At 37.0% G+C, this 115,446-nt stretch overlaps 9 protein-coding genes and 1 long non-coding RNA gene across 21 annotated transcripts; 5 read left to right on the top strand and 5 right to left on the bottom strand.

Annotated features, from left to right (window-relative positions):
* Window positions 1-2,124: 2,124 nt before the first annotated feature.
* Window positions 2,125-36,287, bottom strand: LOC109503720 (uncharacterized). 5 transcript variants are annotated; one of them, XR_003113522.1, is made up of 6 exons: window positions 36,219-36,287; window positions 29,340-29,449; window positions 29,020-29,247; window positions 8,114-11,828; window positions 4,855-5,010; window positions 2,125-3,626 (listed from the first exon to the last, which is right to left on the bottom strand). XR_003113522.1 is itself a non-coding variant. In XM_025302505.1 (3 exons), the coding sequence occupies exons 1-3, from the start codon at window positions 5,288-5,290 to the stop codon at window positions 3,556-3,558; spliced, it is 402 nt and encodes a 133-aa protein (XP_025158290.1). In that variant the 5' UTR covers window positions 5,291-5,706; the 3' UTR covers window positions 3,066-3,555. The 5 variants fall into 5 exon arrangements, 1 of the variants encoding a protein (XP_025158290.1); XM_025302505.1 differs by lacking the exons at window positions 8,114-11,828; window positions 29,020-29,247; window positions 29,340-29,449; window positions 36,219-36,287 and adding an exon at window positions 5,116-5,706 and having other exon boundaries at window positions 3,066-3,626; XR_003113524.1 differs by lacking the exons at window positions 29,020-29,247; window positions 29,340-29,449; window positions 36,219-36,287 and having other exon boundaries at window positions 3,078-3,626; window positions 8,119-8,168.
* LOC105181795 (uncharacterized) lies at window positions 4,615-40,113 on the top strand. Of its 2 annotated transcripts, none has more exons than XM_011138790.3 (13): window positions 4,615-4,816; window positions 29,926-30,135; window positions 30,499-31,023; window positions 31,649-32,522; window positions 32,920-33,810; window positions 33,960-34,169; window positions 36,253-36,425; window positions 36,509-36,769; window positions 36,874-37,035; window positions 37,628-37,913; window positions 37,991-38,228; window positions 38,331-38,484; window positions 39,237-40,113. In XM_011138790.3, exons 2-13 carry the CDS (start codon window positions 29,974-29,976, stop codon window positions 39,495-39,497), a joined length of 4,197 nt encoding a protein of 1,398 aa, XP_011137092.2. In that variant the 5' UTR covers window positions 4,615-4,816; window positions 29,926-29,973; the 3' UTR covers window positions 39,498-40,113. The 2 variants fall into 2 exon arrangements, with proteins under 2 accessions (XP_011137092.2, XP_025158286.1); XM_025302501.1 differs by having other exon boundaries at window positions 36,271-36,425.
* Window positions 40,114-40,311: 198 nt separating this feature from the next.
* Window positions 40,312-49,800, bottom strand: LOC105181794 (transmembrane channel-like protein 3). The gene is made up of 18 exons (XM_025302502.1): window positions 48,345-49,800; window positions 46,872-47,046; window positions 46,149-46,395; window positions 45,499-45,736; window positions 45,170-45,358; window positions 44,763-44,998; window positions 44,251-44,442; window positions 43,910-44,158; window positions 43,573-43,642; window positions 43,242-43,413; window positions 42,781-43,146; window positions 42,420-42,683; window positions 42,225-42,331; window positions 41,588-41,883; window positions 41,245-41,424; window positions 40,936-41,056; window positions 40,561-40,874; window positions 40,312-40,393 (listed from the first exon to the last, which is right to left on the bottom strand). Exons 1-18 carry the CDS (start codon window positions 48,462-48,464, stop codon window positions 40,369-40,371), a joined length of 3,561 nt encoding a protein of 1,186 aa, XP_025158287.1. The 5' UTR covers window positions 48,465-49,800; the 3' UTR covers window positions 40,312-40,368.
* Window positions 49,801-50,050: 250 nt separating this feature from the next.
* LOC105181797 (carboxyl-terminal PDZ ligand of neuronal nitric oxide synthase protein) lies at window positions 50,051-67,047 on the bottom strand. Of its 3 annotated transcripts, XM_011138795.3 has the most exons (13): window positions 66,824-67,047; window positions 65,905-66,360; window positions 63,317-63,464; window positions 59,881-59,952; window positions 59,691-59,780; window positions 58,873-58,934; window positions 58,571-58,679; window positions 53,364-53,565; window positions 52,987-53,111; window positions 52,667-52,852; window positions 52,048-52,230; window positions 50,886-51,158; window positions 50,051-50,612 (listed from the first exon to the last, which is right to left on the bottom strand). In XM_011138795.3, the coding sequence occupies exons 3-13, from the start codon at window positions 63,422-63,424 to the stop codon at window positions 50,115-50,117; spliced, it is 1,908 nt and encodes a 635-aa protein (XP_011137097.1). In that variant the 5' UTR covers window positions 63,425-63,464; window positions 65,905-66,360; window positions 66,824-67,047; the 3' UTR covers window positions 50,051-50,114. The 3 variants fall into 3 exon arrangements, with proteins under 3 accessions (XP_011137097.1, XP_011137100.1, XP_025158289.1); XM_011138798.3 differs by lacking the exons at window positions 58,571-58,679; window positions 58,873-58,934; window positions 59,691-59,780; ... (2 more) ...; window positions 65,905-66,360; window positions 66,824-67,047 and adding exons at window positions 53,933-54,512; window positions 55,553-55,756; XM_025302504.1 differs by lacking the exons at window positions 58,571-58,679; window positions 58,873-58,934; window positions 59,691-59,780; ... (2 more) ...; window positions 65,905-66,360; window positions 66,824-67,047 and adding exons at window positions 53,933-54,512; window positions 54,818-55,163.
* LOC105181796 (uncharacterized) lies at window positions 55,826-64,916 on the top strand. The gene is made up of 3 exons (XR_849656.3): window positions 55,826-56,074; window positions 63,151-63,475; window positions 63,829-64,916. It is a non-coding gene; the product is annotated as an uncharacterized LOC105181796 (long non-coding RNA).
* A 1,280-nt stretch (window positions 67,048-68,327) lies between the features above and the next one.
* RpL9 (ribosomal protein L9) lies at window positions 68,328-70,162 on the top strand. Its single transcript, XM_011138799.3, has 4 exons — window positions 68,328-68,448; window positions 69,255-69,393; window positions 69,617-69,944; window positions 70,033-70,162. The coding sequence occupies exons 2-4, from the start codon at window positions 69,256-69,258 to the stop codon at window positions 70,137-70,139; spliced, it is 573 nt and encodes a 190-aa protein (XP_011137101.1). The 5' UTR covers window positions 68,328-68,448; window position 69,255; the 3' UTR covers window positions 70,140-70,162.
* Window positions 70,163-70,184: 22 nt separating this feature from the next.
* LOC105181799 (ATP-binding cassette sub-family G member 4) lies at window positions 70,185-84,478 on the top strand. 3 transcript variants are annotated; one of them, XM_011138800.3, is made up of 14 exons: window positions 70,185-71,003; window positions 72,738-72,926; window positions 78,721-79,008; window positions 79,310-79,493; window positions 79,976-80,099; window positions 80,240-80,385; window positions 80,966-81,089; window positions 81,219-81,333; window positions 81,599-81,727; window positions 82,215-82,336; window positions 82,530-82,698; window positions 82,820-83,076; window positions 83,194-83,327; window positions 83,838-84,057. In XM_011138800.3, the coding sequence occupies exons 3-14, from the start codon at window positions 78,801-78,803 to the stop codon at window positions 84,055-84,057; spliced, it is 1,932 nt and encodes a 643-aa protein (XP_011137102.1). In that variant the 5' UTR covers window positions 70,185-71,003; window positions 72,738-72,926; window positions 78,721-78,800. The 3 variants fall into 3 exon arrangements, with proteins under 3 accessions (XP_011137102.1, XP_011137103.1, XP_025158288.1); XM_011138801.3 differs by lacking the exons at window positions 70,185-71,003; window positions 72,738-72,926 and adding an exon at window positions 77,215-77,301; XM_025302503.1 differs by lacking the exons at window positions 70,185-71,003; window positions 72,738-72,926 and having other exon boundaries at window positions 78,801-79,008; window positions 83,838-84,478.
* Window positions 84,479-85,649: 1,171 nt separating this feature from the next.
* On the bottom strand, window positions 85,650-92,147 carry LOC105181800 (ATP-binding cassette sub-family G member 4). Its single transcript, XM_011138802.3, has 12 exons — window positions 91,950-92,147; window positions 91,628-91,819; window positions 90,250-90,557; window positions 89,861-90,034; window positions 89,498-89,708; window positions 89,168-89,275; window positions 88,001-88,146; window positions 86,838-87,006; window positions 86,559-86,659; window positions 86,293-86,448; window positions 86,086-86,204; window positions 85,650-86,004 (listed from the first exon to the last, which is right to left on the bottom strand). Exons 2-12 carry the CDS (start codon window positions 91,764-91,766, stop codon window positions 85,779-85,781), a joined length of 1,857 nt encoding a protein of 618 aa, XP_011137104.1. The 5' UTR covers window positions 91,767-91,819; window positions 91,950-92,147; the 3' UTR covers window positions 85,650-85,778.
* Window positions 92,148-93,021: 874 nt separating this feature from the next.
* Window positions 93,022-103,938, bottom strand: LOC105181801 (ATP-binding cassette sub-family G member 1). 2 transcript variants are annotated; one of them, XM_011138803.3, is made up of 14 exons: window positions 103,876-103,938; window positions 103,623-103,774; window positions 102,433-102,977; window positions 102,107-102,298; window positions 101,706-102,025; window positions 99,418-99,535; window positions 96,163-96,346; window positions 95,724-95,869; window positions 95,384-95,622; window positions 94,890-95,149; window positions 94,504-94,672; window positions 93,983-94,239; window positions 93,591-93,745; window positions 93,022-93,378 (listed from the first exon to the last, which is right to left on the bottom strand). In XM_011138803.3, exons 5-14 carry the CDS (start codon window positions 101,797-101,799, stop codon window positions 93,189-93,191), a joined length of 1,812 nt encoding a protein of 603 aa, XP_011137105.1. In that variant the 5' UTR covers window positions 101,800-102,025; window positions 102,107-102,298; window positions 102,433-102,977; window positions 103,623-103,774; window positions 103,876-103,938; the 3' UTR covers window positions 93,022-93,188. The 2 variants fall into 2 exon arrangements, with proteins under 2 accessions (XP_011137105.1, XP_019696297.1); XM_019840738.2 differs by lacking the exons at window positions 99,418-99,535; window positions 101,706-102,025; window positions 102,107-102,298; ... (1 more) ...; window positions 103,623-103,774; window positions 103,876-103,938 and adding an exon at window positions 97,071-97,499.
* Window positions 103,939-104,166: 228 nt separating this feature from the next.
* Window positions 104,167-112,185, top strand: LOC105181802 (uncharacterized). 2 transcript variants are annotated; one of them, XM_011138806.3, is made up of 12 exons: window positions 104,167-104,317; window positions 104,383-104,525; window positions 105,519-106,312; window positions 106,406-106,611; window positions 106,720-107,075; window positions 107,185-109,619; window positions 109,718-109,900; window positions 109,985-110,284; window positions 110,403-110,594; window positions 110,712-110,825; window positions 110,947-111,039; window positions 111,184-112,185. In XM_011138806.3, the coding sequence occupies exons 3-12, from the start codon at window positions 105,536-105,538 to the stop codon at window positions 111,280-111,282; spliced, it is 4,755 nt and encodes a 1,584-aa protein (XP_011137108.1). In that variant the 5' UTR covers window positions 104,167-104,317; window positions 104,383-104,525; window positions 105,519-105,535; the 3' UTR covers window positions 111,283-112,185. The 2 variants fall into 2 exon arrangements, with proteins under 2 accessions (XP_011137108.1, XP_011137106.1); XM_011138804.3 differs by having other exon boundaries at window positions 104,167-104,525.
* Window positions 112,186-115,446: the final 3,261 nt, after the last annotated feature.

Raw genomic sequence — 115,446 nt, forward strand, 5'->3', positions numbered from 1 at the left:
GCCATTGGCCGCGTTCAGTCGAACAAAGTGATCAGAGAGCGCTTAGTGATTATTGTCTGTGGTTGGAGCATTCTTTTAGATTTTTCATAGACCCAGAAGTATTGACCAATCAGGAGCGAGATTCAATGGAAAATCTAGTAATGTTGTCCAACTGTTGAGTCTGCTGAATGCAGCCAATGTCACGAGCGAATGTCCGGAGCGGACGAGATGCTGAATTGAGAAACAGGACGAAGGGAACGGGACGCGGACAACGATACATCATGCGTCTCCAGACATGTCAAATTGTTTATTACAGAGGAGACTTTGATATGGCAACATGTATTCGAAGATTTAACATTTAATACATACTTTTGTTTTTTCTGCTTCTCCCCTTTTTAGGGGAGCCTCCTCCTCTTTTTAGACCATCGGGCATAGTCTGGCATAGAGATGGCAACTGTGGTTGCAGCACGGACATAAACCGCCTGAAAATAGATGTAGCACGGACTTCCACCACATGCAGATTTTATCATCGAGACATGAAAGTGGTTGTACCATCGTAGTTTCCCTCTGAAAATGGATGCAGATGGCGTCCTTTCCTAGTACGGAAAGTTGGTGTCGCAGAAAATGTCGTGTTGGCCGTTCTCAAGTTTCTCTCTGATTTATTATTTACCAAACATCACTAACAGCGATTCGTTTATCTGCAGTGATTTAAAAAATAGAAAAAAATGTTTCTTCTTATTTCAACATTAAATAACTCAGTTTACACAAATCGCGCTGCAGTTTATAGGAACGCAAATAACAAAAAAAGATCTTCACAGTTTAATTGGCATAAACCTTATTTATACGCGATTTTTATATTGTATAAGCTATCTCAATAAATTTTATAAAACATTTGTGTTCTTTATATATATTAATTTATATTAATGTAACGCTGTAACAAAATAACATATATTATATTTGACAAAAAATTTAGAAACTACAGACGAATTTAGAAAGTACAGACGAGCGTCAAACATACTTTCTTAATTATCTCAATATTATTATTTTTGAGAAAGTTATACTTTTGTAAATTTTAAAGTAAATTTAAATTTAGCGGCATTTAGATTCACTTTTATTTGCTCTCACCAGGGGCGACATTTATTTTAATCACTTCGTTAGTAGCATATCAGTTTGCCTTTCTTAGTTAGTTACCATGTAAAGGAATTACAAGGAACGTTGTAACAGTTTCTAGTATAATATTTCTGTATACAAATAAAAATGTTATGTGTCTGCAATAGTCACACAAGTATCTGGAATAACCAAAAAAGACGAAAATTTTGATATTGTGATATTGTATGAAAAGAAGCTACTTGACAAATTTTTTACTTGACAAACCAGTATGTATGTGATAAATGTGTAATTGTGTATACCTAGTTCTACGTGTTTTTTAACAACTTTTATATATTAGCCTATTAAAATTAATTGAGGGTGTTTAAGTTTTGTAATAATTATAATGTCGCATTCCTGCTTTATATACATTAACGTTTGATTAATATTTAACAATATTCGTTACTTCCAGGACGTCCTACGAAATTGTAATACAGAAACATATGAAAACTGCGTTCGCGAACGAATGCTAATATTATAATTGCCAAATGTGATGGATATATAGAATTAGTTAATTCATCGTAATGTTCATCATAAAACTCAAGCGGCTGTCGAAACAAAAGAATACGTTTCGGTTAGGTCGCGAATGTAAGAAAAAATTACAGAGTTATTTAGAGTTAGATGATTTGCGTTTATTTTGGAATGCGCTAAAAATCAAAGCGGATCCAACGATTGACATTGATTTTACAAAAGGAATGTCAGCGTTGTCGATTTACGGTCACAACTTTCGGAATTCATTATGCGAAAACATTTCCGAAAATTCTGTGCATATCAGACCCGATGTAACATTTAAATTAAGTAATTTAAATATCAATGACGATAATGAAGAAAACTATAATACAAATATATCGCAGCAAGTTGAAATCAATGTTTCACGAAGAATCTCTTGCCTTCAAGTAAGCGACGTTAATCTAAACAGCTTGTACGATAAACTGTGGAATCTTAATATGTTGGAGAATGTAAAAGAAGAGAAGCAACTTTGAGATTACATAAATAAATAAAGAACAGTGTAGATATTATGTGTATGTATGTGCGTGTATGTGAAACAAAAATAGTGGCACAGAAGTGACAAAAAGAAAAAAACAAGAGAACAATCAAAATCCAAAGTTCAAAGTATAACAAGAAAGTATAAGAAGAAAGTATTCTAAACAACACAATCGTTTGAAATACATTTTGAAGACATTTAAAAAATGTCCAGGACACGTAAAATATCTCTTAAAACCCTTTTTATCCCTAAAACACTTTTTAAACATGTATGTTGTCTGGACAGTCAAATATTGAATAACGATATTTAATTTAAGATATTTAAAGTAACATATTTCATAGAAACTAAATAGAAACTAAATGTTACTTTCATATGATTTAAAGTACAAGCGATATAGGATTCTACTTTCTACAAACTATATTAAAGAGTAAAACAAATCATATATATCTTTATATCTATATCTAAAGCGCAATTTTTTGTAATTGATTATTAAATATTTGCATGTCTTATAATAGTTTGTAATATATTGTGTAACTCAATATGTCATTAACAAGATGAATATCAGCATAAAATCCCCTTAAATACTTTATACAGAATCTTATATTTTCTTTTTTCCTACATGAAACATTGAAGATACATGTAGATTGACGTTCAATAAATGACTTCAATAAACTTCTCACCGAGCAAGGTGCGATAATTTTATAAAATAAAATAAACCTCTATTTTGCTGCACGTACAAAACAATATGCAACTTGGCCCACTTAAAAATTTGTAAACTTGTCTCCAGCTCTTTTTTTTGTCAGCCAGCCACACCATACTCTTCATCGCAAAGAAGTATCTCGGGTTGTCTACTTCCTTGGGCTGCGAGTTGATGAGATACACGATCGCAACCTTGGACCATGAATATGTAGAGCGTGTTCTAATTTAACTTAATTACTGAAAATGAAAAAGTGGATGATCAATTGATCATGCAGATGATTATATATCGGCGAGCGGTATCGATAGGCAGAATTTAACGGTTCTTCGGTATTTAGTTTACGATTTCTGTTTGACGTGCTAAATTTCTTTCCAATCAAAGTGTCTCGATATTAGTCACCCACGGTTCAATCAAATTTACGGGCGCGTCTATGAGAATGAAAAAGAGCCAAACACGCGTTACATTGTACGCTCAGGATTAACATAAGCGGATAATCATAGTGCGGAGTTTTATAACGGCTTTACTGGCGACTTACGCTTGGCTGTTTTATCGTTTATTTACCACACTCATGCTTCTCGCAAGGAAATTCTTACATCGTGGGTTTCAGTGTCGCGTATTATCCGCGTTCAGGATGCTTCGTGACAACTCGATGCGCCAGAATCGATTATACACCAAAGCTTGTTATTGAAGCTTCAAGTTACGGCGCTACGTGTGTAACTACAAAATACCAGCCTTTGGATGTTCCATCCTAAATGGCATCATCATCATCATAAATTATCGGTCGCAGCAGCAGATGATATCGGTGCGTGAATTCAACATCTGTAATCAGTGATTCACCGTGAATTGTCAATTCATTCGTCGCGAAGTCCTAGCGATTTTATTAATTTTCAAAGCGACGCGCGAGAAAAACGTGCGGAAAATATCAGTAGGAAGTTTATAAAACGTGTCTGTAAAAATGTGTAATATTTCTCTCTCAGCAATAAATCTGTCATAGAGAATGGAAACTAGCTGTTCATTACTTGAAACCGAATCTACTTCATTTTCTGTTTAAGCTACAAATAATGCAAAAGATGATGCAATTACGCCATAATTTACGACTAATTGCACCGGCAAAAGTCCACGCGATTCAGACAAGCTCGCAGCGACAGTTGAGCTTGACCAAGCATCTCCAGCTAATTCTATCTTTAACAAAAGAGACAAAGAGAGAAAGAGAGAGAGAGAGAGAGAAAGTGAATGAGAAGTTGGCGTGACCGGTCCAAAGGGCCTGTCGGATCTCCGTGGACTTTCAGACAGCCCGACGACTGTTTGACAACAGTAGCAATAACTGCAATATGCGGAGCCGAAGTCCCGAGAGCTGAAGTTGACGAAAAATAACAACGAGCCGCTCCGGCTCGCCGGCGGCGGCACCGCCAAGCTGCCGGACGGGATGTACAAAAGGCATGGGGCCGCGCCGGGTCGGGTCTGGAATGGAACTGGAAACGAAAGGCCTGCAACGGGACGGGGAGTGGTGGATGTCGGGCCGTGTGTACGTGTATGTTGATGCAAGTGCGGTGACTGTGCATGCCGACCGGAGCGGAGCCGATGGAGGAGTCGGTCAGTCAGTCAGTCAGTCGCAGTCGGCGAGTCGCTCTCGGCCGCGCCGCGCGATCGCGTGGGCGTTTCGAGTTTCCTTCGTTTTTCCTTTTTTTTCTTCCGTTTTGTTCTCTCCTTTGGCTCTCTCTCTCTCTCCCTTTTTCTTTTTTCCTCTCCTGCCCTTTCTCTTTCTCTCGCACTCTGTGTTTCTCTCTCTTTCTCTCTCTCTCTCTCTTTCTCTCTCTCTCTCTCTCTCTCTTTCTCCCTTTCTCTCTCTCTCTCTCTCTCGCTCGCTTTCGCCTCCCGTTCTGTGCGGTGTTTTAATGTGTGCACCGAGAAACTCTATCCAGAAGAAGCCGCGCGCCGTTCGCCAACGGGATTAGCCGAAGCTGTCGCCCGACTGGAATGCGGAACGCGATCCCTGAGATCCTGGGACGGTGAGGACTTGTCATTTATTTTTCCAATTAGCGCTCACCGCGCGGGATTCGGTCGAGGTGCAGCACGAGCGGCGCTGCGGAGTTGGAGCGGATCGTTCGTAAGGCCCGCTTCGTGTGTGAAGTCTCAAGCGGATCTTGCGGAGTCTTGCGCTCTTGATCCACTGCGGGATACGCGCGTCGACGGTCGCGTGTACCTGGAAGAGAAAAGACGGGGGATCTGTATTCTTCCGTCGCATAATTTTCCAGCGCGAGAAGCGCGCGACACGCGCGGATCCGGGCGATCTCGACGGAGTATTTACGATTGCTTTGCGTCGCTCCGTTCTTTCCCGTTTTCGTGAGAAGTAGACGTCGCGATCGTTGTATAATCCAGAACAAATAAGAGGAGATAAGCACATTTATGACGTACACACGAATTGTGGACTCACGTCGAGTCACAGTTCCGCTGCAGCACCACTCGCTGATAATAGTTTTCATCACTTGTAATTGTCAGCGCTCCGTGCGCAGCGCGTGTATTTAATGCGATCGTCGCAATGAGAGAGAGAAGACGGAAGGATGCGGGGACCAAGTCTGAAATCACTTCTGTCATATATACGAGAGAGGTAATGCGCATTCAGACAGGAAGTGTGTCTTGCGAATCATATGCCTATAATTAAAAATTCGAGTCATCTCGTCTGTGCGCAAAGGGAATTTTGCAACAAAAATTGCTGAAGAATGTCGTAGCTGATGAATATCTCGACATGTCGCTCTATTTTTATTACCCTTCCTGCTTCATATCCGCCGTTTACGTTGCAGAAATTGAAATCTACTGCCAAAAAGTTTTCCCCCCCCTCTTTTTTTTCTTAACAATTGTTACGTTTTTTAAGATGAATTTTGATGGTCTGTTCTCGCGTTACTAGAAAACAAGATTGGACTGAAGGGAATTTCTTTGGCAAGAAGAAAGCTAAAATATCATCCTCCCCGTGTACTTTCGAAGGCAGCATTTCGTTTTTTGGACTTTTGCGAGAAGGACGTTTGCGTGAGAGAAATGACGAAACGTATATACTTCAGCTGATAGTTCGCCTTCGCGACAATTTCGCGACGGCTTTCACAAGCGCGATTCTTTTCGCGTCGCACCGCTGTCCACTGTTCCGATAAGGGCGGCCGCGGTTGAATTTGTAACAGTGGTGTGATAAAACTGGCAGCTTCTACTTTCAAGCGAACCGCGCACGCGATAGCCGCGCGCACGTGCGTCGGGATTTACGCACGAATAAGCCCTCAAATCGCTCTTGCGTTTAACGACACGTTTCGCTTTGCCGCCACGAATGATTTTCTCCCGCCGTCGTGTACGCCATGGGTCGGCGAGTTCTTTTTCGCGAGGACTGCAATTACGCACGTGCGCGCGCGGACTCCGCTCCTGTATCGCGACTTCGCCGAAATCGCACCGCTTCGTCTTCCGCTCGTTGAGTCACGTGGAATTTTCAATTTCTTCCGGCCGCGGTTCCGCTCGGAATATGACTCGAGAATATGAATAAAACATGCCGGAGCGTTCTGAATCGGTTATGCATCGAAATTTATTCCGTCGTCATTCGCGCCGACTTCTACTCATCCTCCGCTGAGTAACCCTTCGGATTTACACTTCGGTTTTGCGACTCGCGCGAACTTTGGTTTAATTCGATCTGCCTGCGGCGGCGGCAGCGGCGATTGCTACGTGCGCATTCCGCTCTCGCTCGGCTCCTACTCGAGACAATACTTCTCGTTTATCAACTGGCAATTAATCATTTTTGTTTGCGTGCTGTCGTATTAATCGTACTAACATAAGAATCATCCTACAATAGACGCAGGCCACATGGCGTTTCTCACTCGACTTATCTGCCAGTAGATTTCTGCCTGCGCCAAGCCGCCTGCACCGAGACTATTTTACGACGACATTTGCTGCGTTTATTAACATTCTTAATTAATCAATTCTATTTGCACGCTGACCCATCAATCGTGCCGGTACAAACTCGATATCGGCGTCGGGCAGCAGTTGATTCAAATTTTCGTTGACTAAAACGATTGAAAGTAACGTCGAGCAAATCATGATTATACACAATATGGCTGCGTTCAGAAAACACAACGGTTACACAACGGTTGAGTAATTCGTCAACGTTATTGGTCTGAATGTAAGGATCTAACAGTAAGGACCAATAGTTACTAAGCGCTCAGTGAGCGCTTCGTTTTCTGAACGCAACTAATGGGTACGTTCACGAAGCTCAACAGTTGCACAACAGTTCAGAGCATCCGATGAGTGAGCGATGAGTGAGCAGTAGAAATGTACACTGAACGCAACTGGTCAGAGTTCTGCGCGATTTTGTTGCGCGGACAAAATGTCAGATAAACGTACTAAATATTATGGCCCGTCTACACGCTTATGTGTTGTTTTGTAATTATTAAGTATTTTTATAAATATAATTCATGTGTTTGTTATAATGTATTCTACACCTATCCTTGACATTCCCCGCTATATATATTTGGATTTATATGACTCTTTTCTTTGTTATTTTCTTTATTCATGGAGTGCGCCGTGTTGAATCGGAGACTGATCAGTAAAGGTAGCGACGATTATTTATGATGAGAAAAACGGCGACCGCTCACTCAACATGTTGCGAGTGAGCGCATCGCTCAGTTAGCGTTCAGGACGAAATCACTCAACAGTTGCACAACCATTGAGTGTCGTGAACGCACCCCCCATTGATTGATTCAAGCGACTGCTTTCGGTTTGACCGATCGTGATTAATAATTTACTGTGCGTCGTCGATCGTTATTTCATTCGTTAAATAATTATATTATTCGTCATTTTTCGATCGTTCACGTTTTCGATCGAGATTTTTATATCCAATATCAGTGTCCGCAATACGGAACGCATGGTTTTCGGATTTTTTATAATACTTCCCCGAATTTTAACCTGCCCGATTGCTGCAGGATATTCTCTGCCGATTCCACGTCGGGGCTGAATCAAGAACGCGAAACGAGAGAGAGAGAGAGAGAGAGGAGTGTTGCGCGAACATATAGATCGTCCGCGCTTAATCTCGCGCGAGTTAAGGATCTCGGAGGAAACGCGCGAGAGCTGTATCGAAGTATCGACACGCGATTCGGAAACGGCATGCAACAAGCATGCGCAAATGCATACGCGTGAATAATCGCGCATGATGATTATGACTGTGCAATCGTTTCGCGTCACGTTGAAGCCCCGCCGTGAAATTTCTTCGCGCGTCCCGATATGGAATACCGCGCGTTGTGGTATCGCGACGCCGACCAGCGTAGAATGCAAAGTCTCACGTTACTCTTTCGCGCTACGTAAGGCGCATTCCCATGCTTCGACGTAGCGCGTAGATAAATTCTGCGATGCAATCGGCCTGACCGTGCTGAGCTCCGTCGTCGAATTCGCATAAACGTGGACGATGAAGCCCCTCCAGCCCCTAAAAAAGAAAAGAAATCGCGATATATTTGCGTCGTTCACGTCTGTCTCGCGATTTGCTCGAAATCCGAAAGGACAATAAGCAGACGCAAGAAACGTCTGATTTGAGAAAGTTGCGAAAAAAATAATTGCCTCACTCAGCGAGAGAACAGACGCTTTATACGCGCCGGGAGGATGCGCGATCACATTGTATACATACAAAATTAGTTTCCGGATGTGAGGAGAATGAAAAAGAAAGAGAGGGAGAGGGAGAGGGTGGGAGAGAGAAAGAGAGACACAGCCGAACAATATCGCGGCAATTAGTACCGTTAGAGGAATTAATAATGCATTTGCCGCTCATTTTCAGACTTTCTATATAATTAGCGCAAAATATAACGGCAGTGAGAGCGAGTGATTTATTGCTGGAGATAAAAGCGCAATCGGTCGCAGAATCCCGCTTCCAGAGCGGAAGATCCCGTGATCCCGCGGCGCCGCGGAAGGGGCGGAATCCTCTTTTTTTTTTTTCTTTCCCTCTCCGCGCTTTAATGAAGACGAGCGAAGATCCCCATTCACCGATTCCGAGCGGATCTATCGGTGGAGAAATGAAAAGCGCCGTCGCGAGGCGGGGAAAAGTAGTTCCGACTGCTGCTCGACCAGCTTCGGTTACCAGTCTCGGTACTTTTGGCCGAAAGTACAAATAAAATCCGCGTCCTCCGCACGCGGACACGCCTCATCCTCGAGATTTTCTACTCATCGCCCCGGACGAGGCGAGAAGGCGCGTAGAAAGTTCACTTCGCGGTTTATCACATTGTTTTTATCGTGTGCGCAACGAAAGTAAATCTGTGCGCTGGTCTGCGCGAGTCTGGCTGATACCACCCACCCACTCGTAGATTCATACAGAAACTCGAAAGTCCGACGATAAAATTGCCGCATGTTGTAGTGCACTCGTGTGACAAGCGAGAGAGACTTTACTGCGGACGTTACTGTTATTCGGTTCTCGAAAATGTGACTGGTCCTCCCTGTTCTTCTCTAATATATATCGGCTGACTCATATATACTGTATCTATCGTAATCTCTCTTCGGATTGTTCGTTCATTTTTACGTCTGTGAACTTTATGATGGACGTGAGACAACAGCTCGCTTCGCCCTACAATCGTCCGCGTTGCGTTTTCTTCGTAGATAATCTGTATCTTATCGCACACACATCTGTGGGATCAAGAAGCATCGTGAAATTTCGACCGCTTTCTATCAAGATCGTCGCGTCTTCTCCAGATATTATTGGGAAAAAACACCGTCCGGACAGAAATATGGCCGTGTATAATCACGGTATACTTTCGTAGAAAAAAAGTTACATCCCGCCAATTATTGCACAGCTATGCCCGCTTTAATTGCTGCAGATTATGCCGGTTTTCAGCAACGAATTAAATAGAGCGGAAAGACTCTTACGCGAGCCGTACCTCGCGACTCCTCGAAGATGAGAAAACTTGCTCGTGGCGAGGAGGCACGAAACGATCCACGCGCGCCGCGCATGTATTCGTCGATGGATGATGAGTTAACACAACAGAACATTCATCGGCATATTCGAGGAATAAGCTGCACGGGAAAGGAAATGTCCGTGCATTTCTTCCGCACGGCCTCGCGCTATTGGAGAAACGTGTCGCACACATGGCACGAGAAATGACAATGGCAGTTCCAGTACCTTCACCTTGAACCTTCGAACCGCCGCCGGCATTTCGAGACTTTTCCTTCTCGCAATCTTCATCGCTCGCAGTTTCCCACTGCGAGGCACATGTATCGAGTATATCGGTAAAAACCGTTTGGGAAAACGGTCCGTTGCCTGTCGTTTCCTACTGCGAGCGAAATAGAATCGAGCACGCCTCTAAGAAATTATCGAGAGAGGTTCTTCTCCGCGACTTCGTCGCGTTAAAGTTTGCGTAATTCATCGCGTCGACGTTACAGAAACACCGAGTGAGTGATGACTTCGTGCGGATGTTAATTGGGTGATCGATCGGCCAAATGGTTCAGCGATATTAGACGCTATCACCGATCCATTTTGCATATCCCTCACGATTCTGCATCGTAATAAGGCATTCTCGTGGTGGCTTTCTCCCCTTGTGACGCAATGCCCGGCGAATCGCGTTATGCGCTCGTTGCCTACGGCAACGGTACTCCGATTTCGTAGACGCGCAATTATGCGAAACGGATCATCCAAAGCTTGAAATTGATCGCCGCGATCAACGTCCCGGATCAATAAACTCCCGGTTCGAATTCACTCGGACGGACGCGGACGTGTGGCAACAACTCCGTCGGATTAATCGTCTGCTTAATTAATTCGCCGCGTTAATTGTCGAAGAAGGACGCACGCGCGGAGCCGGTGCCGTGAAAGCCGCATAATTTAATAACCGCGAGTAGATGGAATCAGTTTTCGAGGTGGCGAAACTCCCGCTCGATCATCATTCCGCGCTCTCCGCGAGCGATGTTTCGCAAGAGCGTAACGCATCTCCACGCGATGCGTCTAACACCTCAAACTTTCGATCGGGTGTCTCGTAATTTGCTGTGTACCAGCTTTCCAGTCGCGATATCTCCGTGCTTTTGAAGGGGAACCACCTCTCAAAACTCGAAACGCGTTAAATCACTGTCGTGGACGACTTACGTGGGTCAAATTATTTAAGTCCACGAGTCGACGAGCAACTTCTTACGATCTTTTTAACTTGAGATAGCGATTTATCGCTAAATTAGCGGGCGAATTTCACCGGAGACGTTTCTCCGAAAAGTCTCATCAGAAGAATCTCTCCCCGATCGACGTTCGATTTCTTTCACCGTAGAAATAACCAAGTAAAGTTTCTTAACGATGCATAATCTTGCATCCAGAATCCAAAAATGAAAGGTAATTTGTGCATTACTCTATCGATTGAATTCTCCTTTATGTCGAGATACGTAGAAATATTTGGAGAAAAACCGTGTCCTTCAGCAGTCTTCCAGTCGGTTTGTTTCATCGCGTGCATAACGAGGTTCTTTCTTTTAAGCGCATCGGACAGACGGACAAAAATAAACTGCGGCTTGGAACGCGTTACGAAGCGCGAGATGATTCCCGATGTGGTAAGCAGGAATGAAGGCTCTCCGAGATAAATTCTAAGTTTAGAGTTCGCCTCCGTTCTCACTGAATTTTTTAATCGGATGCTCCAAGCTCGCGCGGTGCATTCGAGATACACTCGAGAGCATTCTTTCGCAGCAATGAATCATTCCTCGCAGTGGATGGTTAAATAAGGCACAGATCCCTACTTATTAATTAATACCGCGCATCATCGATCCGTAGATTTCTCTCGGAAATCTCGCATTATCAATTACACAATGACTTGTGTCATCGGCAATCAATGCGATTTACGTCCAATTACTGCATGCACTCATGTAATGGCTTTGAGTGGCTTTGTGCACTCATCAATGCGTGTTGGTATCTACCGACAACCAAACCCAGGTCCATCGTTCCTGGCCCAAATGCATCTCGCACCCGTTCTGCCTCCTCAGCATCCAGTTCATCCAGCATCGCTCTTCATTCGCTTCGCTGCATTGCACTGCACTCGTGATCACTGTCTAACGCTGTTTTACGATTCAACAGAAAGAAAAAGTACGAGTAGTTAGTTAAAAAGTAAGTAAGTATTGTATATTATATAATGTAATATATAATATATATAACACATGTTATATTATACTTTATTTTATTATACACTTATTATATTATTGGGTATTAAACTTAATTTTAAAGGATTTTTTTGCGAAAATGAACGTTTATTTCGAAACAAAGTGATAAGTACATGTTATTCAAAGTATTGTCCATCGTTAGCTACAACTTATTTTCCCATCTTTCTAGTAAAAGGCGGAAGAACGATTGGTCTTTTGTGATTATGAATCGAGCAATCTTTTTGATGTCTTCTAAAGAACTGAAGTGCTGGGCAGAAAGGTGATTCTGCATGGATCGAGACAAGTGGAAATCAGAAGGAGCAATGTCTGGTGAATACGGCGGGTGGGGTAGAACATTCCATCCGAGCAGCTCTAGCGTTTCCTTCACTGGTTTTGCGATATGTGGCCGAGCGTTGTCATGTTGGAAAATCACTTTGTCGTGTCTTTTGGCGTATTCTGGTCGTTTTTCTTTTAATTCTCGATTCAGCTGTACTAGTTGTTGTCGATAACGGTCCCCAGTAATGGTTTCCCCAGCAGGTTTTAGCAGCTCATAATAGACCACATCCTTCTGATCTCACCAAATACAGAGGATTACCTTCGAACGATGGATAAGTGGAAAATCTCCACTTTTGAATCGTCCAAACCAGTACTCACAAGTTGAGATCGATGGAGCATAATCCCGGACAGCAAATGAAGACTTTCAGCTGCCGACTTTTTCAAATGGAAACAAAAAAGTAACGCTTCTCGCAAATTGCGTTTCGTTGGCACAAGATTCGACATACTGAATGCGCTAAAAAAATATGTTATTTACATTTCGACCAAATGAAATATACTTAAGATTCTTAAAGCCTAATGACAGGGCTTTCATATGAAGCTGGCTTCAGTACGGGCCGATGCCAGGATGCCGATCAGGGGCTCATTGCGCTCATCTCTTTGTAAATCCTTTAAAATTAAGTTTAATACCCAATACATATTATATTACTCCAAAGCCCGCTCGACGTCCAACTTATCGGGATGCACAATGTCCGCCGTGGCAGCCGCTCGCGGTAAAATCTATGGCATGAGTCAGCGCCGCGCACTTTTTATTTAGATATGTGTAATCGCCGGCGAAACAATATTATCTTTTTTCATCACATTCACGTCAGTGCGGTAACTCTGCGCTTCAACTTCGCATGCAGCCTCGTCGTTGCAACGAAACTTTTGTTTCGAAACGATCTCCTCGCCGCCGCTTTCATCTGGGGATTAGAATGCCAACGCTCCGTTGGCTCAAAGGTCAGCCCGGCCGACCGACATTCTGCCGCTGCACGACAGCAGAAGGTATTGTCTCGCCATCGTCGCTGATCGCGAAGCGTCGATCGTGTTGATGTTGCAGCACGGGATTTTCCGCATAGACAACAATCGCTAATTAGCACGCTGACTCTGCGCGACAGCGCTGTAAGAAGTGTACGTTAGATTCGCACGTGTCACGCAACATTCATATGAATGAGGAGGAAGGAAGCGCTCTCTTAATAAATGTTAGGAGCAAGGATGTATGAAGGTGCTTGAAAGATACACTGAGTGAAAACAGGAAGCGAGAACATATTATAGATTCCTCGTGAATAAAATCCTTTGTGTTTACCATGAAGGCTCTCTGTGCGCACTTTTGAAAAGCTCCTCTGTAAGCGTATTGACTCTTACGACGACGGTTTGTTAGACCAGTGCAATATATACGATACGCTAGTGAATTCGATGATAAGCAGAAGGAACAATTGATTTAATGGTAGATCATTAATTGATGCTTGGTATATTACTCGTACTCTTCGAGTACGTTTCGCAGCGTAATCAAATACCGCTTACCCTCGCATTTCGTGACGCATTTAATGATGGTGCGCGAGGAAAGGATCATCGGATCGGGGAGATAGCGAGAGAGAGAGAGAGAGAGAGAGAGAGAGAGAGATTGGAACGATAGTTGCTGAATTGAAATAGCACAACTAGCTATTGCTCCCGCAAGCGTGAAATTGATGCTTTCCACGCACAACGATAACCCTGAAGCGGCTGTGGGCCCGATGGCGTTAGCAGTAAAGCATAAACGTTAAACGATAAATGTAATGAGACGTAAAAGACCGAGGGAGAGATAAAGACGGAATGAAGGAAAATCGCGGGGCGCACTGAGAAGTGTGAGAAGCGGAAAGCCGTGAGGGAGAAGAAATGTCTTCGGGATTTTTCCGGCTTCGACGTCTCGACATTGGGATATTGGGACTCGCTGGAGGAGGACTTTACTTATAGGTGTGACTCGAGATCTGGTAGTAAATTACTGCATAATCGTCGGAGAGCTGAAAGGAAAACGATAATGTGCAAATAGAGCTGCGCGAAAACGTCAGATAGACGAAGGCCCGTGGGAAAGCGAGTGAAAGCAGTTTTTCACCGTAGCTTCAACGAACCCTCGGCAATTGCGAGCGATGCTGTTGGCGATAACGAGCACGCCGCGAGTACACGGCGAATAAGCGCGATCGCCTAGCGCAGCGTTTCCCAAATAGAGACGCCGTTACACCCGGAAACGTCGCGCGCCGACTTTCGTAGAACGCGGCTCCGCAAATCAAATCAGACGCGGCTTTTACGCGCGAGAAAATCCTCCGAGCCGCGACACAGCGCGGCTCGCCTTTGAAACCGTTCGAACAACAATGCGATCGCATTCTAACGAGATTCGTTTTCCCCCGCTTCGTAGCGTGCCGACCGCACGGAGATCGGTATCGATCTCGCAGCTCCAGCGTTTGCCCCAGCATCTGTTATCATCCTCGTTTGCTCGCGATCTGCTTTTTCTGCTCCATATAGAAGCAGCTCCGAGGAGCTCCATGGCCGTGGCGAATTACGTAAATTGGGAAACGCTGCTCCGCACGGCGAGCTAATAGCGCGAATGAATGCGCGAAGGCGTGAATGCGTTTCCTCGTTTCCGCGCGCTCTCCTAGTCTCAGTGTCAGTGTCGTGTACACGAAAGTAGAACCTCGTCACGAGGCCCACGAAATGCGACCGCGAAACTTTCACTTTATTACCGAGGCCGAATAGGAACGAATTAGCCCACAACGCGCGCGCCTCTTTTAATTAATCGACGCGCGAGCACCGACCCGTTCAACGCTCGTCGAGCGTGAAACGCGAGATTGCGGAATCGCGACACCTCGACGAGGTCTCCTCTCTCGCAACTCTGCTTCGACCACAGTCGAATTTCTTGTCAATTATTTCGACGCTTTTATTTCGGATGAAGCGCGAGTGCGACGAAGATGCAAAGGGAGACGTAACGAGTCGAATTTTCTAATCGTCTGTGCGTGGTTGCAAAGAAATAGTCGTCGGTACAATCGCAACATATGTATGCTGCGGCAATGTTGCAATATTACGTGTATCTTTCGTGCTCGTGAAAATCTCATCGGAAAGTCCAGAAATGCATGTAAAATTCATCTCACAGAGGTAGGAACGTATACTTTCTCGGTGGACGACATCACGTCAAAGCAGATGTTTCGAATCGCATACGGCATACGTACGGTCCCCTCATTCGCGTCTCTCTCTCTCTCTCTCTCTCTCTCTCTCTCTCTCTCTCTCTCTCTTCAGCGATCGATGTCAAACGCTCTGACACATAGCGGAACTTTGCCCCGTATGCGTTCTCCGGGCTTCGGTCCTCCGGTTGCGGAGGTTTCCTCTCTCAGAATGTCACGTGAACTCGCATGTACGCTCGCGTACTTTAAGAAACGCGAATGCACGTACGCGTAAGCGTTCACGTACTCTCCCTCATCTCGTACTGCTCCTGTATGATTTTACGGTATATGCATTTACCTGCTACATCCTTACTCATATCAAATTGCGATAATGAGAGACTGAGTGCTTTCAAAGATGAGTTTCGCGAGAATCCACCTCGTATGTATGCCCCATACGGTCGTATGTGAGTTTTGTTTTCTTCATGGCTTTATCTAAACTTTAGATAAATATTTATAAAGCCGAAAGTCTCTTCTTTAACCCTTTAACGCCCGACTTTTTTTATAAGTGTTTTAAGAATAAAATTTGAGTTTTTTTGAACTGAGACTATAAGTAGTGATAACAAAAAAAAAATATCAGAATTTTATGTCTACGAAAAATTACTTTTCCAAGCGGAAACTACTCCCAGACGCGAAAAATACGCCTGATCGGTTAAATTTTTTAGTCTTAATAATTTTATATCGTACCTAATGGTTGGAAAAATTCCTCGAAACATAAAACTCATATTCAGAACTTTATTTACCTGGAATGGAATTGCATAAAGCATCGAGAGATGCATAGGGGAATTTTACAGGTTTTGCAAATTATTTTTGTCCTGCTTTGCTTCCCTTTCGAGCTGCACACACAATTGACAACGTCAATTGTTTGTTGTTTTACTTAACAGGCATGTGCTTGTTGTAGCACTTCCTGATGTCACCAGGTTTCACAAAAATAGGTTGATTTCTTGATTTTCGTGTCCATCGTATTGGATTCGCCATTTTGAATTTCTGTATTCTTTTAATTTCACATTTCGCATCTGAGAAAGCTTCCAAATGTATAAAATTATAGCAGATACCAATCTGTTCATTTATAGTGCACTTCTAGATGTCAGTAACAATGCTAACTATGTCTACTTGGAATTTGACAAAACATGTTATCGTTAAAACTGAGCTAAAAACAGTCTAAACCGAATCTACATGCATTCTATACACCATTTTTTAAAAGAAGAATTCACCTTTACAGTGGTGCAAAGAAAACGAAAATATCTCCTTTATTGATTAAGTTATGAATTCTTAAATGCGTTTCTGATAACTGTAGTTACCAGTAGGCGTTAAAGGATTAAGATATTTAAAAAATATCTTCTACCATCGCTTAAAACTGAAAAGTCGATTTTTCTCACGTCGTTCAAGTGTCAAGCCTTAAATTTTCACGTGCGATAAGTAACAATAGTTTATGATTCTCTCGAAAGTTCACTATTAAAGTGAATCATTAATTATATTACTTATTGCGAAGATTAAGAGGCCAATTGTGATAAGTGAAAAGCGATATTCAATCACAAACGAAAAAATTCAATATTGATTTCCAAAGCGATATAAACTTGAGAGATGCGGATGTGTAGAAAAGATGAGGAGAACATGAAACGAGCAAACACGACCATGAGTATAAAACGAACTTTCGTCCGCGGACGAGATACAAGAAAGGAAACAAAATTTCTGACAAACGGAAATATCTCAACTGATCCGTATGAAACCTTCGAACCCAACACTTTTGCATCCTGCGAGCTCCTGATCCCGAACATTTGTTTTGTATTTATAGTCAAGTTTGTTCACGCCATGTTCATTTCTACTTTTTGCGCATCATCCGCGTCTCAGGCTCTTCTTGGACGAAATTTCACGTTTCACTGAGATATATGAGAATGTCAAATTTCTTTGTCTCGCTTATACGCCGGCGAAAAGAGACGTTAATTGCAAAATGTTAAGGAACGCATCCACGCTCTGCTCCCTCGTGCATCTCTTTTGCTTTCACACGGCTAGATCCGAAACTAGTAGAAGCGAGTCCTCGCTGGCATCCTTTTGACGGTTCATTGTCCTCTGTGACCGAAATCAAAGTTCCGATATATCGCTTGCGATTTCGCGCCGCGGACAGAGCGCGTGCGCGCGCGCGCGCGCGCGATCGAAACGTTCGTGTGTAAATGAACGAGAGAAAGAGGCATTGACCTCTTTGGCAGCTCGCGCTCGCGCTCGCGCCACGTCGCGGACACATGTGCGTAAACACGCACGTGCTAAGGACTGACTGCCTGACGCATTGCGAGCGGTTAGATGCCAAATTCCGTGTAAAAAGTCGAAGATCAAAGCGCTCGTTAGAGAACGAGAAACGCTCGAAGGAGGTTCATGATAATTATTACGCGACTTTGCGCCAGTTTCTTTCCTCGCGTTTAAAACTTACGGGATTTTAATTTACGCACTTGATTCGTAATTTTCAATATCGCGGTAACGTGTCGCAACGTTTGTTATCTTCACCATTTATTATCAACGACGCAACCACGACGTTATAATGCGATATTGCACGTGCGCTAATGTTATCGTCTCGTCTCAGAGCGTCTTTTTCACGGTTTAATATTGAAATGAGTTTCATCACACACACACACACACACATATACTCGGCAAGTCCTATCACGATACATCCTCTGCGAAAACGCATAGATGTTTTCAGAGCAGTTGCTCTCGTGGGCGTATTATCGCGATATTAAATACAGTCGTGATGTAACTCGGTTACATTTACTCTTGCTTCCAGCAAGGAGTTATTAATTGGAAATGACTGATGGTGATCTTAACGATATTTACGAAAAGTTAATAGGGATCGGCGAGGAGAGAGAATTTCTGTAGTCGACCTATCAATATATTTCGTCGTGTTTCAACACGACGTTAAAATTCCGTAAGCAAATATTCAACGATCTAACGATCTTAGCTCGCTTAGCTCCATCGCGAGTCGCGAATCGAAAACTGGAAAACTCGAGAAGAGATGCGAGCGCAAGCAGTGCTTATGCAGAAGCAAATGTTAACGATTTCAGGACACAACGAGTGGGCGTTGCGTGAGGATGAGCTCGCGAGTCGACCGTCTCGTTAAGGTGGTGAATAATCTCGCGGCTCGCCAGAGCAAGGGAATCGATCGGACGAAAATGTCATGGCCGTTGCTTGGGCGCTTTGAGCGAAAAGATTCCGATATACCTGAGTAACCTGAGTTAACGACGTTCGGATTTTTTACGGCGCGCGAAACGACGGTAACCCTTTCGGCAGTAACTTTCAAGGCGACCTGAACGAACGCACACATTCTACCGATTGCCTGGCCGTGCACGTTCCCTCAAGGCAATCTCGAATCCGTGAATTTTCACGACCACGAAAGGATCCTGCGACGACGTTCCTGCAGCGCGGCTCGACACGCTGTGAATAATTTTTCTTTGCGCAGAAGGGATTTTATACACACTAAAAGAGAGAGAGAGAGAGAGAGAGAGAGAGAATTATACACACGACTTTAACGTTCACTCGCTGTAAAATAAATTCCACTTTTCCCAGGGAGAAATTCGAGCGTAAATACAGAACGAACAAACTGTTAAACGAGAAAGCAGAGAATCGATTTAAACAGCGGTGGCTCGAGTGACACATTGATCCTCGTTAGGATGTGCCACAACAGGAACAAGGTTTCCATCCGCAAGGAAGGAAAACAAGCTGACGGTCCTTGTGCCACTTGCGGTCATATCGGTAGATTACACCAGTGCAGATAGCGAGGAAACAGCACGTTATATACGCCGTCACGCGCAATTCATTTCCGTTATTAGCTGCTGCCCTGACAATTTCTGAGATAATTGTTCGGTATTTAACATCTCTAATTCCGTATACAAGCACGTGCTGTGTAACGTGTGTTTAATTTATCTGCAACACGCGTGTATATACATGCAAGAGCGATCGTGCAGAAAGTGTAATTGGGAGAAAACACATTTTTCCTTTTTAGTCTTTCTGCGATGTTGGCGTTCTCGCGACAGCAGTGAGCATTCGGGCCGGTTCGTTGCACAGGACAGTGCACAGAAATTGAGCAAGTGGCAGTAGCGCTGAGAGCAACCTCGGTAACGTAACTTCTGTCGCAAAGACAGAACTGGACATGAAAAGTTCATCGCACCCGGAAGCGCTGTTGTGTGGTTCTCGCGCGCGATGCGACAGGAGGAGTGCACGACGCACAGGTGCATAAGAGACACGCGGCGGTCGGAATGATGCGCCAATTAATCGGCGAGCCTGTTCGATCTCGAAAACGTGTTAGACGCTCGCTCTGCTTAGGAGGATAATTAAACGCACGAAGAAGTCACGAAGAAGAAAAGGAGAAAGTCCTTGGAGTTGCGTGCACGCGCCGTCTGCAATAGAGCGGCCCCGCATTAATTATGTCATGGAACGCGTAGTTTCAGAATGAAACGACAAAATGAGAAACGCATCGGTCGGAAATAGGAGAAAGCCGAGCAAAAGGAGGATAGACGGGATTCGTTCTCGTAGACATTCGCGATAAGACGACGAATGTCGCGATATCTCTTATCGTTCTCGTCGGGATCGAAAAAGAGATGGACCAACAAATTAATACTTATTATCATATTACAGACAGACACACGCACACGCACACGCGCGCACTCACTTGTCGCGACGCTTTGCGCACGAGGCGAGAGAAGAAGAAACGGAGCTAGACGGATGTTGACGGGAGAGTAAGCACGGCTACGTCGACCTGAAACATACGTGGACGTTGAGAGACAAATTTACGATCGGATGAAAGCCGGGCGAAGGCGGCTTCGGGAGGAAAGAAGAAAGTCTGCGCCTCTCGATGATCCTAGAAACCATGATACACGTTACACGCGTCCGATTTCTTCCAAGAAACTGAGAAAACGTAGCCTACTTGGCCCGAGAGACCTGCCTGATTAAGAGGCGTCCGATTCGCACCGGGAGGGAAAAGAAAATAATTGCTGCCGTCGATACATATAAGCGTCACGTTGATTAAGGGGACTGGAGAGTCAGATTGCTGAAAAATCGTGTTTGTTTTTCATAATATTTTATGACGAACTGAATAGCACTTATTCAGTATATAGGCATATTTATACAACATATGAAGAGTAGAAAAATTTTGTTTATTAACAAATACTTATATAAATACACGATATATATATATAACTGAAATATACTTTCTTTTTTTTTTCAAGTTGTCGTTTTTGCAGTAATATCTCGGCTCTCGATGGTCCGATCAGAGCGAATTTTAGCTAGAAATCTTGAGGAAGCTTATCATTATCCGGTGAACCGGATACAAAAAAAAATCGAACAAAAGTAACAAAATGGCAGCTATTATTAGGAATAAATCCAAATTTTTCAGTTCTTTTACAATATAAAAATTAATATCTCGAAATGAAATATTTTCACGTAATTGTCCATGGTTCATCTGAGAGCCAGATGAACAAATGTTATTGCTTTAAAATTTCAAATCGATACGAATCTTCATATATTATATTTTTTTTTTTTTTTTTTTTTTTTTATTTATATAAATATATCAAAAATTTTCACTTCTTGCACATTTTCATTCAGTTAGTCACAAAATATTATCAGAAAACAAGCACGATTTTTCAGTAATCTGACCCTCCAGCCCCCTTAAGCGTTACGTAACAAAGGAGGCGAGATGTTGTTCCTAGTGCGTTACACGAAGTACGTTATTCCGACGGCACACTTCTTTCTCATCGAGAGAGGCGACATATGGCATTTTTACGTCATTTGGCGTCATTTGCCGTCCGTGCTGTTTTGCTTTCCGTTCGTAGACACAATGGGAGAGGAATGGTACCACGTTGAGTACTGCTGCTAAAAAAATGGAAGATTTTTCGCGCTAACTAAACATCCGTGGAAAACTCGCCGATGCGTCGTCACTCGCGTGACCCAGTGAGTTCTTCTGCGCGTCACTCGTCATTAGCACAGCTGGCGCGCCTATTACACCGGAATTTTACATTTTATGGCACATTCCGGCACGAAAAGGTTTCGCTATATACGCTAACAGGACATAATAACATACCGCGCGAACGGAGAAAAAGGGAGAGAAAGAGCGCGACTGCCTCTGGGAACGGTATCGCGACGGGCAAGTCTGCTTTTTCCAAGGGACTTGGAACCATGACGCGGCACGCCATGTAGGAGACGTTCCCGACAGACTTATCGCGTGAACTCTCGGTAATACTTCCGGATGACTGTAAAAACGTCGATAGGAACGACGACGACGACGACGGCAGGGAGACTAGGAGAAACGGAAAGACGCGAGACACACATACGTAACGTACATCTGAGATCTTTCTTTCTCCATGTATGTGGAATATCGGGGACACACTATCCATTCTGCTGTTCTCTGCTCGCCTTCTATGAGCAATGGGAAATCTGGCACGAGCGTTAAACCCTGAATGACGTGAGGACGCTTGGAACAGCTCGTTCGAACCTAGGTCGAAATAGGACGTCTCATCCGCGAATCGCACTCACGCGTCCACGTGCAACGTTAGTAATTACGTTAGTAATTACATGCTCAATGAGAAAATCGACAGGGCTGTGGAACAAGAGTAAGCGCGACTACGAATTCTCACCGATTAATGTCTCGAGGAGAAAGTCGTTTCCAAATGATCGATAGTATCTTGCGAGCGATACAAGAACTTCTGCTTTTCTTTTTTTTCTTTGCTCTCGAATAAAACGGAAAGCACTTGGAGATTATGTATTCATCAAAATCCACACGAAGCGAGTAAAAACCATGAATGAATAATTATCGAAAGAGGCACGCAACATATCTTCAGATAAGACAGAGTCGTAGCTACGGAGATATCCTCGGGGTCCAGTGAAAAGAGATGCGGAGAATAAACAGGCATCTCCTCAAATATTTGCGCATCCGAAAAAGGATACGACAAAGACATGACACGCGCGAGGATGATGATAGAGCTTTCGAAAAGAGACATGTGGGTAGCGAGTGGGCTGTGGCGTCGAGAAACGTGCCTTATTCAGATCAGATGTGGCTGAGCCTGCGTACCCCTTCGCAAAAGGATCTGAACGCGTTTCACGACTCCGGTGGAGCCTGGTGGTGGAGTTAGGTCACCGCGACTACTGCTCGTAGAACGAGCTGCCACGATATCGTGCTCTCGAAAAACACAAAAGACTCGATGGATGCTCTCGCTTCGCACGGGCCAGAGCGAATTAAGCGGCATGAGATCGCAACGAAACGCAGTCAGCGGGCGTGGAATGAGGTTCGCGCGCGCGCGATACCAAGCGGTGATGCGGGATCGCAAGGTTACGAGGGAAAGTCCACCACCTCGTACATCACCCACACACAGTTTCGCGCATTCCGATTCTCAAAGTGAAAGACTAAAGCCGACGTTAAAAACGTCATACATATGGATTAGCCGTGCATAAGCGGCGCCGAGTTGGTCGCGCGCGCTCGCACAGCCTCATCCTCTACCTGCCACAATGCATACGGATTTATCGAGTACACGCACATACATGTGCGCGCACGCGCGCATGTACGCCTCGTAACCGCGATGGAAATGCGTGGAAAGCTGGCCGCCACCGCGAGAAATCCGCGCGTTCTCCGGAATAGCAAAGTCCTGAGGAAAGGCGAGAAATTCACGGGCATGTTAGATCTGCTTGAACCATTACCGAAACGGACGAATCGATGTGTAAGGTGAAATTTCAAAGCGGGATGGATGTATCCTGAGGTCGAAGCTCATCGAGGTATGTCGAATGTACGATAGAAACTACGAACTCTCGTAAGGATGAAGACGAAAGCGGAACGGGAGATATAAAGAATGCGATAAATAATTCGTCATTTCTGACGTCGCGACGCTATTGTTTTACGATGATAATATCTGCCTATTAGCGCAACAGAATGGCATCAACGATCAGAAACGTGACCAGAAAACATGTATTACGTACGTGACGAAACACTCCCGACTTTACGAGCCGAAATTTTACCTCTACGTTAACCACGCAAATTCTCTCGAACTTGAAGGATCTATGGAGATTCCCAAAACGTTGTTGTCCTATCTTGATGCTAACAGTTACAGACATGTTGCAACTTAACAAAGGACTTGTTTGAGAATTATTTAATATTAATCCGATTAATTACTTGCCGATATTCTTTACTTGCATTCAATCATTTTCTTAATTTCAATAAACAATGTGTATATTATTTACGACAATACCGCTTATTCAGCTGCAGATAGAACGTACATGACAATGAAATAAATATTAATGGTTAAATGGGCGATTAATTCCGACGAGTTCCAAAAGGTTTTCTCTTCGCTCGAATAGACATGAAGCGTACGAAAGTACACAATGCAATCAGTGAAAAGGATAAAAACATCCGTCAGTCATCCGACAAGTAATGACGCGTATGTACGTACATAATCTCATTGTCCGACAGTTTACAACAAAAAAACGATGCTTTCGAAATATTCTACAAGTCCCAATTTGAATTTACTAATGATGTATTTTCACTTCTATTCATACGACATTATTATTATATAGTACCGATCCTCCCCCCCCCCCAAATTTAAATCTCCATTGGAACACAGTTCCTTCCTTTTCATTCTTTTAGACATCCAACGGCAACGTAATGGTCTTATCGGACCGAATTTACATTGCCACTAAAAGTAATAATAAATGGATTATGGGAAAGAAAAGTTCGTCTTTTCTAGACCATTAATACACACATTGCTTTTTGAAATTGAGAGACATAACAATCGAATATTAAATATAATTCTTTATAATTCTTCTTTTATCTTCTTCTAATCTGCAGAAATCTCTTTTAAACCACGAAACTTGAAATTTACTACTAATGTAGGATCCAAATTCACTATTCGGCTTGACTCTGGATTTCGATTTCGGATTTCGTTTATTCGACGAAGAGTGAATCTACCACTGCATTCGAACCGAATCTGGGAGTAAAAGGATCAAACATATACGGGCAGGGTTTAGTCTAGAGGGAGGAGGAGTGGTTATGCTCGGAGCTGGTTGACCTCGTTTAGGACCGGTAAAAGCATAATACGAATAAACCGCGTCGCGGGGCGCTACCTGGACAAAAAGCAACGAATGTAAATCGATTCCGCGCGTTTCGTCTAATCTCGACCACATTTAAACACGATTTTTTCAGCGTTTTCAGTATCTGCGTACAGTTACGCGTACAGTTACGATTTGCTGTAAACGTATTGAACCACACAGATGGAACACATTTTGACTCCTCATTCAAATTCAAGGATGCTTCGCAAATGTATGCTAAGTCAGAGATTAACGGGTTTCCGTAAAAAGACCTGTCTGTCAAACGTTGAAAAAGAAAAAAAAACTAGGATACTTTGATACGACACGTGATTGCGCCCTTGAAATATGAAAGGCCAACGGGCCAATTTAACAGGCTGTTAACGGCGAATCGCGGTCGATCGTGATTGACGAAGAAACGAAAAGCACCCATTTTACTCGCTGCAGAATGTTCCTTCCCGCGAGCTTTCGTCCATCGCGAATGTTAACCCATTAATGCCGGCTGGGACAGAAATTTCGCGTTGATTTCAATGTTATGAATTTTTATGAAAATACTCGAAAATTTTAATCAAGGTACATGACTAGGGGTTTTGGAGGTCGTTCCTTCCGAATCCGCTGCGAGAATCATAAAAAAATGAGTGTTTGTATTGATTTGTAACGGTTTTTTCCAAAAAATGCGATTTTTTCTCGTCAACTTTTTTTAAATCATGGATTTCATCTTGATAGAAATGTTGAATATTATTGCAAAGTACTCTAATCGTGTCCTCGAGACTTGTACTTAAAATATATGTGGTTCTGAAATTTTTTGTAATTTAGTAATTTCAATATGGCGACTATATATGCGTGTATCACCATAGATATCGTCGGATCCTTGGGAACTCGGTCGAATGACTCGTTATGAGTGCATTTTTATGAAAAATTATCCAAAATAAAAGTTGTTCCGTTGATCGAGTTCTTTCACGTGATAGGCCCCAAATTTGGGTCCGATGTACTTTTTGAGCCTAACGGGGAGCCCAACGTTGATTTGTTGGTGCAAAACTTATATTTTTTATTACAGATCTGAAAAGTACAGAAAATTTTATGTCCAGATATGTATTTTTGAAATTACCAGTCTCGAGGACACGATTGGAGTACTTTTCAGTAATACTCAACATTTTTATCAAGATGAAATCCATGATTTAAAAAAAAATTGACGAAAAAAAATCGCATTTTTTGAAAAAAAAACCCCGTTACAAATCAATACAAACACTCATTGTTTTATGATTCTCGCAGCGGATTCGGAAAGAGCGACCTCGAAAACCCCTAGTAACGTACTTTGGATTAAAATTTTCGAGCATTTTCATAAAAATTCATAACATTGAAATCAACGCGAAATTTCTGTCCCAGCCGGCATTAATAGGTTAACGCGGAATGCGATGTTTCTTCTGAATTCTTCATCATAGATACACCGCACGCGCGCAAGTTACACAACGTTTACGATTCATAGCACGTTACTATAATTTCACGCCGAGTCATTGAGCCTAGAAAATTTCCGAAGAGGCGTTCTCCTCTCTTTCGGTAGGCCCATGCGAGGGAAACATTGTTGTGTCGGGATTTTATATCCCGAGTGTTTTGAAATGCAAAGTGCCCGGGGAGGGTTTATTCGAGAATAGAACGGTTCCGGGTCGCAAGGCGGGAACCGGTTTAAGTTGGAGCAGGTATACGAGCTCCATCACTTTCGGCGCCGTGGACGCGCGTTTATAAACCACGCCACGATGAACTGAAATATAAAATCGAAATAGGGAACAGCGTCTTTGTGTCGTGCGACGTTTACACGTACGAAAGGGGGCGAAAGCGCTCGCCGAAATATGACGCTCATCCGCGTTTGTCTCGCAGACATCCTGTTCCCCATTTAGCCGCATCAGGAAGTACGTACTATGATATGACTCTTCTCATTTTTCGAGTAATTATGTGAAACGCTCGCTCATCCGCTACCGGCTGACCCGACTGAAACGCTCGAGCTGATAAAGAAATTCCGTATTAAAGGCGGTAACTACTTCTGCCGAGAACCGATGAAATCACTTCCTCGTCGTAGAGACACGCGCGAAAGTTGAACATTGGAAAATTATGCTCTTCACGATCTCTCTCGATCGATTAAAAAAGAACACTGTACTTAAGAGGGCATTTAACTATGTCTTAGCTTTTAATTTGTCTCAGCGGTTCCACGGGATCAAAATTAAAACGTCACTCGGACGCGATAATTTGGGGGGGTCTTCGTGTAGCGCGATTATATCTCCCGCGGGACGCTGTAATCTCCGTGAAGTCTCAATGCGTCCCGAATAACTGGCATTAGCTAATTATCATCTCGCACTTGACCCATTAAGAGCCTCTCGTCTTTCGACTGCTCACGAACGACGACTATCCCGCGATCTCGAGCGAACGGGGTTCGTCTCTCTCTCTCTCTCTCTCTCTCTCTCTCTCTCTCTCTCTCTCTCTCTCTCTCTCTCTCTCTCTCTCTCTCTCTCCTCTCTCTCTCTCTCTCTCTCTCTCTCTCTCTCTCTCTCTCTCTCTCTCTCTCTTTCTCTCTCTCTCTCTCTCTCTGTCCCCCAGGTGATCCTTCGCGCTCCGTCGAAATTCCCAGACGTCTTACGGTTAGCGGTAAGTTTAATGGCCGCAATGAAGCGACGGGTTAACAGTAATTATTGCAGTACCACGAAAAGAGAAGCGCGACTCGCGCCATAGCGGGAAGTACGCGTATGTATCTACCGTCCGTAATCATGGGAGACCTTGTTATTTCGCGTCTCCTCTCGTCAGGGTCTAGTGTGCGCGGACTCTGTTTTCGCGTCCGCGTCTACGCGAGCGCGTACGACCGCGAGTGATCATTTCGCTCGCGTTTCTCTTACACACGCTGGCGCTATTCGTTCGTTGCCGTGGGAAGTAACGTGAGAGAAGCGCCGACATTTATTTCACGACACACTAAGCATTTTTCTTTGTGCCTCCTGTGTGATTCACTAGGGGACGAGACTAGTTCATCGCGTGTACGCTCGACATTACGTCTTTTTTGCGCCCGGACGCACCGCCGCGCCGCTCTAAACAAATCCAATTGTTCCGCGACTCGCGGCTTTAAAGCGTTAGAGCGTAAGCTTGGCCTATTCATTGACGGTACGATAATCATCGTTCATAGTGGAAGTGCCACTTGTGACTCGCTTAGCTTCAAGGAAGTAAGGATTTCTCATAGAACAAGACCTCTTGACTCTAGCACGACGAAACGGGCGAAACTCTCGGTGAGCTTCTAAAGAATCTCCCTAAAGAATGTCCCGTTACCGATTAAGAGTCATTAAATTAAGAGACCGGTCTCATAATTATTCAGTTCTGAATTGAGGAAACAATGAAAATGCAAGCAAGATAAGTCGCCAAAGTGGTCGTCAAAGATTATACACAACGGATAGAAAACCGCAGGCACTCTTCACTCTGAGACCCTTTGAGATTAAAGAGCTCGAGTGTCCGTGATACTTAAAACCCATTTGATTCCTTCGGCATTGAGCCTCGCCTTGCTCTCCGCTTGGCATGCCACGGCGCGGCGCGGCGCGCCACGCTGCGCGTCATCTCAATGGAATGAAACGTCTCGACAAGGTCTGCCTGTGCGAGCGTATACGCTTCAAACAAGGAAACTTCTTAGCGTACTAGATGGTTTGTTTTCCGTGTACGAATATCAGCGGATTTACTCTCTTTGATCTCTCGGCGGGATACGCAGCTGCGTAGGCCACATCGTTAATTTACAACTCTAGGTCGCAACCGTTTTATTATGCGGTTACGTATGCATTTACGCGCCAACGGTTAGTTTCTAATGATTGCAATATTATCGTGAGCTCATGATTTATTCAAAGCCGTAGCAAAAAAATTCTCGCGAATCTCGACCGAACAAGACCTGATCTTTGAACGTGATAGTGAATCTTGATAAATGAAATTTCTCTCTCTCTCTCTCTCTCTCTCTCTCTCTCTCTCTCTCTCTCTCTCCAATTGTAGTTCATTTGAGGGGATCAGAGCATCTTAGGCATCGCGCTTGATTAACTATTAAGTAATTTCTAGTCAACAAAGACAGACAAACGAACGAGATGGACGATCGACGAAGTGATAAATTAGTGTCGAGGCTGTTACAGAAACGAAGACTTCGTTCAATTCGACGGACTTTAAATCATATTCAGAGAACGAAGCAACCCCGCGGCACCTCATGCATGGCCCACGGGCGACAAGCTGTTTAGTATATATGTACATCTGCTCTACGCTTGTCGCGCTGCCTCGTCGCGAAGATATGCCCGGATGCTCCAACGTAAGTTGGAGTGTAATTTGCATTTTTTTCGTGAAAACAACATACGTCTTCTCACGGCAGTAAATTCTTCCGCGATTCTCCGCTTAGAAGCGCAGGAGCCAGCCGTGAAGCATGTTTCTCCGGACGTTAGTCCGGATTTTTACTTGACCGTGCAGGACGCAAGACAGGCTTTTCATACGCGAATTTCCAAGGCGCAAAGACAGGAACGCAAGAGATGTAACGGATCAACGAGATTGGCAACGGTACTTTGTACCTGGTTCGCGAGTCCTGCATGCTAATGGGACATCGCCGTGCGTCGCCGTCTTGAGCCTTCGTCCTCGGTGCGCACGTGATATCCTACGTTCCGGTGTTGCCGCGAACTGCGATCGATATCTCGCCGGCGATAAGGTTCATCCACCTCGAGGCATCTGCGATAAGCGGACGAATACTTGTCAATACCGTAAGGATGGATCCAAGAATTGCCGAAGTGACATCACCGCTGCTGCAACAACGCGAAAACATCAGTGAATTACTGTTTTGTACAGAACAATATTATATTAATTATATAAATTGCTACATTGATGTCGTATTTACCTTCAATGGGATCATTGATCTCTTTTCATCTTTCATGGCATGGCGTTCTCCGCTTTTTTCTTATCGGAGGATCGTCACAAGTATCTTGATTCATTTCCGGCCGCAACTCTCTACGCAAAAAAGAATTATCGATAATACTTTTACATATCACTTGCTAATGATGGGTGCGGACCAGAGGCCATCGCTGCCGCTGGAATAAAACCGAGACCGGAAGTGAGGCAATTACTCAGTCGGCCGGGCAGCTCCAGTCAATTGTCCCGATTGTGTTCGCGGTAGCTACCGCCGACGCTGCGGACAGGAAAATGTACTCACTCGTTTCGTTTTGACTTCAACGTTCATCAACTGTAATCGCTCGTTGGCGACAGCTAGATGGCTGTATCGTGAAGTTTTTTTCAAAGAGCGCTTCGAGAAATGTCATTAGCCAAATTTCAAATGCACCTCTCGCGATCAAGTCGAGAGACTGAATCGCGTGGAAATCCGGAAATTAAATCTGCGAATCGGTTCCCAGCAAAGTTACGTGCACGCCGTTGGTCGACGTACCGACCGAAGAATCGAACGATTGACTATTTCACCTCTTTCCTTTCAGGGTGATGATGTAACGGGACTTTCGCTGTCGCTGGGCGGTGAGGCAATAATGTCCACACAATGCAACCGCTTCGTGCAAAACGCCTGGAAGAAGGAGCTCTGTTCGAATTGTTTCAAGCCGAAAGAGGAGCACGCGGCGGCTGACGAAATCTTGAGGCTCAACGTCGAGAAGGCTTCCACAAATCTGAAGATCGATCAACTTCAACTGCAGGTATCGGCTCGCGAGATCTATCTTGTTTAATTACTTGTATAATATTTGTGCAAGTTTTTGGAAAGTCGCTTGAACAGTTCATTCATTTCCGCTTTCGTAATATTTACAACGAATAGATATTTCATATATGTCACTCGTCATTTCATCATTCACAAATTGGCACCTCGTGCGTCACAATTATCGCTGGAGTCTGCACAAGGTCGATGGGTAGAACGAAGGGTATGATACTGCACATTGCGTAACTACTTCCAATTAGTGGGAGACCATTACTAACCAAGCGTATTAGAATATTCCCCTACTATTGTCGCGTCGCCTTGTAACGATACTCGTCGTGCGCTTGTTTCCACAAGATGATTCTTGCAGAGTATCCTACGCGGCAAGGCGGTCTGTCGTAAGGACCAACGGAAGAAGAACGTTGGTTTCCCCGAGTCGCTTACCGAGATCATCGGCTACGGCGGCGATGATTTCTTCTCTGACGGTGGAGAGAACAACGATGGGTTCCAGGTCGACTCGGGAGCGAGTCCGGACGACGAAGCGCCGGACAGCGAGGAGGAACGCGCGTTGGGCAACTTGACCCGCGCGAACACCAATTTCAACACGATCACCGCGAATCTGACGGACCTGGGGAGCAATGGCTCGAACGAGACGATCAAATCGTCCACGACGACGCCTCCGAAGTCCTTCGCTTCCTTGATGCTCGGCAGAATACAGAGAGACGCAGATGGTAGGAAGACGACCCTGCTGGTGTCGGTGACTCCCTTCGGCGGAGACGAGTCTGTGCCTACCGCGAAAAGGCCTATCGATCGAAAGATCAATACGATCAACTTGCAAAGCAGTCCGTTCAAGTGCAAGTCTAGCAATGGAGGATTGTCGGATAACACGGCCGAAGTAAGTATACAATGCGAGAGAATTGTAGGGAACGTGAGTTTTACCTTGACTTCTCTGCTTCTGTCTAGTTGTTCCTTTTGTTGACATTAGAACTATCAATTAGCGCGACCCATTTCTACCGGAGTGGTCGAAATGGGTCAGGTTTTAAAATAATACAATAAATAATAATAGTAAATAAATATAATGTCCTCACACATGCAAGGACAAAAGTATTTATTTCTTTCAATTTCGCTTGACATCTGTTAAAAATATAAAATGCATCGTTATTTAAATTCTGAGTGATTTTCATAAGAAATTACTAACCGGTCATTTTGCGCCGCTTAATAGTTCTGGTGTTAATTAGCACGGTTTTAATTTTCACACTTTCGTGAGATCTAAATATCAGCTGAACAAATCAATTTGTACTCGCATGTCAGCTCAATATATATCATATTGAAGTTTACAAATGATCATTATTGTCCGCTGTAAATAAAAGAAACTACATTTTGCGCAACAAAGAGCCGTCAAGCCTTTATTTCGAGCTTGAGAATTATCGACAAAGTCGACGACGAGGAGCTCACGAAACAAAAAGTAAAGAAATGAATTATCTGGCTTTTGTCTGACATTCTCGCCGATCATGTTGAAGGCCGCGAAGAAACTCAACGGAGCGGAACGCAAGAAGACCGATGAACAGGAACAGAAGCATTCTCCGGAATTGGAGAAGATCATGGACATGCCGTTGATTACATCCGCGAATATGATCTCCGTCGTACGGAAGGAAAGCACGACGGGCACCGCCAATGTGCTGGACGCGGAGAAAGCAGCGGAGATGACGCAGAGATGCGCACAACTCTGCAAACCCGACAAGAGAAACGCCGTCCTCCCCCGCAACAGCGTTCCAACGGTGAAAAAGACTGAAGCCGAGGCGTCAAGGATACTCGCGCAATCCGGGAGTGTGGGAGAAAGCGACTATGTAAAGAGGACGGTAGCGAAGAAGAGCGAGTGTCCGAAACGCGAAGAGGAGGCGGAGGGGGTCGAGGTCGCCTCGACGCCTTCGAAGAACGACGAGGCACCGGAGAGCGATCGTTCGATGAACGTCGCCGGCAAGGACACCACCAACGACACCGACAACATCAAGGTGGACTCGTTGCTGCGAGAGCGCGAGGTCGACGGACACTGCGAGGACATGAACGAGAAGAAATTCTGCTTCGACAGCAGTCGGGAGCTCGCGGGAGAGCCAGACGGCAAGGCGGATGAGGAGGAAGTGACGGAACCGCCGGCGCTGCCAACCAGCCCGCCGCCGATTGTAACCACCGAGCCCAGACCCTCTTTCCTGCATGGCGGCGTTATTAACGATTCGAAAGCAAAGCCCGCGGTGCCGCAGAAGCCCCTGACCTTTTCCGCAAAGCCGAGCTCGGCCGACGCTCTGCTCACTGTGAGGAAAATTTCCAACGGTGATTACGTGCTGCCGCCGCCGTCGGTTCAAAATGTCGCCAGCAGACCCGCCGTTCAGAATTTCAGTGAGTATCGCGCGACTCTCCGCGCTGTGATATTCGTCTAGACATTTAGCGGCTGAAAGAGACGAAGAATATTAATTAAAGCTTGTTATAACCGTGGAATTTGTTCAAACATATCATTTGTTTTATCTGGCTTGTCTGACTTAATACGTACCATCGTAAATCTGTTCCCGGACTTTTGTAAACATTTCGGTTGTTCTTCTCCGTACAAAAAGTGAACTGGAATGTTCACAAAATGTTCGGAAACAATTGCACGGTGAACGTGCAATATCCGGAAGCCAACTCAAGCGTTTCTTCACACCGCGGAAGTTTGAAACATCAAATCATCACTTCCGACAGATTGTTATCTCGATCATTAATCTGTGATGTCGTTACGATGTATGCTCTGATCTTTTTGCAGGCGCGCAAGAGATAGGCTTGCGACGTTCGTTGAAGAAGAATAGCTCGAACGAAGTCGAACAGGTCTCCTCGAATGCGAATCCAAATGCGGCGGAATCCGAGGGCCGGGCAAAAACGCTGTCAAAGTCTACCTTTACGCCGTTATCCACCTCCACGATAACCTCGTCGACGCTGAGTCTGTCGAAGAATTCGACGGAGAACGGGGAAGTGGTGGATGAGAATGTTGCGGTAAACGAAGACTTCGCGGAAGTGACTCCGGTTTCCGTGTCCACCATGGAGCTTGTACGCTCGCCGAACAAGAGGAGGATGGCGCCGCGGCCGCCGGCCGTGGAATCCACGGAGGAATTACCAATCTCTTCCCTGTTCGCCAGGAACCCGGGAGCATCGAACTTGAAGTCCGACTCACCCGTCGTGCGCGAGAAGGAAAAGCGCGAGAGATCGTCCTCGTGCAGCCCGAAGTTCCGCAAGGCGGTTTGCGACCTGCCGGACCCGACGAGCGCCAGCACGAAGCAGACGGTCGAGTCCACTTCCAGAAGAACAATATCCCTGTCGCAGGACAGTTTAACGACCGAGAAGGAAGTGCGAGAGGAGAAGAAAAGGACCAGAAACCGGAAGGGTTTCTCCCTCAAGAGGTTCCTAAGGATGGGTTCGAGGAAGGATATGGACATGATCAGCGGGCAAACGTCGGGCGCGAGGACTGACGAGATTCCGTCGACGCCGCAGCCGAAGCCGCGGCTGGAGATCATTCATCCGCTGGAGTTAGACGGCGCCGCCGTGGAGGTGGTGGGAAATGACCGAGTGACCGGTAGTAAGATCGGCGAGGACCAGACCGACTCCTGCGGTGTCAGGAGCGATGGAACAAGAGCTGCGCGATTCCCGCCGCCATCAGCGGGTAAGTGTAAACGCTTGAAACGCGATATCGGTGTGAAATCTTGAAATCGTCCCGCGACGCGAGAAAAAGAGAAGAAGATAGAGAGAGAGAGAGAGAGAGAGAGAGAGAGAGAGAGAGAGAGATCGGCAATTTTAAACCGCGTGTTACAGCGAGGCCCGGGAAACCTCCTCCGCCACCGAGGAATCAGTCTCTAGAGGACTGGTCCAAATTGGACCCGGCGAACAAGCCGGTTAGGCCGCCGCCGCCTCGCGCGGAAGCCACGAAACTGAACGTCCCTGCCAGAACTGACAAGACATCTTCCAAATCTACCTGGAGGCCAACAGCCACGACGACCTCGGACTCGATTTACGCGAATCTGGGTAAGTTCAGGCCCATACAGTGCAACTAAGTGATCATCGCGACCATTTTCGATGTTAACAGCCATACTCACACGAATCCTCGCACCAGCCGCTTAAAGAGAAAAGGAAAAAAAAATACAAAAGTAAAAAAAATAAAGAATACAAAACGAGAGAGACGTCACCTCGCTTGTGCGGGTACAGCGATCGAGCCACGTGACACCGGATGATAATACTTAACTCGGCGTTCGCGGAGGGAGGACGAACGATTCTCTTCTCTTAATGAGTAGCAATTGATGAAGCGACCGCGCGTCGCGCTTGTCCGCGATTGTGCGTTATACACGCTAGAGGCCGGAGCTTTTAAGATTCTAAAGAAGCGCTAAAAGATCCCGCTCGGAAGGTCACAATATTCTGTGATACGTGTTATATCGATAATAATATCTCTATAATACTTTTATTCTTTGGAAAAGAATTTACTTCCATTATTCTCGAAAATGACTGTCAGGCACGGGTATTGTTCCATGTAGTAGTATTTAGCACCATATAGACCGGAGAGTGCGTTACGGCTTTTTTATTCTTTTCTCTCTTTTTTTTTTTTATATGCTGGTTTTCCGAAGAAAACCGTTCGTTTTTTCGCGACTTCTTGCAAGTTTCGTAAGTAACCTTCGACGGTGAGGCTGCAGCAAATAGTTTGAGAATGGCTGGTCAAGCAAAGTGCGTTATCTATTTGTTGTATACTTGTCGACTTTTCTTGTAAAGATACACGAAGAGTGCAGCAGCGACGAAAATTTTTGTACGAAACATCTGTGTCTGAAATAAACGTATACTGTCTGGAAAAGAAAATAAATCACGGAGTTTTGTTTCCTTTCGATTATATGCCGTATAACGTTGCGGAAAACGTATCCCCTCGATGCTGTGGCTTGTTCGTTGCACCTTCGCATTTATCCCCTCATTAACGCGAGAACAACGGTCGCGTCTATCGCGCTGGCAAAGGCGCGACTACTCAAGCGTAACTGTATGTACACACACACACATATACACACACACAACATACGTACATACACACCGCATCGTGTTCACGTCTCTCTCCGTTTTCTTGTCTCCCTCTGTGATAGTTACGTAACGGTGCGTACCGCGTGCCACCACAGGTAACGTTTGTTGACGTTACCGCGCGTGAATACTCCTAACTGACGCTGGGTGCAACTAACGCCGCATGCATTGCATGCACTTATTGCGTATTGGCATCGTATACCCTTAGAATTTAAGTTTAGATCATGTATGCTTGCAACGCCGAAAATCCTCGATCTCACTCGGGAACCCATTGTTGTGTGTGATTCTTGTTGACCTGTTATTTCCTTTTTTTTATCTGTCGTACAACAGCTTCATAACGATAGAGTTTCGTCGACGATAAGTATCCTTGTGTGGTTTATACGTATCAGTGCTGTCAATGGCTACCTGGATCTCCAATTATTTTAAATCCATGTGTGCAATCGAATATATTATTATATCCAGAGAATCTTTTATCTCATGTTAAATTTTATCGCTCATTAATATCGGTGCAAAAACAATGTGCATGAACAAACATTAATCTGTCACAATGTTACAATGTGAAAATAATCATCAACAGAACTTGTTACTTCAGCACCCTGTTTACCGCGCTCCAGTATTACCTGGAGATTCAGGTAGCACGAGTGACTCTTCGGGTGTTCAGATTAACGATGTCCCATCAATGTCGAAAGCATTAATAATTCTCAAGTATTATCCATCAAATCCGGTAACCGTAAAAATACCTAGTCCACCCCCCGAAAATGCTAATTTCTATATCATTCAAAATCGATTACCGGAAACTATCCGACTATGTCTCGACCACCCATCTACATACAGACACAGACACACATAAATCGTCTCCAACACATGTGGGACACGCGCGATGGGTGAACTAATCGTCATTTTAGTCACTCTCATGAGATGTGACACGAATGTTCCTCCTATAGTATCCTAGAAGCGCTAGGCGAACTAGTGTTTAGATAGCTAGCCTGTTTCGTGACATGCCTTGTGTCTTGTGGTACTAACCCGTGGCGTTTGACGATGGCGGACGTGCCTGCAGCAGCGGAGGATGTTACAGGTGAGGTACGCAGCGCTCTGGCACCCTCGAAACCCCAAAGAACTGCCAGTATGAGAGACCGAGTCATCTCCCAGCTTGTCCCGAAGAGGCATGACAATCAGGAGCATCAGGATTATGACGGGCTCGCGACCGTGCGACCCACTTCCGACTCGCCGGTAACAATCTCTTCGTCGAGTCCGCTTCACAGCGTGGATGCGAGCTTATTAAGTACATCGCATGTATTTGTATTTCCCGGCAGACGTCCAACGATAGCCACGTGTACGAATGTCTCTCCAGCTCACCCGAGTGCGACTCAAATCTCGAGCTACGACACGGGGTCGGCGTCGGAGGCGGATTCCGCGCTGCCTGCAAGAGGAAGTCGGATAGTAGCGCGATGGAGAACGGGGCGGAGATGAAATTCCATCATCAGCCGTTCGTCAGGTCGACCTCATTGCCGTACTGCGGCAGCGAGACCGAGAGCGAGCTTTACGCGCCGTACACCTTTTACACGGGCGATGAGGTACACTGTCGGAGCTTGTGCTTGTATTCTAACGTGTAATCCGCCCGTTATATGTAAGATAAATAAATGTAGAAACAAACCTAATTGGATGCTTGCGAAATCAGGGTGCGGAGGAGGATCAGGACTGGAAAAGCAGGGACGACGAGCCAAGGATGAGTCGCCTGAGGCAACGCAGAGGACGTAGCATCGTTCACCGAAGCCTCGAGGATAATTACGGAGCGGTGGTCGTGGCGAATCACGAAGCGCTCGCCCAATTCCTCGAGCAGGTACGTTACGTCGTTTATTATTTTCTGCGGATCGATGAATGTGAGTTATTTTCAGTAAACATTTACACGTCAAAAGTTGGAATTTTCCCACGTGATGCTGAATAATAGTGGGAAAACAACTCTCTTTACTATATCATATGGTTCTGTCAGTATAGATGTAAGACAATTCTATTTATTTGTAGCGCGATAGGATAAAACATTCAATAGCGGATACTCTGCCAGTTTTCAACATTCTTCTGCAAATTTCATTAAATATTGTGTATGACCTATTTATGGATTATTTATTTATATTTTAATCTCCATATACTTTAATATTTAATAAAATCCGCAGATGAATGCCGAAAATGAATGAACCAGCTATTGTAGATCTATAACTTTTAAGAATGTCATTATCGTCGCATTATCGTTGTGCACAATGACATGTATGGTAAAAAAAAAAAAAAAAAGTACGCGACACATAACGAGAACACTTTCGTTAAAAATTATGGAATAGAAGGTCTATTGGATGTTTTCACCCTAGTAACATAATCTTAAAATATTATGACTATGATCGTACCGAGTTTATAAAATATGAGGCTTCGCTTTGTTACAGGAAAATCAAATGATGCAGTTGCCAGTAGGTTTACGTGCTCTGAAAAACGCAAATCCGCGTTTGAAGCATTTCAACATTGACGCTCTGACACCCGTCTTCGTCGGCAGGAGGATATTCTGTCCGGCGACATGGAACGACCAAACCGTCACCCTCTGCATAACGTTCGATTTAGCCGTGCCTACGCCGCAAAGGGACTTTTACCTGTCGTCTATAATAGAATTCGTAGATACAGTACCGAAAGAGATTATCGAGAAGGTTCGATCATCGGGTAACGAGGATATGGAAGGTACAAGGCGCAGTGCGCTCCATGGTAAGAAAAGATATCGAACCTTCAGTTGCGCACAACAGTGATTCTTGTTCTAGCGACAATTTCGGTGTTCCCTCGTTTGCACGTGGCCACTGTACAATCGTTCGGGACAATGTCAAAGGATGTGAACAATGAAGGTACAAGCCGGGAAGCTTCATTCGTGCTGCTTCAGCTCGTGAACGCTCTGAAGAGTCTTCAGGCACGTGGGATCGAGGACACCAGCAAGTCCCTGAACGACGTTGTACTCTGCAGAGAAGACAAGGATATCTGTTATCGGCTGTATCTGCTGCAAGGGTTAGACCACTTTTCCGCGCACTATGACAACATAATGCGGTACAATAATCTAATCGTATACCCGCATCCCGCTCATACAACGTGCAATTTCCGCTTTTGCAGGAGGTTAAACATAGACCCGTGCGATGAGCCTGGCGAGGAACGGGTCTCGCTATGCGAATGTGCTTTAATAGCGTTGCAGCAGTTGCGTCTCACGGGCGAGCTACCTCTCATACGAGATCTGTTGATATGTGAGAAAGCGGTTACCCTTTCGCAGGTGAGAGAACCGGTATTTCGTCCTGCATCGTCGTGCTGCATCCTGTTTCGTGCCGTTCTGTCCAATTCAATCGCAATGACTCGCGCCGGTCGATCGTTTAAGGTGCCTGAATGCTCGCAACGGCCATATTGAATAATGATGCAATAGGCGGGAAATGACACGCTGAAAATTCTCGCATGCAATTTCCAAACAGAAAGATATTTATACAAGAAATATTTCAGATCACTAAAGCATTCTTGTAAAATGCTTCGATCACTATGTTTTTCCCTTGATAATCAATCAGTAAGCTTAAAATAATTGTTATACAAGACCTAGCCATGCGCATGCGCACGCGTAATCATTTCGTTGGTCGTTCTTACGACCAACTTCAGGTCTGTTCGTTTTTTCAAAGAACTTTTAAATTGGTGAAATAAGTTGTTAGAATTAAGCAAGTATATTTTCTTTCATTCTAATTTATTGTATCGGTGTGCACTACTTCAGAACGTTTTCTTCGAAAACGAACAGATCTTTCATATTATAGTCATTTCACGGCTGTTGACTTTTGTGAAGGAAACATAATAGTTTTATAAGAGAATTTTACAGACGTGCTCTAACGACCTGAAGCATTCTTTCGTACAAATATCTGTTTATTTAGAAATGGTACGCAAGAATTTTAGATACGCGTTTTCTTGCTCTTGACATCATCAATCAAGAGTTCTGCGGCGAGGGACTATAAGCCTTAAAATGACGTTTAATTATCGATTTAATTATAGGTGAAGTCTGTACTGGAGTTTTCACTGTGGGGCCCGGCCGATGTGCCTCTCGGTGGCCCGCGTGAAAGAGAAGTAGCGCTTCAGAGGTGGCTCGATCTTGAGAGAGCGAATGTGCTGCACGCTCTTGTCAAGACGAAGACAGCTCTCACCGTCACCGATGAATATCAGCTGTTATTCCTGGTGCGAACCACTGCCAAGATTATGAGCGAGGCGTCGGTACTGCTAGATGAGCAACGTAATCGTCTGACGCGAAGAGATTGATGTTCCCCGCCGTACATTTGTATCGTGATTCATTATGTGAATGTTTAATACGTTTGCTGAAGGAGATTTACTATTTATTGGTAAACGTCAAAAGAAGAGATATTTGAAGTATATCAAACACAAAGATGATTCACAACAAAAAGCGCGCTATAATAACGTAATAATAGCTTTGCTTTCTACTTGTATAGTCGATAGTCCGATTTTTTTTTATTTTACCACTTTAAGCGTTAAATATATTTTTAAGCTGCAGAGTATTCATGTAATTAACGCATGTTAACGTAAAACTTTAATCGTACGTTTGTCGGTGATGAGTATATATTTTTTATATACAAAAAATATATTGGCATATAAGTAGCTATATTGTTAATTTTTAAGCAACAGCTCGATATTAGAAATGCTTAGAATTATATGCTCGCGCGCGTATGATATTTTTATAATGAAATAAGTGTTTAGAGGAACGTGCCAATGCTCAATCGAAGTGTGATTCCGCGTGTACGATGCGCGATCGTTTTAGAAATAATTCTTTCACATCGTTATCAGCAAATGACAATTGTTTAGAAATGTTTATAAATATTTTACACCATGTTTGTTTATACAAATAAACGTATTAATCACCTGACGCGTCTTTAAATGCTCCTACTTTTATCTTCGTAAAATTAAGACGACATAGAAAGTATTAATTATACGATTATTTAAATTTTACACTGATTTTAGGTCATTACGTTTTTTTGTCGTGATTATTGAACACTATCACTTAATTCAACAGATATGTGCACATCGCTACATACCGCTATTTCCTCGTCGTTCAGTTGGATTTCCGGTACAATGACCTGTTCGTTCGACTGCGAGTCCCAAGAAGGTCCGATAAAGTTTACCGGCCTGCTTGTAAGAATTGTCTATTATAATTAAACATTTTTAATATAAATAAATTTGTGATAAATCATAAATTAAATTAAATATTATTAAAAGAAACATAAATTAAAATAAATTAAAACCATATGACGAGCATATATGTGAGGGAAACATATATGTGTCATAATTTAATTTAATTATAAAAATGCACCTTTTGCTGGAAGCTGGAAGCTCACTCAATCTTGAATCATCTTCATTCTGATTGTCATCATGAAGTAACGAGTCTTGTTCAGTATCGATAGTCATCAGCTTCTTCTCCACCATGTCGTTCAAATTCCCGATAACGATTTGTACTTCGTCCCTCTGAGTTGTTTCTGAATTTCGAAGTATTTCTGTTCTGGCCTGCGGTAATGCTGGGAGAATCTTTTTCCATCTTGTTAATGGAGTTTCGGCAACATTTTGTCTTTTTTCTGCTATTTTAAATAATTTGCGACGCTCCTCCGTACGTTCGTGTCTCAATTGCATCTGGAACATAATCGAAAAAATTTATGAGGATTATAAAATCACCAGAAACTCTGTAAATTACCTTCAGATCGTTATTTGCTTCTCGCAAAGATCCAGCAAGGGATGACATATAATAAATGATTAACGTCATCAGAACGATCAATGGTATTATTATACCAGGCGATGCAATGTAATCGAGACATCTGAAGATTAAATTCCGTAATAAATCATCTTGTATATTTAAAATACAATTCTCTCTTAATGAAATTAAATTTAATTTCTAGATATAATGAACTAAGTTTTTTTTTGTACCAGAAACGAAAGTCGTTTAATGCAAGTGTGATGTGTTGAAATAATTTAACGTAATTATAAGAAAAACAGATACATATACCGTCGAATTGGCTGCGGAAGCGAGTCTGTTAAGCTCTTCGTTGCTAAGTTATAAATTTTTGGATAACCGGAAAATGGACCGCAGTGCCACGAAGGCTCGACCCAAACGATAGCGTAACCGACTGGTAACACACACAAAAACAGCATCATCAGTAAAAGCGCGAAGTAGAAATTATTGGATCTGCAAAATAAAATATAATTTTTGTAAATGCTAATAAGAGAACGCAAACTTATACTTAAATCATGATACTCGTAATAACACACATATATAAACCATTTTATTTAGTTTCTGTGAAAGAAAAAAACAGAGAAAGTACGATAATACTCCAAGTAACGTTATTAACCTGGAGGCTCTAAAAACCACTTCGTGAGGTACGTTGCACGTTAAAACAGCCCAAGAACGTAAATACATCAGAATGCCGAGCTTGAGAAGATTCAGTACAGTCAGACCTGGACTGAAGAACATTCCCATCCAGACCATGCCTTGATTATTCACCAAATGAAGAATATTCTCGGCTATCTTGAAGTCACCGTATTGTGGAAACTGTTTTTCCAGATCCCAGCACCAACAGCCATTCATAAAACGCACGAATACGGCGCGGAAGAAATCCATACTGAGAGTTGCCAGTATGGTAAGTATCTAATGTAAACAGTCGATTATATAAAAGATAAAATTTAGAGAGTAATTTACACGCGTATACTTTTTAATAACATTTGAAATTGTTATTTGCCTACAAAATGCTACATTTAATATTAAGTAATATAGTAATTAAACGTTATTGCAGTGAATTGTGTATTCCTGCTCTATGTTACATATCTTCATGAGTAATTTTTAGAAATTAAGCTTTCATTATACATCTAATTTTAACCATTAACCAGTAATTAAAACCATTTGAAATATTTAGAATATACCTTGATTTAGTTAAAAAATATACTTTTATAAAAAAGAAAATCAATACAAAAATATATTTCATGTCTTACCAAATCCATGACAGTGAGCTTGGCAAGTTCCTGACCAAACATAGTCTCCCAGCATAATCGACGTAACTTCCTCCGAGTCTTCGGATCTAACTGTTCTAGAGACATAGCTGAAATCGAGAGCACATACAAATCACAAAGAAAATAATTTAAAACGGTATTATGAGCATTTAAATTGTATTTCAGCGAAATGTTTACCTAAATTATTCGCCGGCGTGGTAGTGCAAACTTTTTCAAAACATTTTATCATATATTTTTCTTTCGGAAGCGAATTTACACGTTTATTTGATTCTACTGAAGTGCTAGTTTCCGATATAAACGTGGTTATAGGTGTGACATCTGCTGTTGTGAATGCAACGTTAAACTCTTTAACAAATGATTCCTCGCTAGTTATAGTCGATGAAGCAATTGTTGGTTCTTCGGTAGAACTACCGACGTCAATGGTCTCTAATGATTTTGCGACTAGAAATCGTATAACATATTACTTATTGTGCATTAAACATCTGTTACTAATATTACTAATATAACTATATGTAAGAATACGAAAAATGAAATTTACCTTCCATTTTGTCCGATGTAATGGTTGTTGATACCATATTTTCAGTTTGCGATGAAGTAGAACTGCTAGCAGAACTATAGGGATTTTCAGTGGTTGTCGGATCAGATAAGAAATTGGCGGCTACAGTCGGACTTGTGTCATACAATAGCATGTTATCACTCACACGTTGGGTATCATTCTCTTCTTTATAATAAGACGTGGTGTAAGATTCATCGATTTTATCCGTCTCAAAATTTTCATATTGATAATCATCGTAATTCAAATAATCTTCATTATAATCATCATCAGATGTATCATTCAACTCTTTATATAAAGGATTCAGCAAAGGATTGAAAAAGAATGTTTCCTGCCTGATAGCTGGCAATGCTAAATGAAAGGAATCGTTTCGGTTATGTGTGTATATATGTATATGTATATATTGGAAACATTTTAATCAACTTATGCTGATAAATAAATCTTACTTGGCTCTGAAATTTCTCTTTTCACATAAAAGTGGGTGACATTGATTAAAACGAGACTTAGAGAAGCTAATGTTGCAATTCTTGGCGTTGTACCTGTTAATTCGTCACCACATGGCATTTCTATATGTGTGCAACTCGTGCTTGTCGGCTTGAGACCATAAAGATCGTGTTTCTGTAATATAAATATCGAAAGTAATTTAAATATGCAATAAATAAGAAACAGATAAAATCTCCCCTTTCACTCTTTCTTTATCTATTTTTATTTCTCTTGCAAATAATTTCTTATGCCACATTTTATTATACAACTTTATGCTAATGAACCATTACGTACCATAGTATTTATTTTATTAAATAATGCAAATATCAAGGAATAAAGATTTAGTAAATTTAAGACCATAATCCTGAAACAAAAAATCAAGTATATCGTTTGAATTCTACTAAAATATATCATATAATAAGCAATTGTTTATCATCTGTGCGAAAATTCATATAAATTGTACTTTGTAGAATATTTCAAAGAAACTTTATTTGATATTGTCATAATGTACGAATTGAAATAAATTAACACACTAACATTAGCGTGTTCAAACTGGAGTTCTTAACTAAAAACTAATTTCTTGATTTGTCTTATTCTTCTCGTGAAAGCAATCGGTTGAAAGCAACTTTACCGTGCCAGTTGTATTCGAAGTTGCTTTCTGGGATGATAGCTTTCAAGGAAACCAAGGATCTCGAAGAACATTGGATAAGTGTATGTAATCAGAGACATCACGATCGTGATCTCGTTCTGTCGCCACCAATTGTGCGATTCGAGCTCCGTAGTGCTTCGTCCAACTACTTCAATCACAGCGAACACCGATAATGCGAGTAACGATAACACCGCTACGTTCACGAATATCCTCATTGATATGATTTTCCAACTGTAAAACATAATTAAGTAAAAGTGACAGATAATTTTTCTACTATAAAAAGTAATCACCAAATCAATTTATTTAATGTTAGGAACATTTACTTTCTCTCGTCTTTTTCTTTTTCCGCTTCTTCCAATAGAGCCTCCTTGAAACTAAGCACGATGCTGGCTGTACGATTGTGAGCAGTCTCTGGATTACCGATCATGAAATCCCATGCTGTAAAAAGTTTCCACGAAAAGACATACTCGTCTTCTTTCTCGGTCAGTTTGCTTAAACGTGAATTTTCCGCCATTCTGAAACAGGAAATATGTCTTCATGTACATGGTTTATGATTTTTTTTGATAAGAATGCAAATCCGTAATGTTCGCATTTAGACTACACTCGCAGCACACATTCTTTTCTTCGAGAAAAAATGCACAAGTAATTAATTTGCAAATCATTTTAAACAATCATTTGAAAATTATGTTTTTTTCATATTTTTATTGATAAAAAAGAACTTCCCGTCACTTCGAGGTGCTCCAAAAAATTTTTTAAATATATTACTTTTCGTGCCTCGATGAAAAAAATGTGCTGCGTGATCTAACTACACTACAGAGAGAAATCCAGTCGGTACTTGCGCAGAATTGCGACAAAGCTGTACGTATAGACGACCAAATTAGTGACAAAGTATGCCAAAGGCAGTCTATAGGTGCTGTGTGAGTCTTGATTTGTGTACCATCCGTAGAAAAAAGGAGAATACTTTAGCACCCCTTCAAATTCCCACAGAGTTAACAACTGCTTCGATTTAGCGCTTTCTTCTTTTAGCATAATCTTCCTTTCGCCGGCGAGCGTTGCGTTTGCAGTTAGCACCTGCCAGAAAAGATAGCTTATAAATTTTGGATGAGACCTATATCTGCATACAAATAAATTTTACATTGTGACATGATTACTGACATTGTTAAAATCAAACTCACGTTTTTATTTTTGTTACATGTCTTTCTGATAGTCTGATGAATTAACGAAAATAAAGAAATATCTTGCCTCAGGTATCGCTACGAATGCTGTAAGGGTGGCTGCTATGACGAAATTGATCCAAAACAGCCAACGAAGAAAAGTGAAATAGGAAGCAACAGCAGATCCGAAATGAGATTCTATTTCCATAATACGTACTTCCCACGGTATCAACCAAGTTTGAAGATTGATCAGCTCGCGTCGAAAATATTGCCATTTCTGCAAAATAAGATATATCGTGAGTTTTGTAGCTAATCATAAGTAGTATCATTAACATGATTTAAATGTTTGTAAGATATCTATATATAAAAAATGTGATGCTTTATCATGTTAGAATAGACTTTCGTCTATTTGCGAACCTTAGTCATGAAAAATGAAACACGTGCTATAACGTCTTTGGTGCTACGACTTTGAGCGAGTCTTTCTTGCAAAGCACCTTCGTGTCTCCTTACATAGGATTTAGCTTGCCGTACAAGCTTGATCTTACGCCGAAGTGGCCAGGGTTGTTGTTTTACGCCATTCAAAACCTCCTTGTGTAATTTGAGATTCTCGAAAATCTGCTCCTGATTATTGCTCTCCTCCATCGAAATTATCGTGCTATTAAATTTATTGTTATCCGACACTTGTATATTGACAAAGACTAAGACTTAAACATTAGTTCTCCTTAAACTCGCAGTTGTTAATGTTGTAGCAAAAATATTTGTAGCATAAAAATATTTCATGTCTCATAAAAGTAAGAATTTCAAAAAATACTATTTACATGCTCTTAATAATTTCGTTGGTATAGTAATAAGCTACTTGCATTTCTTTTGCTACAACATCGATAGTTTTAAAAATATCTTATTTTCTAAAATTTCTTCCAACTTTCAGTCATTCTTTCAGTAAAGTGTTCAGAGAATTTAAAAAAATGTAAATTCTGTAATTTTTTTCGCAAGGGTTATATTTAACATAAACCTTATAAATTATGAAGACTTGATCCAATTTAACTCTGAACATCGCAAATACTAACTCTCCCGAACTCGTAGTGTAAGCTGAGGACCGACGGCGCGTCACGTTGTCGACGTCAGGACTAAACGGAGATGATGGGCGTCGTTTTCGTCGACTTTGCCGACGCGTTGAGTTCCGTCGTTGAATAATCGCGCAGACTGACGCTGAGTAATCATTTTCATTGCCATTTTTTTCACCGTCCATGGGTGATGTCTCCATTGACATCAAATCTTCCGATTTTTCACTTAAATCCGCTTGCTCGGATATCGCTTTAATAATTTACTAATTTCATGAAACTTGTAATAAATTAACACTACGTCTAAAAAAATTCTAAAATTATCATATCCTATTCTAACATTATCATTTCTAGCAATATAAATATCCTAGATCCGATGCGAATTGTTATCTATAATTATTTTATATTCTCATCAAGTCTTTCATCTTTAAAGATTAATTATTCCAATGTCTAATTTCCAAATTATAAGTTCATTAAAAAAGAAAAAGATTTCATAATCTGTTTGTCTCTAAAAAAAAATAGCTTTTCAAAAGTATTATCTGTAGAGTTCAGTTGTTCAATGATTAAAAACGTCTGCCATTTTCTAATGCTTCTCTAAAGGCAAAATCGACTTTAATTTGATCAAAAAATTTGCGACGAATGAGCGACACTATAATATTCAAAGTATTCTGTTCTAGCCACGAAAACTTAATACGTTGAGCAAAAACTGTCAGTGCCATTGTTACTAACCAGTTACAGAAATACGCCGTGTATCTCTGATAGACCGCACTTCCGCGGCTACGTTAGCTAGCGATTTTGGATCGTTCTCGACGAAATCTTCGTTGCACTGACACTCGACGAAAGCAAACGTAACTGACTGTCGACTGGGCGACGGTTGCGGCTGCGACGGGGATGACGGACCCACCTACAAAGGGTGAAAGATACCAATTACTGTCTTACTGAACCGATCATAGATCTCTCACAGTCACGCGAGTAATACAGAGCTCAGCGACCCAACTGCGGGACCTACTTACATCCAAAGTCATTTCGGCTACAAATGAAATCAGTTCCCTCTTATCAATCTCGAGATCGAATACTTATTAAATAATGCGCTTATTAAACAAATGTCACCACGATCAACTCAGATGCATCAGATTTATTTACTAACATGTTCTATTTCTCGAGAAGATAAAGCAATTAAATCTTCGCCAATATAAATTCCAATTATTTTCTCTTGGGAAAATATTTCTCATAAAGTTCATCGCTGTTATTTTCATCGAGATTTAAATTCATGTTTCTCTAGAGGTTTGGAACTGAATGAAAAAGTCAAGTGTAATTTTCCACATTCATGGCATAAGAAATTGAATTGATTGAGACGTAACTAGAGAAATTTTAGCACCAGATTCTAGTTTCTATTATTTACAGGTCCTCCTTTCCTCGTTTCCTTTTTGACACGACTTCGATGAAGCTTAAACCCTTCGCGCGCGTTCACGTGTTTGCTGATAATCGTTAATCCGAGGTCGCACGCGACCCGGCACACCCTTCGTCGTGTGTATCGCACTGTTCGATAGGATCAACGTGCTCGCGACAATCGTGCGTAGAATCTACTTGATTAATTAAGAAAATTACCCTTTACATTCGATATTTCTTCTATCTACAAAATAATCAGCTTTTGATGCGCGGGACATGCCATTATGAATTTAAAGTCATACAGGAAAAGCAACGTCGCGTGTTGAAACGCAATTCTGCTATTTTACGCGATTGCCCATGTTCGAGGAATTATTCGTTATAACTAAGAGGAGAAAGTCGCTAGAGCCGCCGAAACCGCGAATAGTCACCGTTACACATCTTTTTGCTCTTTGTATAACTCCACCCTTCTGCTTCACAGGTAATCACTTTCCTCAGGGGGCAAAGGGGGAATGATTACTATCGCATGGCATGTGCTACACGCGATCGTACGGTTCCCGCAAAAATCACTCCCGTGCTGCGCACCGCCCGACATAATTTTCGTTAATGCCTGCCAGCCACGACAATCGATTATAAATTCCGGCTGAAATACGCAATTGTTCGTGAACAGTAAATAACGTACACCAAAGAGATAAAACAAAGTTAGAGCACATGATATCGCAATCACATCACGGTATCGCACAATGTTTTATCGTGAGTACAATTTAAATGAACACGAAAGAATTAAACGAATTAATGAACTAATGTATGGAATACCTGCGTGGTCGTTAATGAGGAAAAAGTTTCGGGATGTTCGGAGGGGCGTGACGTTTTGTCTAGTTTTAAAATGCCAGGAATTTTCGCTTGGTCTATCGGTAGAACCGAGTCAACCTGCATATTGCCTGCCACAGACGGCTGTAATCACAATAATGATAAGATTTAAAAAAGGAATATCAGAGATTTCTTCACTTATTGATGAAAATACAAAAATGAACGTGTTTCGAAGCCTGATCGATAATCATCGGCTAATGCAACAGTTTCAGATCACGTACAACGTAAAACTTCACACATAATTAACGTTTTATCAATGAATGCACTGCGATTTACAGCTGCATAATGAAATTATCAACAAAAAAGGTCGAGTACTTAACTTACTGCACAACGAAGGCAAACCGATCCGACTCTTGTAACGATCTGCCGACTTACTGCTGGCCGAAGAAGAAATGAAATTGAAGTTACCGGCATACATTCGCAATAATGGATTCGCCGTCATGCCATTAACTCGTGCATGCTGAAAGGAGCTACGTATTTTTTTGTTTCATTAGCGAGCGCCATGGTCTTCTATCCGTTTGCACGCAAATTTGACGTCAACGTTTTATTGTTCTTAAGAATTATTAGAGCATATCATGAAAATGTTTTCCGACCTAAAAATGACAAAAACATCGATGAAGGACAGATGAAAATTTTCAGAAATAAAACGCATAATATAATGTTGCATTCGTATGATCGCGTGTATGTCGTAGCAAACTATTAAATTTAGTAATTAACAAGCGTTGGTTATTCAGTCTTGATTGTGTAAAAGTTGGTTTTAGAACGTCGGTATCATGATTCGTATAAAATGAAATTGTAAGACTTAAATTATGAAAAAGACATTTTTCGAGATAGTAAGTGTGTGTGTGTGTGTGTGTATATGTGTATATATATTTATCACAAACTGTGTGATCACGCTTATTTTTATTTATAATATTTAAAAATATACTGAAAATAAATTCTCTTGACGATTGACATTTTTGGCACAGGTTCGTTCGTTAAATAACGATTCTTGTACATGGGGATATGCTAGAAACGTCGCGATATGAATAAACGCGTACGCGAGTTACGTATTACGATTTGATCCTTGGGATACCCGAAAGAGAAAAATGCGCGCGTGAGATATGCATTTACGGTTTTCCTCGAACGTGACTGTCGTCCCAACTTTTACAAACATTCCATAGATGTTACTCGTGAAATAGAAACGAATTACTGTAATCTAATGGTATCGCAATTTTTACTTTCGTAAACGCGAAAGTCACACTATCGTGTACGTCACTATATGTCGCTACAGTAATATATATATATATATATATATATATATATAGACTCTATGTCGAGTGATACTCGACTCGTATCTAAAATATCAAGATGAACGTACTCTGTAAAAGACATTCTAAAAGATATTCTAATTTCTTCACCGACTTCGCGCGGACTTCGAGCTCTTCTTTTTTTTTCTAATCCAATCTTAAGTATTAAAAGAGAAATTGTTTAACCTCGATCGTTACTCAGAAATTTCTAAATATATATGACGTTTGGGACCGAGAAGGAAATGCAAACCCTGTTATCCATTAATAAATTAGAAATTCTCAAACCACGCGTAACTTTTCATAATTAATAACTAACATGGGATACACTTGGATAGCACATCACTTTTTTCATTCCAATTCTAATAAAATTATCAATTTTTATTTAACAGAAATTACGCGGACTCGCAAGCTCGTGTTAAGTGTTCACTCATTTGGTGGTGTGACGTGCCCAGGTCGTTCGTTGCACTTCGCTCATCAGATCGCTGCGCGAAGGCAATCGAGCGCTCGTCGTACGAGAAGGTGGTGGACCTGAAGTTCGCAGGATAGTCGCCAGATTCTTCGGATTCTGTGCGGTATTCTTGTTGTCCTGCTGTGTGCCTTGAGCTATTGAGTTTTGTTTCGTGCTTGCTTTCTTGGATATATTATTATCTGAACGTTTGTTTAACGGCGGAGGATCCAGGACTATCGGAGGTATATCGTCTTGAAAATTTGAACGTTCTTGCTTAACTTTAATATCGGCTAACGCATAAGCTACGTTTCTATCGTTGGTGCACGGCAAGGGCTTTATAAAAGCGGGATGCTGCGCGTCCATGCCATCTGTTCCGAGCAAGTTGTCGAGCTTATGAGTCATGACTGGCGATGAAGTGAAGCTGTTCGTTTGAGAGACTCGTAGAGACGCGGAACTAGGAGACAGCTGTGCTGAATTCTGAAAAATTTGGAAATTTCGTTGAGATAAATGTATAGAACGAGTACTTCTAACATAGAAATAATGTACTTAAATGTGTGGCATTTAACATAATATTAAGACTTCTCTCCTGAATAATTGAAAATCTTAAAGAAAAATATTTGAGAAAATGCAAAATAAAAAAAAAAATGAATCATGTTTTTCAATAAGTATTGTACTACGTATTGAAGATATAAGAAATTATATAATCTTTGGTTGTTTTCATAATTGATCTTCTAAAACGAGATTACTTACCGATGGTCCACTAGGAGGTAGAAGCAAACTAGGACCCATCGCGTACGGCGATGGCGTATTGTAGGGTGATCTCTGGGGCTGGAATGGACTTATGTTGTGTAGTCTTTCCAGCAGTTGCGTTTGGAACTGCAGTTGATCCGCGGATGCATTATTGCTCTGGATTCCCATGGCGCCGAGACTCCCGGAATAAAGAGATTCTGCAGGATACGAGCAATATGGAAAAGTTGGTGGATCCAGTTCCCACGGTGAGCTCTGGCCTCCAGTCCGTTGGCACTACTCAAAAAAATGCAATTTTAAGATTCTTGAACTTAAGTATTTTAGAAGATGAAGTTTCTAAAATATATCAATTTATTCATATGTTCTTACCTGCTTGGTTATCCTCGAATATCTAAGTACTTTAGAACCGAGTATATCTTTCAATCTCTGATCGCTTATGTCTCGACAGATTTTAGTAATAAATGGCAGTATTACCTAACATTTGTTGGCAGCTTGTACTCCAATATCCCGTGCGAAGACCTGTTAGACAACACCGTCATACTGGTGCTTAATTGTTATTAGATTAGTCGTTTAAATCTTGGCATGAAATTCATCTCTCGCTACGAAATGTTTTCTGTGCAAATGTGTAAGTAATTAAGTCATAAGAACGAAACGCATTACGTGTCAGATCATTCGCATTCAATATGCAATCAATTTGCGCCCACCGTTAATTCGATCGATGTTAGTATAAGTTTCTCGTTCGGCAATCTTTTCGACTCATGATTTCTGCGCCGTAAGTGTCGGAACGCAATTACTCGCGCGTAAAATCCGAACAGCTGAGCATCTTTTCGCCGTTGACGTCCCGTCGATTCCAAACGAAAACACATAAACATAGTACATGCATCGCGCGCAAGTATCAGAGCTTAAAAAAGTGTTTTATTCGAAGATACGCAACAATAGCGTCGGTGTGTAGTAGCTGCAAAACAGAAAGTGTGTGTAAAACGTTTTATTACAAAGTTAAAAAAGGAGATGTCGGTACAAAAGACGTTAACGGTATTAAAAAAAAATAGAAGAAAAATACAAGATGCATTGTTAAACGTTAATTGAAATGCAACACTGTCGGTCAGTCGGTGCTGCGGCTCCAATCTCCAGAGCACTCGTGTCATGGAATTCGGTAGAGCGTTACCTGGCCGAGGCTCGATAAGTCGGAAGCCGCTGCGTTTTGTTGCATGGACGTGGATGTCGGTATTTGCGATTGTGAAGTGACATGACCACCGGAAACACGCTCCTGTTCTCTCAGGTGGTTCACCAACGCGCTTATGTGCTCTAGCAATTCCTTATTTTGCACTAGAAGTTGGTGTGTCCTCGCCTGTGAACGAGGAACGACTGGCGTCGATATCCAGGAGGGAAATTTCTCATATTGCCGAAATCTTATTAAAGAATATTTTGAATCACGATTGATTAACCGTGAAACGTTGATCTCTCAGCTTTTCCTCTTATTATGGATTAAATATTTTCTTCGAGAACTTTGATACACACTCGCTTATTCGCTTATTCGAAAATAACGAAATAAAAAAGCAATGAAAATAGATAAGAAAAATATATCTGGTAGATGAGAGATTTTGGTGTATATTATTTATTATGTAAAGTATTCTGCCTCCGTTACTTTGCGAAACTATGTTCAGTCTCGAGAAGTTTACTTTGATAAACCAAGTTCGTTTCTAAAATAAATCGCGCGTACAGCCGACTGTTCGCGGTGCTACGAAATATTTGTGTTCTCTAGTAATTGATTCACTTATTTATACCTGAGCTTCGACGCGCGCTGCCGTTTCCGCCGCTAACTGATCCTGAAGAAGTCGTGCATGGGCAACGGCGGCTCTGGTTTGTTGACTCTGTTGCTCCAAACGTTCACGTAGGAGTTGTATTTCATGTTTCAAGGCTGTTAATTCGCCTCCCACCAATAAACCTCCGCATTCGGAGGTCACCGTGCCCTGTAAGAAAAATATATTTATATTTCTATATGTATAAAAAAAGACGAGACAATTCGTTTCGTGAGATATCTTTCTCTTTGATGGCATGTATATGTACAAGTTTTATCAATAATGATAATTTAAAAAGACTTTACCGATGGCGACTGTCTAATTGGTGAGGTAGAGGTGGTTGTGGCCGGTCCATCGTGTGATCGAAGTAGACAGGTAACAGACGTTTGTTCGGGAACCGAGTCCTCAGTATCTCCTAACAGTGATATGTCTGTAATAATGCAATAAAAATGTAATAGAAATGCTTAATAGTAACAGAGACAACAATAGAGACAAGGAGAGACAGAGAGAGAGAGTGAGAAAGAGAGTGAATTCTCGCGTGGGCGTAATTATTCGATTTTTCTAGACCTTGTGACCAGCAATTGAGTTAAAGCTGCCACTTGAGTTTAGTTATTAAGATACAATCGGAAGGAACACTAAAGTGTGTTCTAAACATTCGCTCGACAATGCGGAAGATATTCACCTTTATGTACCGGTGACGGAGAAGGCTGAGATTGCTCATTAGGAATTTCGTCTTGGTCCTCGTAAACATCACCGTAATTTTCACCGTGATTCTCCCCGTCTTTGTCTCCTCGATCGCGATCCTCCGTAGTGTTGTTTATGCTTAATTTATGGCACACTTCAAAAGCTTGCCCAACTGTTCTGACCACCCTCATCGCTTGACTCTAATCGAATCAAATCGGCTATTAATTTATCTCATCATAGATCTCTTTGCAATCTTCCATGTCTAAGTTCACGATACACCAACAATACCAATTTGATATTGAATATTATGATAAAAACGTCATACATTATAAATTACAAATAATATTACACGTTATATCAGCGAGCTTCCAACATCAGCTATTTTTCAATAGTTCTACTCAACAACGATATTTCTCCAACCAACACGGACAAAGTACTCTCTTGAAATTAAAAAAAGAAAGTAAAAGAAAAAAATTGCAACTCAAGACGATTAAATGGACAACCAAGTGTGATCCAGAAATTCTCGTCTAACGTGTGAAGGGCAGCCCGAGCAATCGCGTCATTTACCTCGAGCTCATCGAGATCGTCGTTTTCCTCTTCGAAGGGATTCTCGTCGAAGCTGAGATCAACGCTGTTCTGCGTATGCATCAACTTCAGCCGCGGCAACGATTTGCGCATTTTCAAGGAGTTGAAAATCTCCGGTTCTTTGAAGGAGAGCTTCTTACGCGGCCGAGGTGTTGTTTCGTAGCCTAAGGGGTTGCCGCTAGGGCTAGGGCCAGGGCTTACTGGCACTGGGAGCTCGGTCGAAGCCATCGCCGACTTCGACGAATTCTTGAGCATGGCTTATAAGTCGTTCGCATCTGCTCGGAACTTTTTCACGGAGTACCTGCGGTGCGTCTGCCGTCTTCACAGCCGCGGATGCTGTCATCCATCGCGATCTCACGAACTATTCGCGTATCCTTTTTGCTTCAGATGAATCGTCATTTCGCGGCACAAAGGCAAACCTTTTATCTCGACCGTTCCTTTGATTTTATTGCGGCTCGCCGGGCTCATAAAAGGAACGCACACGTTTGTATGTGCGATTTTATACCTCGGCGATTCGTAACGGGCGCGTACGAAACGTTAATGATAGCTTCTTTATTGAAATCTGAAATAAATATCTTGATAAAACAAACGACTCTTAAGACCGTAAGAGCGTAATTCTCGTATGAGATGTTCAACCGTCCATCAGGAAACGCGTGAGAACGTCAAAATATGCGTCTGTATGTTCGCGACACGAATTATATCAAGTAAACGTTTATAGAAACGTCTAAAATGCATTATCTCTGACGTCGACGCACCGTTGCAGCGGTGCAATAACATGATCTATCGATATACATAGGCGATTCCTGGTAGATAATCGTCACCATTAACGCACATATCGCGGAATATTCAACATTCGGAGAAACATACGCATGTACGAATTCGCTTGAAATGTTTTATCCGCTCGATCTCTCCCCGAATATTTACTTGTTTGGGATATATGCGAGAACAATTTGTGATATAACGTAAGTTCAAAGATTCCTCGTTGGCGCATACGATCTGTCTGCACGACATTTTCAATTATAAATAGTCACCCTGTGTATGTATGTATGTGTAAATTCAATCTGGCAAATTCCCCGCTAAATCGTGCGTAATTTAGAGACTGTTGCCGATTCGCATTGCTTCTGCGAAAAACACGTACATCACGTGCACATTTATCACTTTTAATTATGGAACAATCGGCTACATTACACATGTCTCCCAGTAAAATATTCCACAAGCACTCATTAGTTGCGCGATATTCATCTTGAAAATCGATGAAATATAACAAGAAAGATAATGCAAATGAAAAATTCGGTTTGCTTCCTACACAGAGCTTAATGGCTTTCATAATATTTTTGAAAAGAGAATAAATCGTTCTTTCGAGTACATGATGAATGAGCTTTTCTAAACTTTCTGATGAGTATCATTCAAGACCATTCACCAACACCATCAAGAAAATGTCTTTTGTTCAAGATGACTGTTACCTCAGAGAAAGAAAGTAAACTGAATAATCGCTTTTCTTAGCGATAGAATGATACTTTCCGCTGTATATAAATCTGATCGATTTCTCATTTAGCAACCCAGCACAAGATGTGTAGATAACAGTCGCGTTTGTTCAATTACCAGAGGTATCGGCGGTGAATGAACTTGCATCGGGTCTCGATAAACGTCCGAGTTATCACATCCCATTAGCGTATTATGGCGTATCTTGACGTGACATTATTTTATCGGCAATTTCCTCCGTACGGTGTGTCACGCCTCCGAGGCGACACGACTCTCTCGTTACACATAGATCCCGGCCGACACGAATCTGTTACTGAGTGCTGTCACGTTACAGCCGTCACATATCTCGTAAACAAGCGATTCTATTTTCATTCGCTCGTCACTCCGTTCCGATTACTCCGGCCGATCTCTCGGCCTCTCGGCGAACGATCACTGAACCACACGGTCTTCAATCCCCGTGGACGAGTCACACATCTAATCGTCCGCACAGGACCGCTCGCCCGGAGGACCGTGCGCGCGGCAACGTATGTAATTCGGGACCGCTCGCGCTTCACGTCGTCGCGCTGAGCCCATATCGATACGAAGAATGAAGGAAACGATCGAGAAGGGGCAGAGAGAAGAGGGAAGACAGCGCAAGAACAAGTGTGTATAAGTTTTCGTAAACGAGAGCGCGAGAGCCGAAGTTAACCGTACGGCTTCCTACCGTGGTTTCTTGGCGGCGGCGTGCAGAAGCGGCTGCACGCCACGCCGAACTACGCGCTTCGCTGGATTTTTCCTCCGGTTTATTTATAAGCGCATTAATATTCTCGCTTTCGGCCCGCTCAATGGCACTTCTCCGTCTCCCTTCTTCGTCTTCGTCTTCTTCTTCTTCTTCCTCGCTTTCTTCCTTCGTTGATCTCGATAGTCTAAATTCTAGTCTCGTTTACAAAGTGCTCCGGATAGTTTATATCTTTCTTTTTTACGCATATTTTTTATGCATTGACAGCTTACTACGTATTTGGCACAGCTCGGAATGATTTAAAGAAGAGCAAGAGGCATTTTCCTCCGTTGAGATTTATTGGGTAACGAATTCCCTTCGCTAGAATAATGAATCGAAAGAACGTGGAGATAAGTAGTATATGGTGCTTATTTTCTCTCTCATCGCTTCACACTTATACTGGTCATCTCTAATAGGAAAAGAGAAAAATTTGATCGAATATCAGTAGCTTAATAGTCCTATGTTTTCTCCTTTGAAATCTGCAAACGGAGCAAGTCGCGGACTTAGAATATCAGATATACGGACTGAGAGAGAATGCGGACAGCGATGCTCGAAATTCGCTCGAGATGCTATTACATAGAACGGCACACAGTAGGTACGTCATTTAACGGTTGGCCGCACCAGATTCTTATAGCTCTCGACCGATAAATTATGTACACGGCTGCGCGTCGAGAATTTTTCTATGATAACTTATGATCGTTATACATGATAACGTAATGTACATACGAATAATGATAAATATGCAACAATTGAAAAAAGAAAAAAGAGAAAATAAATTTCTAGATGTAGTATGTGCGATCGTTGAGTTTTTAATAAAACTCGGCAGCTTTATGTAACTATTAAAATCGAATGGTAGTATTCACGCAAGAAGCGACAACAAGAATAGATATTTCAAAAGAACCATTTCTCAAAGGAGAACATTTGTGGAGTCCCAGTTTTATGAGCAAGACAGAGCGGGAAAGAGAAGTCACGTCCATTAGACGAGAAATGTGCTGTCGTGTTTTTTCGTGAATCGGTACAAAATTGATATAAACGACGGAGCAAGTATAGCAACACCTAGAGCAGAAAGGTAGAAGGAGAACAAGTAAAAGCTTTTTGGAAGTTTTGCTCAATACCATGAGAGAGTTTAAAACTTCGACCGACGCGGATATTTCTGGTATCCTAGATATATCGTCTCTTGTACTCGCCGGCTATTTCTGGATTCACCCAGATTTTGAAAGCAACCGGAATCCCCAAATAATCAACAAAGGAAACAAACGAAAATCTCGAACGTTCGCCGGTAAATCGCTCGACATGTCCCGTCTAATAGCGCGTGACGTTATGTAAAAATATTCCGGAACACGAGAAATAACAGATGAACTATATTTTTCTTCCGCTTCTCTTCTACTGCGCGACGTATGCGGGCGCGATCGCCCGATCTCTCTTTAAACAATCGCATTGGCGATACGTCAGCCGCGCGACATTACGCGCGGAAAAGTACCATTTTCTCAATATACGTCACTCCGAAAAACACTGCTTGCGTGCACGCCAAGAGATACGAACTGGGAGACGACCGATTACGAGAGCGACAAATAAACTTCTTTTTCTCCCCGAAGTCCCAGACAGATTTGCCGATCTAAGCAATCGCGAAACGCCAGCGGTCGCCGATGTCGTGGAAGTTCGCACCGGCCTATACAGACTATTTTAATAACTCTGTGCCTACTGCAAATACACGACAAAACGATGCGCCTCTCTGTCCCGCTTCTTGCCCGTCACAACTTCGCCGGGCCATCCCTCCACCCACGAAAAGGCGAAAATACACTCTCACTTTGACAGGGATGCAGCGGCGCACATGTCTCTCTCTCTCTCTCTCTCTCTCTCTCTCTCTCTCTCTCTCTCTCTCTCTCTCTCTCTCTCTCCCTCCAACCCTCCGCGCTTCGTCGCGTCTCCACAACGGTGGAAGACAGAGAGAGAGAGAGAGAGAGAGAGAGAGAGAGAGAGAGAGAGAGAGAGAGAGAGAGAGAGAGAGAGAGAGAGAGAGAGAGAGAATGGGAGGGAGAGAGAACCAAGGAGTCCACGTTTATTTATAGGTTTACAATAACGTAAGTTGATAAAGCGCCAGGCGACGGACGACGTGGACTGCGTGAATTGTCGCGGCACGTACGCACGTGCGCGACGTAATGTTACGCCGCTGGTGTCGCGCGTGCGGAGTGGATACCTTCAGCGGGGTTCTTCCATCGCAGGGGGATTTTGTAAATATGAATTTTTGGATCCTAATTTGTGTCCGATAATATATGGTTTGCTCGATGTAGGAAGCTCGGCGATAGCGAGAGACGTACAAAAAAAATATATCGGCCGATTTGTTATTGTTAGCACAATGCAGATTGCAAATTGCAACTCACCTTTTTGCTAGATTTGAAGACGTTACACTTAAAGGTATTGCTGCTCCCGTCGCGAGCGATGTAACTAAATATTTTCAAGTCGTGGCTATCGTGCGAGACATAGAATATCCTGAAACGTACATACAAATTTTTTTTAAAAACTGCTCTCCGAGAGACAGGATTGTATGTTATTTTGTCGTGATTAATGCAACATGCAAGTTATTTGTATAAAGAATGATTGAAAGACTAATGTGATTGAAAATCAGTACGAAAAAGAGGGAAGCGCGCTGATACTGATAAGTAAAAATAAAATATTGTCTTACCTGTAAATCGGATGATGCATCAGGTATATTTTATTCTCGTCCATCCATTGCTGCTGTCTCTTCTGCGAAAATAAAACGCGAGTTTCATTAATTCGAATATATTGTTAACGGCTATTGACTGTTACTACTATTTGACGTTGCATATATAAGATCGAGAATATATGGCGCTCAATGCGTATCAGTGTGGATATAACGTAGCGTTTGTCCAAAATCACTTCTCGTTATAAATTGCAACTGTTACGAAATGGACATCATCGGGCGTACGTGATTTTTCCGCAAATTTGAGACCTTCTCGCGAAAATCCCTAGCTCTTTTACTGCGAGAACATCACGGAAATCCTGCTGCACTTTTCAGACATTTCGCGCTATCAATGATAATTTTCTGACTTTGTTTACAAGAATTAAACTACAATATGATGAATATTTCATTTACAGGAAGATAATCACTATATAGAACACAATATAGAAAATATTTTGTATTTGATAACTTTGTGAAAAATAAAAATCAGTTAAGTGTGACAGAGAAAGATGTGAATCATAAAAATCTCCGAAAATAGAAAAATATTTTTTGTTACGACGGATAATATCTACATTCAGATTAAAATTGATGTCACTGTTCACAGCTGTATTCCTCCCATCTTTCCTTATATTCCCATCTTCTTAAATTATATAATATACTACAGAATCTAATAGATAACGCGTATCCATTTATGCTGAGAACTATTATCCGCGTTCAAAAATTGATGAATTAACATTTTCAAGCCAATTATAAATGCACTAAAATATATATTTTACGTAATACTAAAAAAAAGTGCGTACCTTCTTTTTCCGTAAAGTCACTTTTAGTCCATCCACAGAGACCTCCAACGTCACTTTCTTCTTTTTGGCCCCTTTGGCCTTAAACTCGTACTGCAAATGAAATAGATCCGATTCAGTTGTAGAAATACTTGCCTACTTATACCATGGTCTAAATCTCCAACTAGGCTAATTAGCCGTTGCGCGTACTCACGCGGATTTTTCGCATCGCCGCCACGATCTCCACTCGGCTAGTCGGTCGAGGAACCTCCATCGAACCAATAAACTGAAACAGAAGCGTAGCAATATTGGTAATAATTCGCAAAAAGTTAAAAATGGCGTCTTCCTGGCATGATGTCTTCCTCTTTAGATAAATTGTATTAGTCTGTCTATATTTTAATAAATTAATGGATTTGTCCGGCTATTCAACTTATTTCTTTTAACAACCTAAGTAAATAATTTTATTTATCTAACTTAATTCTCTTTATATTTCTAATTATTTATCTTAGAATTAGCTCTTTCAGATTCTTAAAAAAGTGGCTTGGTTTAGGCGCAATTTTTCATAATCAAATTTTAACGGGTTCTGAAGTAAACATCAGAGACCGTAAAATTTTCAACGAACGACATTGTGGAGCAAACTGCCCTCGCTGTATTTGCAACAAATATGCAGTTACGTCGCCATAATCATACCACGGTGGAACACTACGGTCCGACGATCTGTATTTAGAATCCCCCCATTGAAGCGATGGTCTAGCCACGTGTTCGGGTGATTCGACGCACACGTGGTGTTCTCCCACACAATCGTTTACGACTACACAGGCAAAGGACAGTTTCTTCATAAATTTGCGATCGATAACTGCGGCGACTTACGGTAACGGAGAACGAATTTGTAAGGAGTGTATTCCGCATAGCTACAAAATCTCACGTTGCCCTGATAAATCGATAGTCAAGTCACTTTGAAGATTTTCTATTTTAGAGACCATCTCAGTTTCGTCACAATTAAAATTGCGCTTTTAAAAATTATATATCACGTAAGTATTTATCCTGTTACACGAGACTACGATTAATTGAACGATTTTATGGATAAATATGCGGAATTTCGTATGTCGAGTTCTCAAGCTGACCTCACGAAGTGCATAAAACTCGTCTTACGGACTTGAGAATTAATTTACAAAGTAACACACGATCGTTGAGATGCGGCAACTTTGGCCGCTGTATAAACGCCGTCCCCTTTTCCCGGCCACTCGCACCATTTACCTTCCTCTGCCCCCGACGTCGCTAAAATTGTTGTAGCTTTACTAGGACGAAAAATCGTTTCTACGAAGCGGAAAAACCAGAGCGATCCCGTGCGCTCCTCGAATTAAACTCATTGTCAATATCTCTCCACCTCGAGGACAGCTTATTCGATCGACAACGTCAATCGTAGCACAAAATAGAAGAGGTCACGTTGCTTCTTGAAACAATTTAAATGCTTAAAGAACCTCGTAAGTTTATTGAAAGACTGACTCTGTCTCATTCGTATTTATGTCATTTATCTCAAAAATAAAATTTGTTCGGAATCATTCATGATTCTCGACCGTCGCAGGTTTCATGAAAGAAAAAGAAAAGACTTCTGCATTTACATCTTCTTGCAACCTAAATATATAAATGTAATCACAATAATATGATTTTAAATTTCATTTCCAAGACGTTTCCCCAAGAATGTCAAATCAAAGAAATATTGCTCATGCTTCCACTAATTGAGAAAGTTTAAGAAGCAACCGACGTCAAGACGTCCTTTAGACATTTTTTTGGACCTGCCATGCCGTTTGAGTTCCTGCGTAAACGCAAACGTCAATGACGTCGCAGTATAAACCGTGAATGTGTATTCCACATTGTGCGGTTTTACAGGCGGCGTGCAATTTACAGGCGCCAACAAACGTGCAGCGCACAAAAGCTTCAACCTTTCTCAGGAGAAGTACACCACCGAAATAAACACGTGCACGATACGATGACGTCACAGGACGCACCGGTGGCCGGCATCGGTACAGAAATAAGCCGGTATCGCTGTCGTCGTCGTCGCGATTGTTGCACCATCGACGACGTCCAAATATCGTTATTTCGAATACACTCGTGGCATTATATCGGATTCTTCGAATTGATTTCATCACGCGGAGAAACGCCATTACATTGTTCCTCCGGCGAAATGTCCTTTTTCTTGCGTTATCCGCTAAGCAGTTCGTTCCCACTGACAGACTATAGTTTACATCTCTCGCGATTTAGTTCTGTTGCGAAAAGATCGTTACAAAGACTTTTATTGCCCATCGTGAGAAATAGTTTACAAATGCTAGATACACTTGCGCTCGCTAAACACTACTCTGGTTCACTTATAAAGGTATACGTCAGGCTGAAAATTATTCAAAAATTTGTAAAAAAGAAAGAAAAAAACGTTGCAAGATTTCTCGTACCGTAAAATTTTGTAAAATTTACAAAATACGCGAAAAATGTTCTTTTCCCGTATTTTGAAAAAAGAAAGGATCTTGAACATATTAAACATCGCATTAACGTACGTATTAATATTAATTCCTATTTGATTTAAACGCCAAGTGGCTGGCATATGCTACATTTCATCCCGAAATAGACAGTTATACTTCGTATGTTGCTAAGAGATAAATGTAGTTTGCAAAGCTATTTCGATACTACATATGTCAACTTTAATAATACGCGAAACACACACAAAACAAGATACAGTTTCTATACTGTGATATTGTATCTCTGGTATTAATCTGAAATACACTTGAAATGTATTGGAACACCGTTAAATAATTTTCATAATTTATGCTGTGACGGAACATTTCATGTTTCTCCTTAAAGAACTATTTTGATATTCTCGAAGAAAAAAATAGAAAAGAATTGACAATCTTAGGATAGCACAAGATACATATACGACATCGAGCTGTGTGTGTGCCCTAGTATGTTCAAATTTATCCTCCCCTCGTCTATTATGTCAATACGCGGCGATACAATAGCGCTATTCTCCACCGAAATGTGCGAGAGAAGGTGCGAAATTCTCTTTTAACGTGCCGTGTTAAGACAGATGCTTTCGTTCCCATCAACCGTTAGAAGAACGACGCACAGTTTATAGTCGACATACATTTTCTTCTGATGCGAGACACTATCGACCGTTAGTGTTATTATTTTCTGGCTGTACCTAGTGCGCGAACAATTATTGAGTCTTTTAATTAAAAATTCGCGTCACAACTAATCATTATCAAAATAATTCAATAGCATTGCAGAGCGAGATTAGTGTCTTCTCCAAATGCAATCGGCAAATTCTGTATAAATTCGAACAACAAACTGCTCGTAAAACATTCGATAATCCTTTCTCTTAATCCCAGTGTTTCCAATTATTGATAACAATCCTAAAAACCTCTTAAAATTTTTAATGAATGCCCATTCAGGCAAATCCAAGAGAGACTTTAATGTTTATACGTTTAATTTGCAGGTGGGTAATACGAAGATAAAAGACTGGTACTGGTTACACACGCGTATATCTCAGGCCGGAAAGCGTGTAACATCCGCGAAAAATCGAGAAAAAGGAATCAAAAGCGCAAAGGTACGCGTATATGTACTTATGGACCGAAGAGGATAAGAGATCACTCCCAGATTACCTTGGCGTGGAACACGATTCCACGGTGAAACGCCTCCTCGCTGTGCAGCGGTATTCGCGTGTCGTACTCGTCATTATGTACGAGGTTGTATTGCTTCTTAGAGGGCATGCTGAGCCCAGCTGCATTCGACTATGCTCGTCCAGCCTGGCTGCAATTACAGTAAATGACCCATTAACATTTCCATGTATAGATAAATATTCTCGTGTAAAACAGCCATTTATTTCGTTCATAATAAAGAGATAAAAATGTCAAGTTGAAGAGACTTGAATGTGAGCACGTGCAACTTTAAAGATTTTCGAGTAAACTCGAAACAAACTTTTCATTTTCAACGTGTTCATACTGAATATACTGGAATGACTGAAATATTAGCAAAAGTATCAGAGATGTTTTGACGTTTTGTACGATCTTCCGCAGTATTATGAGACACTTGAATCGTCGCTCTCGCTGATACTTTAATCTTCATGAGCCATCTTCATAAATATCAGTTGTAATTAACTATAGAGGGTCTACAGTTATATTTAACTGTAGACCCCCGTTCTTTTATAGCTCTGTGTTTGAAAAGAGATGGAGTGAATTGTTTCAATCACAGTTAAGTCTTCGACTAATGTTTACGGCAACGGCTTGAAAGTGAAAGGAAACGTATTTAAATCAACCAACTGTTCAGCAACAATCAACAAACGCGGTCGCTAACGTTTCTCTATCAGAAAAAGAGCAATATTTTTGCAACAAGGAAGATACTATCAATTTCATGTGTCACGAGGAGTAATTCTCTCGGTCGGCGATGAAAATAAGTGAGTTGGAATAGTGCGCGCAATGTGCACCTGCGTTCGTACCGCGTTGGAGAATATGCCGCGTGTATAGACTTTTTCGACGCATTCAAAAGGTATGTACGCGGAAACTTGTGAGTAATGATTTTCTGTCGCGAACGCAACTTAACATTTCATTCGCGGAACAACTGTAGTTCAGGCGATATAAATTGCAATAGTGACCTGAATTGTATAATTCAATGGCCTTCTATTGGAATATCGGATTTTTCGGAAAGCTTGTCTTAAAAAAATATTCTATAATTTGAATATCTAACGTAATCATGGCAGATTCTCCTCACCAAACTATTTTTTTCTCCATCGTAGAATCTAACTTATGAAGACGAACCTTTTACTATTACTGTTTGTTCCTGTTTACTGTGTTGTTTCAATTCTACAAATTGGAATTGTATCCAAAGTTTAACGAAGAGGTATACGTAGAAAAAGTATAGAAAGATACGTATGTATACGATGCGATATGAACCAAGAGTTTTCAATACTTTAAAACAATTACCAGTAATATTTAATTGATACAAAAATTCTCTTGATCGTCGTATTATTTGAACAGACGGATGACTTTATAGCGTATAATTCACGTGCACAATTAATTTTTATGATGTTGTCCTTATCGCATCGACATGTAAAAGCTTCCTTGCATTTAGTTTTCGCATAATGGAAGACAATAAGTCAAATGCAGTGGATTGTAGAAAAACAAACAAATAATAAGATATTATTATCCCGAACGATCCATAAACCACGTTCATTATTGATAAGTAATCCGCAATTACAGACTCGTATTCCCTTTTTTTTTTAATATACGCGCAGTCGTCGTCGGATAAGAGTTACACGATGCCAATGGTGTAAATTCCACACTTTAGCACATCTTATCCAGAAAACGCGAATCTCGCGATACTGAGGAGGCCGCGGCCGATTCTCCACGTCCGCCGCAAAATGCAGCTCCAAGATGCATCATCGAAGGATGCCCCTTTGTGCACGCGCACCTGAGCTAAGCGACGTTCACACCGATACGGCGCGTCAAACAAAGGAAACCGACAAGCGCTTGTACGTTTACTCGCAAATGCAGCTGCGATAAATGCGCAGCACTGCATACGTGCAGTGCATACGTATAAAAAGAGACTATCGCGGATCATCTGTTTACACTATGAGCTCCAAAGAGAAACGCAGCGTCACAATCCGAGATTTTATATGCAAGAATGCATTCGTTATGTAAATTTCGGGAGGTATCTCTCACAAGCTGTTTTCACTTGAAAAAAAATTCACAATACACAATAATGTGTAATTTTATTATAAAATTAGAGAGAATCCCTCCGAATAAATTACCTTGCATGCAACACCGCGAATGCATCCTAAGCCATTTCTACATTTTATCAAGAACGTTTGCGAGTCGTCGAAGAAATTCTACGATTAAAATTTTCATTAGACATGGGATTCGATCCTCACTGATCAAAATAGGGATCTACAATATAATTTTGTATATTAACATAGTATGAACGAACGAACCAATCATCCGACTTATCTTTCAAATTGCAAGTTGACCGAGCCATCGCGTTGCAATAATAAATCTGTCAAGCGACTTCGGAATTCTCCAACTTTCGCGACAAAAATCGAAAATCCCGCTGCGAGAGCCACGTGTCACCCCACCTTGAGTTCGGCATACCGAAATGACGTTTTCCATTCCAGAAAGGTATCCTTTTCTTTGACCGATGCCGACATGATGACTCATGCGGTGCTAGTCGCAAAAAAAGAGGAGACAGGTGCTTTTACCTGAAAGCTGATTGGACAATCGTTGATCGGCGTTGGTTCTCATTAACCGCGGTGATGCGTCTCCTCGGCGAGCAACAGCCGGATGACGGTCTTTGCACGAAGATCGATCGCACTTGTGAATGCAGCTTTATCGAGGCAGCGGATAGGCCGGTCAGGCGAGAGGGGTACGCGCGCGCTCGCACACGCATTCGGGTTTCGCTGTAATAAAGGCGGCGAGGAACCACCGACGACGAGCCATACCACGTACACATGCACACGGACTTGCTTGTCGTTCACTCGCTCGCTCGTTCCCGCGGGTAGGTAGGTAGGTAGGTAGGTAGGAAGGTAGATAGGTAGGCAGACAGGCAGCCCAGGCAGGCACACACAGAGCAGAAAGTCCTCTCTTTCTCGCTCTCTCTTCTTGGAAACAGATGACAGAGTGACTTGGTCACCGTAACTCAGTGGACGCTCCGTGTCCTACGGGAATACACAGGATAACTTACTTTAAGTGAAAGCAACGTCACTGGACTGGTCACCGCGATCACTCGACTCGCGCGCGTTTTATTACTCCGCGATTTACCGTCGACGGTGCCGAACCCGACGAAGCGCTCGAGTCACTCGTGCCGCGCGCGCGCGCGCGCGACCACGAGCGGACGGGACAACGAGGGTTTCGTTCTCGTCGAAAGACGGAGAAAGAGAGGAAAAGAGGAAGAGGGAGAGAGAATGAGCGGAAAGCGGGCGAAAGGAGACTCACGGCAGAGGAGGAGAGACTACGAGCGGCAAGAGACAATATTTATACTGGCATAGCAGCGGGACGCGTGTTCGCGACGCGGCGGCATCTCGAGCGGTGCACAGCGTGTCCCGCGCGCGCACTTCTGCCATCTCCGCTCGATTCCATGGAGTCGATAGACCGCAGTACGCGCGCGCTACCGCTCCTTACGTTTTCATGTTGCGTCGTCGAGTTCTTGGGAGAGAGAGATAGCGTCCCGCTACCGTCGCGGTTCTCTCGCGCAAGATGAAAAACACCTAAGCGTGTACGCGAGGGTGCGCGTTGAAACAACTCGAACGAGCGACGACGGCGGCTCCGTGCACGAGCGTAGGACTCTAAAGGAAACTACACAAGAGCAGGCATCCCTACCGCGAACGTTACCGGCATCGTACTGAAAACCGTATCGCTAGTCTGTATATAGCCGGCTGTGTAGCGCGCGCACTACCTCGGAGCAGCGAGTGAGTGAATGCCAAGCACGGCCGAGAACTGACGGTCGACAACGTCGGCCGTATACCCCTGATGAGGTCATATTATGACTCGGGTTTTTAACATTTATCTGGAACATTATTTACGCGGCTTGGTATGCGTGATATGAGCATTCGTTTATCCGTTACTGAAAAAGAGCAAATAAGCATTAATGATATTAAGAATTTCTTCCTTGGGTGTAGTACGTTTGACGTTGAATCTAAATTTTATATACCTGAGGAGAGATACAGAAATCCGGAGAACATTGTAAGAGGTGTAGAAACGGTGAACTTTTTTTAACTGGAATTTGCAGAATGCATGTTACTATTCTTGAGTTATATGATCTGATTCGAAAGACATATGGTCAGCTGTAAATGTTGTTCTCTTTTTCTAACGTACTTTATCTAACGTGGCTTCGTCGGTTTCTTTTAACGTACAACCTGCAGAGTATGAATGTTAATTGTACTTGAATATATTCATTTTTGAATAAAATTTTTTTTCTAAACTCGGCAATTACGCGATTAGCAGCGTACATATTGTATATGTATGCGTATAATATAGATATATGTGTGCGTATGTATGGTTACGTGTGTGTGTGTAACAGTAATATTTCATCGTCTATATATTTTAGAAACGGTTATTCCATGATATTGCAAATTAGGGTTCATTAGCTTACGCGTACTTTGTTTCTCACCGCATAAAAAGGTGAAAACTAAAATAAAAATATTCATTACGAGTGATTTTGGTTTCGTCAAAACGGTAGGACGCCATTACAAAGCCTGGTTATGGGACAGTATAAAAAATATCGAAAGATTCGGATAGAAAATGGGTCAAAATTATGTTTTCATTATTTTGATTCTTTTTCATTATAATGAATACCTGTTCTAAACTTGGGTGCAGTAATAATCGTTTCCTTTCTTCCATTCTTTTTCTCGATTCAGTTACCTGTTCACATCGTAGAATGCGCGGGTTTTTGTCGTAAAAGGATGATCATGAAATAAAATAAATGTTAAGTAGAGGCAAAATCGAAATATAGTCGATGCGTCATTGGCTGACAATTTTGATCAATAGCGTCTCCGTTTGCTTATAACGGTTTCACCCTGCATTCTAATATCCAATAGGAGAATACATTTTTTAGAGACTTTAACTAGTGATATTTCATTAAAGCTCATTTCTAAAGATACAAAACGTCATCTAGTGTACATAGGAGGAAACTGATGTAGCCGAAATCAGAAGAAACATGCTATTCTATGTTACTGTCACTTAAAGGATTAATACCACGTTTCTCAAACAGCCTCTGTCTTTCCTGGGTATTTTGTGCTGGATTGAAGGTGGGTATATTTTTACGATAGGATACATGTTTTAAAATCCGCAATCATCCACTAGTATGTCAATTGCAAGAATTTAATTTTCTATTTTTCTGTCATTATCATTTTTTATACTTACTCTATAAGGTATTATTTTTGTATGTGGATAATGTTTAACAATGGCAATATAAAACCTCAATGTTCATTGTTTATAACTTTTATAATTATGTGTATAAAATTAAAATATAAAGAAATAACATTAACTGTACAATAAACTAATTTAGGAGTTGATCAAATATCTTTGACAAGTTGAAGTTGTTAGTGATCTCAACATTTAAGTAAACATACTGTTTCAATAGACATAACCTATAAATTATAAAACAATTGATAATAAAAGTATGATGTATTATATATTCATATTGTTATCTAGAGCATTATTTGGCATATCACTTTTAAGTGTTATTTAGAATACTAGATTTTAGCTTTTGTTGAACAATTTAGCATGCCATCTAAAAGAGAATATATAAGTTATATCTGTGTAAGAAGTGTGATCTGAACTCTATGTATCTGAGAATAAATTTATATTTACTTCCAATTAGTATTTATATTTTTTCTTTACAGAATATAATTTGTTGATATTTTGAAAACTTAACTTTTAATATTTTGAAAATTTAGTTTTATAAAATTGGTAATTCATACTATTAACACATTGGTATTTTAAATATATCATATTTTGCAATAAAATATATATATATAATGATATTCTAAATGTATATTATATATATCACATAAGAAAACTATTTATCTTAAAATCTCTTTTAAAATTGCAGAATGAAGCAGATAGTAACAAATCAAACAGTTAAAATCCCAGAGGGATTGACTGTTACAGTTAAATCTCGTCTGGTAACTGTCAAAGGACCAAGAGGTGTTTTAAAACGATCATTCAAACACCTTGCACTTGATATTCGTGTAAGTTGAAAATCATGTAATAAGAAATACTTGGTTCTAATTTTCACTTGTTGTGAAAGGTTGTGATAAGAATATATTATGATGATAATTTGGATTCCCCTTCATTTCCTATAAATGATAAATCCATATCTGAAATTTTTACAACTAAATCATAAACGTATATAATGTGTTGTTTATAAATTGTTATAAATTATATATATATTTAGTATAAACTATATTTTAGATGGTCAGTCCAAGGTTATTGAAAGTTGAAAAATGGTTTGGTACGAAAAAGGAATTAGCTGCTGTTCGTACTGTATGTTCTCATATTGAGAACATGCTTAAAGGTGTCACAAAAGGATACCAGTACAAGATGCGAGCTGTATATGCTCATTTTCCTATTAATTGTGTTACAACGGAGAATAATACAGTCATAGAAATCCGTAATTTTTTGGGTGAGAAGTATATAAGGCGTGTTAAAATGGCACCTGGAGTGACTGTGGTAAACTCTTCCAAACAGAAGGATGAGCTTATCATTGAAGGAAATTCTTTAGAAGATGTATCACGTTCTGGTAAGTATTTTGCTAAAAATCATATTGCAAATAGATAATTTGAAAAATTAACTATATAATCATGTATTAATATTATGTTAAATTTCAGCTGCTCTTATTCAACAGTCAACAACAGTGAAGAACAAGGATATCAGAAAGTTCTTGGATGGACTTTATGTATCTGAAAAAACCACGGTTGTACAAGATGATGAATAAATCCCCCAATATTATTAATTTTATATTAATGAATAAATTACTGATCCAATACCAAAATAAATGTACAACTTAAAACTGCTTCGACAATGACAGTAGTACATCTGAGTTGTACATTTAAACAGTAGTACATTTAAAAGAAAAGGAACAATACAGATTAAGTGCATAGCATATGCGTCATAATAACTTCTTACATGAAATATATTTTATACATGAAATAATATATTTTAGCGAAATGAGTAATAAAATGAGAATTATGATACTGTAAGAAGTTTTTATGACTCAATGATTAGTCGTCTTAAATATGGATTCCAGAAACATGTAAATTTGCTGCATAATTTTAAGAGGTATAAATAGTATACCTACATTGATTAAACATTAACACTGTTCTTCATTGTAGTGATTTTAAAAGCACATGAACGTAACTGATAGTGACGAGAGGTCGGGTCAATGGTCATTCATAAAACATACACTTCATTGTGATAATAATATCATATGCAGCATATATTTTGAGTATATTATATCTAGCTTACCACGCGGAAACATTCGCAATAACATTAAATGGCCGATATAAAAATTAAGATAGCCTGTAATTAAAATAGTTATATTACCAGTGATTTGACGTGGTTAAAAAAGAAATACTTTTTAGGAATTTCTTATTTTAAGATGGAATTAAAGATATTTTTTTACTTTTTGCTATAGTGATTTGCTAGAATAAACTAAACATATAAAAATACCGGAAGGACGAGAAGGAACGAAACATACACGGATAATATCAGTACACAGCCAGAGTGTGATCATGATAAACCTAAGATACAGTAGCTTACTATAATTAAAACAAGGAAACAAACAATAATACGATACCAGGTAACTTAAATGATATTAAAATTCCATCTCACTTTAATTCATATACGTATATATGTTATTCCAAAATAATTAACAGATCCTAAATTGACAAGAAAATAACATTGGTTATATTTTATTTAAAAATAACATTTGTATGATCAACGGAAATGATGTAAAATATATTTTATCTTTAAAATTTTGGAATACGCAAAATTTTCAATATTATGCACATTATTCTCTTAGAGATATACACACATGTTACTTTAAATAAATATATTAAACATAAAAGTTATATAAAATTATATAAATATTATATAAATATTCATGAACTTAGTTGTGCGATATGCAAAAATAATAACAAGAATGCAAAATGCATTCTTATAATGCAATAATGCAAAATGTGACAAGAATATCAAGACGTTACGTCATAATTGTAATAACATGCTTAAACTGGTATCCTTTATGCAAAATTTTTTTTCTAGATTAGTTGCCTGAGGCATTTCGATTTCGTCCTTTAAATATCATTGTATAAGTATTTTATAATAAACTTTGTATTTTCCGCATAAGAAGTTATATTTAGTAGCAGCAAACAAACACGCACAGGAAGTTATTTAATTTATGTGTAATATTCTGGTATAAGTGTAATATTTTTATTTGATCTTTGCATATCATCTATGTTATAGCATGTCATAAAAAAGGAAAAGTTCCAGTAAAGAGAAATTTGAATGAAAAAGGATTATTCCTAATTTATTCAATTCTCTCTGGTTTCTCGATTTTAATAATATTTACGAGTGAATAATTAGAGTGACATCAATAGATAGATAAAAAAAATTTTTTAATATTTGGTAAATGGCATTTAAACGTGCAGTTTTTATGAAATTATTTTATTTTTGTCAGTAAGTTCTATGATATTGTATTAATCTATATTGTTTGTTGTAAATTCTTATCCTGTAATAATGTTAATATGTGACCTATAATGCTTGGAGGAAATTACTGTGCGAATATCAAAAAGATAGTGCACAAGTTATCTTTTTATTTTTATTATTTATTAATTATCTTTTATTTAATTATTTTTTTGTTTAAGAAAGTTATATCGACAGTTTAATTGTAAAAAATCACGTTTATCGTATAATTTCCTTTCTCATTACATTATTAAAAAATAGGGCCAGAATTTAAATCAATTTATTTCTGCTATTTTTATTCATATTTGAAACATTCTTATTTTAATTTGTATTTATTTTATTTTATTGTTATTTTGTACTTTATTTTCAGATGTATCACTTACATTTTTATTGTTTCATTTCTCGATAGTTAAAAAAATCGCATAATTTTCTTATTTACTAAAAATTTGATCTAAAAATATAATACAATGCATATTTAGATGATTAATGTCACTATTACTAATGCAAGTATATAGACATACATAATTGTTTTTCCATGTATAATTTATTATTTGTATAATTTAATTACGTATAATTTAATATTCATTGTATTTTAGATCTGTTCGAAATATCTATAAAGTTTTATAAATTTCAAATACAATGCTTCCGGTGGAATTGACAGAATAAATTTCAGTATGTATTAGTTTCGCGATTAATGATTGATATGCTCGAAAAATAATTTAAAAAATTATTTCTAGGAATGTTTTGTATAAATTGCACAAGAAAAAAAAATATATATATATATTCTAAGAATATATACGTATATTAAGAATATATATCCTAACATAATTAATATTTTATTGACGTCCCACAGTATCGGAATTGGAGAGAGGAGGAGGGTTGAGATCCAGTCTGCTGCCAGAGTGGGGATTCGAGCAAGATAGAGAGAGGAAGAAAAGCATGAACCTGTGTCTTCGAGTTCATACTCTATCCTCTGTCGCGGACAGTCCGCCTCCTGCCTACCCATCGCTTTTAGACGTTCAAGTATCAAGCTGCATGCTACGTAAGTACATCACGCTCAACGTGCACATTAAAATTATTTCTCTTAGCTGCGCAATAATCGTAAGAAGTTTTACCACTAAATTGAATATTTACTTTCACATCCGTTCACTCAGCCAGTACGCGACCGTTAACTCCGTATATTCATATATATCACGCTTCCTCAGTGTATTATCTCTGAAATATGGCCGGAAGAAAATATTACAGATGAATGTCAGAAGCTACGGTCAAGCTAACATGTTTACTTATTATGTTTCCGATCGTCTCTCGCTTTCGATTCTAAACAATCGAGGAAATACAAAATTGCATTAATAACATGAAAAAAAAACAAAAATTCTTCTGTAAATTGTTTTTGCTGCATTTTCTTTTTTCTCAGCAAAGTAAAGAAACAGATTTTTAAATCTGATATAGATATAATCCATGTGTCTGTAATGCGAGATGTTAGATTTCGAAAGAAGAGTTGGATTTCGCTAATGTCGCGAAAAATTCTAATTGGAAATCCATAAATCCATAAAATGTTCTTATATCATTTTGATACATGTGCTGTGCAATTAAAATTGATTAGCGACATTTGAAATATATATATATATATATATATTGCATTTAATAAAAAAGTGAAATTTTGATGCAAATGGTGCAAATATGTACATTTAAGTGCACATTTAAATGTATGTTTTAGCAAGCACAACAAATCAATTATGGATAGTCTGGTCAGTGTGCAAAATAGTTTCGATATGTATTTTCGTATTGGTTGCGCATATTTTTAGATGTTCGAACGATCCTGAAATGTGTCGAATTAAATGTATAAAATTAATATCTTTTCATTTTACGTATCCTCATGCTTTGTATCAATGTTTACACTATTTCATTGATTTTTAATTTTAGCCTTTAATATTTTTTATTTTATTATCTTATTTCTCAGGTTTATCCATTTATTAATTATTTGAATATATGAGACGCTGCTTAATTTATTTAATTTCCTTTTTCTTATTTAAAGAGGATATTTTATCATGAAATATAAAATAACATTCACGGTTAAGTACGTAATTGATATATTTGATGATCCACGCATGAACCTTGTTCGTGCCATTATCTGTATTTTATCTTTTTGATAAAGAAATATCTTTGGCTAATCTGAAACAATGTAGTATTATCACAAATTAAGTAATTTTCTCCGAAGGTATTAATCTTAATATATACGAAATAAATTTAATTTAATATATACGAAATAAATTTAAATAAATTTATTACTTATATATTATGCATGTAGACTTTTTTTATTACTTTTTTTGTTCTCTTATTGCCACATATGCAATATAAAAAGGCTTCTTTTGCAATTTAATAACATTGATATATTTAGTGATTACATGTGCACGTGTAATTTAACATGCATTCATTACATAATTGATGAAATATGAATATTATTTAATATAAATATAACTATTAATCTAACAATCAACTGTATAGAATGCAGATATGAAAAAAATATGATTAGACAGTCGATACAAATTAACTCAAAATTCATTATGCGGTGTTCATTCCGCGGTGTTACAAACAAAACGTTGCAGAAAAAAATTAATTTAACTGTAATTAATTTAAAATAATACATTACAGAGAAGCAAAGGTGAACTTATTATGTTCAAAGCAATGAGATAAACAAAATTTTTCATTTTGTATTTATTACCGAAAAGAAGAGAAAACACAAAATACATGCGAGCGAGCGTAATAAAGAAATTGCTTAGTACGATTATTCGAGTATGTGATTATGAAATGATATTTTTTAATAATACATGAAAAAATAATGAACAAGAGATGTTTGTGAAACGTTTAATACACTTGATCATCGATCAAGGCTTAAAATCTCGCTTTCCAGTTACACCTTTAAACTCTGTACTTTTTCATATAAGATCGTATCATATTAAAGAGAAAAAATATTATTTCTTTATGATCATATTGAGAGATTCAAGTTAATAATAGATAGTTAATAATCAAGTTAATAATCAATTAATAGTCAAGTTAATAATAGAGATAAAGTTTATAAAATGTAAGAGAGTTACCTTGATATTAGATAATATGAAGCAAATTTTGATTTTATCTACAGGGTGTTCCCCCTGTCCCATTTAACCTGACAAATCGTAATATCTGGAAAACTACATGTCGGATCAAAAAAAGTGGGTGATGAAATTTGTTCGTTTCGAAGGGGGACATCCAATGATATCAAACTCGACCTCCCACCCCACTCCCGGGGGTGGGGGTGGGGAGAAACTTTGAAATCTTAAATGGGAACCCCCATTTTTTATTGCAGATTCGGATTCTACGTCACAAAATACGTAAGTTTCGTCCGAAACTTTTTTTTTAATTCGTGATAGATGGCGCTGTAATCACAAAAAATTAGATTTTCTGCAATTCTTCATAAATACGACATGTAGTTTTCCAGATATTACGATTTGTCAGGTTAAATGGGACACCCTGTATACTAGAATATATAGGTATGAGTGTCCGAAGTGACATATGTAAAGTATATGCACTCGACAAAAAGTTTATTTTAATATTAATGAATACCAGTGAAGAGGCAAAAAACTATTTAATATCAATCTGGTGTAACAAATGACAGATGACGAATGTAACACACATATTTATTGCGAATAACCAGTTTATATGCATACAAAAACTTTAATGTCTCTCACGCGCATATACGCACGCTCGGCTGTCTAGCTTCGAAAGAAAAAATGAATAATTTTTTACTGTTGAACTATAATAATGTTCTAATGTTTAATTTTAATTACTTAACTATAAAGTTCCGGTATAAATGATTATACTCCTTTTTGCAAATAGATTGTTACATTTGACGTGTTATGGAATGTTTTCCTGTCGCATACATATACATTATAGAAGTTTGAAATATAACGCAGTATGCAATTATATCGATTGCAATCTTTGACGATCCTTACCGCGTATAATGCAATCTGCAGTTATATCGATTGCGATCTTTATGACGAATTATAATAAATTAATCTCTTTTCATGTTATAAAAAATCAATATTGTGATGAGAGATTTTATATATTTTTATATATAAATTTACAATCTCCCTAAGTTATGTTAAAAAAATTAAAATACAATTTAACGAATAAACAGTATAAAGTGAGAATGTTAAATGTGACAGTAATGCAATCGAGATTTTCTTGGTATAAAAGTCCGTCTGAAACGTCGTTCGCTCGGCTCTCTTGAACTTTGCACGTGTTCTTCACTCTATGTGTGTATTATTAATCATCCGCTTATCTATCAATACGATGTTTAAAGGGGACACAATTTAAATGCTTTATACGCCGTTCGAATGAGGAGATTTTCAGAAATGAATAGGAATGATAAATATATTCTCTTCCCATCGTTTTAAAATTTTATCAGCTACATAAGTAGTTACGATAATGAGCAATGTTTTTTACAATTTCTCAGTGTGTTGATTTGTATATGATGCGCAACGGTCATGCTCTCTATGTCTCGTATATGATGAGCAAAGTGCACATCATATCGACTTTACCAATCGATTTAAACAATTACGATATATATCTTTAGTAATTTTATATCATAGAAAATTATATTCGATCTTGCGTCGTCTTGTATATCTACTTCGATAAATACAATGTAGTAACATTCGACAGTAAAATAAACAAACCATGAAAGCTATGTTGAACAAGCATATGTTAGGATATACGTAAACATCGCATATTTACATCGCAGTACCTTACTCAAAGGTATCCTGCTACTTTCACTTCGCTTTCAACATCTCATGTGTATTTCGACGAAGAATGAATTCAAATACGTTGTTTTATCCTTATTATGCGATGACGTCAAAACTATATCAATATATAACATTATATGTTTTGCTCCATGTTTGACTTATCGCGGTTTATAGTTTATACGCGCTTAAAATCGCTTGTTGACAGTTTAGTTTCGCGCTGCTTGTTAAATACGATAATATCTATGACGCAGTTAGCGATTACTCTAGTACGACCTTTCTTTTTCTTTTTTGATGTAGACATAAAAATCGAGTTAATGATAATTATTGCTGCTGTCGTTATTGCCAAACACAGCGATTCATCCGCGAGACAAGCCTCTGTCTACTACTTAAACATTTAACAATAGCTCGATATTATGCGCTGCATCGATATATGGCTGGATGAAATCGCTACAAGTCAAAGATCATCAGGCTGGACTTAGTTCCATAAACTTGGACTGTGGCTTTGGTAATTATAAAATGTTCTAAGATATCATTGGTACAATGAAAGTTATTTAGTATCAACTGAGAAGTTATACGAATCAGATGGTTGAATACCAGTGTAATGTTGTGTGATGTTTGTTTTGCGATTACAAATATTTGGTAAAATATATATTCAAAACTTTTTTACTAGCCTGTTACACTTCAAATGATCTTTCTTACGATAAAATTCTGTAGTTCGCAATAATAGTTTGCAGAATCAAAACAGAATCAAAACATTTGAAAAAATGTATTTAAAGAATGAAAATATTTCTATATAAATGTATGCGCATACATTAACCCTTTGTTACCCCTTGTCCTGACAGTACTTCAAAGTACCGCTCTATATATGCGCTCTTGAACCTTTTTCTCGTGTCTTACCCTACATTCCTGTCGGTACTTACAAATACCACGTCAATATTTAATCATTGAATTGTTACAAAATTTATTTTTCTGTCTTATGTTTATGATATGCCAAAAGTTATTTAATTACGCAAAAATTTAATAAGGTCTTGGGTAAATTAATTTAGGATATAAAGGGTTAATATATATTAAGACAGACGATAACAGCATAATTAGCATATGTTATGACAGACGATATAAGATTCTAATGCGAATAAAATCTTGTTGTGTGGAAAGATACTTGGTTCTTTAAAGCTTTAAGGTATATATACAATTTACCGATAAATTCTTTTAAATAATCATTAGAATATTTCTTTTTCCCTTTTAATTGTATCCTATAAAAATGATAGAATCTTATGTCGTAAAGCACTAAAAAATAATAAAGTTTGATAAAACGCGATTATAATGGAATCTGCTAATTCATAGCGAATATTCCAGGCAAGATGAATGCCAAATTCAAAGAAATCGGGACACTATACATGACTCCGAAATGTAGCGAAATCGTTATAAATTCTATGTCATGGACAACCGGTAGCCTGTTGATGCGTCTATGCATCTATATATCGTCAGAATGCATTATCCGTTCTTTTTTACTGTTAGTGACTCATCGCGGGACAAAGAATTATCTCGCGACACAAAGTTACCTTTGTCCTCTATCCGTACATAAAATTATAGACTTTTATTCCTTAAGAATTCCACTAATAATTTTGCGAGTCAATATTTCCAGTTCCTTTCGATCAGCTTATGTCATATTTATTCCCGTCCAAATTATACAGAATTGCAGAATAAATTGTTCTCAGGAAACTATAAACATAGCTGTATAAAATAAAAGGAGAAAACAATGAAAATGAAAAATTTTTAGTTGTATTTTGTCAAATCACAAGATCATGACTCGAACAAAGAAGAAATCCTTACTAATTTCAAGAGAAAATTATTTTCAAATCAAATTATGTGTGTGAGTGTTAATTAAAGAAACTGGTTATGGTTTTCGCATAATCAACTTTCTTATACATGTTTCCATCATTTAGCGTAATTTTATTTTTCATTGATGTGACGTTAAATTCATTAGTATGCTCGTAAAAATTATTAACTATATTTAAATTCTTGATAACGTTGAAAAATAAAATTTTCCTGTTGCAGGCTATTCGTTAGTGTGATAAATGAGTGTTCGAGCCTAATCAACTCTATCACTGAGCTGAACTCACACCAAGCGCGGAACGATGGAGATATTGATGCACGAAGCAAGTAATCGGCAGGAAATAGATACAAATATGCCAATTAGCACGACCGATTCTAAATCTGTGCTCAAGGAAAAACGTGACGACTTAGGCGAGCTTGCCCATGTCGGAACGCATGATAATAACAGAGAATCAGTTGATATCATCTTTGAGGACATCGCTTATACCGTAAACCTTGGTTGTAAGAAAGGTAAATTCTCACGATCATAGAAATTTTTTTCTTTGACAAGTTGATCAGAAATATGTTACAAAATAGCATAGCTAACTGTCCATTAACGCAACCGACACGAAATTGCATTTCTCTTCGTTTTGGACAATTAAATTAGTGCCTCGGTTAATTTTCCGGTCCCAACAAAAGTTTTACGTTTTCAGATATTTTAATTTTCAATCAAGGCATTTGGAAACATTTGTTCATCACCATTACAAAACGTATCAATTGTTGTTATTTGTGAAATAATTTCAGAACATAATGTGATTCTCATAAATTTCAGGGCAAAAGGAGATATTGCACGAAATTAATGGAAGGCTTCCTAGCAAACAACTGATCGCCTTGATGGGACCGTCTGGTGCGGGAAAATCTACATTACTTGACGTTCTGTCTGGTTTTCGCGTAACCGGAGTGGACGGTGTTGTATTCGTTAACGGTCGCGTCCGGCATCTTAACACTTTCCGCAAGTAGGTAGAATGTTCGGTATTGATTTTCCGTTTTATCGAGTTCTCGAGATGTTTCCCCCTAGCTATCTGTTAATACGGCTGGTTTCTCAATATCTTCAATCCTCAATAAAGTAACACCGTTTTCCGCAAATAAAACCGGAAATTGTGTTCATCTCGTGCATCGTCGTCTTCGACATTTATAAATATTAAATGCTTAACAAGAGAAAATACTGTATATATTCTTAATATTTATATATTCTTTAGAAGACACACTTTTTCAAATATTGCTAATTTATAAGAAGACCATTGCAGTGTAAAACTCATCGTTTTAAGTTTTCTTGTGTATAAATAATTACGAATTATATTTTTTTATTTATTATTAAAAAGAATACTAGAAGATGACATCAGTAATCAGCAATAAGTTATCATTTTTCCGTGCTTTCCAAAAATCGGTTATGGATACATACTCATATCTTTTTAACGCTTTGTTATTCTGTCATTAGATGCAGCGCATACATCACACAAGACGATCGATTAGAACCTTTGCTTAATGTGCTGGAGAATATGCGAGTCGCTGCTGATTTAAAACTACCAACTGATACGCCACGACATAAAAAGGAAATGATTGTATGTAAATCATATTATTATTACCAACACATTTTTATCAATAACGTTCTACGCTTAATAATTAATTTTAGTGCTTGAGAGAAAAATACAAGCATGTTTTATTTATGCAATATATTACGAAACAGTATGTTATATTTCAGATCGAAGAGATTCTCACAACACTTGGCTTGTACGAACACATGGATACGAGAGCCGGTAGATTAAGTGGCGGTCAAAAGAAACGGCTGTCCATTGCTTTAGAATTAGTCAACAATCCTACAGTAATGTTCCTTGACGAACCTACCACGTAAGCGATTGTATTATACTAACGTCATCTCAGAATGTATTGACAATGTTAAAAATCCATAATATATGTAACGTGAACTGTAGATTTTCAGCATATTTCGAAATGCATTGTCAGCACATTTCGAAATGCAATGGCAAAATGCAAAGGCATTAACTTGATCACTCCGTGACGCTGGAAATTTTAACTTTACATTGCTCAAAACAATTGAATAAGTTTTGGAAATAAACCCTTTGTTATTGTGATATATTGTTAACATGCAAGTTCCACTTTTAACAGGCACACTTATGTAACTAATGCCATTGAGTTTTTCCTAGATTTAAGGCCTAATTTTTTATGCAAGATGCAAATATTATTTTAACCAATATATTGAAATCTCTACTAACATGTTCTCTTTTTATTTGTTATACCAATATTTCCAGCTATTTATATCATATTCTTCTTTATAAGTGTAAATGTGCGAAAAATTGTGATGCACAGTAGCTAAATAATTTGCATAAGTATCGTTAAAATATTTTTAGCACATAAAATTTAAAATCGCTTATAAATTATTTTTATAAATCGCCATTTCCATTTATTATAGAGGATTAGACAGCTCGTCATGTATGCAAGTTATAAATTTACTTAAGATTCTTGCACGACAAGGAAGGACTATAATTTGCACTATTCATCAACCTAGTGCATCTCTATTTCAACTCTTTGACTTGGTAAGTACGAATGTCGCAGACATTATTGTAGAAATTATAGAATTTGTTGTATCAATATATTACTAATAAAAATTTTATGTATGTAATAAATCGTCACATTAATCGTCGTAAAAAATTATAACTTTTTAGGTGTACGTTCTATCAAAAGGAGACTGTCTTTACCAAGGAGCAACTAATAAATTACTGCCATATTTGGAAAACATAAAACTGCCATGTCCTATGTATCACAATCCTGCAGACTATAGTACGTACACGATAATCTAAAGATTATTATTATTTATTAGCGAAAGCTTGCGTGTTTCAAGTGGATTATTGGAAAGATTCATGCAAACTCTGCATTTTTAAATATATTAAAAATAAAATATTTCTTTGAGTATATATCTAAAACACATTGGCTTAGATTATATATTTCATTAAAATGTTTCAAAATGGGAAGACATTATAGAGATGTCATAAGAAAAAAAAATAGGATTCTATATCTAAAATAATATTATTATGTACAACATTAGTAATCGAACTTGCCTGCGGAGAATATGGTGACGATAAAATTGACATGTTAATAACGGCGTCGCAAAATGGAAGAAACTTGCAATGGTTCGACAACCCGGAAGCCCTGAAAGATGCAAAAAGTTTAAGAGGTTTGTAGATCGAAAAATGAATATATCAACTATTTCATTGCTCAACGTGTAAATTGCGCAATATATAATTATACTTATTATATATTTAATAATACTATATAGCATTAATTGTCAACATAAAATACTATTTATGTTAATAGGACATGTATATAAAGTTGTCCTACTTAAAGTACGTTCTACTTATAATCATTTACATTATCTGGCATTAATATTGAAATATCCATTGTGAAATATATATTGTGTAATATTTTTATGTTTAAAATATAAACTTGTTGAGATATTTAGTTTCATTTTTCTTTTATGTCAAGCAGCATTGAAATATAGTCATCAGTTTAATAAGTTAAGTCGACCTTATCAAAAGAATTATTAATAGACATAAAGAAGTTATTAGTTGCTGTTTTTATGATAATCGCTCATTACTTTTTTTTATTGTTTACGTGTACCACGTACGTAACACTTTAGTTTAACGTCTGCTTATATCTTTCAGCGGCACATCCTTTGAGAAATTCGAACATACCGGAAAGAAGTAGTCCCTTACACGCGACCAATTTCTATTACCAATTGAAAGTCTTATTAAGAAGAGGTTTTATTATGTGCAAACGAGATACGGTATGTTATATTTTTATTAAACGTCATATCTTACGTGTTAATGATGAATGCACACTTTAGTGACACGAATCAGTTATTACTACTATAATAATAAGTAAAAAATTATTAATTATGATAGTTACCAATTAATAGTTAATAAACTTCATGGTGATGTCAATAATAGTACTGATGCACCCATATTGTTGCCTTGCAGACACTGACACACTTGCGCATCGGAGTTAACATAATTGTTGGTGTGATGCTTGGATTAGTTTTTCTACGGTCCGGCGCAGACGGCTCGCGCGTTTTGGACAATTACAATCTTCTTTTTTCTATCCTTATACATCACATGATGACAACGATGATGCTTACTGTGGTGACTTGTAAGTATTTAATCTTTTGTTTAAATACCATAGCGATATTTCTCTGCATGTACGAATAATTATTCGGAAATTTTCATAAATACAACTTTATGTAACACGAAGTTATATATCTGATTCACAGTTCCAATGCAGATGTCTATCCTCATTAAGGAACATTTTAATAGATGGTACAGCTTGAAAGCATTTTACGCAGCGTTAACGGTGATTGATCTGCCAATTTCAATAGTGTGCTGTATATTATTCTCGTTAATTGTATACTTTATATCGGCACAACCATTGGAGATCGTACGATTCTGCATGTTTTTATCCATTAGTTTATTTATCATGTTCATAGGCCAAGGAACTGGTCTCATGATAGGCGCTGTGTTCAACGTAGTAGTAAGTGCGATTAATATATTTGATTCTAATCACAATTGCGCGTGATCGCTTCGTGGTTACTTCACAGGTATATTTAAATGTACAACTAAAATTTAATGAAGATATTTTGAATTTCAGAATGGTACGTTTATGGGACCGGCATTAGCGGTACCACTGATGATGTTTGCTGGATTCGGAGTTTCTTTACGTGATCTACCATCCTATCTGAAATGGGGGAGTTACATTAGTTATTTACGATATGGCCTAGAAGGGTAGGTAAAATATGCACTATATACATATCTTTATCCATTGTTTACAACAATGTTAAAAAAATTTATATATGTATGTGTGTATGTATTGGCGAATTTTAGACCTATTATTCTTCTAGGAATAACGAAATTTAAATGTTGGTTAGTTATGGTTCAAGTTTCGACTAAAGATCTATAATATTAGTAAATCTTAATTTGAGTCTCGGTTAAAAATCTGTAATGTTGGTAAATCATGGTTCGAGTTTGTAATATCAATATTTGATGGTTTATGTCGACTAAAAATCTATAATGTCGGTATTTTTGACGCTTCAAATCTCGGTCAAAAACTGTAATGTTGTTCTTAAAATGTAGTTCTTATATATATTCATATAGAGAACTTTGTCTTGTACCTCGTGTACTTTTTTAATATTTAATGTGTACCTATACATAATGTTTATATGGATTAAAATCATATAAGTTTAAAATATGTTTATGATGATATGTATAAGCATAATGTGATGTATACTCTTCCAGACTCGTTTGTGCCATCTACGGGCTGGACAGGCCTATCTTAGATTGCAAAGAGAAGGGTGAAATATATTGTCATTATAAGTATCCTAAGAAATTTCTGGACGACATCGCCATGAGAGGAGACCAATTTTGGAACGATATTATTGCACTTTTCGCAATACTGATCATCACAAGATGCGGTGCATATCTACTTTTACGATGGAAACTGATGTCACTACGATAAAACCGATATGAACGAGGCTTGAACATTTGAATTTCGTATTTGGTGTAAAATCTTTACTATGAAAAGTACGTGCACGTATGTGTATAGATATATTTAGGCGGCTAAAGCCCAGTTGCATCAACATTATTTTGGTTTTAAGTGAGACTTAAATATATCTCTGTCTTTATTTATTTAGTAAGAAAGATAAAGACAGACTTATGTTTAAGTCTCACTTAAAACCAAAATAATGTTGATACAGGATCTAAATATTGCATATGTCCGACCCATAATTTCTAATGTTTAAATTTCTCAGAGCTATATATTTGCATATATTTATATAAAAAAATCAAGCTTGTCTTTTATTGCTTAATTTTCTCATTTGAATGAAATATAGGAAACTACGGACATTTATGTTATTCTTAGCCACTAATGTGTATATAATTGTATTCTTATACTTTTATTATTATTTATCTAAATATATATTTATATAATAGAAAGAATGTTTTAGAATGTTCAGTAAATACATATTTTCTTGTGTATATATACCTTTAATGAAATCTCCAATTATGATGTTATGATACTTGCGTGAATAAGTACATAACTAAATAATAAACTGTGTGTGTTTTATATATGTGTGTGTTTATATGTGTGTCCACACACGTTGACATGACAAATGTATTAACTTGTTTGAATTTATCGATAAATATTGAGAATATTAAGCAATAAGCATATACGTGATATGTATGTCGTAAAAAGACAGCGTAATTGTGTATTATTCGTAACGCTGTCCATTACTGATGTTAATTGTTAATTTGTATTTTTAAATGTAACATCACACGAGATATTTTGCAAAAAATCCAAATTATATACTGGATTCATTAAAGAGAGGACGGTATAAAATATGATAAGAGAATAGAACATTATATTTTATGAGAACATAAATGCTGGAACTAAAATAGCAAAACTATGGATCTATAAATAATTACTTTAAGTACAATATAATCTTTTTAATTAGCTTTTATATAATTTTGATATATCGGCCATTTCTATCATTAAAGTCTGTTAACAAACTATACCAAATTTTAAAACTGCTACAAAATTATATAAATTGTTAAAATATCCAAATATTTGACACTCTTAGCAACAAAGAATATTTAAATTTAATGTTTATTTTCTAGATCATTACTATATATAATTATAATTACATTACTGTCGTTATTATTATTTATTACTTGATTATTTCTATTATAAAAGAAGATAAAAAATTTTGATGACTGTTTTATTTGATATATACGACATCTGGTTATTGTATTGCAAAATGTTTTATATTGTTACTTATATAGTTATTTTGTAATATTTAATATTAATAATATATAAGATATTATTTATATATTATATATTAATTACATAATTAGCATACAATATGCGTAATATAATATAATATATAAAGTTAATTATTAAATATTAAAAATATAATATATTAAAGTTAATATTCTTTATATTATACCAATTACATATATCATGTAATATTAATAATAAATTTACAATTGCATTATCCCAAGTATAATCATATAAAAATGTTATATTGTTATTATATACAGGGTATTATATTAAGTAAAATGAATTTATATATATTTGAGATCTCCACCATTACTAATATCCTTATCTTTTTCTTTATAATATTCTGTTCACTTTTATCAAATACCTGGAATACTATATATCATGTTATTATATTTAACATATTACTTTCTCGCATAATAAATTTTGAAACAAAGTATCACATAAGTGATTATATGTAAACAAATTATCCAAAAACCTAATATTATTAAAATGAAATGGAAAGATATCGTTGGCATGTCCATCATTGCAAGAATCGTGCTGGGAGACTGTAAATAACAATAAATTGTCGAGCACGATAGATTATCTCGATCACTGTAAATTGCTTGGACCATTCCCTCAAATGCATACCTAAAGTATAAAGGAGTGAGTTTTTTTTTAATTAATTAAATATTATATGTTAAATTGATCGTTAACATTTTCAATCTATACCTGAAGAAGCTCAAACAACCTAAAGGCTGCAAATATTCCGACATTTCTCCCAATTTCAAGAAAAATCCAGCAAAGAGCAATAATGGTATACTCAATGCTGGTATCAAAAAGATACCAATCTAAAAGTCATTATTTGCTTCATTATGATATTTATCAACAATGCAATCAACAATATAATAAAAAATGCGAAAAAAATTGTTGCATTACTTCAGTGTTAAAAGCTGCGCCAGTAAGAATTCCGACTGTTTGCCCAATAATCGTAATTAACACGCAGACACCCCATACTTGCAAGATTCTATTATATTCCATTGGTTGTCCTGTCATATAATATGTTATAACGGTGAAGCATGAAGCGCAAAGCACCTGTAAATAAGATTAAGAAATCTTTGATTAGTAATATGAAAACGATATGTATAATGATGTACAAATAATTAATATCAAAATTATTACGTTATTGATAGAATGAAACATACCTGCATTGGAAGATCCGTTAATATTTTTACGCTGTAGTACGACTTCAAGTCGTACCAATTATTTAAATATTCCTGTAGAAATACTGCTGCTTCCGTGGGAACTACAACGAGACAACGATACAATTATGCTTAACACGATATAATTATACCATCGATAAATTCACAATATGAAACAAAAATGTAGATTTTAAGCCTGGATATATATAACGTATATAAAGAAATATAATACATATAAAAGACTATATATATTTAAGAATATAAAATTCATGTTATACTTACACATCTGTACTGCCGGCATAGAATTTGAAAAAAATAAAAATAGCAGGAAGAAGAATAAACACGCTACGTTGCTGTTCACTTTGTCTGCGTCATTTCCAAAATCATAAAACATCATACTCAGTAACAAAGCCACTATAATGTGAGCTACAAATCTCAATTTTGTTAAAGTCTAGAACAGAAAAAAAAAGTTATAACAGACACATACAAACATAGTGTGTAACACGGACTATGCAAGGTGTCCCATTTTAATGTCCCATCCCAAATAACTCTTCAGTATTGAAGTTTTAAGAAAAATGATCTGAATAAAAGTTAGATAGGGATTTAAGTGAGCTATCTCATGATGACATTGACATTGACCTTGACATCTATTTTCAAGGTCATTTGAAGGTCAATTTGCGTTTTTTAAGTGGGAACCCTTATTTTTTATTACACTGTTTTTTTCCACTAGTTAATTTGAACAACTTTTGTCTAAAATATTTTTTTATTTGTTTAATATTTTTTGAGATATTTGAGGAAAACTTGATAACTTTTTCAATATTTAACTTACGATATCTCGTTAATTATTTGCCGGAGAAAAAAGTGGTACTAGACTTTCTTGCTTTATTTAATCTCAAGAATATATTGTTACAATAGGGCCCTGATTTTTGTTAATTTAATGATTTGGAAATTTCCAAAAATCAATAAGTTAACAAAAGTCAAGGTGCTATTGTAACAATATATTCTTGAGACTAAATAAAGCAAGAAAGTCTAGTACCACTTTTTCTTCCGACAAATAGTTAGCGAGATATCGTAAGTTAAATATTGAAAAAGTTATCAAGTTTTTCTCAAATATCTCAAAAAATATTAAACAAATAAAAAAATGTTTTAGACAAAAGTTGTTCAAATTAACTAATGGAAAAAAACAGTGTAATAAAAAATAAAAATTCCCGATTAAAAACGCAAGTTGACCTTCAAATGACCTTGAAAATAGAGGTCAAGGTCAAAGTCAAGGTCATCATAAAGTAGCTCACTTAAATCCCTACCACGTTTATTCCGATCATTTTCCTTGAAGCTTCACTACTGAAGAGTTATTTGGGGTGGGGCATTAAAATGGGACATCTTATATAAATTTAATTCCACATAATCTTACATACACGCGTCTGTTTCTAAAAGTTTTTACTCACATTATCTCGTTTGATGGAAATAAATGCTCTTAAAAATAGTATTTTTTGTTGTTGACATGTTGATAATTTTTGCTTTATGTTATTTGTCAATACATGTGAAGTATTTGTTTCGAAACTATGTTTAGAAGTAGTCGATATATTCGTATCTGTAAAGTTTGTTAACGAAGTAAGTTAACTTGAGAATAAAATCTGTACAAGAACTATTTTTTCTTAATATAATGTTATAATTTTAAAATCAATTTGATTTTCTAATGCTTTATATTTATCGCTTTATATACTATATATTCAATAAATAAAAAATATTAAATTATCATCTCGGCTTTATATATCTCTTGAACGTTCTTACACAGTATTTTTAAAATACTTCAAAGATATTACCGGATAAGATAATCTTTTTAAATATTGTAAAAATTCTCTAATACTGTTTGTCATAAGTTATTATAGTAACAGTGTCAACACAACTTATACGTTAAAAACTACGTATTAGAAAAAATGTTATACGAGATTAAATATCATTGAAATTGTTTTATTAATGATCTTTTGCTTTATTTGATGATCTTTTACTTATTAGACATTTAAAAAAAAATTTTTTGTTTAAATTGACGTAGATATGTATTATATATAAATATATTTTTTAGATTGACGTGAATATGTATTATATATTAATATGCAGACGAGATACTTACATATTCACTATACGTTTACTGCATAGCAAAAAATCACTTGATTATTATAAAAATCAGAATAATTAAGGCTTCTGGCTATTCGCCGCGGATCTCTTCATTGGTGATATGAGAAGCGAGAAAAATACGTTTACAATTCTTATAAAGTATGTCAAAATAGAAAGATATGTCTGCGAACTTGATCGAACGGACCATGTAAAATAATTTGTGTTTGCCTGAATGCTTTTTTTGCTTTAACAATATATAAACCAATTTTTTAACCAATCGGCAGGTCATAAATGTCACATTTTATGAACATATCTTTTTATTTCAACGTATTTAACAGAAATTCTGAACGGAATTCTCGCTCCTGATGGCCATAGATCAAGATGGCCATGGTGAGTAGCCAGGAGTCTCTTGAAATGATTACAAATATATTATCAAGATAATATAAAATAAATATGTTACACGATGAAAAATAATAAATATTACATAGCTCAATTACCGTCACTAGAGTGATTTTTCTGCAACTTTGTCTTCTCGTATTCGGTACGGGATATTTCATACAAATTGTCTAAATTTTCACCTCTTTGTCCGGTTATTACTTCGAGTACTGCAATTAAAATCAATATTGCACATATACGAAGAATATCTTTTTTAATTAAAATTGTATTTGTCTATTGCAAATTTGATTTAATCTAATAGCAATGTGCAAAATAAGTCATGCTACATATTTAGATTGAAGGAAACGTAACTCATTCTTCCTTATTTCTCTCGTGGCTTACTCACTCAAGTTGAGTGAGTTGATGAAAAATGAATTAAATTATAGTATTACCAAATTCAGCTATGTTATAGAAGTTAGGACAGACGAAATCGGCTTTGCTGAACGTGTTGAGGATTTTGTCTTTTGGGCCGCAATACATACATCTACCATGACTTAGTACAATAATATCATCGAACTGCGAGATCATCTGACTGCTGGGTTGGTGTATCGCGCAAACCACGGTGCAATTTTCTTTCGCCATATTATATAACGTGTTAATAAGCTGTTCGATGCAAATCAAAACGTTATTATATATGAATCACATTAAATGACGTCAATCAGGTAAAAAATATAGAGCAGAGAATATTAATTATTATTAATATTAAAGGTGCGGCTTAATAAGGCGATTAAATATCGCAATATCTCTGATTATACCTGATTAGATGCAACGCTATCGAGACCACTTGTTGGTTCATCTAATAACAAAAGAGGCGGCTTGGAGACCATCTCTATACCGATAGAAAGTCTTCTCCGTTCTCCGCCACTTAACTTATTGACCATTGTGTCTAAACAACTAAGCAAACCGAAACTCTTGGCAATCTCATCGACCTGAAATAATATGGTGCGAAGTTTTGAGTCATTATGACCTTGTTAATTGTGCTTGTTTACACTATTAGTTGTGTATTATGTGTACAAAAAGATAACTTTTTTATATTTTTATTCTTATTTTTTATATCTTATTTTTTGATTCTAGTATATGTAAATAATTCTGACGACATTTATTCGAATTCAAAGATATTTTCTTGGTATATACGTATACTCACGATTGTATAAATTGCTTGATTCTGATTAGCTTCGAGTTTTAATCGAGCAGCTATATATAGAGTCTCTTTTGTGGTAAGAAACGGCAATAAAGCGAACTGCTGTGGCACGTAACATACTTGTTTACGGAATGATCCTTTATTTTGCTCAATACCATTTACAGTGATGGTACCTTTAACGTTTAAAAATTGTTCACCCGAAACGATCTTCAAGAGAGTAGTTTTCCCCGCGCCAGATGGGCCGATAATGACTGTAACTTTTCCCGGATCGAAGTTTCCTGTCACATTACTTAAAATCGTTTTCTTGGTTCCTATCATAACAAAATTTCTCATTAAATTATTTAAATTATTTAAATTATTTAAATGTGATATGTCGTCTTATTACACTTAAATCTTTGGACAAATTTACGATATCGAAACAATCGTAATCGTAAAATCAGTTTCATCATTTTCCCTATTTAACCAAGATATCATATCTAAAAAGAACAAAGTTAAATATTCTTTTTTTGATTACTGAATTTCTATATAAAATGTATGTTTAATTATTTTCAATATTATTTGAGATTATCTGCATGATATAAGAGTGATTTGATGATTTGGAAATTTCCAAAAGTCAGCACGTTAACAAAAGTCAGGACGCTATTGTAACAATATATTCTTGAGACTAAATAAAGCAAGTCTAGTACCACTTTTCCTTTCGACAAATAAGTGAGACAATTAGTGAGATATCGTAAGTTAAATATTGAAAAAATTATCAGGTTTTCCTCAAATATCTCAAAAAAATATTAGACAAATAAAAAATGTTTTAGACAACAGTTGTTCAAATTAATTGGTAGAAAAGAACAGTATAATAAAAAATAGGGTTCCCCATTTAAAAAACGCAAGTCGACCTTCAAATGACCTTCAGGGTCGAGGTCAAGGTCAATTTTGAGGTCACAAAAAAACAGAACTTTATGAAACTTTTGTTCGGGACCTTTTTCCCTATAATGCATAGATTCTGAGTTAGAGAGGGGAGTCCGTTACTTTTAGAAAACTTGGTATATAAAGAACTTAAATCTTCATTACTGAATTTCTTATTTTATGTTTTTTTTATTTCAAGTAGAGATCGTTAAATATATATCGACATATGTATATTTTTATATATATATAACTTTGTGAAGAGATTTTAGTTTATTTAAAATATTTATAAGCACAGAAATCAATATGTTAAACTTTGCTCTTCACGATATTACTAAGATATTAGATTAATATATAAATACATTATAAATTGATTAAAACTTTATAAAGTCTACAAATAAATGCATAACAGTATTGACAACCAGCGGAGAAGAACTACGGCTTGCACTTTCATTGTAAAATATAAGACGATGTAGTAACTTGCCTTTACTATTACAAGTTGAATAACAGAGATTGTTAAATTCGATACATAGCCGCGGATTTTGCGTTTTTTTTAATTCTATCAATCTCTCAGATTCTGCCAAACGTATGGTACAGTTATCATGGAATATTTCAACTGACATTACGTTATTCTTCTTATCGTTATCCAGTATGTTATTGACTATATGATCATTGGCTATGAAAAATAATCAAACGATATAACTGTTGTGTAAGTTTATAGACGTGTTTAATAGATGATAAATGATAATTTAATAGATGAACTAGTAAATGTTAATTATAAGCTTTATTAATCATAAACACACAACCTTTCCGACTAAATCAAGTTACACTTTTGTTTTTTTTCACGCGTCCATTTTTAACCGACTTTTCGTTTGATTCTACGCTTAATATTAGACGCAATTTGCTCAAAGTGAGAGATAGTTCACTCGCGGAGTATCACGCACGAGTTCTCGTCTACGACTGTCGAGACTGTCGATGTAGGCCAATTACTTTCATATCACTGACGTATCTTCGCATACAAGCATAAACGGAAATATTTTGTCTTGGAGACTGATTATCTTGTTTATTTATACATATACATGTATGATAATTTCTTATATAAAAATGTTGTCAATATAATCATGAAGTCGCTCAATATTTAAATTAAACATATCTTATTTAATATATAAATGAGACTTCATATATAAATATATATAATACTAATAATCATATATAACTAATATATAAATGAGACCACTAATGACAATGACCTTGATACATGTTAGTCATCATCTTGAGTAATCACCAAAATTTTAGCTATCGCTCATTGTTTATTAAACAGTTATTAACAAAAAAATATTCAAAAAATATAACAACCCAGTAAGCACAATGTATCATCGATATTACAATGTCAGCTAAATCATATGGTATATTACGTACTGTTACTTATAAACTGTTATTTCGTTATATAACAAAGCAACTGTTATGTAACATACCATATGATTTAGTTGACATTTGTAACATCGGTGATACTTTATGTTTACTGGGAAGTATTAGTGCTATTGTGAAATAGGAGATGTTAAATTTCTTCATCAAAAAACTAGGTCATGAGGGAAGATAGTGAGATGAATGTTATGACTGAACTTATCGAATTAAATTTACATATATTTTATTCGCTTATAAGCTGCAACGCAATTATATATAACAATATTATAATTCTATACTTTTTATATTACAATGATCACACGTTATCCCCTTTTTAAAATAGTCTTTTATAAAACACATGTCACTATATAATATATATTTAATATATTAACATAAATAAAATTAAATGCATTTTAAAATATTTTTGTTAAATATTTTTATCTTTTATATAACTTATTACAAAAAGGATAAAGTATGTAAATCCTTTTACCCACTATATAATTTATCATATATGTTGTTAAAAATAAATCAGTCTTAATAAATGAATCGCTTGAGATCTTATGAGATATTATATCATGAGACATTGTATGTACATTGTAAAACTGATACAAAATTTTATCCTGAAATATTATGTCATCCTGTTAAATGCGTTTCTTAACTCTTATTTTCAATGTAATATAGGCAGCAATATCTAAAGCAATATACAGCATTATCAACACTGACATATTAAACCAATAGTCTGCATGCTTCATATCTACTTCCGTAAGAAGCTTTTCGGGAATAGCAAAATGACAGTAATCCGCAGAGCATTTTAACTTCGCCCTGTTATAGCTGTAATTATAAATACATATAGTTATAAATATTTATTTTGATAGTAATTTAACAAATTTGACCTTAGAAATTACAAAATTAGAAAATATTTGTAAATTTTAGGATATATACAACACGGATATATACATGTCCGCATGTGATGTACGTAAGAAACATTATAAAGAATGCCAGAGCTAATTATCGTATGCCACAATAAAGAAATAAAATCTTACCCATAAATTGCAATCATAACTCCTTCAAATCCATATTTAAGAAATGATGTGTGAAATAACCACTGTAAGTAAGGATGCGCATCGTTTAGATGAACGAAAAATCCACTGAATATCATAAATGGCAAAATCACAAATGGTCCAAAAATCACACTATTCTGAAATTAAGCATTCGCATATATTATAAGCAGATGGTTTGTACTGAACTTAAATCTTTTATTTTTGCTTTATTAAAATCTTTTAAGAAAAAAGTCTAACTATATAATTATTTACTGTGATATGATTCCTTATTTATATTTTGTATTAATTTATTTATGTTTTATATTAAGAATAAAATTTATTTTAAGAATAAAATTTATATTAAGAATAAAATTTATGAATAAGTAAATGCATACTTGAACTTTTAGTCCAGATCCTAAGACAAGTCCAGCTGCCTGAGCAACCAAACTAGTAACAAAACACATGAGCATGAATAAACAGAGTCTTTTGGCTTCAGGAAGTTGATCACTCATATAATATACTACAAGAGCATAAATAAACGTGGCAATAAGTTGAACCGGAAAATCAGCCAATTTATTCGCTAGATAATACCATCGTAGTTTATACCAACGATTAAAATGTTCACGCATAAGTATCGGCAACTCAGAAGGAACTACGAAACAAATAAAAGTAACCATCATTTCAGGGTGAAGATCGTTAAATAAAAAAATTTAATATTAATATTAAAATCACAAAATACAGTATACTATTTTATCAAAATTTTATGTATATGTAATAAAAGTTAAGAGATTCATTAATTACGTTAGAAACTATAAATTTATGTTGCCATTTAAGAACTTTATAAAGGAGGTTGCAAAGGATATTTTTAAATACTTGCGTTTAAAATTCTATTGTATTAAAAGTATAACAAACTTACACGTAATCATTGTAGCACTAAACGCGCTATACATGAGAAACATCAAACTGAAGAATAATAGATTAAAGTTGTCTAAAACGTAAGCTGCATCTTGACCAACTTTGAAATATATTATACCGACAAGTAGAGCAACAGTGAAGTGCATTGAGATCCTTGAAACTGTTAAGAACTGAAGAAATGATTGTTTTATATTGCTAATATTTTGCTATTAAAAATAAGTAAATATATTAATAATTCATAATTCAATATATTATATTTTTAGATGCAGTAACGTCTGATAGAATAAAAATTATCAAATATCCTTAAATATATGAATATAATATTAAATATATTGTAAATTAAATGTATGAACATAATAAGCAGAAATTTTAATATACAAGAATTACCTTATCGCGCAATAGCCTAATTGTATTTCTTTTAACAAGAACACAAAGTTGTTTCCAGGAACTAGCAGCATAATGTGGGATATGCTTGAATTCCGTTTCGAAGGAATATAATCTCATAGGAGGAAGCTGTTGCGAAGTAATAATCTCTTTGTTCAAATAGAAAGTTGTATCCAATCTCCATTTGTTGCATTTACCATTCTGGATCGACTCCATTAGTTTAGGTATATAAGCACCATAATCTCCATTGCATATTTCCATCACTATGCAACAAAAAATAATGAAATGTAGTGCAAGTATCTTTATACAAAATATAAAAGTTGTATTTGCTACAAGAATTTGCTGGTATTAATAAGTTATTGAACTTGCTATTATTTGTTCTAAACAGATCTATCATATATATAATCTATAGAAAAAGTAAGTACATAGAATAATATAAAATAAAAATAGGAAATAAAAAAGAATAGAAGAACTTATTAAACAAAAATATAACTTACAATAATCAGCTGGATTGTAATGCTTTGGACAATATAAGCCTATAGTACTTAAATATGATACTAAATTTTGCGTGCTGCCCGTGTAAACACAGTTTCCATCAGCAACTACGTAAAGATGATCTATCATGTTTAAGAGTGTCGCGCTCGGCTGATGAATCGTGCAGATTATAGTTCGTCCTTCTTTTGCTAATTGCTTTAAAAGTGCTATGCATTGCTTTGAGGTAACACTATCTAGACCACTGAAAAAGATGTTGAAAGAGTTGTATAATATTACAATATAACGAACATATATAAATCGTACAGAGATATGTAAATCGAAATATAAATAGTTAATATTTACCTTGTTGGTTCATCAAAGAACATGATGGGTGGATTATTGATCAGTTCAAGTGCAATAGCAAGTCTTTTCCTTTGACCTCCGCTAAGTTCGCCGGTACGCGTATAACGAGACGCATCAAGACTCATTGCTGTTAATATTTCATCGATCTGTAAAATGAATAAGAATTTAATTATTATAATATAATATACAATCATAAAGATATTGTTGTACTATTTTTACATGTAATATAACACGAATCATAAGTGAATATTAAATTTAATTAATTTTTCTAATTTTATTATTACTTAATTATATCGCTAATGACAGTTATATTACTAGTGACGATTTATTGTTATAAAACAATTGTTGAGACAATTGTAGAAATGCATCTTATGTTCACAGAACCATATAACTTGATACTATTAAAAGATTTTTAATATAACTGTCTAATAAAACCAACCTTCTGTAATTTCTGACCATGGTCTAATGTTAGTTTCAGATCCACGGCAACGAACATTGCTTCCTGCACCGTTAAAAGTGGTTGCAGATAGTCATCCTGCATTATATAGGCTGATAATTTCCGAAATTCAGACATATTTCTTTCCTGTCCATTTACCTTGATTCTACCAGTAACTGAAGTTGTTCTGAAATAAAATGTATAAGTATCACATTTATAATTTATCGCATATGGATGGTACATCAATTAAGAATAAATGTCAGACAATGATAATTGATTGCTGACTAACTCAAATTACAAGTATGGCTATTATTATCTATTATCTGCTGTTTCTCCTTTACTGAAGTACAAACATTATCTTTGATAGAGATTAATTATGATTTTTTTTGCTAATCTTTTATTGATATTGATTGATATTAATCTTTTTCAGCGTAAATAAAAAAATCTAAATCTTTGTGTGCAATATTAAAAATGTATTTTTTTAAATATGAGATTTACAAAAAAGTTTCAGCGGAATTTAACTGAAATAAACAAAAAAGAGCTTACTTATTCCTTAATTTGAAGATTGCTAATGATTTCAAAAAATAAATCAACGTATGTGAAATAAAAAAGAATTATGCGAAATAAGAAAATAAAATATTAAAAGGTGATAGAAAACAATAACAAATACTTCAAACACGACACTTCATGTATTTCGTTACTATTGATAAAAGAAATATAAGAAAATATAATTAATATTCAATATAATTAAAAATCCGAACTTGTACAAGCTTCTAATGTAACAATAAATATTTACAATTACAAATATATGTTGCAATAATTTTCAGCAGAATAAAAGAATGATCAGATAATTTTATTTATTCAAAAAAGAAAAGATAAGGATATAAATCATTCACTCATATGAAACACACCGGCGTATCACGATCACCGGCGTCAAGAGAGACAATGCATCGCGATAGATGCACTTAAACAACGGACATTGATATTGATTCGGCACAAAGAGCATTGTGAAAACCTTGAACGTGCACATGTACCATGCAGTGCACATGTACCATGCAGTGCACATGTACTGCGACTTTCTCTCGATACTATACGCATGCAAGTACACATATATTTGATTTTATTCTTTATGAGAATGTATGAATTAAGATACAATTGGCGCGACTGTAGTCTATGCCCGGAAGAAGTCTTACAATTTTCACACGATCTAATCAACTCTAAAAAGACTTATGTGATAACAGAGATTATTTGAACAATACTTAATCTCAAGGCTGTCTCGACATGGATATCAGTTAATATAAATTGAATATACAGTGGCGTGCAAAACTTTTGAGCCACACAATTATTATTATATATTCATTTCATAATGAGTGCTAAAAACTTTACACACATATATATATATAAGCAAAATGTATTTATTTGTCCTACAATTATATAAACTTTACAAACTCTTAATAATTCTAAATACTTTATTTTTACACAATGTTTTATTACAAACAGTGCAAAGTATTGCGCCAAAAAGTTTTCTTATGCATTAGAAAAATATATTATTGAAAAATAATAACAGAAAATATTGTTAACGTTTTTTGAAACTTAATACTTTGTTGCCATGCCTTTAGAAGCAATCACTGCAACACAACGGTGAGGCATTGATGCTATTAAATTAGAAATGCAATCTTGAGATAAATTTTGCCATTGAGTTTGCAGATTTTGCCACAATTCAGCTTTATTGGAGTGTTTCTTATTTCCTGTACGTAATTTGAATTCTTGCCACAAATGCTCAATAGGATTCAAGTCCGGCGATTGCGAGGGCCAGTCAAGAACTCACATTTTTTTCATGATGAAAAATTCTTTTATTATTCTTTTATTTTTTTTATGAATGTTTGGGATCGTTATCTTGTTGGAAAATCCAACCACGTGGCATGTTTCGAGTTGCATATGGCAGCATATGCTGTGTCAATACATCTCGATACATTATAGCGTCCATACTACCTGTGATCTCAACTAATGGACCAACTCCATTATAAGAAAATGATCCCCAAACCATCACCATTACCTTCACCATGTTTTACGATAGGAATTTGGTACCTTGAGTCATATCTTGTGCCTGTTGGACGTCGTATATACTTTCTATCGTCACTTCCGAATAACTGAAACTTTGACTCGTCAGAGAAAAGTACTTTTCGCCAATCAACTTCAGTCCAATATTCAAATTTTCTTGCAAAATCTAATCGAGCTTTCTTATTTTTTGCACTAATTAATGGTTTTTTTACACTAGCACGTCCTAAAAGTTCTACTTCCTTTAGACGTCGAGATACTGTACTTTGACTAACATCAGCAAGATTTTCTTCTCGTAGTTCTCAAGAAATATCTTTGGCAGTTTTTGTAACATCTGCTATCGACTTTCTTTTAATCATTTTATCGACGCGCTTTGTAGTTTTGCGAGGTCTACCGTTTCGTGGTTTATCAGCTAGAGAGTTCATCAACTTATATTTAGCAATAATCCTATTTACAGTACTTTTATCAATTAATAAGCAATTAGCAATTTCGTGAGAAACCTTTCCTTGTTGAGAAAGATTAATCACGGCTTCGCGTAACTGGAGGCTTGTATGTTTCGGCATTGCGATAGACAATAGATTGAACCTTAGTTAAAGCAAATATTTACGAAGAAGTTTCATAAGAAACGTAAACAAACCGGGCTCATAAAGTCACAACAAAAATACGGCTCAATACTTTTGAACACATGTAAATATTATACGACTAAATAAATAGAAACTATGTAATTTCAAAATTTTGTAACTGTACTATTATTTGTAAAAATGTTATGTCAACTATTTTATATAATTGATTTTTAGAGCAAATCAATATATTGTCATGTATCTTAAAAAGACACTACAGCTCGAAACTTTTGCACGCCACTGTATATTGATTAATATTCTAGACATCATTCACAGCAATCTTTTGAAAAAGCTCCAAGTCATATGGCACTTTTAAAAGCGAAGAAATTAATATTTAACTGGGAAAAATTTAAGTGTATGTATCAATATATGTATATGTATCAATTATATATATATATATTTCGATAAATAAACAATGAACAGTTTTAAACTATCAAGTTCCTATTTTCTTAATGAAGGTAGGTAATGAAGGTAGAATATTGAGTTACAAGATTTTTCAGTCTAAAATTTAATTTGTCTGTTTATCATCGAAATAAAATTTGCCAGAAATTTTAGAGAATAATACAAAACATATACCCACGTGAAACCTGTTAGGATGTCCATTAATGTAGATTTTCCAGCACCTGAAAGACCCATAATTGCTGTGAGTTCGCCTGGTCGAAAATCACCATTAAGATTGCACAGTAATTTTCTTATATCTAGAAAAAAAAACAAAATAATATATATATTCATATATTATAAATAAAATATAAAATATGATGTATTAATATATTATTAACCAATATTTAAAAAAAAATTAGTAATTTGTAGAAAATGCAAAAAAAAAGATAACTTTTAATAGTCGTAGAAGAATAATAAAGTATAGTAACTTCCCGATGAAATATAATTTATGTTATTTTTATAATTCAAATAAGTCTTCACATATTAAACTAAACGTTTTTTCTCAAGAGATTGTAATTATATATTCCATAAATACAACTATAGACTAGTAGTGTCACTAAACATAATTACATACAAACCGTAATAATGCGATTTAACGATTTAACTCGTAATTTGTGATTGATTTATGTACCATGTTTTGAATTTTGTTACGCTACTCTCATTTCACATTCAGTATGTTTCTGAAAATGTCACGATTCCGAACCTATGCTTACCTTAACCTGGATTAGCATTTGATTTATAATTAGTTTACTGAGAGAATGATAAAACATCTGAGACATCTAAATTAAATATATCAAAAATCTAAGTTATAAGAATAGTAAATTTCTCTCTATTAATAGTTAATTTTTATCGATTCATATTTTTGTTGATTAATTAATTTCATATTTATAATAAATATGTGTAATACATAGCAAAATATATCATTGATATCCCAGATGGCACATGTACTCCTGGAGACGTTCTAAGGACGTTCTGAGGATGAAGAAACGTCCCCAGGATATCCTCAAGACGTACTCTGAACGTACTTTGGACGTACTCTGGACATCTGTGCTGTTAGGAATTCAATTAAACTATTTTAATCGACTTTCATCAATTGATATTTATCAATATAATCTATATAGTTATCTTACTGACAACAGAATCAATAAAAATATATAATTTCTATTACTTTCAACGTTGTGAGTAATCGACTTGCTCTTTTAAAATAATAGTTTAATATATGTATATTTATTAATAAATAAGGATATATATCTTTAACGTTTAAATTAAAAAAAACTTATAAAAAGAGACATTTGTTTAGATTAAGGAAAATTTAAATAAACATTTTACAGATATACAAATTCTATTCCGATAATAATCGAATACAAATGATGAACTAGTCTTAACATATGTTATATCTCGCTACACTTTGGAACGAAATTATCTTCAGGTGCATCTTCAGGAACAATAAGTAGCTGTTGTATATCTTATCAATTTTAGAGTCGCGACAAAGATCGATATACCTTTGTATTTTTGTACCAGTAGTAAGTTATTTTTTTAACAACAAATTTTTATCACAATTATCATATTTATAAAGTAGATAACGATATAATTGGTCATTTTATATCGTCATTTTAAATCAATATTTCTACAATGCATGTATTTGTTAAGTTTTTAATTAAATATATTTACTTATAATGATCAAAATAATTGCGTGTTCTTTGAAATTTAATAATATTATACTGATTTGATTATGACAAAAATATATTTATATAAACTTTATAAATTACCAGAAATTACCAATTCATTTTTTTTTACATAAGTAAATAAATTTAGAAATCAAATATGCAATTGTATTAATTATAATAATAATAATAAAATATGGAATTGTATTGATCATAATAATAATATTATAATAAAAAAATTAAATTTAGTTTTATTCATAATAATCTTATTCACATATTAGTTTACCTTATTGTACAAAATAGCACATAAAAATTTATATTAATTATAAGTATATAGCGTGCAATATCATAGAATAATTTTTATTTATTTTTATATATATAATCATATACTTAATGCGTTTATACTTTTACTAAATTATATTCAAAAAATTATTAGCTGTATTTACTTATTCATGTATAAATTATTCTATTAAATTTTTTACATATATCTTTCATTTTTATTAATTTATACTGTTTATAACAGGAGATTATTCTTTTAAATTACTACATTACTTGATAGTTATTTAAAATATTAAATATTATTTTAGAGTACTTCTTTTTGTTTTTTCCAATATATTTATATCTTAAATTGTTATATTCTCATATATATTTTATTCAAATTATGTAGAGAAATCAACAGAGTTATTCATTATGTTTCTAAATATTTCTTAAATACACGCAATATCTCAATAAAATTTCTTTATATTACTTTGTGTTTAATTACCTTTTGTTAGAATACTTTTCCGAACGCTGTACGAAATATCTTCGAAAAGCAAATACAGCAACTTTTCGGCACAAGTCGTCGTTGTGTATCCCATATTCGTGCAACGTTGAAGTTCACGTTCCTCCAGCAGTGTCTGCGGACTCGTGATTGCTGAACGTTTCGAACGTAGTATTTGCACGTTCCTCGCTCAGTTCACGTATGCCAATTCGTTGTTCACATTTTCCTTTCTTTTCTTCTAACAACCGGTAGATAGCTCTCGTTCGATTCTACGCGCGCCTTTATCGCAATGACGACACGCGCGTGCTCGCTGTGGTATGGAGCTATGGAGTGTTGCATAAGTTGATGCCGTGTAAAATTCAGTATAAACGTTTTTTCTCTGTCGTATTGTCGTTAGCACATACCATAAATTTGTTGTACCTTGCACAACTGCCTCGATATATATTCAATCGGTGGGAACGCTTCTTTTCTGACGCATCACGAACTATGATTTTAAAGCTACGTTCAAAGTTCTTGTTGTTTCAGCAATGACAGTCAGCATGAAAAGTTGACACACGTTATCAGGACATGCTTTATCGGCATGCGCTCTTGGCCATCTAAACAAGATTTATGATAAGAAATGAAAATTGCTATTATTCCCTTTTTGCTAAACATCTATGTTAAATAGACCTTACATGCAAAATATCAAATAAAGTCAAACTTTATGAAAGACCTGGAAGATTTTACTTACACTGTACCTTTCTTTAATGCAATCATTCTGTAAGAAAAAAGTATAAACAAATTAAGGGCCACCGATGAAATAACCTTAATAAAGCTGAATCCCCGATATTCCAATACACTATATTCCCTTGCTCATTGTGTCCACCTATCTTTGCGCTTCATTCTATTTCTTAAGAAGAAACCAGACGATTAACAGCAAGAACTTTTTGCAAAAATTCGAGAATTATAATATGGCAAACTCGCGAGTCATAAATAACGGTCATAATCATCATTCCAGAACCAGATTTTGATGAAAATTAACTAGTTAATAAATATATACGTACCTTATTATTATTAACACATAATTACATACGATTTTCTTGGAGAAATTCTCGTAGGGCACTCGAAAAGGGATCGAAAGGTCCTGAGGTCCATCGTTTTGGAGATTCATTCCAGGATATTGGGTCAGAGAAAGTTCGTACGTGACAAACGACGAAAATTTAAATCTGCCTCGCCATTGATAGGCGATGCAAACTGTTACAGCGCAGGCGCTCCCTACTACGTGACAAGTAATACCTTAAAGTGAAGACCGAATCGTCAGCCGCCATTGAGAAAGAACAAAGCGGAAGTCTGTGCTGTGATTAATTGGAAATTACCAATTTTATGAAAGATTCATATAGTGTGTTCGGTATACGAAGTTCAATATCTAATAGGAAAATTCGTTTTCTGGGTATTGATTATATATCTTTTCACCTAAAGCGAAGTTGTGAAAAGTTTTATTGACAAACTATTAAATTCGTCAATAAAATTTTTTAATTTTTACAAGTTCATGTTATGGTCGATATTCTAGCGATAAAAATGTTGTTAGGCAAAAGCTTTGGACAAAAAATTAAAATTTATCTTGATCGCGTACGTTGCGACGTTACTTCGAGATTTATTACGAGAAAGTCCTTGCACAATATGTCAAGTAATAGACAATAGGAACAGGTAACAGAAATAAGGAATAGGAACGGAAAATCCCAGAACACACCAAAAACCGTATATCAATGCAGAATCAACCATGACACAATTCGAACGTTTTCGATTGGATAAAGTTTTTATCGCCGTAACATCATTGTGCATCGATAATTTCCTATTCCTTATTATCCATTATTCCTTATCGCTGTTACCTGTTACCTGGCATTATATAAGAATCTTGAGCGAATAATGTTCATGATTCACCTTTACGGTATCTGAGAGACAGTATCGCAAAAATCGCCTATTGGCTGCATGCAGAGAACAAAGCGCTCACTGAGCGATGCGATTAGTAGAGACTATACGTTGACGAATTATTCAACCGTTGTGTTTTTTTAAATGCAGCCATTCTTTTAGATCTAAAAGTATATTCCAATTAAATGTAAAAGTTTACTAACTACAGTTGTTACAAAACTGAATTAACGCCATTGTGTAAACATAATCATTGATTACAAAGTACCTGAGAGAAATCTAAAACCTAAAATTGCAGTAGCCAATTGTTGACGTCCCACATGTTGCATATGTTTCGTAAATACTATTCCCGGGCAAGCAAGGTGCTGAATGGCTACCACAGTATTTCCTAGCCAACTTCCGCCGTGTGCAACCGGTCTTAAGATGATACGGGTTTTAATCTATAAAGTAGAATCTAATAGGGTAGAGCTTACTATATGGCATCAGTTGGATTTCCGTCGTCGACTCGTAAGGCACTCTATCTACGTTGCTAACGCCATCTTCGCTTTAGTGTATGAGCAACGACGCGCGGATCACAAGCATTGCAGTGTATGCGTGTATGGTGTGTGATATCAACCCGATCAAACTATAGAAGTGTCCGGCAAACGTGAAATTTCGCAGAACATAATACAGATACGAGAGAAATGACATTCTGCTTCGTGTTCTGTGATGTAAGTAAATGTGTTCCCGCACGTGTGTAAAGTGCTACTCTGCAAGAGTAATTTATCTCGCCTAGCGCTCCGCTCAGAATTCCGACCAAGCGTCTCTAGTCCTCCTTGCCTGATAATCCATCGTCGTATCAAACACGCCGGAATATTTCACGGGAATTTGCGTACGATGCGATCTAATCGATTGCTGATTACGTCGGATGATCAGTCAGTAAGTACAGTTTAAGGCGAGTCTTGCAACAATAGATCACTACCATTTTGTTTACGAACTCCTCCGCGTGCTTCGTTCCAAAAACATTGAACCTAGCAGGCTAAATCGTTTGAAGCATATTATCGGGAAAATCGTTTAGTGCATATTATTTCGCACATCGAAAGATTTTATACATTTATATTTCTTCATTTTTTCACGTGTGGCTTGTCGCATGATAAAAACTGACGTTTTTATCATGCGACATGTTTCAAGGTATGGTCGCTGGACGCGTGAGCATCAATGATGCTATATAGGGTGTCCCGGATCAATTGTACTTTGTATATTATAATCTAGCGTGACCTGTGATTTCTGAATGTTTTTAGATATTTCCTTAATATTTTTGAGATTGTTCAATGTCTTTGAATATTAAATCTCTTGTGGTCTTTTTGAGTCTTTAATGTTAAATTCATTAACCTTAATGATTCATAACCTTAAATTAACCTTAAATTAAATTTTCATTCTACAAGATTCACTCGACATTATTAGATAAATAAATAATATTTTGATAAAAGTGTACTAATTCAGCAACTTTTCATAACAAAATGTTAAAAGTAATCGTTTGATATTTTACCAAAAAATAAATCGATTGAAATAAATATGCTTAGATTGGAAAATTAAACATGTACAATGTTTACTAATAGGTTTCTTCAAAATATATAATTTCTTTATAAAAATTTTCATTAAAAGTGATAACATATATTTGTATTGAAATACTATATTTGTATCATATATATCACAATATATATATCTATCCCTATACACTATATTTAAAAATATTTATTGTATTAGACTAGTCGATACTTAGCCTAAAAATTTACCTAAAAAATTTGCTTAAAAACCCATTTAATCGTGTCATATATAAAAACCAATAATCATTTATCAAGTATTTCCTTATTCTACGTATAACTATTAAGTTTATTACATTATATGCAATTGTGTTATTTTCATCTTCAGTTATAACAAATTCAGCAATGGCTGGTAACGTTTCAAGAGGCATACCTCGTATACAGGTCTTTAGACCAACGTATGAAGAGTTTAAAGACTTTTCAAAATATGTGGAGTATATGGAGAGCCAAGGAGCTCATAAAGCTGGCTTGGCAAAAGTAATACCACCTCCCGAATGGATCCCGAGGAAACAAGGCTATGAATTAGACAATCTAAATCTTACAATCCCAGCACCAATCTGTCAAGTTGTCACTGGAAAACAAGGCCTTTATCAGCAAATTAATATCCAAAAGAAGCCAATGACTGTCAAAGAATATAACAAATTAGCAGATTCTGATCGTTATCGTACACCACGTCACTTTGATTATGAAGATCTAGAAAGAAAATATTGGAAAAATATAACGTACATCTCACCGATATATGGTGCAGATGTATCTGGTTCTTTGACTGATCCAGATGTAAAAGAATGGAATATTAATCATCTCGGAACTATTTTAGATTATGTTAATAAAGATTATGGTATATCAATTGATGGTGTTAATACAGCCTATCTATATTTTGGAATGTGGAAGACTACATTTGCCTGGCATACAGAGGATATGGATCTTTATTCTATAAACTACTTACATTTTGGTGCACCAAAAACATGGTATGCTATACCACCAGAACATGGACGTAGATTAGAACGACTAGCCAGTGGTTTTTTTCCATCAAGTTATCAAAGCTGCCAAGCTTTTCTGCGCCATAAAATGTCCTTGATATCTCCTCAAATATTAAGACAATATTCTATTCCATGTAACAAAGTAAGTTGGATGAAGCTAAACTAAAAATTTGTATGGTTAATAAATTTATATTATCATAAATTATCTTTAACTTTTTCATATTTTTACCTGTAGATAACACAGGAAGCTGGAGAAATAATGATTACATTTCCATATGGATATCATGCTGGCTTCAATCACGGATTTAATTGTGCCGAATCTACTAATTTCGCCACACCTAGATGGGTAGAATATGGAAAAAGAGCTACACAATGTACTTGTAGTAAAGATATGGTAAAAATATCTATGGATACTTTCGTTAAACGTTTCCAACCAGACAGGTAAGTAATTAATTTTTAGAAGTTAGTTGGTAATTTTCATTTGTGTGTAAAGCTTAACAACACACTTGCCTTATGCACTAATGTTATTATTAATTTTAATAATTAAAGGTACGAATTGTGGCTACGTGGTGAGGATATTGGACCTCATCCTGAAGATCCCAGGCAGACGGCTGCACCGATGCCGTCGCAAATGGACCTGCTGTGTAGCAGTAGTAGCAATGGCCAATTACCTCAAAGCTACTTGAGAGCAGCGCTAAAGAATAAGCGACACATGATACACAAGCAGAAAAATATTAGATCCATTAGCTCTAGTGTTGATATGGAAGATCTTGAAAGCTATGCTGATATTCCTGCGGATGTGAAAAAAGTTATACAAGATCTTGAATTGGAGGAAATTGAAGAACCACCTGACGAACAGCAAATGGAAGTTTTAGAAGATATTTGGTTGAAAGCAGGAGAAATGGGTAAAAAATAAGTTTATGATATAATTTGATTTTTACTATCTTAGTACTTATTTCTTAACGTGAATAGCAATTTGTTAAAATATTTTTATTAATCAAATCTGTTTTTTAGACGTCGATGAAGCAACTGTTTTTGACGATGGTTACAATCGTAAAAAGAGTAAGAAAAGAAAGAGGAAGCAAAGCATACCAGACAAAGAGAAGCGCGAATCAAAATCTAAAAAACGAGCTAACAAAGTTAATACGCAGAATGCGAACGAAATTAAATTTGAGATAAAAACTGAAGTTGATGAGCTCGCAGGTTCCTTTGAAGATGTATCCCAAGAAAACATGGATGAGATTCCAGTGCTTCAAGGAAATTATAACGACAGCATTATCATAGAAAACAAAAATGATCCTTTGAAGATAGAAGAATTCACAGACTTTTCGGAAAGTAATGACAAACATGTCAAGAAGAAAAAGAAACATTCAAAGAACAACGAGCAGAAGAAATTAAAACAGAGAGTGTCCAAAAGTAAACGCAAACAAGACAGCACATCAACTTTTGATCCTAATTCAACTCTCAATATTTCGGATGCCAATGTACCAAGTAAAAACGTAACACTACCCGAAATCTGTATTCCAAGGTGTTCTATAAAAGATATATCTGATAATCAGGAGAAAGTCAATGTGATACCTGGAAATATCATCTCTGTTAATAACGAACTTAGCATTATGAATGTTAAAAATAAAACTGTTGTAAATATCACCAACAGTGGTCAGGTAATGAACTTCGCGCACGGCGACGATAAAAACATTGAGAAGTTGACTAACAGTGCTGCTGAAAACAGAATAGCCATTAGTACAACAGCAAACATCAAAAATATGCCTATCCGATCTGTAGGTAGTAGTGCAACGAATACAGTACAGAACTTGTGTGCGACAGCATACAAAAGTACAAATTCTGAATGTCAGAATGAAAGTGCAAAACCCACCACACATAATATAAATACATCTACGAGTACAAATTATAAGAATCTATTGAAAGCACCTAAGTTAAGTATATTAAAAACAGCTTACGATGCATCACGTCTCACGTCCCAAGTGCAAGTTGATAATTCTGCTGCTAACGAGAAGGATGCACACCCAACTGTCGATATACCAAAGATCTGGAACTCGCAGGAAACGAAACCTGTACCGAGTATGTCGTTCTTAGCGAACCCAACTTTCAGTCAAGGTCCTCCGGTTTTGCAGAACGAATTAAAAGCTCAGTGCGACGGCATTAGACCTGCAAGTTTTAAACCACCGTTAGATAATATTAAATTATCAGCTGGCGCTGTTATCAATCAGATTTACAATACAGGACATTCCATCTTTAATAATTGCTTCTTATCTTCAAGATTTCAAAAGCGTCTAGCTGAGCTTAGACCCCAAAAAACAACTCCTCCAAGTGGCTGTAAAACATTTATTAAAGGAATGAACTGGGGAAATGTCTCATTGGATTCCAATGAAAAAACAAATATTCTTAGATTAACCCCTATATCTACTCCAATGGGCAAACAGGACATATGTATTTCTTCTACGGTACCAAATTTAATCCTACCAGCAAATGTGTCGGCTGTGCAAACGTATCCTATGAACAAAATTTACGCTTCCCAAATCGCACCCATAGATTCCAGCAAAACATATTTGCTAAGTACTACGAATTTTTCAACCAATCCTACAAGTATATATCCAAAAGTCACTCCTGTATCTAAGGAATGCAAAAATTCGACACGCCAAAAGTCGCCAAGAGGACAAACATCGCGTAAAAGGCCATCAATGAGGAATACCACTAAGTCGAATAATAATCCATCTTTGAACACGCCTCAACTAAATACTTCAGTAGGCACACAAGTAGACAAGCCGATTAGTCTATTAATCAATCAATCGTATGTAAATATTGTCCCTGTCAATAATGCCCTGTCAAGGGTTACAAACAATATCTCGCAAAATACAACATATTCAAGTAACAACGACTCTTCATTTAAAGAGAAGCCAATTCTGATTAATCCTGCGCAACGTAATGAAAACGCGTGTTCAAATATATCCGACAATAAGACACAGTTACCAAATTTACAAAAACAAGTGGACAATATTAACTTACATTTACCAATATCTAGTTCGAAATCAAAAAAAGTAACTGCTGTAAGGAGAAAATCTAAGGAAAAATTGAGAAAAGTTATAATAGAAAAGAAGGAACTGCCGATAATGACAACTACTATGACAACGAGTGAAACTACAAAGGAACAAAAGGAACAATTAGTAGCACCGACACAATTGGTCGATGTACAACCTTACAACATACAGACGCCGTCAGTGATACCAGGTCATATTTCTGACATGATTTATCCAAACGTTCCGAATAGTGAACTATTGAGGGCGTTCAACGATTACTGGAGCGCTCAAATATCTCATTGCGCGATATGCGCTACTTTTGCTTCGTGTAGCAGCGGAAGCAGCAGAACAATGCCACCCGATTGGAAATATTGTAAATCAACTGCTTTACCTGAAAGTACACCAATATGGGTAAGAAAATTTTTATAAAAAAATGTATATATATATACTTTTTAATTGAAATATATGCAGTTAATTATAAAAATACAACATTAATGTGTGTGTTACAGGTATCATCCAGTCTTTTCGCAGCCAACTCCAAGGAACAAGCTGTGGAACCAGAAAATGAAAAACTTTTACGGTGTAGGGAATGTCAAGTAACTGTACATGCGTCTTGTTACGGTATAACAGTGGTACCCACAGATGTTCGAAATTGGGCTTGTGACAAATGTAAAGCTGGCAGAAATGATGTGGTATGTTTGCATTTACGATAAATTCACTTTTTTTCTTATACGTTAAATGTCATTGAATGTATAATGTTATTTTCATCATGGCAGATGTGCTGTTTATGTCCGATGTATGGTGGTGCTATGAAACGTACCAGCGATAGCAGGTGGGCGCATATCCTGTGCACGCTTATGGTACCAGGTGCCACGTTTAAAGATGCTATTAACAAAGATCCCATCAATGTATTGACGATCATGGCAGATACATGCCACAAAAAATGTTGCTTTTGCGAACAACAAGGTGGAGCGTGTTTGACATGTAGTCAGTGTACCAACGTGTTCCATCCATCATGTGGTCTTGTCGCGGGTGCGACATTCACTATTCCAGCGTACAACTCGCAAGAACTTCAGGTATGGTATATATTTTATTTATAAAATTCAGTATTCAGTATATAATGTTCTGCAGTTGTAAAATCTAGTACTATATAGATATACAAATGCAAATGTTAATATTATGAATTTTATTCAGGTAACATGTAACGGGCACGATGATGGTAAGGAAAAAATTCCGCAAATACGTCAAGGAGAAACTGTGTGGGCGAAACATCGTAACACTCGATATTATAAAGCCAAAGTGGAATCTATCCAGGACACCGTTTTTTACATGGTTACATTTAGTGATAATAGCTTCAGCGATGATCTATATCCATCAGATATAACTGTGAGTTTTTGCAATGTGCTTTATCAATCTGTCAATGAGTTTTTATAAATGTTTATAAATTAAGTTTAGGTGTAGATACACTTGGTATTTGATGTATGTCTATATATTTTTAATTAGAATTATGATCCTGGGAACACACCTCCGCTCGGAGCTCCAGTGACTGTAAATTGGACAGACGGTCAAATATATGATGGTGTCTTCGAAGGTACAAATCACCGAATAATGTTTACCGTAAGTATTTATTATATTATATTCAATATAATTTGACATGATGTATTCCTTATAAACAAACATACATACATACATACAAATATATATATATATATATGTATGTGTGATTTTTTTCATACAGGTGATTTTCGAGGATAGCTCTAAACTCGATTTAAAACGCAATGAAATATATAGTTTGCAAGAAGATATGCCAAAAAGAGTGCGTTCTCGACTGGTGAGTTCAGTCTGAAATTAATGTTACAATGTAACATTAATTAAAGTGGTTTATTTCGTTTATTTCATGTATTTATCTTCCTTCTATTGGTTACTTATGTTATTCTTATGTTTATTTCTCTGTTTTTCCGTTTATTTATTAAAGTCTATTGCAACTGAAATGAAGCACCGGGATCACCTTTATGGCACAGAGGATGAAACAGAGGCGCAAAGAAAAGTGAAACAATCGAAAAATTGCGATTAACCAGAAGTAATTGGATGTAAATAACTACATAATTACGAAATATAAAATTATTGTAAATAATCTCTATGTACACATGCAAAACACAGGAAATATATTTAGTATTCGCGATAGTCTTTGAATGTACTCAGCACCGAACTGATCACAGATATACAGACCATGCTTTTTTACATTCGATTGTTTTTATTCTAATTAACTGATATTTTAAAAACAATGAAGATAATTATTGTCGAATTTATGTTAAATTATTAATTTTCAATATTTTATTAGCATGATCATATACTCCATATCCCATTACGTCATTTTATTCATGTGATAGATATCATATTTGTATGTATAATATGTGTACAATAGTAAGTTATATTGATAAAACTTCACAAATTTCTTTTGTGTTCAATAAAGGCTTATATCAATGTTTCTGAATAGATGAATCTTAAAATTAAAGCACTCTACATTTTGCGAAATGTTTATTGTCTTATATCTATCGAATTATAAATCAAAGAAGCAAGATAAACTCTACAAGTTACAGGTACATACCAATGTGTGTGTCACAAGTGTAACATATTTTTTGAATGTATCAAAAATATCTATGTTTATTTGTTTCTACAGTAAATCATGTGACGTAATTTTAACGATACAATAGCCATGTGCATACACAATTTTATTCCATTTTAAGAATATATGTAAATGTAACATTGTAATTTGTGTGACAAATATTTGTGTTCAGATATTTAAGCACTAGTGAGATATGAATGAATGTGAATTTATTGAACTTATTGATATATAAAAAGATTTTAAATATATTGAGATATTGAAGAAAATTCAATAGTTTATGAACGACTCGAAGTACCATTCAGTTAATTGAATTTTTACAAGCAGCTTACCATTTTCATCAATATAATTTTATAAATTCTAAACATATATATATATATATATATATATATATATATATATATGCGTATCTGTAACTGAATAGAAAATATTTAAACTTTAACAAACAAAATAAAATTACTTATAATTATTATTATGTAAAGTATATAGTAAGAGAAAATGGTAAACTGCAGAAATTACAAAAGTAGTAGTTGTAATAATACTTGTAATATTTTGTCAAGTTATTTCAATTTTCATTTTACTCACTACAATGTAAATACAATTTAGAAATGACATATGCAATTTTATATTATTATATATTGTATATACATGTATATATAGTGTATATATATATACACTATAAATATACACATGTATATATGTGTGTGTGCGTATATATATATACATACATACATACATACATACATACATACATACAATATATATGTATATATGCATATATTAGGTCTATTGAAAAATTCGTTCCTATATAAATTTTGCACTAATAAAATGAAAAGCGAACGAATTTTTTGATTAACTTAATATAAAAATATATTAGTTTACGATATATAATAATTTCTAATTGAAATAGGCATACAATATTGAAAAATCATATTCACTGTCGGAGTCTTTCATTAATTTTACTTCTAGTCGCTATTTTTAATCTGTTTCAATACTTAAAGTTATACAGAGAGATAAATAGAAAGAAAGAGCACATTAGCTACAAACACAGTATTACTTTCTTTATAATAATTTTAATAATGGCAATATTAATTTTGCATATATTTGTATAAGAAAAAGGTAATGAACACAACCAAGAATATCCTAAGAGTAAATATATTAATATATAAGTTAACAAGACTGCGATGTGATTGTTATCACTATTATTATTAGGCATAAATATAATTCTATAGGCAATGCTTGTTATAAAATATATATAGTAAATTTAATTACAAGAATGACAAATATTTATATCATCGCACATAAACCTCGATTAATTTCAACATAACTTATAAATATCCGTAGCATTGTAAAGTAAATTTTTCATTTTTGTTACAGTAATTGCTTAAATGCTTTTACTGAGCATAAATTCTATTGTAAACTCTAAAGAAGAGATCATATATCACAAATAAAGAAGTTGTAAAACAATCCTTATTTTACAAGTTAATTTTTATAAAATACATTATATACTGCTCAAGGTATAGTATTATTGGACTGTTCGATAAGTTCGTAAGAATTTTTACGAAAAGTCCAAACAATATATTCCATAATTAACTACAGTTTTATTTAATAATGTAGTAGCCGTTTTTTTTTCGATGACCTGTCATTTTTGAGGTAACTTCATAAGTCCGTCTCCTCCCAGAATTTCCCAGAATCTTTTCCCAGAATTTCTCTTTGATTGAAAAACCGCTGCACGTGATTTCTACAGCTGTTAAAGATGACAAATTTTTTTGCATTATAGAAATTTTGTAAACGACATAACAAATGAAGGGGATACGAAGGGTGATTTTAATATATTATGTAATAAATAACACAAAAGGGATTTTTAATCACTGAATGATTCTTTTTAGAATTTTATAAGCAATTAATATCTCTAAATATAAAAAATAATGCTCAGATATAACGTACACATATAAAATAAATTTTATATAATCTTCAAGTCGTTATTTTTTTAACCATATTTGTGTATGATTTCCCATTAAACAATGCCTCTGGATATATATATATATGTATATATGTATGTGAGTAATTATGAGTAAGTTTCCAATACTAGAACAACATTCGTAAAAATTATACTGTAAGTGATACTGATAAAAGTAGACGAAACAAAATTCATCAATTTTTGTTATTGTTTTCACTTCATGGGGTTTTCCGCAAAATAAGATTATATTTTCTTTGAAAAAGAGTTATATTTCATGATGTAATATCGTACAAATCTGTTAATAAAACATTTATTATTATATTATTTATGTATAATTTTGTATATATATTGCCATAATACTAAAAACGAATTAAATAAATATTACAATTTATATTAACACTATAACATATTATACGTGATTATATATATATATATATATACACACACAAGATATATATATATATCTTACGATGTAAATATAAATCATAATACCATCGCAGTGTCATATATGCCTACCATTTTACATTACTGAGAACTATGTACATATAGACACTTAGCTTTATACAGATTACTTATCACTTAGTCTTCAAATATATATGCATACATATATATGTACGAATATATAAATATATATGTATATATATACACATATACCTACAATTTTTGTGTATATATGCATCATTATCAAAATAATTAACTTCAAAAATTACTATCGATCACAAAGGTTTTGCTCTGATTGATATAATAGTAAATCTCCGACTAGCACTTTATTTACCAGCTAAATAAAATATAATTTTAAATACTAGCGCAGATATTAATAACATTTTATGTAACATTCAAAATAACATTTTATGTAACATGTAAAATTCGATATTAATACAAAAGTTATAAGATATGTAAAGATATGCAAAGAATCGAAAAAATTATTTTTGAAAAATGATTCGCTACTGTCATTCATTACTCATTGAAAAAAGTAACACGTTATTATTACTCAAGAAGCAACGAGCCGTTATATATATATAAATTCAGTTTTCTCTAAATTCTCAAATTTAGGAGACTTTTTCAAAATAAAAGTAGCGATTATGTTCAATATTGTTACCTAAAAAATACGATGACTAAATAATTACTGAAAAACTACTTCGTAATTGTAATGTGTTACTTTTCCAACTCTGCGTAAAATATAATATTAATATATAAAAATATTAAAATAAATGAAATATCTAATTGTTTTTTGTTATTCTATATAATTCGATTTCTATATAATAATTCGATTAGGCACATTACGTAGATAATAATAACGTTATGAAAGTCGCATTATAACTATCAAAACGTCAAGATAACTTATTTTTTTCGAGTTCGTAATTTCTTATAAGAACTATTCAAATATATAATTATGAATTTCATGTTTCATTGACTTTGAGTAAAATTGAAAAATAAATTTTTTTCCTTGTCTGCGATATTTTTTTCAAACATGTTATTCTGATCGTTCTGGTAAAAATAGATCATTAATCGTCGATAGCTCTAATGTTAAGGCTCAAGATCTTATACAAAATTTTTACCGATGTTATTATTAATAAAGCGCGAGTCAACAATGATGCCAGTCTTTACCAATTTTTACATTTATAAAGAATATCTCCAATATATAAAAATTTTAA

The sequence above is a fragment of the Harpegnathos saltator genome, unplaced genomic scaffold (genome assembly GCF_003227715.2).
Source record: "Harpegnathos saltator strain DR-91 unplaced genomic scaffold, Hsal_v8.6 scaffold498, whole genome shotgun sequence".
Taxonomy (NCBI): domain Eukaryota; kingdom Metazoa; phylum Arthropoda; class Insecta; order Hymenoptera; family Formicidae; genus Harpegnathos; species Harpegnathos saltator.

Bases quoted from the DNA above. Each gene is read 5' to 3' on its own strand.
- LOC109503720 (XM_025302505.1), bottom strand. From the start codon at position 5,290: ATGAAAACTATTATCAGCGAGTGGTGCTGCAGCGGAACTGTGACTCGA. The intron at 5,011-5,115 runs GTAAATACTCCG...TTTCTCTTCCAG, and splicing joins CGGAGCGACGCAAAGCAATC to GTACACGCGACCGTCGACGC. The intron at 3,627-4,854 runs GTGAGCGCTAAT...CACTGATTACAG, and splicing joins CCTCGACCGAATCCCGCGCG to ATGTTGAATTCACGCACCGA.
- LOC105181795 (XM_011138790.3), top strand. From the start codon at position 29,974: ATGTCCACACAATGCAACCGCTTCGTGCAAAACGCCTGGAAGAAGGAG. The intron at 30,136-30,498 runs GTATCGGCTCGC...TGATTCTTGCAG, and splicing joins TCGATCAACTTCAACTGCAG to AGTATCCTACGCGGCAAGGC. The intron at 36,770-36,873 runs GTACACTGTCGG...TTGCGAAATCAG, and splicing joins CCTTTTACACGGGCGATGAG to GGTGCGGAGGAGGATCAGGA.
- LOC105181794 (XM_025302502.1), bottom strand. From the start codon at position 48,464: ATGCAGGTTGACTCGGTTCTACCGATAGACCAAGCGAAAATTCCTGGC. The intron at 42,684-42,780 runs GTAAATTTCATT...TACGATTTCTAG, and splicing joins TACATCGGACAAAATGGAAG to TCGCAAAATCATTAGAGACC. The intron at 40,394-40,560 runs GTGCATTTTTAT...TAATTATAATAG, and splicing joins CTTCCAGCTTCCAGCAAAAG to ACAATTCTTACAAGCAGGCC.
- LOC105181797 (XM_011138795.3), bottom strand. From the start codon at position 63,424: ATGCCCTCTAAGAAGCAATACAACCTCGTACATAATGACGAGTACGAC. The intron at 53,112-53,363 runs GTGAATATCTTC...GCATTATTACAG, and splicing joins TCCGTCACCGGTACATAAAG to ACATATCACTGTTAGGAGAT. The intron at 52,231-52,666 runs GTATAAATAAGT...CCTCGTTCACAG, and splicing joins CAGCGCGCGTCGAAGCTCAG to GCGAGGACACACCAACTTCT.
- RpL9 (XM_011138799.3), top strand. From the start codon at position 69,256: ATGAAGCAGATAGTAACAAATCAAACAGTTAAAATCCCAGAGGGATTG. The intron at 69,394-69,616 runs GTAAGTTGAAAA...ACTATATTTTAG, and splicing joins ACCTTGCACTTGATATTCGT to ATGGTCAGTCCAAGGTTATT. The intron at 69,945-70,032 runs GTAAGTATTTTG...GTTAAATTTCAG, and splicing joins AGAAGATGTATCACGTTCTG to CTGCTCTTATTCAACAGTCA.
- LOC105181799 (XM_011138800.3), top strand. From the start codon at position 78,801: ATGGAGATATTGATGCACGAAGCAAGTAATCGGCAGGAAATAGATACA. The intron at 81,728-82,214 runs GTTTGTAGATCG...TATATCTTTCAG, and splicing joins AGATGCAAAAAGTTTAAGAG to CGGCACATCCTTTGAGAAAT. The intron at 83,328-83,837 runs GTAGGTAAAATA...ATACTCTTCCAG, and splicing joins TTACGATATGGCCTAGAAGG to ACTCGTTTGTGCCATCTACG.
- LOC105181800 (XM_011138802.3), bottom strand. From the start codon at position 91,766: ATGTCAGTTGAAATATTCCATGATAACTGTACCATACGTTTGGCAGAA. The intron at 87,007-88,000 runs GTGAGTAAAAAC...TTTCTGTTCTAG, and splicing joins TTTCCATCAAACGAGATAAT to ACTTTAACAAAATTGAGATT. The intron at 86,449-86,558 runs GTATGTTTCATT...TCTTATTTACAG, and splicing joins TAACGGATCTTCCAATGCAG to GTGCTTTGCGCTTCATGCTT.
- LOC105181801 (XM_011138803.3), bottom strand. From the start codon at position 101,799: ATGGGATACACAACGACGACTTGTGCCGAAAAGTTGCTGTATTTGCTT. The intron at 95,150-95,383 runs GTAAGTTATATT...TTTGTTGCATAG, and splicing joins TTACAATCCAGCTGATTATT to TGATGGAAATATGCAATGGA. The intron at 93,746-93,982 runs GTATGCATTTAC...GCTTAATTTCAG, and splicing joins GATCTGGACTAAAAGTTCAA to AATAGTGTGATTTTTGGACC.
- LOC105181802 (XM_011138804.3), top strand. From the start codon at position 105,536: ATGGCTGGTAACGTTTCAAGAGGCATACCTCGTATACAGGTCTTTAGA. The intron at 106,612-106,719 runs GTAAGTAATTAA...TAATAATTAAAG, and splicing joins AAACGTTTCCAACCAGACAG to GTACGAATTGTGGCTACGTG. The intron at 110,595-110,711 runs GTGAGTTTTTGC...ATTTTTAATTAG, and splicing joins TATATCCATCAGATATAACT to AATTATGATCCTGGGAACAC.